Source organism: Dipteris shenzhenensis, chromosome 11 (assembly GCF_047967505.1).
Source record: "Dipteris shenzhenensis isolate YYH24624 ecotype China chromosome 11, Dip_SZ_1.0, whole genome shotgun sequence".
Lineage (NCBI taxonomy): Eukaryota > Viridiplantae > Streptophyta > Polypodiopsida > Gleicheniales > Dipteridaceae > Dipteris > Dipteris shenzhenensis.
The window spans coordinates 13,127,880-13,272,058 of NC_141606.1; the positions used below are offsets into that span (position 1 = coordinate 13,127,880).

The 144,179-nt window shown below is 43.3% G+C and overlaps 2 protein-coding genes across 3 annotated transcripts; both read right to left on the reverse strand.

The window, feature by feature from the left end:
• Positions 1 to 41,810: 41,810 nt before the first annotated feature.
• Positions 41,811 to 80,486, reverse strand: LOC147896628 (protein phosphatase). Of its 2 annotated transcripts, none has more exons than XM_087381948.1 (4): positions 80,244 to 80,486; positions 68,750 to 68,834; positions 68,450 to 68,529; positions 41,811 to 42,247 (listed from the first exon to the last, which is right to left on the reverse strand). In XM_087381948.1, exons 1-3 carry the CDS (start codon positions 80,318 to 80,320, stop codon positions 68,458 to 68,460), a joined length of 234 nt encoding a protein of 77 aa, XP_087238074.1. In that variant the 5' UTR covers positions 80,321 to 80,486; the 3' UTR covers positions 41,811 to 42,247; positions 68,450 to 68,457. The 2 variants fall into 2 exon arrangements, with proteins under 2 accessions (XP_087238074.1, XP_087238073.1); XM_087381947.1 differs by having other exon boundaries at positions 68,450 to 68,532; positions 80,244 to 80,484.
• A 54,580-nt stretch (positions 80,487 to 135,066) lies between these two features.
• LOC147896629 (oligopeptide transporter 4-like) lies at positions 135,067 to 140,650 on the reverse strand. The gene is made up of 6 exons (XM_087381820.1): positions 139,641 to 140,650; positions 139,318 to 139,415; positions 138,659 to 139,222; positions 138,292 to 138,544; positions 137,978 to 138,160; positions 135,067 to 135,879 (listed from the first exon to the last, which is right to left on the reverse strand). Exons 1-6 carry the CDS (start codon positions 140,145 to 140,147, stop codon positions 135,271 to 135,273), a joined length of 2,214 nt encoding a protein of 737 aa, XP_087237946.1. The 5' UTR covers positions 140,148 to 140,650; the 3' UTR covers positions 135,067 to 135,270.
• Between the last annotated feature and the right edge of the window lie 3,529 nt (positions 140,651 to 144,179).

A 144,179-nucleotide genomic window follows, 5' to 3' on the forward strand; every position in this document is an offset into this window, starting at 1 on the left:
GCTCAAATAAGGATGGATAAATTTTATTATGATATGGATGTACATGTTTATTATGGGGGGTATTCCACACCCATATTGACAAATGGATATAAATGAAGAAAGTGTAAGCTTAAAGCATTTCATTGAATAAAGATAATGAAAAAAAATGCAAAATTTACTAGAAAATTGAACGAAAAATGAGTACTGCCAAAGGAAAAGACTAAGTCAACATAAGAAAATTTTAGTCTAAAACTTTTTTCTAAAAGAATAAAATTTCACTATTACATTAAACTTAGAAAAAGAACAATATTATCTTTATTGTAATTAAAAAGAAAAAATTACAATAATAGTATTCAGAATAAATTATACTATAATCAGGTATGGAAAATAATTATGGGAAAGAGAGAGAGAGAAAGAGAGAGAGAGAGGGAGAGAGAGAATAAGGGAAATAGGAAACAAATCATACCTAATAAATCAAATTCCTTGAGTAAATAAATGTTAGAATAATTTGAATAAAGCATTTCCAAATCATTTACCTACTAGCAAAGGAAAATATAAGCAATTATAAATACATTTTAATAAGAATTTGATTTAGATTTTTTAAATAAATTAATTACAAATAATGATACATAATTCTCATGGAGAGAAAATAATGGATACACAAATAAAAAATTGTAAATAAATTGAAGCATAACAGATATATAAATATAAATATATATACATATACATATATACCCAAACCTAAGTATGTATATAAGTCAATATCAAAGTAAAAAATAATATGATAAAACCAAAAGAAAAAATTTACATTATTTTTAGAAGAGAGTACATATCTAAAGAGGCGAAACAAAAATATAAGGGCAATCAAAGAACAAAAAAAGCGGGGATTAGAAAATGTAACTAGAGCATACAATAATGATGTATATAAATACCTTCAATGCTATATAGGTATATTAGTGATGCTAGTAGGTGCATTTTTAAACAACAAAGCCAAATTAGATTAAAAATAGAGGAAAAATAATACAAATTAGTAGGAAAAAATGGGTGGGGAAGAGAGTGGGGACTTAATGTAAAAATAATGGGAGGGAAAGGGGGGGATTAATGTAAAAAAGATGTGGAGGGGATTTGAACTAATGAAGATGGAAGTGTAATTGTATGGGTGGGTTTAAAAAAGGTTTAAAAATGAGTAGTTTAGTGAGGAATGGGAGGGGAGATATGGTAAGATGGGTGGGTTTAAAAAAGGTTAAAGGATAAAAAATGAGTGAAGAAGGGGTTAGAATAGCTTTAAGACAAGTCTTAAGATCATGGAAATCAATTTAATTGGAAAATAGAAGCGTGGGAGGTGGGGTGGTTAGAGAATTAGATTAGGTATATTGGAAGAAGAGGAAGAAGGAAAAAATTAACCTTAGAATAACTAGGGTAATAGGTAATAAGAAAGAACATTGGAAGGGATGGTTTTAAAAATTAATTAATAGAAAGGAGAGAAGAAAAGGGGAGGGGTGGATAATTTAGAAAAAGGTAAAGGAGAATTTAGAGGGGGAGGAGGTTAGACTTAGAGAATGGAAGGAATTAAAAAGGAGATTTAGTAAAAGGAACTCAAAATTCACAAATTAAAGAAGGCAAATATTGAAATTAAACAAAGCACTAGTGAAAAAAGAGGGGGTAATGGGTTTGCTTTGGCAACGTGTCATAGAGAGTGTGTGTGCAAGGATCACTAGGGAATTGGAGTCTATTGGTAGGGAGGATGGGAGTACGAACACATAAACGCAGAGTGGCAGGCTTGTAGATGGGACTCATGGGAGATCGAAACCCGAGTAAGGGCAAAAAGAAATGGAAGGGAGATGTCAAGGGTGTGCAGTACAATGGAATCCTACATGAAAAAGAGGAGGCATACCTAGTTATCCAAGACTCGCTGGGGCAAAGTACGGGCAAAAAAGGTGGGAATAGTGGCGTGTATGTTTGAGCAGAGTCAGAGTCCGCATTGAAGGCAGTTTAAGTAGTGTGTTGTACTAGTAGCTGCAGCACAAAATTTGGGGAGGCTACCCACGAAGGACATTTGTGGAGTAGTATGGAGCAAGGGGGTTGCGCTGCTACAAGACAGATTGTAGGTGAGTAGGAGACATGACTTGTGATATTAGGACCTCTAAAGTGTAAAGGATTCACTAAGGAGCACATGGGTGGGGGAGTGAAGGTTGCACATTTAGGGGGAGTAAAGGTTGCACAGTTGGGAGGTAGTGGACTCTGAGTGGAGAGTCACTAGAGACTGTGAAGAGGCTTGCAAAAAGTCAGGGGGGTACTTAGTAGAGGGAGTTTTAATAGGGAAAGGTGGGGGAAGTTGGGAGAGTCAAAGTATGAAGTTAGGAAAGGATCGAGAAAATAGTTGGGTGGAAGATAGTTGGGGGAGGGAGAAAGGGCGAGTGAGTGTGCAGGGAGATAGCTAGTCAGGTTAGAGGTAAGAGTAGGTTAGGGTTAAGAGTGAGTTAAGGTATATAGTAGTTAGGGGAATAATCAGGGAATGAGTTAGCTAGAGGAGGGAGAGAGTAAGTAGTTTTTAGAAGTAGTTAGGGGGGCAAGGGGCGGGAAGTGATGAATGATTAGGTATAAGATTAGGTTAGGGAGTGTAGTTAGGTAAGGGAGTTGTTCAATCAAGGAAGAGAGGGGGTCGAGGAGAATAGAAAATATAGGGGGAAGAAAATTAGAAATTAAGAAAGAAGGAAAGAATATATTAGGAAATAATTAAGGGAAGATAAGGGAAAGAAAATAGGAAAAAATAAGAAGGCTTTTAAGGGAAATAAAGAAAAATAAGAATAAATAAAGAAGAAAATGAGGGAACATTTAAGAAGGGAAATGCCAGGAAAATGAATGGAGAGTGGGTGAAAAGAGGGAAATACTAGGGAGAGAAAATGAAAGAGGGGTTGGGGGAGGGGGGGGGTTGTCGAGGGGAGAGATCTAATGAGCAAGTGACCAAACCAATGGAGTAAGGGATACTATGTGTGTGTGTGTGTGTGTGTGCGCGTGTGTGTAGGGCTACTTGTGGATTCACTTGTTATGGAGATCTATTTGGATTTGGTTAGCAAAGGCCCATTTCATTGCTCCTATTAAATAGAAACAAGCATTGTTGGGGGAAAAAGGTGATATGAATGATGATCATATCAATAATGGAGTTTGATCAATGCCATGGTTATTTGACATATTTGGATGAATTTTTTAAGGTGCTTCCGATTGATTTTAATCAAGAGGCACACTGGGATATGTTGGAAACTCTTGGTTATTCCAAGAGTTTAGTTCTATGATTTAGCCTTAGTTCAAGCTTGGATTCCAAGCTCTTAGTTCTATGATTTAGCCTTATTGACTGCATGTGCCCTTTGTAAACTTTCCTTTTTCTTAATTTAATTTCATTAGCTTCACCAAAAAAAAATTCCTTCAATTTTTTCCAATTTTATCGTGAAAAATAATAACAATTTTACCAGAGAAAATAAGCTTGTCGATAGCCTACTGCTCTAAAAACCAATCACCATTTGTGTAACCCACTATGTTTTGCTAATTCATGTAGACACTAATGTGATAGGACGTCCATCATTAGTTGTTATTTGTCATCTACACTCTGCTCAGGACATTTGCCTCCTTTGTCATTCACAATTGCATTTGTCTACTACTATGTTACCCTCTGGGTTTTCTTTTCCTTTTCTTCCACTTCCACCTTCATCCATCTCTATCTACATCATCTCTCTTACCATGGAGGAGCATATAGCCCAAAAAATATGTATTTTATTTTCCTTTTCTCCTCACTTCCACCCTCATCCATCTCCATCTATACCATCTCTCTTAGCATGGAGGAACATATAGCCCGAATAATATGTCAGAAGCAATGTCGGCCAACTTCGTGGGTTACTCCCCCTCACCCAATAATAGATTTCTTGAATGAAGTACTACGAGAAGCTTTGAAGACCAATCATTTACTTTGTTTCACAAAGCTTCCATGAGCAAAAGTTTGGAACGAAGACCTTGCAGAATAGATCTTGGACTTTTACAAAGTAGAGGACCAAAGCAGCATCATCCACCAAGGAATACATGTTTGGCTATCTACAACATTATTTTGGGAATTTTTTCGGTTAGTGAGTTTGGCAACACCAGGCATACTGGCAAAGAATAGCAGGTGTGACAGGTACTTTAAGGAGGGAAGTTACTCATCATCATAGGGTTATCTGATCAGCAAGTCCCTTGATCAAGGCCTTTGCACATTCTATCGATTTATCTCTAAGTTCATAGGGCTAAAGAACGTCGGGTATGTGCCTTGCCAATACACCACTCGGATGATTGTTGCTACTTACAAGGATGCAAAAGAGGTAGATTGCCTAACTACATTCAACAAAACATTTGAGTCATACCTTAAAGCTATCAACGAGGGCCAAGCACATTGCAAGCTCAGGTCCCCTCTTTGTATGTTGCATCATCAGCTGGTTTCAGGAGAAGTGCCATGGCCCATCACTCTCCCCACATCTAGTGCTGCGTTCGACCTAAAGAAGAAAAGTGATGAGGACAAGGAGCTAAACAAAACAAGTCGTAGGATAAGAAAAATGACAGTGTAGATTCCACTACATAGTCTCAGGATTCTAAGTCAAAACACATCGGATCTAAATTGGAAGGTGCAAGTAAGTGCGACAAAGATAGGGAAGGCTCCAAGCAATAGGAGCAAAAAAATTTTGAAGAGCCCCAACAACCAGAACAGGGGGTGGAACCATAGGTTGAGCAACAAGTAGTAAAAGAGCAAGTGGTCACCATAGCATCATGCAATCCAGCCACTTTACCCATGTCTCAAACTTCTCCTAGCCTCTGCCCCCTAGTCGAAAATTTTTCCCTATACCCTCTACTACTTAAGGATGATCACACAGACCAGTATGCCACAAAGATGTAGTGGCATTGTTTGAGGGAGAACAGGGTCACATACTGGATTATATAACCAACCATTGACTCCCCCAAGGTATTGAATCAGAATGTCTTCCTCCAGACACAATACAAGGACCAGTTGTTCAAGTTATTTAAGAACATGGCTAGCCTTTGGTAAGCACATACCATTCTCAATGCAAAAAGGGATAGCCTACAAGAGCAATTGGATAGTCGGCACATCGCGTATGACAAGTTGGGGATGTGCACAGTTTTCGAGAAAAAATTTGCAAGTAAAAAGGTCCAAGCAACACTTTTTGAAACCAACCTTGCTTATATATTTCTCAAAGGAATATACAATTATTTCTTATCATTTATGGAACCATATACTTACTTATTATCATTATAACGCTCATTTTAGAGAACGCCATCTATATATGAACAAATAGCAAGCACCTTAGAAACTCTTATAAATTCCTTCCTACCACACTCTCTTTTGAGGATTAAGGTGATCCAATGGATTTATAAGAGTTTCCCTTAGCTTTAGCAATCCCATAATTGAAGTATTGAGAGTTCTCATGTAACAATGCATACCATATTCCTTGGATGAGTAGGAAATAGATATTGAAAACCTCATACCTAAAGCCATTATAATTGATCATAAATTCATCTCTACTATACTATCACATATGGGAAGGCAAGAGAGGTATTTTTAAAATATTCCCAATTCTCCAAACCTAAGTACTTTTAGGGTAATGTGGTCCCTACCGAATGCTTTCCTACCATATTATGAATTAGGGAGAAGTTGTAACTCTCATATACATCTTGAAATTCCCAATTTATCTCTTTTTATACCTCTTAAAAGTATATTTTAAATCCTATCATCGCATAGCTCATGTAAATTTGAACATTTTTCCTTTTTACAGCTTCTCAATCCAAGCTGAGCAAAAGTTATGACCCCTTCTTTGTAGGCTTATTCCATCACGGAAAAAGGTTGGGGCAAGCTCTTCAAACCATATTCCTCTCATAAAATACACTTGGAGGGGTGGGTTATATCTTGGGGAAGGCAATAAGGGAAAGGCTTCAAAGTAGAAAGAGGTGTGAAGATTATGGAGAGAAAATAAGAGCAAGGCTTCAAACTAAGAATGTAGAAGGAGGTGTCAAGCTTAGGCAATAAGGGCAAGGCTTCAAACTAAGAATGAATGAAATGAGCCTAAACAATGTGCCCTCTTATAGAAAAGTTAGATACCCCTACTTAGATTTGATTGGATTACATTTTATTTGATTTGATTTGATCAGATTTGATTAGATTATATTTGATTTATTCTTGTAATATCACTGATATAAGTGGTTGTCCTAATTTAACATAGTCTAGTAATTTGAATGGATTGAGCGGTTCCCTTAATTTTGAAGATTTGGATCAATTGAGTATATGATGGAAAAAATGCTAATTTGATTGCTTCTTACAATTTGGGGTGATTTTAATCTATACATACAACTATACAATATATGATTAAATATAAGTTTAATTACTGCGGGAGAAGACGATCTCACTATATGACTATTCTGATGTAAATTAAGTGGGCATAAGATTTTAATACGTGATAACATAATACATCATTTTTCATGTTACAACATCATGCATGCATGCATGTGCACTACATCATGCATTAGACCATCCACCTTCCATGCCTTGCATGCATGAGAGCACATGATGATGTGGCAGGACATTTTGTACATGCATGGAGGGAGATGCTGATGTGGCAAATCATAGATGATGTGGCATCATGTGCTCATGACGTGGTGAAACCTACCAAGATGATGATGTGTGATTCTTGTATGAGGTGGTAGTATGAGATGGCAAGTATGAGGTGGCAGTATGAGGTGGAATGTAGGGGCTGATGTGGCCTATGATGTGGTATGATGAGGTGGCATGTGAGCCCCAAGTGGCACTAGGCAACCTACTTATGTGTCCTCAATGTGTGGCATGTTGAGGTGGCAAGACCACTCTTGAGGATGATGATGTGTCAGCCTTCCACATGGACAAGATACCCCACCAAAAATGTTGCCACTAGGCTTGGTAACTCATGCAAGATTTGGTCTCCAACTGATTTGGTATGTGCCACATGGAAGGTATAATGCATACATTTTTACAATCCCTACTAGTGACTACGTATAAAAAATGGCGCACGTACTAACCAAATACGCATGTGGACTTATCTGTTGGGGATGAAACTCTGCACGGCTCTTAGGCTACCCTAGACCTACATCCATGCAAGATTTGGTCTCCAAATGATTTGGTATGTGCCACATGGAAGGTATAATGCATACATTTTTGCAAGCACTCCCTACTAGTGACTACCTATGGAAAATGGTGCATGTACTAACCAAATACACATGTGGACTTATTTGTTGGGGATGATACTTTGCACAGCTATTAGGCTACCCTAGACCTACATCAATGCAAGATTTTGACTCCAATTGATTTGGTATGTGCCACGTGGAAGGTAGAATGCATACATTTTTGCAAGCACTCCCTAGTAGTGACTATGTATGGAAAATGACACGTACTAACCAAATACGCATGTGGACTTATCTGTTGGGGATGAAACTTTGCACGGCTCTTAGGCTACCTAGACCTACATCCATGCAAGATTTGGTCTCTAACTGATTTGGCATGTACCACGTGGAAGGTATAATGCATACATTTTTACAATCCCTACTAGTGGCTATGTATGAAAAATGGCACACGTACTAACCAAATACGCATGTGGACTTATCTGTTGGGGATGAAACTTTGCACGGGCTCTTAAGCTACCCTAGACCTACATCCATGCAAGATTTGGTCTCCAACTGATTTGGTATGTGCGACATGGAAGGTATAATGTGTACATTTTTACAATCCCTACTAGTGACTACGTATGAAAAATGGCGCACGTACTAACCAAATATGCATGTGGACTTATCTGTTGGGGATGAAACTTTGCACTGCTCTTAGGCTACCCTAGATCTACATCCATGCAAGATTTGGTCTCCAACTGATTTGTATGTGCCACGTGCAAGGTATAATGCGTACATTTTTGCATGCACTCACTACTAGTGATGCCTACGTTGTAAAAATGGCACACGTACTAACCAAATATGCATGTGGACTTATCTGTTGGGGATGAAACTTTGCATGGATCTTAAGCTACCCTATACATACATCCATGCAAGATTTGGTTGCCAATTGATTTCGTATGTGCCGCGTGGAAGGTATAATGCATACACTTTTGCATGCACTCCCTACTAGTGACTACGTATGAAAAATGGTGCACGTACTAACCAAATACGCATGTGGAATTATCTATTGGGGATGAAACTTTGCACAGCTCTTAAACTCCCTAGACCTACATCCATGCAAGATTTGGTCTCCAACTGATTTGGTATGTGCCATGTGGAAGGTATAATGCGTACATTTTTACAATCCTTACTAGTGACTACGTATGAAAAATGGTGCACGTACTAACCAAATATGCATGTGGACTTATCTGTTGGGGATGAAACTTTGCATAGCTCTTAGGCTACCCTAGACCTACATCCGTGCAAGATTTGGTCTCCAAATGATTTGGTATGTGCCACCTGGAAGGTATAATGCATACATTTTTACATGCACTCCCTACTAGTGACTACGCACAGCTCTTAGGCTACCCTAGACATACATCCATGCAAGATTTGGTTTCCAACTAATTTGGTATGTGCCAAGTAGAAAGTATATGCGTACGTTTTTGTATGCACCCACTACTAGTGAGTACCTATGAAAAATTATATCATTATTTTGAAAATACCTTATGTATCAGATGTGTGAATTGAGATATCTGAAATTCAAACTGATACTCCTAATTCTAAATGTTTATGTTAGATTTGAACAAACTATAAAGTGAGATAAACAAAGTAAGAACAACATCATGAAAGTAACAAAATGAATGTGTACATCATCATCATCATCGTGCAGAAGTGCATCCCTAAACAAGATATGTGTGAAGCCTGAACAATCATCCTGAATCAGAATCTGATAACTCCACATATGATCCTCTAGTCATCCTCTGACATGGCTCCTGTATGACCCGCTACCCAACCGTCTACTGTGTGCCTTCGGGCAAAGCTGGATCAAATGGGCCAACCTCATCTCCTGGATCAGATGGGCCAGCCTCATCCTGATGAAGAGGAGGGCATGCAGCATGAGCCACCACTGCCATCTCTGCCTCCCTCGCCTCCTCTATGTATGCACGCCTCAGTTCCCAAAGTCGTGCATGTGCGAATACTCGTGCCTCAAATCCATCCCGAGTAATCATCTCTACATGTAGAAAACACTGGCCTTAGCCTTGCCCAAGCTGCTACTCCACCCACTGCTGCAATGTTATATGAAGCTCTACCTCTCGCTCAATACGACGTGCCTCCTCTGCTCGTGGCTCATCACTTGGCATGAAATCACCATATGAGAAGCGTCACGGAACACATGATGTAACCACTGAAGTATCAGCACCCTCCTGCTGCAGCAAAGCTCTTTGTGCCTCCTCCCTGTAGTGCTCTCTCAAGACCATGCGAGCAAATGGATCAATGGCCTGACGATGACTAGGATACAGATCATCCATGCCTAGTCCTCTGTATGTGGCCCCATCAATGTTAGCAAAGCATACAGGGCACACTGATTGTGCCACCATGTGGCGGGTCATGCAATGGAGACGTGCGATGTGGTCGCACCCTAGTCCAAACCACCCTACGGTGTCAAAATCCTCATGGCAAAGGACACAAGTGGTAGTAGGAAGCCTGGTGCATCTATCGATGTCCTAGTTGGCACATCTACAGGAGGAGCAGGGTACAGGGACACACTGGGATGGATCCTATGGCGAGATGGATCATGACTAAGGATCACGACTAATATGTCTCAACTGCAAAATATAGTGCTCCGCTCGATGGTAGGCTATGCGTGTCCAAATCCTCTGCTCCTCCAAATCTGCCTCCAACTGTCGTACACGAGACTCCATATCTTGTTGCAATAGATGTGCCTGCCAAGCAAACATGTCACGTACATGGTGAGAATGAACCAAAAAACTTCAGTTCAAAACACACAACAAAAAAATAAAATAAAATAATCAGAATAACTAACCTCGACCCTAGACTCAGCCAAAAATTCCTCCAACTCTACAATCCGTGCGTCTCGAGTATCCAACTCATGCTGAGGCGATGTAGATGTGGGAGGTGGTGTAGATGTGGGAGGTGGAATCAAAAGTGATCTTGATAGGGCAGAGACCATGTCATGCAAAGATGAGGCCACTGAATGAACATCCCCCCTAATCCGTCCTCCAATAGCTTGCAATGCTAGTGTAGGGATAGTGTGCAATCTTGCGTCGATGCCAAACACCTGCAGTTTGACGCTCCTAATGCCCCATCCTACCATGTCCTGCTCCTGATCCTGGACGGGTACTAAGGTAGTCTATCCATGACCAAGCACAAACTCGACGTATAGTTGCATGGCAAATGACCTGGCTATCTGACGGTTGTGAGGCAATCGACCACCATTCGCAGTGAGATATCTCGGATAAATGTGTGCTGCTATGATGGGGTGCCTACAACGTAAAATATAAAAGGATTTCCCTGATCGTGGTCGCTCGCCTCAGTGTGACCATCCGAAAACATATCCTCTAAGGCCTGCCTGTGAGGTGACTCATGCTCAAACAACTCTCGAATAGCTCTCCAATCCAAGCCATGACCACCGATCTCTGCCTTAGCTTGTGCCTAAAAGGTATCCAAAATGTCCTCAACTATGTCTAATCGACCTAGAGCATCAATGACTGAATCGAGACTCACAACCAAGTGAGGGGGTGCCCCAACATCCTGTAGTGCCCTCATCTCAGCTCTCAAAATCGCTAGCTGCATATGAACAGTGGTGCTAAAACATGCGCACTAGCTGGCGCATGCACAAAAAAACACATGGAAATTAATATTCTATTTGGGTAATGAAGATTAATATTCTATTTAATGGGACTTAATAATCTATTTGAGTAATGAAAACTTTTAGCTAGCCAAATTTGATTGAATTTTTGCAAAAGCTCATGACAAGGTTTCATGGAATCACATAAGTCTTTGTATTTGTCTATGTAACTATATCCATACATAGATCTACAACCTTCCCTAGTTCCCTATTTCTATAGTTTCACGTGCCACCTAAAGGGATTGCTAGCCACATGATCTACCCTCTCCTTGCATCAACCTCTCGCACCATATGATTTGAAAATGATGTGTAGGCGAATGTGTTGTTCAAATCATCCTATTTGTTTGATTGACTACACTTAGTCACGTACTCCTTGATGAGGTAGGATGTCGTTGGGATCATCCTATGCACCCAACGGTAGATGGGCCAAATGTGTGGCTATGCCTACAACAGTGCTATGCACTCCCTACATGCTCTAAGTTGCTCCACTCTTCAATGGAAGATGCACACACAATAGTTATTTAATGGTGTTATTGAAAAAGGGATTTAGATGTACATCCTTGGTCTTATTTCATTTTCAAAGAAATTTCAAACTTTGTGTTAAAGATGCTACACTTTTCTAATTTGAAAAATAATATAAAAACTACTTTAATCTCTTTTTTAAAATAAACAAAATATATGATTTTAAAAAACAATATATATACGTTTTGACATTTAAATAAAAACTTCACTAACTTGAAAAATAATATAAAAGCTACTTTATTTTCTTTTTTTTAATAGATGATTTCTAAAAACAAAATTTAAACATTTTAATATTTAATTAAAAACTTCACTAATTTAAAAAATGACAAAAACTACTTTAATCTCTCTCTTTTTTAATAGATTATTTTTAAAAACAAAATATATACGTTTTGACATTTAAATAAAAACTTCACTAACTTAAATAATATGAAAGCTACTTTAAACTCTTATTTTCTTTTTTTTTAAAGATGATTTCTAAAAATAAAATTTAAACATTTTTTTATTTAAATAAAAAATTCACTAATTTGAAAAATAACATAAAAACTACTTTAATCTCTCTTTTTTTTAATAGATGATTTTAAAAAATAAAATATATATGTTTTCACATTTTAAAATAAAATTTTCACTAATTTGAAAAATAATATAAAAACTACTTTCAACTCTTGTTTTCTTTATTTTTTAAGTTTATTTTTAAAAACAAAATTCAACCGTTTTTATATTTAAATAAAAAATTCACTAATTTGAAAAATAACATAAAAACTACTTTAATCTCTCTTTTTTTTTTAAAAGATGATTTTAAAATACAAAATATATACATTTTGACATTTCATTTAAATTTTCACTAACTGCAAAAATAAGATAAAAACTACTTTAAACTCTTGTTTTCTTTTTTTTTAATAGATGATTTCTAAAAATAAAGTTTAAACATTTTTATATTTAATTAAAAACTCCACTAATTTGAAAAATAACGTAAAAACTACTTTAATCTCTCTTTTTTTAAATAAATGATTTTAAAAAATAAAATATATACGTTTTGATATTTAAATAAAAACTTAAGTAATTAAAAAATAATTTAAAAAAACTTTAAAATCCATTTTAAATTTTGAAATATTTTATAATTAAATTAGATATTCCTATAAACTAAAATTTAAATAAATTTTTGCAAAAGAAAAATGCTACACTTAAAAAACCTTACCTGGAATCACCTGCTCCGTCCATCTCCGTTGCTCCATCGATCTCCATCGGTCCTTCTTCGTCGCTCTAGCAATTCCGTCGATTTCGATGAGGAGGAGCTCGATCGAGGTTTGAAGAATGAGGGGGTCCATCTCTTTATATACGAAAATTTAGGGTTTTAATACCATGATCAAGGTATGCCGATGCCACATACCTCGATCATGGTATTTGACATGCCACATGCATCATCGGTCCAGCATACCACTTGCGATGCCACATACCTCGATCGTGGTATATCACATGCGACATACCTCGATCGTGGTATTTGACATGCAGCCATGTCATCGGTCGAGCATACCACGATCGAGGTATGTGGACTTGCCACGGTACCTTGATCAAGGTATGTCAGCTGCCATGCCAGATGCCACATACCTCAATCGTGGTATTTGACACAACCCATGTCATCTATCCACGATACCTCAATTGAGGTATAGGTGTCTTGCCACGATACCTTGATCGAGGTATAGGCTTAGTTTGGTGGATTAAAATGGAAGACCTCGATCGAGGTATTTGCTTGGTTCGGTTGTCCTCGTGTGCTAATTTCATTGGAGATGATACCTCGATCGAGGTATTTCACACCGAAGCAAAACATTTGTATTTTCACTCGAGGGGGTGTCACACTCCCCTGCAAGTGGTCCGGAAGTGGACACCCTTAGCTTGCTACCTCCCATTTACTATGCAAAATGGCTTGTTTTTCACCCTTGAAAAGTTTAGGCAGTGGCCAAAAGGTGGACATCCTTAGCTTGCAACCACCCTTGAACTCTTTTGGTTCTGAGAATGAAGCAATATCACCATTGATGAGAATGACAATTTATTGGGAATTATATCACTCGAACAATGCTGCACACTCACTCAATTACACCAAGACATTTAGGTGGAGACAGAGGGTAGTGTTGCATAAATATTCTCGTCCATTCTGAATAACAAGAAGGTAAACAAAGAGTTGATGTGACTCAATGTTTTTTATTTATTATTGAACGAATCATTTATTTACACTACATGACAAGTATTGGAGCAAAGGGAACGGAGAATTCTGTGTAGAGATATCCCAAATGGAATTATTGAGATAATTCAAAATTCATGATTACGGGTACAAAATGATTATTTTCATAGTATACGTTTCTGAGGCGATGGATAAAAATTATACATTATATTATTAAACAAACAGATGATTCTCAGACAATTAGTGCCCTTGAGGCAATGGTGGATGCTATGACTCGAAGACAATTAGTGTCGTTCAAGTGATAGTGGATGATCCTATGAACAAGGTTGACCAAGGAGCTTTTATTGTTCCTTTTCCTCGTACACCACCTTCTCTTCCATGTTTAGATCTTGCCTTTGCTCTAGTAATTGAGCCTTTCTAGGCTCATATTGTTGGAATTAGAGAAGTTCTAACTTCTACTATAGTTTTGGCTCTCAAGTTATAGCCATAATCAACATTGTAACTATATTTTTTATTATTTACAAAAAACAATGGAGAATCAATTTCTTTGCTCTTGTAATAATTTTTCATTAAAAGTTGTAATACATACATCCATATTCATGAGTCAACTCTCTCTCTCTCTCTCTCTCTCTCTCTATCTATCTCTATCTCTCTCACGCTCTCACTCTTACTCTATGGATTACAAACTAGAGTCTCGAATATAGATGAATTTCATTAAACGTCATTATGCATTACAAACTTGCAAGAGTACAATTTGCCTCAACTCAACTAGGAGGCTCTGAAGTTTGTAAAGGATTCTCAGGTCCAACATCAGTAAATGGATGGGGAAGGGGCTCATGATCCTCAAGTCTAGGCTCAGTAGTTTGAGGGGCTGGAGGAGGGGCCTCATGTCCAAGTTCATGTCCAAGTTCAGTGGATTGTGGAGGCATCTGAAGTTAGGCCTCATGGTCCTTTAGTCCTGTCAAAGGAGCCTCATCCTGCTCTGGAGTGAGGTCTTCCATCACTTTTGAGCTATGTCTCATCTAATTTCTTAAAGCTTTCCTCCTCGATGCTTTTCTCTTGTGGTAATGAGGATACATATTTAAGGAGATCTACGATCATCTTAGCTCTGAAGTTTAACACAAGTTGATCATCATAGCTTTGTTCTGTCATCTGTAGAAATGCAAACAAAACTTTAATTTCAAGTTCTGTGTTATATTGTGTTATGTATAAATTTTAAATGCGTCAATAATGTACTTGCATCCACTGTATCTCTTGACAAAAAAGCCTCCAAAATGTACTTGGTGTTTATAAGGATCCTCCATCCACAGGAGTGGCCATTGTATTGTTGTGGTGTCTATGAACCATCCAGTTGCTTGTAAGCATAAAATTATTCTAATTAATTATTGAGAGGGTAAAGGATTTTATTTCTTACATCCAAATGCAGCAGTTCAATTGCTCCCAACTTAAATGAGTTTTTTTCACAGAAATTGATTGCAAAAGATAGTCTCTTCAGACCACTGCAAGTTGCATATGTGAGTGTGAACAACTTTCTACAAAATAAATACTTTGTTATTTTAAAAAATTACGATACTTATTTTATGCATTAAAAATTCACTTACAGATCGATCTCTGGATGAGTATCTGTAACTAAATTGAAGTAGAAGCATCCTTTTGATGGCAGATGGATACAAGCTAAGCTCCAATGTCAACGTCATTTGACAAGTGCAGTAAAGATTAGCATTTGTGGATTGAAAATAACAATCTAGATCCTTATGCAATGTACTTACTAATCACTTACTCTGAATGGTAAGGGATGATAATTAGGTTCACAGATTCAAAATTGCCATATGTGAACCACTTCACAAGCTAGTACACCGGCTCCGTGGGATCCCTCATTTTGAAGGAGATAGCTGGGTCCACAATATGAACCATATCTTGAATCTCCTCACGTAACTTTTTTTAGAGTAAGCTGCAAATCAACAAAGGAATTCAGAATAGTGTTCAAAATAAGTGGTTGTCCGAATCAATATATAAAAAGAAAAACCTACCTGAGTCCTATAAAAATAACTGTATCAGTAACGTGTCCTGCTCTGTCTTGATTGCTTTGAGACAATCTTCTGTTAGGATAAACTCTTAGATTGACTCTGCATTTGCAAAACTTATCCTTATAGTAGGTCACAGTGTATGTAGATGCTCGAGAATATGTAGCTCTAGCTTTGCAGTATCTAGATTAGTGGACGAGATACGAAGACACTTGGTTTCCTTATATTTATTCCTTTGCACCTCCTCAAAGGCTATTTTTGCTCTTGTTTTTATTTCATGAGTCACTTGAGTGACTTCCTCTATAGCCACCTCATCTTGTTTTGGCATTCAAGTAGGTGGTATAAGCAAAATGTCTCTCATCTTCATGTCTATCATATCTATAGCCTTCAAGAGTTTGTTGTATCTTTATCTCACCATCTTTAAAGTGGTGATAGCTTTTGCCATGATTGGCACCCTATGGTTGTGGGCTGCAAGAAGAAATGTATCCTAGAAAAACTCTATGAAAAAGTCCTTGGCAATTACCTACAATGCCCAAATAGCTATTCTTTGCCACCAGTATCCAAGGCCTATAAAGTTCATATCATCACAAACTTCCCTAACAAGCCTTTGAAAAGGAGCCTTGGGAATGCATAGTCCCATGGCTTTTTGAGCCCTTCTTATCTCCATTAAAGTATTGAGCTTCTATGTAAATCTTCTCTTTTTTGCTTGTTGGAGAAGATACATTGGCTTCCCTTTTCTTGGATGTAAATCCCGTCCTCTAGATGTTGCCAATTTTGCTATCAAGGGACCCCTATCTATCTTCCTGGCAGTAGCCTTCATCCTTGCCATTGGAGTTTATGCTAAACTACACTTGAGATCATAAAACATAAGTCCTAAGTGAGAGGTTGCTGAGCCTATTTAACCGTTTCCAATGGAGAGCATGAAGGGCCTTCTCCTGCTAATAAACCAACTCCCATAATCCATAAGAGCATGCAAGGTCTTCTCCTACTAATAAATCAACTCCCATAATTTGTAAGTCCTCACTTCACGGCCATCAAAATAATTCAAAAAGAACTAAGATTCAAAAAAGACTAGCACTCAAGAGACCCTCTAGTAAAAGTCAGTTTACATAACCAGCTATGCTGCCAAAATTTCCCAATGGCACTATTTTTTAGATTACTAGGCATTCCCATGGGATTTTGACATTTCATTGATGGATAAATGGGAATGGGTCATTGAGAGATTTAGCAATAAGTTGGATAGATGGAGAGGGTTCCAAGCAAACCATGCTAGCTGAAAAAGGTCTTGAATCACTGTATATATCCTATAGCCATTTTCTATTTATCATGTTGGCACCCCCCCAAGACTGGTCTTGACAAATTCGTTAACAAGTGTGGATCTTTCCTCTAGGGAGGCACAAGAATGTTAGAACCATTGAGTACCCATTTTTATTGCCCTCATTTGGCTGCCAAAAGGATCAACTACTACTAATAAAACATTTAGAGTGAAAAATGCACTCTTATAATTGTTATGTATCTCTGGAAACTCTGACAGAAAGGTGCGAGTATCACAACTTATCAAGCTTATGTTCTCATAAACACTATGACTTCCAAAACCATCACATTGGCAAAGCACAAAGCCTTCCCAAACACTCCCAATAGCCCAACACTTTAGGACGAGGCTAAGATGCCATTGAAGCAAGAGCTAGCAATGGATGAAATTACAATAGCTTCCCTAGAAACTCACTACACTAGAAGTTCTGCTAATAGCTACACTCAAAATTTGGTCGTCATTATGTCTGTTTCCATTGTATACTAAAACCAGCTACCCATCTCTAGCTGTTTGTAGTTGTCTAGTAAGGTATAACTTTAGAGATATTCGACTGCACCAGCACTGCTCTGGTCATGGACTTAGTCACCAATTGTGGGCTACTTAAAAATTAGAAAATTCATGGGATATGCCTAGTCTCTAGTTGGTACTACAAAGAAGAACAAGCCTTATTACAATTTCCCAACATGATTAACCATAGCACAACATTGAAACTCAATGCTTCAGCACAATTCTTGCCCGACCGCAAGATCTACAAGAATTCCTACTCTATAAACAAAATTTGAGATAATAGAACTCCGCATGCGAGACAGCATGCACATTTAAAAAAGGGTGTCCTATCGGAACCCTTGTCAGAGGAAATATGTTGCATGCTGTACAGAAACAAGATAAAGAAATAATTTTCATTTCCAAGACCTGCTATCTTCTCCCAAGATTTCCAAGCTCTAATCTAGTAAAGACATCATAAATCATTCTGGAAATGGGCAGAATAACAAAGCCAATCTTCTTTTGTCAAATTTATCAAAGACACAATGTGACTCTAAACACGTTCTAGCTTGAGTTAAATATTCCACATGCTCTGGAGGAATCCTCAAGCAATTGAATTCTCAGATTCTGCAAAAATCCTTTGAGCCACTCCTACAGCAAGAGTCCCATTGAAAAATGCTACATAGAGCATTTACGAAAAAATGAATAAATAAATATATATATAACACATATATACGAGAATTGCAAATTTAGAGCATAGACTCTCTCTCTCTCTCTCTCAATTATCCCTTTCTAATTTATCTGCCAGTTCTCCCCCCCCGTCTCTCTCTCTCTCTCTCTCTCTCTCTCTCTCTCTCTCTCTCATTTCTATGTCAGTTCTCCCCCCCCCCCCCTCTCTCTCTCTCTCTCTCTCTATTATTTCGTGTGTGTGTGTGTGTGTGTGTGTGTGCATGCACGCGTGTGTGTGTGTGTGTGTGTGTGTGTGTGTGTGTGTGTGTGTGTGTGTGTGTGTGTGTGTGTGTGTGTGTTGTTATGCATAAATTTGACCAAAGTAAAAAGGCATAAATATGAGTGTGTGCTTGTATGTGTAGCAATAGTATAATAAAATATGGAGTGCATAGGGCCAAGGGTTGAGGTGGCAGGGCATGACCATGTGCCACCCTTCCACGTAAGAGGACCCATAAGGTGTGTTGTACATAATCCACGGTAATATTATAAAATGTTAAGGTGGCATGGCTCCTCCATGTGCCACCCCTCCACCTAGGCGGACCCATGCCTGCATTGAGTGAGATAAGGCCCAAAGTCCATGGGAGAAGTAATATAAAATAGGTGCGGATGGATATTATATTGGGTTATCCCCTCCATGTAGGATAGGCCCATGTGGGGGAGGTATAGAAGGTCCAAGAGTGCAAGTTAAATAATGGGGAAAGTAGGATGAGGTGGAAAGATTCCTTGTGCCAACCCTCCACTTGTCCTCCTAGATGCTTGAACGTATTATAAAATTGGGAAGAGACCAAGGGAGTATCATAGTCTTGGGATATGGGAGTTGATATATGTGGAAAAATGTGGTCAAGCGTTATCGCACACAATTGAGAGTGCGTAATCGCCTAGCCCACATGGGATACTCTTCCACACACACCATGCATGTGGGAGGATGCATTTATTGGGAGAGACCCTCTCTCTTGGCTATAAAATGAGGGGGCTATTCCTTGATGGGACACGCTCATTCTTGTAAAGCCACCTAGCTAGTACTTTGATTTCCCCTTTCCTTCCTTTCAAATAAAGCATGGCCCTCTTCCCTTGATGTCTCCATCTTTACATTCCTCCTCCCATCATGTACCTGCTTCTCTTTCCCCTCTCCCTTTCCCCTTGTGCCATAGTCTCCCTCTTTATTCCCTCCCCTTCCAATCCCTTTCTCCCACCCATGTCAATGTTTCGCCCTCACGTTCTCCTTTCCTCTATGGCCCTTGAGCGTCGCTATGCTTAGTGTCTAGCCTCTTGTCCTGATTTCTTTTCTAGGTAACAGAAATGGTATGGCTGCTGGGATCGAAATCTCCACGGCTAGTGGTGTAAAATCTGTTACTCCTATGACTAGGTGCGGCTCTGTGGTGTCTTCTATGTGCAGTTCTCTACTTTTGCACCTCCAAATTGTGTGCCTTCCGTATCTCTACGGCTGCAAAACCTCCTTGCTTTTGTGCTTCCAATCTGGCCTACTTTCTGCTCACGGTTCCTATGTGTGCCCAGCGCCCTCTCACACCCTCTTGTTGCAGCCTACCATTCATAGGAAGGGGTGAACCCCCTATGCTCCAATAAGGCCTTGAAGAACTCTACCAAGGAGGACTAGGACCAAGTGGTGGCTGCAATGAAGTAGAGATTTGGGGTAGCGGAGTCGCCAAATGCTTTGATGTTGCAGTTGGATTGGTTCTATCAAGGAGAGGGTGAGATGGTCTCTGTGTTGGCAATCCAATATGAAACTTTATGGACAAAGTATGAAAGGGAAGCTTTGCGAGCTATGGCATCTACATCATAGTCTCATAGGGATGGAGCACTTAAATATGAGCAAATTTGTTATGGCTTTGAAGCCTCATCTTCGCTCAAAAGTAATGAATAAAGATCCAACAACATACATGGAGGCACTTCGCATTGTGACCAAGAAAGAAGCTTCTCTAAAGATCGAATCCTCTTTTGTATCTTCAATAGCTTCAACTTCTAAGGTGGAGGTAATTGGGCACTCCTCAGGTACCAAAGTCCTCTAAGTTAGATCATAATACCTCCCAATTAATGGCAGAGTTTGCTGATTTGAAATTGCATTTGGTTAATGCATGACAACCTAGAGCACCAAAGAGTGAGGATAGGCCTTGAGATAAGAGTGGGGTCACTTGCTATGAATGTAATGAAAAAGGTCACTATCGCTCTGAGTGTCCTAGATTGAGAAAGATAGAAGAAAAACAAGTATCCTTGTTAGAAGCTTCTTCAGGGGATGAGGAAAGAGAGGTAATGATGGCTAAACAGGGGCGTGGTAAGCAAAAGAAGAAGAAGAAAGCAAGGAAGAAGTAGAAGAGGAACATCAGGAAGAGGAACGCCATAGTAAGAAAAAGAAGGCATCTAGAAGGAGAATTAGCCAGTCAAACTTTCCTTTAGGACAAGGCATTGGAAGCTATGACTTGTTATCTGACCTCAAAGAAAAGGAAGCTCATATCACCTTTGGTCAATTACTTGCTTTGTCTCCAAAACTAGCAAGCACAAGAGTGTCAAAGAAGAAAAAGAAGAAAAGTTCCATTCTTGTTGTTCAAAAGGTAGCTTTAGATGTTGGTGACGATGTACCTATGGTTGATGTGATCATTGATGGTCAAGTGATTTCTAATGTTTACATTGATGGAGGTGCATCGATTAATCTCATGAGTGAGAAGACCATGATAGATGCTGATTTAAAATACTCTAGTACTACCTCTCCTTATCGCATCAAATTGGCTGACAACACTAGGGTAAAGAACTTGGGAGTTGTGAAGAATCTTGAAGTGGATGTATGTGGAATTTTTGTGCCAACTACTTTTCAGGTGATCCCTACCAAGCCAGATGCACGTGCCTATCCATTGATTTTGGGAAGGCCTTGGCTATGCAAGGTGAAGGCTCTTCAAAAGTGGGATACTGGAGAATTGATTTTGCAGGGAAATGATAGGAAGGTGTGCTACAACATCAGAAGCCGCAAAAAGGAAGTTGTCAAGGAGGGAGTCTTCAACATCAGAGAGTTTGAGCTCTAACTTAACCAATGAAGAAGAAGAGACAGGGTGTAGCTCTGAGGAGACCAGCTCAAAGGGTGAGGTGGAAGGAGTGGCCTTTGGTCTTTGTCTTGGTGCTAATCGGGATGAGTCACAAGGGAACAACATGGTGGTACAAGAAGATCCTAAAGAGGCACTTCATGTGGAGGATGTGGAGCACACTAAACGACCCCAATGCAATGAAGAGCTTCTTGGTGATTCTCTATCAGATAGTGAGAAGCTCCAGTACTTGGATATGTTAGATGATTTCCCATATCTCTTTACAACAAGCTATTTGCAAGTTTGATCAGTCTCTCTTGTGGAGCACAAGATTGAGTTGAAGCCAAAAAGCAAGCCAGTTGTGCAACGCTTAAGGCAATTGGGAGTGATCCAAGCTTAGGCACTGAAGAAAGAGGTAACACAAGTACTTGAGGTGGGATTCATCTTTCCTATTGATGATTTAGAATGGATATCTTCTATAGTTGTCACACCAAAGAAAGAAAATAAGTGGCAGGTTTGTGTGGACGTTCATCCTTTGAATGCATGCACTAAGAGGGATCATTTTCCTTTGCCATTCCAAGATGAAATACTAAACCAAGTAGCAGGGCATGAGATGTATTCTATATGTGATGGGTATTTTGGGTACTTTCAAATTCGTATTCGGGAGGAAGATCAAAAGAAAACATCATTTGTCACACCTTGGGGAGTTTTTGCTTATAGAGTGATGCCTTCTGGGTTGACCAATGCACCAGCTACATTTCAAAGGTTCATGAGTCAAGTCCTTGAGCCTTACTCGAGAAAGTTCATAAGGGTGTTTTTGGATGATTTTTGCATTTATTCTCAGTGCATAGATCACATGGAGAAGTTAAAGATGGCCTTAGCTAGGATTGATGAAGCAAAAGGGTGTCTAAATCCTAGCAAGTGTCATTTGGCTCAAACAAAAGTAGTCTTGTTGGGGCATATTGTGTCTGAAGAAGGCCTGCAAATGGATCCTAAAAAGGTTCAATCGAGGCATTGCCAGGTAGTGTCACTAGTGTTCACAGAATTCTAGGAAATAGCAGGTATTATCAATGCTTTTGTGATGATTTTTTTAGAGATAGTGCATCCCATGAACTCGTTGACAAGAAAAGGAGTTTCTTTCCAATGGGGTGTGGAGCAACAAGAGTCTTTTTAGCAACTTAAGGAGGCCATGAGTAAGGGCCCAATATTGAAGCCCCCTAATTGGTCTCAAGACTTTTATGTAAATCCAAGTGTATCTTTGCATTCTAGTGTTGTATTGCTATAAAAAGAAGAGGAAGGTAGAATGCAACCCATCTATTATGCCAGCCGATAGCTTACAGAGGTGGAAACAAGGTATGAAGAAATGGAGCAGCAAGCTCTCTCTTTGGTGTTTTCAATCAGAAATTTTTGCTCCTAGTTATTACCTCGACCATTTTTCTTCCTTACCTCTCATCTATATTAGCATATTTAGTTTGCAAGCCTAATCCTGGAGGAAGATTTGTAAAATGGTTGTCAGAGCTTCAAGAGTTCTCTTTCTCTTTTGTCACACTGAAAATACCACTATGGCATATTTGCTCACAAGTTGGGAGGATCTAAGAGAAGAAAAAAAATATAAGGAGGACATTAATGATGAAAGGGAGACACCACCCTGTATTTTGATGGGGCTTTTAGTCCTTCATGCCAACAATGAGCCAAGGGGATGGTCTTGATGAATTCTGAAGGTCAAGAAGTATGGCCTAGAGGACAAGAGCTTCCAGGTATCACAACTAACAATGAAGCTGAGTATAATGCTTTGATTCTTGGTTTGGAGGGTTGTCTTCAAAGTCAAGTTAAAGAATTGGAAGTAAGAGGAGATTCTCATCTTATTATAAAGCAAATGCAAGGGCATTACAAGACAAGAAGTCCTCATTTGAAGGAGCTCAATCAAAAGGCTATGGCACTATGTAGTCAGTTTGATTTTTGCAAGTTTGTTCATATAAACAGAAAAGAAAATCAAAGGGCAAATGAGTTAGCTACTCAAGCCATTGTAGTACAAGGCTGAGGAGTGGTTTCTTTGGTAGACACTAGATGGCCAGAACTGCAAGATGTTCAGCAATATGTGGAAGAAGGCATGTTTTCTCGAGGGTTAACTCCACAACAGAAGCAGAGATTCGTAAGGAAGGCTTGTCCCTATACTATTGTTGATGACATTCTTTATAAATTGGAAAAAGATAAGGTGCTCCGTCGGGTGGTCCATGAAAGATATTAATGTTCCACTCTTGTGTAACTACGCGGGAACCAGTTAACTCTACTTGTAAGCCCCCCATATGAGGAGAAGGCATTTGAGTAGCTCGTTATCGGCAGGTCCTAGTTTGACACCAGATGGGGGCCATGTGTGGCTTGATGGCTGGATGGCTTTAGATAGAGTTGGCACACCACCAAATAGGCTACATGCAAGTGCGGGAAGGCATCCCATGATTGACTGCACTGAGGGTAGATGGAGCGTTTCTCGGGGCAGCCCATTCTCAGGTTGCGGCCGTTTGGACCTCAGATGATCCCAGATGGCTCTGGGCCGAACGGAAACGTAGGTTAGTTGCTCTATTTTGCGCACCGATTCTATCGTGTGGTCAGTGGCCTATTTCAAGACCGACCCCTAGTCGACTATTTTGGGCGAACTGGGTTTGGCTCTAACCAACTACTTGTGGTGGCTATATAAGAGCAAGCCCGTGAAGCCCATTTCATCACTAGCTACAGCAACCCTGATTCCTTAGCATCCAACCTCTGTCCTCTACTGTTTCCATCATGCCATCGAAGCTTCTTTCACAGGAGCGCATGGTTGGGAGGCAGTGCCATCTATTGTATCAGCTTTATAGTAATCAAATTTTTGATTCTCCATACTATCTGGTTTTCTCTCTTGCGTACAAGATCCTGTTATCTGTTGAGCACAGATGTTGTATTGTTTTCTTACATGGTATCAGAGCCTGGACTCTAGCAAGAAGATTTGGTAGTGTGTTTCTGTTTGTGAGCAGATTGTGAGAGATGGCCCAGCCCGCAAGACTGCGAATCCCACCATTCGGCAAAAGCAGGAAGTTGGATGGCACTCACTATCCACTCTAGAAGTTCAAGATCAAGACCATCCTAAGCACATACGAGCTTTGGGATATTGCTACTGGGGTGGATCTGAAACCGGTACCAAGACTGAATCCGACCAATGTAGCACAACAGATAGTACTAACTGCGGATGAGATTCTCGCGTGGACAAGAAGAAATGCAGATGCACTATGTTCTATTGTTTGCAGTGTAAGTGACTCTATCATGGTGTTAATTCAACATGTCACCATAGCGGAGGAGGCATGGACGGTCTTGAAAAATTAGTACAAGACCACGAATCGGATGCGTCAGAATCTAGAGACTCAACTATCGAACAAGAAACTGTCTGAGTCTGAAGTGGCAGAGAAGTTCATCACCAGGGTGAAGAATCTACGTGATCAGATGACTGCGATTGGCATCACCATCACCAGCAAGAATCTAGCACGAAGATGCATACGGATTCTCCCACCAAAGTACGACAGTCTTGTTACAGCGTTGAATATGCAGAACAGAAATCCACCCCTCAACTTTGAGGATTTCAGAGCAATGCTTCTGGAGGAGGAGATGTGTCAAAAGATGAGGACTAGGGAAGATTCGGGTTTCTACATTGGATCAAAGAAAGGTAAGGGTAAGGACTTTGGTAACCCATCTTCTTCTGATGATAAAAAGAGAAAGAAGAAGATCAAGTGCTTCTATTGCTACAAGGCAGGGCACAAGTAGAATGAGTGCCAGAAGAAGATTGCAGATGAGAAGAACGAAGTAAAGAAAGAGTCCAGCAACAGCACACAGGCAGTACCAATAGAGCTATTCATAGCAATTGAGGAGATTTGCATGAAGGAAGTTCATGTACCTGTAGATGAACCATGGATTATTGACAGTGGTGCATTGCGGCACATTACCAATCAGAAGGATTGGTATACCTCTCTATAGCTGATAGGGAATGGCATCTTGGTAGCAGTCGGCAATGATGCAAAATGTCCAACAAAAGGAAAAGGTACGATTGCTATCAAGTCAGATGGAGTTGTAAAATAGTTGTCTGATGTTCTTTATGTGCCAGATATCAAGAGGAACTTGTTGTCCGTTTCTGCAAATACGGATTGGGACCTCAAAGTTCACTTCAATAAGAATGGTGCATAGATTTTGGATCTTCAAGGAAAGGTCATTGGTAAAGGTACACGGCGCAACAACATCTATGAACTCTCAGCTTTCAATGCTCGAGCAGATGTGAAGAACACTAAGCTGTGGCATGAGAGGTTTGGTTATCTAAACATTAGTTCTTTAAAGGAGATGCATAAAAGTGGAATGATTGTAGACCTACCAAAAATTGCAGATCTACCCGATGCATGTGAAGCTTGCATGATGGGCAAGCACCATCGGCATCCCTTTCCTAAAGAGGCCAGTAGGGCAAAGGATCCTCTAGAGCTCGTTCACACAGACCTCTACGGGAAGATGGAGATGGAAGCTTTGGGTGGTTCCTACTTCTTCATGGCACTGATCGACAACTATAGTATAAGAATATGGATATACTTCATGAAGACTAAAGATGAGGCTTTTAGTAAGTTCAAGGAATGGCATGTAATGGTCGAGAAAGAATCGGGGAGGAAGGTGAAGAAGTTGAGATCATACAAAGGTGGAGAGTTCACATCAAGTAAATTCGAAAGTTACTGCAAAAGTCACGGGATCAAGAGGTAGGCCCCCGCCACATACATCACAGCAAAATGGAGTAGCAGAATGCAAGATGTGCATCATCTGCGAAATGGGTAGGAGTATGATGAAAGGGAAAGATTTGCCAAAGATTTTCTGGGCTGAAGCATGTAACATTGCAATTTACATTCTGAATCATAGCTACATGAAGGCTGTGAATGGGATGACTCCATTGTAGGCCTTTTCTAGTAAGAAACCTTCAGCTGCACATTTCAGAGTTTTTCGATGTGACTGTTTTGTGCATGTTCCTGATGCTAACAGGACCAAATGGGAACCGAAGAGCTGAAAATGTATTTTCTTGGGCTACAGTGAAGAGGCAAAGGGTTACCATCTCTATAACCCTATTATCAAGAAGGTAATAGTAAGTCACGATGTGGTCTCAGAATAGCCGCATCAATTGGAGGAGGATGCTTCCTTCCTAGACAACCAAGACCAGGATATCCATCCAGTATAACCACCAATAGCAGACCGAGCTCCCAATGGTGCTTGGGAGGATTCAAGATAAAGAAGAGGAAGAAGAGCCTGTAGAACCACAACGGCAATGGCCATTCCCGAAGTGGGTAAAGTAGCCTTTGGATGGCAGAGAACCTCCAGCCATTGAGAAGGAACCATCCGAACACTGCCGGTCCAAAAGATTAGAGGAGCAAAGAAGGGCACAGGAACACTTGGTCAACTACACGTTGATGACAAAGGTGATCCGTGCTGAAGAACCCAAGTGTCTTGAAGAGGCACAGGGTGATGATAGGTGGATGGAGGCTATGCAGTCGGAGTATGGCTCCATAATGAAGAAAAACACTTGGGACCTTGTGGATCGACCACCAAAATGCAAGGTAATCGGAACCAAGTGGGCGTACAAGACCAAGTACAAGTCCGACAGCACATTGGATAAGTACAAGGCTCGGCTCATGGCAAAAGGGATTCGCACAGGTACATGGTTTTGATTATCAGGATACTTTTGCTCCCACAGCTTGACTAACCACAATTCGCAGTGTTTTGGCTTTAGCTGCCCAGGGAAGTTGGCCCGTGTTTCAGATGGATGTAAAATCCACCTTTCTGAATGGAGATCTCAAGGAGGAGGTATACGTGGAACAACCACCAGGTTTTGAGATCCCCGGTTTAGAAGGTAAAGTCTATAAACTAAAGAAGGCACTTTACGGGCTGAAACAGGCCCCACGAGTGTGGTACCAATAAATTGATGCCTACTTTCTACAAAACGGGTTCAGGAGGAGCCCATCTGATGCAAATTTGTATATCTTCAGAGGAGACAAGTGTATGATCGTGGTCCTTTATGTGGACAACCTTGTCATAACAGGGAACCATGAAGAGAAGATCTCGCAGACAAAGCATTTGCTAGGAAGAGAGTTTGAAATGACAGACCTCGGACTGATGCATTTCTATTTGGGGATTGAAGTTTAGCAAAGCCAAAACAGATCTTCATTTCACAACTAAAGTATGCTAGAGAGATACTAAAGGCATTTGGCATGGCTGAGTGCAAGACAGTTGGTACCCCTATGGAGGTTGACGTGAAGCTCTCAAACGAGGATTCATCACCACTGGTGGACGAAGCAAAGTACAGAAGGCTTGTGGGCAGCTTGATTTACTTGTGCAACATGTAGCCGGACGTCAGCTTTGCAACTAGTGTACTAAACAGGTTTTCCAATAAGCCCCGGGAGAACCATTGGAGGGCAAGGATGCAGGTGCTGAAATACATCAAAGGCACACTAGATTATGGCATCACCTATACCAAGGGGAACATCTTGACCAGATTCTGTGACTCGGATTAGGCACGAGACGTGGATAGCAGGAGATCACTGATAGGTTATTGTTTCTCACTTGCATCTGGAGGTGTGTCATGGGTTAGCAAGAAGCAACCCACAATTGCTCTTTCTTCTACCGAGGCCAAGTACAAATCAGCATGCTTTGCTTCTTGTGAGGCAGTGTGGTTGAGGCGGATTTTAGGGGATATGGGTGCAGTGCAGAACAAGCCTACACAGTTATCATGTGACAATCAGAGTTGCATGGCGATCGCAAAGAACCCTGAGTTCCACGCTCGCACAAAACACATTGAGATTCAATATTACTTTGTACGTGAGCTCATCATGGATGGAGAGGTCGACTTGGTGTATTGTCCGACTACAGAGAATGCTGCAGACATCTTCACGAAGGCTCTTGGAAGAGACTTGCTGGAGAGGCATCTTCATCGACTTGGCATTGGGCCGAAAAAGTAAGTTCACTTGCAGGTGGACATTGAGGGGGGTGTTAGATATCAATCCTCCACTCTCGTGTAACTACACGAGAACCAGCTAACTCTACTTATAAGCTCTCCATATGAGGAGAAGGCATTTGAGTAGCTCGGTTATCCGATAGGTCCTGGTTTGACACTAGATGGGGTCCATGTGTGGCCTGATGGCTAGACAGCTTCAAATAGAGTTGGCACACCACCAACTAGGCTACATGCAAGTGCGGGAAGGCATCCCATGACTGACCACACTGAGGGTAGATAGAGCATTTCCCGAGGCAGCCCACTCTCGGGTTGTGGGGCCCATTTGGAGCCTCAGATGATCCTAGATGGCTCTATTGTTGCACACCGGTTCTATTGTGTGGTCGGTGGCCTATTTCGGGACCGACCCCCAGTAGATTGTTGTGGGTGGACTGGGTCAGTCACCCAATTGGCTCTAACCGACTACTTGTGGTGGCTATATAAGAGCAAGCCCGTGAAGCCCATTTCATCACTGGCTACAGCAACCCTGATTCCTTAGCATCCAGCCTCCGTCCTCTACTGTTTCCAACATGCCATCGAAGCTTCTTTCACAGGAGCGCACGGTTGGGAGGCAGCACCATCTATTGTATCAGTTTTACAGTAATCAAATTTTTAATTCTCCATACTATCTGGTTTTCTCTCTTGCGTATGAGATCGTGTTATCTGTTGAGCACAGACATTGTATTGTTTTCTTACAGTCCATCCCATGGAGACTAGAAGAATCCTAGAAATGTGTCACGAATGCTTTGGTCATTTTGTTTTAGCAAGCACAACCTAGGGGAATTCTTAATGCAGGTTACTTTTGGCCACGCCTCCATAAGGATGTATATGAATGGTGTCGAAGTTGTATAGTATGCCAAAAGTTTGGAAGGCGACACTTGATTCCTGGGCCCTTGAAGCCTATTCCAGCATATGGACCATTTGAGAGGTGGGGCTTGGACTTTGTGGGACCACTCCCTCGCTCATCTCAGGGCAAGCATTATTTATTGGTGGCCACAGATTATGCAACTCAGAGGCCAAGGCCACAGTCAATAGCAAGGCAAGCACAGTTGCAAATTTTCTCTTTCATCAAATTTGTTCACGCTTTGGTTGTCCTTTGGAAATTCTCACTGATGGAGGAACCTCTTTTAGAAATGAACTAATTGAAGATGTGGTGCATAAGCTAAAGATAAATCATAGCATGTCCACGCCATACTATCCCCAATGTAATGGATTGGCTGAGAAAACAAATGGATTGTTGTGCAATTCAATGGGAAAGCTTATAGACACTAAGAAAAGGCATTGGGATAGGCACTTGGTGGAATTTTTATGGGCTTACAGAACCACACACAAGCTAGCTATTGGGTTTACACCATTTCAACTAGTGTATGGAATAGAAGCCATTTTGCCCATTGAATAGGAGATGCATAGTCTTCGCACTGCTATTGCAAGAATAGAAGGAAAGGAGGATGCCTATGCTCAATGCTTGGTACAGCTAGAAGCTTGGATGAATGCAGATTACAGGCCTTACAACACTTGGATGCTTCTCAAAAAAGGTGCAAGGCCTGTTTTGACACCAAATTACGCAAGAAGAAAGATATTGCATAAGGAGATTTGGTCATGAGATTTGATAGTCATTTGGACAAGCGGCTAGACAAAAAGTTTATCGGTTGATGGGAGGGACCATATCGAGTCAAGAAGAAGTTCACCAATGGAACCTATCAACTTGAGGATGTTGACGGCATGGTGATATCCGGACGCACCAATGAGTATTGCCTTAAATTCTTCTATGCTCGACCACCTTGAGGGCCAGTAGACCCTCTCTGTCACTAGAGAGGATCTACTGGGGGGGGGAAGATGTGATGCCAAATTTTGATATTTTTTATTTGGCATTGGTATTGTTTTTCTCTATGTTTGATAAGAGTTTATCAGGTGATAGCCTAGCGGCTCTCACTTATTTCTATTTTCTAAGATATTGTATGGGATTAAGAGGATGAGTGGAACTTGATCATTGTAAATACCATGTGTATGAATGATAAATACCTTGGTATGGGGTGAGAGTTATTTTTGTATGGGATATTATGGGGTTTTTAGAAAATAGGAAGAGTGAGTCATATAAAGAGGTGGGCTCATGTCCATGTGTTCCAATAATATAAGAGAGGCCACATTCCAAGCGTGTGGAAGGCATGTGGAGAGTGTGGAGTCAAGAGGAATCCTTCTAGAATTCCTATGTGGAATAAGGAGAATGTGGACATATGGAAAAGAGAGGGTCCCTATGATCTCCATGTGGGGAGACGCTTGACTTTCTCAATATTTTAAGAGTCTTGAGCATCTTTTGATGGGACACATGGCAAGGGTAGCCAAAAAGCACATGGATGGTGACATATGGGCTTATGTGATTGATGGGGAAAGGAATCTACAGGCACCAATTATAACTGGGTAAAGGAGAGTGACAAAATCTCTATAAAAGGAGCCCTCCTCTCCCTTGTTCATCATCTCTTCCACCATTAGGCCTCATGTTGCTGTAGCTCTAGTCTCCTCAAGCCTCTTCCATGAGCCTTCTCTCCATCTTGTAGATATTCTCTTATGTAGACTCTTGAGTCCATCTCTCTCTAGTTCATTCTCTCTCTATGAGTAGTCTTGGAGCTTTCGCTCCCTCTTGTATGTATGAAACCTCTTCTTCTCCCTTGTGTTTATAGTATTTTGAGTTTCATTGGAGTAGAGTCTCACTCTATTGATAATGAAGATCACTTCGTATTCCCTCTCTTGAGTCTCTCTTCCCTTTTCTTTCTTTTAAAGTCTTAAAAGTTCTTTCTATTCGGCCATTGATTGCACACACATGGTCCATCCATTTCCTGAGCCACTACGAGAGTTAATTACCCTCTTCTAGGAAAAATCTATGAGTGGTGGATCGTTGATGAAGGTGGAGTCTTGAGGGAGCATCCTGCTCAGGCAAAATTAGCATGGGTGGAGGGCAATTTTTATGACAGTTTGACCCCTTGTTAGTGTTTTGCTCATAACTTTCCGCTCGATAGTCCGATTTTAATGAAACTTATATCAACACAAAGCTATCTTAAAGGCGCATGTCTCTATGTGATTAGACCTTGAATAAGATACTATAGTAAAAAGTTATGAGTCTTTGTATCTGACAGTCTATTTTCATGATAGTTTTTACCCCCATCTAGTAAACCGCCCATAACTTTCTTACCGCTTCTTTGTTTCTTATGAAACGTATATTAGCGTGAAGCCCATCTCAAGCACATCTACATGTGTGTTTGAATCTTTGATATCATGTCTCTACTGAAAGTTATAGGCCTCTGTGTCTAATGATAGTTTGCAGAGTGTTTTGAGCTAATTGTAAAGGTATCCATGAAGGAGGTGCAATGTTTCCTTGGAACCTACCCATCCGACCCAATTAGCCCCTTCAAACTCCTTGATATATATAAGTTCATATCATGTTGAGCCGCAAGATCTTCTTTCAACAACGTATCACTCTTCTCTTTGGCACAGACCGGCTTACTGAGATTATGGCCTCTACTAATCCTTTCCTTCTCCCTATGCTTGAGTACAACATCACTTGGGATGTTACCATCTTCATTCTCATCTAAGGGAGGAAAGTATGGTGTGGTATCTTAGCATAAAAGCTTCTTTTTAATGTCACTCACTTCAAAAGCAGTAGGAAGTGAAGAGGTGCATGAAGTTTATTACCCCCAACTTCATCTCTCAGTATCCAACATCTATACTTTCTCTTCAAAATTGTTTGAGTCAAGTTGGTTTCCCATGTCTATAGTATCAATCAAAATCAAGTTAACATACATTAGATACAATTGAAATTAAGCACATACAAATATAACCACATACCCTGATTATCTTTTATCTTCTTGCTATTGTACAAGGATCTTACAGCACTTCTTTTTTTTTTAACTTGTCCCTTCGTCGAACTAGCAGACGCATGTTTTGAGGTGATTTTACCTTGTGAAATAGATAACAAATTACTTCGTTAATGCGTTTAGTCCATATGTAATGTAATAGAAAAGACACATAAAAAAAGAAAGAATGCCAAAGACATATCATACCTTCATCCCCTCTCTCTCCATCTTTTGGGTCCGTACCTCCCTTCTACCTTCTTACCCTTTCCAACACCTCATCATCATTGTCCTCCTCACCCCCTCTTGTAGTAACCAAATAGCACCCGGAATATTTACATCCTCCAGGGAGTCATCCTCCATGGGGAATTAGGGGAGAAATGGGGTCTCAAAAGGGCCTTGTAAGGAATGGATTAAGTGAACCAACTGTGGTAACCCATGGGCTAAGGGCCCCATAGCCTTGACTAAACTGACAATTTGAAATTAGGCAACGATGGCCTTTGGATGAAAGTGGATGGTAGATGGATCAAAGGCCTAGGATGCCTTTGGTGGATTGTGGATGCACTTTGGTGGGCTCTAAATGGCAAATTTTGACTTTGGGGAGGCCTCATTAAGAGGAAAAGGCTCCTTTCAATGTGGGCCCTTGATCTAGATCAAGATCAATGGCTAAGATGGAGATGCATAATGGAGGGCTAGGACTGAGGTTCATAATGGAGGGTGGAGATCAACCTCATTAGATGGATGGCTAGGATGAAGGCATATAATGGATGGCCCGGTTTGAAGCGCCTAAATCTACAATCTCCTCCCTTGGATCCTTTATCACATCAATGGCCCGGATTGAAACGCCTTCTACACTCATCTCCTCCCTTGGATCTACAATCAAATCCATGGCCTAGATTGAAGCGCATTTTCCTCTCACCTCCTCCATTAGATCTTTGTTTAGATCAAGGGTGGATATTTGATCCCTCCATCCTTTGATTGTATCCCTTAGATCTACCCCTTGATCTAATGGTTGGGAGTGCTCTACCTCAAATTTGAATGTATCCCTTGGATTAGAGATTAGATCAAGGGTTGGGAGTGAAGATCATGGGTCCAAACTCTGAGTTAGAGGTCTACATGCCCTTAAATGCTTTTGTCAACTTCAAGATGGCATTACCCCACAATTGCTCTCTAATCCCTTGAAATTATGAAACACTGATTGGAGGTTTTTTTGAGACCCCAATTCTCCCCTAATGGTTCTCGCTAGACATGAGATTGCCATCTACCACGACATCATTGGTGGGTTTACCACATGAGGCCTATGCGGATCCATGCTGCTCTTTCTTCACAATGGGATTCAAAATTGTATTGCTAGGAGTTTCAAATTTGTATTGCTAGGATTCAAAATTGTATTGCTAGGAGTTTTAAAATTTTCATCTCGGACACGTACACTCCTAGACTTCTCCGTAGTGTAAGTAATAGGAAATCCAGTTGCATTCCATTTCAGTACTACAGGGAAACAATTTCATACTAAATCAACAATCCCACCTAGTTCTAACAATTAGACTAGTTGTAAAAGAGAAACAAATAGTACTACAATAGTCACAGATTGCACTATATTAGTACTACATTAGCAATATTAGCACTCTATTATATTAGTATTGTAAAGAAACAGATAGTACTGTATTAGTACTATATTACTATTCTACTACTATAGAAATAGAATAGTACTACATTAGCGTTATACTATATTAGTATTAAATAGAAATAAATAGTATTACATTAGTATTAATATAGTACTATATGAGTACTATATAAGTGCTCTAATATATTAGTCTTGGAGTAGAAACAAATAGTGCTATGTTAGTACTATGATATTACTATGTTAATAGTATAATAGCAAGCATTAGTAGTATACTATATTAATATTGTAATAGTGCTATATTAGTACTATATCAGTACTATAAAGAAATAGATAGCATTGTCTTAGTGTTAATATTTGTACTGTATCAATACTATATTACTGCTCTAATATATTAGTACTAGAATAGAAACAAATAGTGCTATGCTAGTAATATATTAGTAGACATTATAGTCCACTCTATTAGTATTGAATAGAAATAGATAGTACCAAATCAGTATTAATATAGTATTATATGAGTACTATTATTGCTCTAATATATTAGTACTAGAATAGAAACAAATACTGCTATGTTAGGACTATAATAGTACTATGTTATTAGTATGTTAGTACGCATTATAGTCTACTATATTAATACTAAAATAGTGTTATATTAGTACTATATTAGTGTCAAATTTAGATCCAACGCATCACTATTAGTATACATAGTACTAAAACTAGTACAATTTACATAAGGCTAATGAATTCAATCAGCATATGTAGTATTGAATAATACAATCAGCCTATAATGCTAACATAGCACTTTGTTAGTATGATGGGTAGAAGGCGTACTAAAGAGTACATTCATTAGCCTATAATGCTAACATAGTACTTTTTAAGCTTTATAATAGAATGTTTTTTATGCTACCATTTTTTATGCTACCAAGTACTATTTTGGTATTCTTCTATATCACATATTGTAAACATTATTTTAAAATTTGGAATTTTAGCATACATGTTGCAAAGAAAACTTACCAGTTTTTTTGAATCCCATGGAAACCACCCAATCTTCTGAAACACTCTTCTTGCAGGACATAAAAATACACTTGGTATGATCAAAAAAAAGAACTGCTACACACACCATGTGGTATGTGTTCAGGGTGCGAACACCACATCAAGAGAGTTTGTATTCAATCCCAACCCACACAATACACACCTGCACATGTATAGAAAGGGTTAGTACATACTAACTGCAAAGACCTAGGCCTAAGATAAAACACGGATTATGTCAATGAAAAAAGTTTATCTTACTTTTCGATGACCACCAGAATGCTTGTATAGCATATTGGATGATGTATTGGTGCAAGGATGAGAACCTGCAACCCATGCTTTGTCAGCTGCTCTGTCAATTTTGCTGCATATGAATGTTGAACACAGCTTGTGCCTCCAATTGCTCTACGATCTGAACACGGTGTATTCTTGCCAAATCGAAATGTTTTGTGACCCATTCTAGCTCTGCTTCTTGCATGGTACTACTAATATTTTTGAGTTTGATACGAACCCAATCGGCTGTGTGTTTCACAGAGTCGATCTATTTTGTGGCTTCTAACTCACATGTAGTAGCCATTTCTAATTTGACTTTAATTTTTGTTTCTCCTCCGCCACCGTTCTCTTCCAATCAAATAAGACCACTTGCTAATCATAAGTCAGTGTCTCGCATAATGTAGTACTTAGGTGCATCTTCACAGGATGTTCTTTCCGAAGGCCTTCCAATGGGGTTCCCGCAGCATGCTCCTATTTGATGCAGGTGCCGTCCAAACTAGCACTCCTCACATTGGTTTCTCGATGGGTGGGCAAAATTGTCCCAATCCACCTCAATGCCGTGAATACATACAGCATATGCTCGGGCTAATGCAAAGTTCGTCTGATTGTTCATGACTATGCCAGTCTAGTATATCCTTCTATATACATAAATAAAGTCTTCATAAAATTCTTTCTTGAGGTTTCCAATGTGATATCCTCACCGGCTTGACTTGTCTGGGGTGCCCCAGGTGTCTTGCATCCACTTATCCATGTTTTGGTAGACTTCTGGCCAGCTTTAAGGAAAAACTTCCACCCAGGCTTCACCCCGGTTGGAATTGAAAGGTTTTGAAGTGCCTTGCCCTTCCCCTTTTCCTTTTTATAGTTCTATTTGTTGGAAAGAGGATCTGAGGCTCTTTCTTGGATTTGTTGATATTTCTTGTTGGCGACCTTAGGTTTTTCTTCGGCAACATGTTTACTTCTATTTACAAACAAAATAACGGCTCATCCATCTGTAAAAGTTGTATGCAAAGGAAAAACTCAAAAAAAAAGAAGAGGAGAGAGAGAGAGAGAGAGAGAGAGAGAGAGAGAGAGAGAGTCATCTTTTGCACTTTGCAAAAGTTGTATACAGAAGTAAAAGTAAAAAAAGAAGAAGAAATATATATATATATATATATATATATATAGAGAGAGAGAGAGAGAGAGAGGGACAAAGAGAGAGAGAGAGAGAGAGAGAGAGAGAGAGAGAGAGAGAGAGAGAGAGAGAGAGAGAGAGAGAGAGAGAGAGAGAGAGAGAGAGACTCAAACAGTCACCTTTTGGTTTATAATCCCTCCAGCCGTTGCTCTCTAGCCTAGATGCGTGTCTTCTTTGTTTGGAGGAAAAGAAGCCTTCAACAATTCAATTGACTGGCTGACGTGCTGAGGTATTTGACAAAATCCTCAACCAGTGAGGAGGTCACATTCAGAATGAGGTTGCTGAAGGTCACAATGAGAATGAGGTGGCTAGAGGTCACAGTGAGCATGAGGTGGTTGACAAATTCCTGAACCTACGTGCTCCCAAAAATGAAAGACAAAGCCAGAACCTGTAATGATTCGAAAGAAATTTGTTGAATGCATCTTAAGTTTGTCTCACACATGTGCATGATAATGTGTGCATGCATTAACTCGAGTTCTTTTGAAATAGTACTAATATATAGGGTTACATTTTTTCCGATAGTACATACACCGTAGTGGGCTTTCACCCCTCCCCCTTTATTTAACTCAATCTCTCCCCCTCCCACGTGTGTGAGACTAATTATTGCCTCTCCCCCTCCCCCCTTTATTTAATTCAATCCCTCCCTCCTTTATCCCTAAATATTTTGCCAACCAGCATATACCACTCCTTCCTCCCCCACACCAACTAATTAATTAATAGGGCTTTTTCTCACTGGGGGGCCCTATTCGAGTGGGGTTAGTAACAAGAATCGACACCTCAGACACTCTTGGTAAGCTAACTTCCTCTATAGACGGTTGATGTTGTCTACAAGTAGTGGCATATACGTTCCATATCTTGATCCTCGAGCCCACTTCCATTACTTGAATAAGCTCACTCTTGTTGAAGAGATGCGGAGTTAGGGAGGATTCACAAGTGTTTATGCATCCTCTGGACGAGCATCATGAGTTTAGAAAGATCGCATAAGATCCCACAAAGGAGTCTATGAGATCTAATGTGATATTCCTCAACTCACGTAAGATCTAATAGACTACTTAAGGAGCAATGGCCACTAATGTGGTAACACTTTTGGCTACCCATGGGTGTGTGAGTGCATGGGTGCATGTGAAAAAATGAAAGAAAAAAATCTCATAGATTACACATTAATAGCGGCTATAAATGAAGTTCTTTACCTTTCTCCTTTGGGCACTTCATAGCTTCATATCTTCTAGTGCTCTACATCCTTAGCTTACACAATAGTTCTACACTCACTCATAGCAGCTATAAATGTAGTTCTTTACCTTTCTCCTTTGGGCACTTCATAGCTTCATATCTTCTAGTGTCCTACGTTCTTAGCTTAATTAATAGTTCTACACTCACTCACTGTGGGTGCATTGGATTCGAGCAAGGTATGCGGGTGTGATATGAAGGAACAAGAATTTGGCACTATGGTAACTCCCTCATTAGCAAAATTGATTCTCCATACAAACGCATACTTATATATGCAAAGTTGCATATGTGTGCATGTACAAACTATGCATGCATTTTTGTGTGTGTGTGTGTGTGTTTTCAGATTAAAAAGTCCCATCAATAATTGAGCCATATAATTAATTCCATCAATTGGATAAAAAGTTAAAAAAGAGAAACATATAAGGAAAAAATGTTTGACACATCTAAGTGGAAAAATGCAACTAGAGTTTGCAAAAAATTCGATCAAAATTAAGAATTTTTAATAATATTGAGTTTGACAAACATAATATTGAAAAATTCTCATGGTATCAGAGCATAGGTTTAGCTCTCCTAGTTTAGCTCATTAGTAGTTCACTAGGATTGCTCCCATTCCTGGATTAGTTGTAGGCACGCCTTGAGAACTCATGAGTTCTCCTAGGTTAGTTTTAGCTTTAGATTGAGAGTTCTCTTCCGCTGAGCAAATCTTAGTTCATTTGAGATATTTCCGTTCACGTGAGTGAGAGAGAGAGAGAGAGAGAGAGAGAGAGAGAGAGAGAGAGAGATGCTCCTTCATTTCTTGAGAGATTCATGTTCATGCTTTTTGAGTGATTGTTGCTTTGAGGGAACTTGTGAGAAAGAGATTTTAGAGGGTTATCTTCTTTCCTTGTTGCAAGAGAGAGAGAGAGATAGGGAGTTCAGCTTCACGGTCATCTCCATCTCCATGATGTGTATCAAAGGCTTCAATGAGCTTCACAACCATTTCGGGTTTACTTCCTGGTTTTTTGGTCCTCTGCTCCTACAATAGTAGCCCTATCTACAGTCAAGGCCACTCCCTCATCCATGTATTGATGTGTGAGCTTCTCTTTCGAAGCTCAACAGTAAGCAAAACGAGCTACAACAAGCATCTGTGAAGCTGCACCTCCAACGACCCAGCCTCCTTCACGACCAGGCGCTCAAAGGTGCAGCCTTTTGCTCCAATGGCCAACAGCCCTTCTGCTAGCTACGAGCTCCTGCCTCACATCTCTAATGAGCTTCCACCAGCGACCGTTTTCACAGCGCTACTACAGTACTCCAGCGCTAGAAGCTCCAACAAGCGCCTCCATCAATGATACCATCAACGCCTTCACCCACTGACAGTCCTAGTATCCTGAAGAAGATTTCTCGTATGCACCTTTTGGAGCAGAGAGGAAGTCGTTGGCAGAAAGATGTACCTTGGACGATGCAATTCGAGTAAAGGTTCTTGCAAAGGATGGGATCTGGAGGCGTGTAATGAACAGATGAAGGGAGATGAAGATTAAAGAAAGCCAGCAAAAACGCAGCAACACAACAAGATGATGGCGAAGAAATCGACATCTCTGGATGGCCAGGCAAAGGCTTTTTTTGGACCTTAGAAAAATGACACATGGCAGATGGATAGCTGGGGTTAGTTAGAAGTACCTACGTTTAGTCTCTGATTACTAAGGTTAGTTTTAACCTTACCTTGTTCATGGTCAAGTAACTCACAATAACCATGGTTAGGGATAGGATTAGTTAAGTGCCACCTAAGCACATAGCCCCTGCCAAGCACAGTTTGAATTCAACATGGGAATCCTTGTGCCACATCATCAAAGGCCTCTTCTTCACAGAATCTTCGACAAGCCGTAACTTCCAATCCAAGAAGAATTTGCACATGCTCCAAAAAGAAAAAGTGATCGTCTTGTCGAGTTCTACGCACCTGTCAATCAAAATCATTGTTAGCAATTAGACATTGCCAATATTGAAAGAAATCAATTGGTAAGACCTTTACAACAAATGACAAATCAAAGCATGAATGCATACATTATTGTCATAAGCATGCCGGAAGCACAAGTGTATGAGATGACCATAGCACAGAACATGGCATCCACACATAAAGCATTAAAAAAACAGGAAGAACAAAGCATCATGCATCAAGATAATTAAAAAAACAATTTAGCCAGAAGTGAAGTTTAAGTCACAAGTGGAGTAAGGAGCAAATGAGTGCGGTTAAGAAGGGATTAGAGGAGGTATGGGATGATTAGTGGGCGTGGTATGTGGGGTAGTTAAAAAGAAAGTGTAAAGGAAAGATTTCACGAGGGTACATAAAAGAATAATTCATAGTTAGGAAAGTATTCATGTGTGTGTGTGTGTGTGTGTGTGTGTGTGTTCATATGTAAAGAAACAAGTGTCCATGTGTGTGAGATACATTTACTATTCCTTCTTTTTTTTTTTAGTGTACGTGCGCGCGCGTGCACAAGCACACACATGCACGTGCATGCACTAACATGCATGATAATGCCCATCCCACCAACAACTATGAGATCATGCATGCTAGTGGACCATTGCCTCTTCCAAGGGCGCTTTACTTAGAATCAAAGAATTCACCATATTATTTAAGACCTTAACTTTGCAAGAACCTCTCACATAAGGTTGAACACAACAAGTGGTTTTGGTAATTTCTATTGCTTGTAATAGAAAAATATGAATCATGACTTATGTACGCTTTAGTATTGGAGTTTCTTACCATAAAATTATAGGATAACATTAATATTCTTGCATTTTTTTAGTACTATAATTCGCACATTCATAAATCAAAAAGTCTTCTCCCTCTAAAATGCCAACTTGTGAGAAGAACTAATCGATGTGGCAAAAGAAGACATGCTATTATCAAATGTGTGTCTTCTCTAAACGTTGAGGCTCATCACAGGACATCTACCAATATTTGAGGAATACAAATCTGGAGACACTCAAGTATACAAGGCCCAAGTGACGGTCATCATTAAACTATAGGATCTGCCATGGTGGTGTTTAATATGTCCGAGTTTAGCTAAGTTATATTGGAGGAGACTATGAACTCAAATGGGCTACATGGGCCCCACGATGGACTTTACACAAGTAAGCTTGGTGATACCACCCTTCAAGAACATGACTAGATTTAGCACATCCTTTTCCCCATACTAGGCCCCAAAGTAAACTCCTTGGGATGCGATAGCATTACACAACTAAATTGATGTGTTCGAGTTGTTCGAGCATATACATGTTTCAAAAGAACCTTGATATTATAATATTATCTTTCAAAGACCTTGATAAAAAATTGAACCCTTTGATAAATGATGGCCTAATTAGATACTCATTAAAGAAAAATATTTGTCTTCATTTAAATCCTTCAATGAGATAAAATACCTGAAAAATAACAATTATATATATTTATGATATTTAGTATAATATGATCCTACAAGACTAAATTGGTATCGTCTAGTTTATTTCTCTTATGCATTCATACCTGAAGAATTTTGACCTCATAAGGTCAAAATTCTATAGTTATTAACAAACTTGTGCCATTATTTACAATATAAGGTTATTTTTCTTTTAATAGGATGGTAGCCTAAAATTTTGCCCCAAGGCCAAACGATATCCAAATTTTCTAAGATGCGCCCAAGAAAATTTATTGCCATGACTCCATATGGGTCATGGTTTAACCAATAAAGTCGTAACCCAAATTTTATTGGGGGGGAAATTCGTCCTGTGACCAAAGAGAGGGTGGAGACTCCGAAGTTAGCAAGACTAAATGTGTAGAGATTTATTATTGCATAGGCATGAGCTACAAGCTCTTCATAAATACTAACAGCATGAATACAAAGTCAAAGTCCTCAATTTCACAGTAATTGGCAGCCTCCCAGTCTAATTAAGGGGAGAAAATCATCTTTCAGCCTAGAGCACATGTAACAATCTGTTCAGAAAACGTGCTTCCATCAAGGATTGACTTGGAGGCTTAAACTAGATCATGAATACTATGGTAGCTAGAAATTGGATAGGAGAAGTGACAATGAGGCAATGAAAAATCACCTAGAGCTTTAAACTTCTCATTGATCTCAGAGCAGTGCCACTCATGTCTTCTTAGAGGACCTTCACAGGATGTGAATGATACATAAAGAGGGAGCACAAAGGTGAATGGGTCATGAGTAACACTAGGAATTAACAGTTTGATTGTCCATAAGCTTGGAACCCAATGTTGCTTCATTCATTGCTGCAACAAGGAAGACGTGTATCAACAAGTAGAACGATACACCATACACATTGCCAAGCCAAAGCAATTAAAAACCAGATGTTTTTGGTGTGCTCTACTCTCCTCATATTGACAAGATGGGGAGCTAAGAAAAAGTAAATCCCCCCCCAAAAAAAAACACCTTCTGAAGATATGCCTGGGAGGAACATAGACCCATTAACCATGGTATAACAAAAGAAAAACCATTGACATGATAATAGAAGTATTGAACCTCCCAAACAATGATCTAAATTCTACTATTAATCATCCAAAATTATCATGATATATATCAAACTACAATCAAAACATTGCTTTTGATATCTCACAAGCTGTCATTAAGAATATATATGTGACACCAAACAACTCTTGTAGAACAACCCTCTCCTCAAGTTCCTGCTCATCATCCAACAGGATTGGATGCTTTGAACATGAGATATCCTTGAAGACCTGCCAAGCATCTGCTGAAATCTGTTGTGAGGACAAGAACTAGTCGAGAAATTTCTTCTTTATCTTCTGAGAAGTATTTTTCAGCACGCCTTTTGTCCTTGCCTCAACTTGACTCGGTCATCTCTGAAGGGCTTCCCACTTCGCTCTCCTGAACTGTAAATATGTCAGGTTTCTTTCTCCATTATTGTCTTCTCTTTGATCCCTCAACTGCCAATTCTTTCCACCAACCTGTAATAGATAGCTCATACTGTCAAAAGTTATAAAGGGGAGATTTTTTGTCGTGATCAAGCACGGACAAAATCTAGATGTACAATCTATGCACCATGTTGTACTTGATAGAACGCATTGTCCTCTCTCTCTCTCTCTCTCTCTCTCTCTCTCTCTCAAGCAAACAAACAATCAACTCACCAAAGTGAAGGAAGCACACAAGGCAGGCAAATGGGCAATTTATCGAGATGGACTAGCCTTGATGAAGGACTTACAAATCCAGAACCAAAGACTCTCAGTCTTAAATTGATGTTATAAAGGCCACCTTATGAGTATAAGAAATGTAGCTATACCCTATAATAATTAAGAAGGAGCTAGCTCTGTGCACCCACCTGATTCTCTAATTATCCAGATGTAGTGAGTCGATTTTTGGTGTTTATACTTTGTCTCATGGACCCACGAGCCCTTCTGCAGACGTCTCTCTCTCTCTCTCTCTCTCTCTCTCTCCCCGAGTGCCAATTCATGGCTTATCTCAACAAAGTTGAGAAGATGTATCCCCGCAAGATACCTCACAAGGCATTGGAAGCTGCACAAACCACTGGATGGCACTAGAAGAGATGAAATGGATGGAATTATTGTGGGGAGTTTGTGCTCATCCTCATGTGGTCAACTACGGTGCGAAGGTGTTTAAGGTTAATTGCATGGTGTAATGGACGTGGTTAATTGCACGGTGAAGCCTGTGTGGCCACGTGGCGAGCTGGCATGCAAAAAGCTACGTAGGAAATACATGGAGTGAGCCACCTTCACTCGTCTTTTCCTGTTGGTTCAATGAGGGTCGACCTCCAAGGATTCAGGGAGGCAAGCTGACTTCTGGCATCCTCAGGAGGCTGAGCGACATCATTGGTTAGAGCATACTGCTGGCAAGCACGTGAACAAGGCAGCCATCTCCTGCTCTTAGCTGGTGAGGGGTGTCACCATTCAATGGGTGTGTGTGTTGTATGAGTCCAGCCTTTGTGCCCGATTCGATATAGAAGTTTCTTGTGAGGTTGCAACAAGCCCCGTAGGGATGCGCAACCATTAGAGAGTGTGAAGATTACTGAGTGGTTGAAGGTTTATTTTCGAAGTGTTTTCTTTACATTCCATGCAGTCTGTTGTCACGAATTCTCTCTGTGAACTTGTATTCATTTTAATGAGATTATTTTGTGTTGGCTGATTTACCATAAGTGGTATCAGAGCAGCAGACTATCTTGTGAACCTCTGGTGTGTGTAATCGGAGAAGTAGAGAAATAGCTTCTCTGTTGTGGAAATCTGCATAAATCGGTCGTAGAGATTCGAGAGTCCTTGAGAGGATTTATACATGCAAAATGAACTCAACTGTAAAAGATTCTAGTGGTTCCTTGTGAGCTTAAAAAACCAAAAAGTAGGAGCTCCAGAAGGGAAAAGACGTCAGGGGACGTGCTCGCTGAAGCCGTTTTCGTGCTCTTTTAAATCCTTTGAGGTCTTGGTGATGAAGGATAAGAACAGAGGAATTTTAGTGACATTCAATGGCAAAAATTTTGCCTCTTGGCAACTAGCTACCCGACTACTATTCATGCAAAAAGGACTTTGGCATATAGTTGTTGGTACAAAGAAGAAGCCGAAAGAACGTTCCCATGATGCTGATAAGATTCCTGTGTGGGAGGCGAAGGATGAGAAGGCAATTGGCTACATGGGTCGAGATTTAGGACCTGAGTACTTTCACCATCTTGATGTGAAAGCCACGGCAGCAGAGAATTGGCACACACTTGCAACTCTATTTGGAGTTCGCATGAAGCACTCGAAATCAAATCTCAAGCAAGATTTATTTGATCTCCAGATGAATGAATCTGAGACAGAGTGTTCCTGAACAGGATGCAAGCTTTGTTGAGGCAGTTGAGTGATCTGGAGCACGCATCGAGGACAAAGACAAGAAGGCAATTCTATTGAGAAGCTTACCCCCTGAACAGTTCGATGAGATTGTATGTATACTACGCCTTGAGGACGACATGGACTTACTTGACTGTGTAGGGATGCTACTGAGCGAAGAAAAGCGCAACAACATGTCCATATATGATTATGCTGCTACTGACAAGAAGAAAAAATCAGGTCATGATACTCAAAAATGCCATTACTGTGGGAAGGAGGGTCACATCGAAAAGTCTTGTTATACCAAGCAACGTGATGAGCAACTGAAGCAGACCAAAGGTAAAGAAAAGGCACTTGTAGTGGACGAACAAAATAAGGAAGAGGTCAATATGCTTGCTGAAGTTATCACCTCCGTGATCAAGACTTTGCATTCTAACCTTGGAAGGGTAGTGATGACTACCAGAAGTCGGGCTTTTCCATTCTCTTTTTGAGCAATTCTTATCGTTTAAGAAGAGAATGGAAAAGATTAGTCAATCCACCTGGGCAGAAATAAGACCACCATTGTAACAACCCTCGCCAGGTCTGGTCAACCCTATACCCCGGTGCTCCATAGCCAAAACCCTAAACTGAACAGAGGCCAAGCCTGCAAACAACCCATCCGGGTCAGGGCGTCCATCCTAGACTCAACCCATAAGGGTTGCTGCTAGCAGCTCACCTCCCAGCTGTAGGCTCATCCGAGCCACCCCCGAGCTAAAGGTCTAAACCACCTGGAGAGAACCAACCAGCATCAGAGTCCAGACTTGCGTCCCATACCATAAACCCTTTCCCCTAAGCTGCTGCTCTCTGGCTAGCAGGTCCTCGTCTCTGAGGAGCGCATCCTCAAGACCCCTCATAATGAGTCCTAGCCTATACTTATAGGTTAGGTATCTTGCTTTAATTGCCTTTAGCCCTATTCCTAGCTAGGCTACTCTAAAGCAAGCATCCCTTGCTTTATTTTTTTGCCGAAAAAACAGTGCTGATTATATTACTTCGAAAACAAGATACATGAGGTCAGCTTTGCAGCTGACGGGGCTGCGTTCACAAATCGGACGCAGCCCTAAAAGGAAACGAAAATATAAAGCTCTCTCTCACGGAGGGATCAAGTGAGTGTGAATGAACAGCCAGAGAGGTGGTGAATAGCGCCACTGAAGGCCCTGCGAAGTATGCTCGAAGAAGAGGCCCTGCGTATCCCAATCACGGAGGAAACGTCTCCGCTTCTCCCGGCCAGCCCGGGAATCTCCCTGTATCTGGTCCCACTGGCCTCTGAAAGTGTGTATAATCTCACTCCAGATGTCGGTCATGACCTGGGCAGTCGAAAGAGAGATGCCACCGAGGATCTACGCGCAGCGCGAGGTCCAAATGTGTCAACCAGCGATGCTGCTAATAATCTCCCAGACTGGCTGCCTCTCCTGAGATCCTGTGTCAGCCTCTGCCAGGTGCGGCGGAATGCCCTCTAGCGGCCCCCAAGTCCCCTGTGTGATAAGGAACATGGGGTCCTACGGGCCTGCCTCGAACAACTGATGAAAGCCAGGTGTGGTGCTGCACCAGCAAAACGCGCCCCAAGTGATCAAACCTAGCTCCGGTGCTGCGCGAGTAAGGATCCCGAAGATCCACCTCCACACTTCCTGGGCGCGAGTGCAGCTCCACAGGCAGTGTTTTGGTGACTCCTCGTCCTCATGACAGATCTGACAAAGTCCATCCTGACCAACCTGCCGCAACCAGCTCCCCACTGGAAGACCCTTGTGGGCGAGTAGCCAAAGGAAGTAGGAAATCTTCCGCGGCCGCCAGCTCTCCCACAAGGTCTTCCAGAAGGCCTGCAAAAATAGCCTGGAGATACCCTGAGCATACCAACTAGGCCGCTGGGTGGGCGGGCGGCTCTGCATCCTCCCGAGAACTCTCCTGCCCAATGTCGTGCTGTAAGCGAAGAAAGGGGTCGGCCCCTGGCCTGCCACAACCTCTGGCCATCTCCACTCTCCTGGGTCCCAATCAAGCTCTCACAAGGCCCGCCCCTCCCAAAGCCAGAGTCGCCATAACTGCAGCTGATCATGCTCTATACTAGGATCGGTCCGCCAAACCTTCCCCACGAGGCCTACGACCCGAACTCTGCCACGGGAGGAGGGGGTCGATGAGCACACCCTCTCTCCTGAGTCGGCCGTCCCCCAAAACCGCGAAGAAGGAAACAGAGGTGTTGTCCATCCGGCCTGCAACCACCAGAGGGATGCCACGGGGGGTGAACTGTCCAAGCCAACGGTCATCACCAGGCATGAGGATCTGAATCTCGGGTGGAACCAACCAACCGGCTGGAATCGCTCCGTCTATCTCTGTGCGTCTCGCCTGAGCTCCACGGGCACCTCCAGCTGCGGCTGCTAGAGCAACAGTCTCCAAGTGTCTGTAAGTGTCCCTCCAAACTCGAAGGGACCGGGCTGGCCCCCGCATCCAACCGTCCCACATGATATGTGATCTCTCCCCCAGCTGAAGGCCCAAGGCATCTCTGACCTGATCGTTCCAGATGAGCGGCTAGCGGTCGATGTCCTCCTGACAGCTAGGAGGGGACTGTATGAGACTGAGACTGAGCCGCCTCCAAACCATGAGAAGGCTACGAATGAGCGGGGAGCGGGGGTGAGTGAGCGGTGCAGAAGTGAAGATCCACCGGAGGGACGGTAGCCACTCTCCACCTCGGCGCGGGACGCAAGAACCGATCCCCTGCTAAAGTAACATCTTCCACGTTTGCTCCCCCGGGGTCAAACCGCGGATAACCAACTTGCCCAGCAGGGCCTGACTTTGAAGCTCAGGATCGATGACCCCCAAGCCACCCTCAGCTTGCGGAAGAATGACTGTCTGCCAAGCTACCCTGGCTCTGGTATCTCTGAGACCATCCCCCCCAGACCACAGGAAATTCCGGACCAACCTCCTGAGCTGTGCCACGCTGGATCTCGAGAAGCACCAACAAGAGGCCACATACCAGGCCGTGGCCAGGAGAACCTGGTTGACTACAAGAGCACGACCTGCAAGAGAGAGCTTAGCAGTGCTCCAGAAAGCCAGCTTCCGTCGAATGGAATCTAGCACCGAGAGAAACTGTTGAGCTGGCGTGATGTCCAGGCCGACCTGAAAGCCGAGATATCTAGCTGTCTGTCCCCGCGGGATCCATCTGAAACCCAGAAACCTCCCCCACTATGAGCATGCCCCAGGGTTTGTGAGAAAACCAACTGATTTGTTCCAGTTGATTTTCGCACCGGCTGCCAAGCAGAAGATCTCTAAGGCCAACCTCACCCTCTCCAGCATCATCTCATCATCCTGAACGTACAGCGCTGTGTCATCTGCATACTCCGAGTCCAGGAGCTCCGTGTCCTCCCTGATGGGAAGGCGAACACCTCGGATCCCGGTCAACCTCGCCCGAAGGTAGTATGTCATGGCCTCGGCGAAGAAGAGAAACAGGTAAGGAGCGAGGGGGCAGCCCTGATGCACTGATCTCTCCAAACGAAATCGCTCTCCCATCCTGCCGCCGATGATGACCCTGCTGGAAGCTGTCCTGTATAACGCTGAGATACCCTGAATCCATCCTACTGGGAATCCTAGTCTCTCCAGAGTACCCTCCAGGAAGGACCAGTCCACTCGATCGTAGGCCTTCTCAAAGTCGAGAAGTAGGATGGCTAAGTGCAACCCACTATGCTGAGCCCACTCCGTCGCCTCTGAGAAGGTGAAGACATTATCCAGGATACTACGATCTTGGACAAAGCCTGTCTGAGTGTCATGAATGAGGTCAGGAAGTAGAGGCCGAACTCTGGCGCTGATCATCTTGGCAAGGATTTTGTAGGCAGTGGTGAGGAGAGTGATCGAGCGCCACTGACGGATCTCCTGTCGATCTCCTCCCTTTGGGATGAGGCAAATCAATCCCGAGGAGAGGCTCTCTGGCATATGTCCGCTGCTGAAAATCCTCTGAAGGGCTGCTAGAGGGGCTGATGGATCTGATCCCAGAAGGAGGTGAAGAAAGCGCGAGAGAGCCCATCCTCGCCAGGGCATTTCTGCCCCCATCGATGGCCATCAAGGCCTCCTGCATCTCGTCAGTAGTGAACGGTGCCATCAACGTCGCCTGCATGCTGGGCTGAACAAGGGTTGGAATGTGCCTCCACACCTCCTCGCGGGAACGTCTAGTACGAGGGGCAAGCTGCTCCTGCTGGAAGAGAGTCCTGTAGAAGTCGGTAGCCAACCCCAAGACCTCATCCGGATCAATAACGATGTGCCCCTCCGCTGTCCTAAGACTCCGGAGCTGATCACCTGCTGCTCTCTGGCCATGCGTCCTGAAGAACTCTCTGCTCATCCGGTCGCCCTTCCGAGCCCAGTATGAGAGGGAGGCGTGATAGGAAAACTCTGAGCGGCGCTAGAGAGTCTCCTCAAGAAGGGCTCTGGCTCAAAGGGCCTCGATCCGAAGCTCCTCCAAACCCGGAGCTGCCTGCTAGAGTCGCTGAATGGAGGCGAGGTCCCTACGAAGAGCTCTCTCTCTGCCCCACCACTCCTGGCGAACCTGAAGGGCTACGAGCTGGCAAATCTGGCTGGACTCTTGCAAAGCCTGCGCCACCGAATCTACCAGATCCACGCACTCGCCCCAATCTCTATCCCAAAGGCTACCGATACTATTGCGCACCTCCTCCCTCGAGAAGATGGAATCGGGAATCCACCACGAACGGGGAGGAAGGGACTGAGCTGCTGAGTCTAGTAATAAGAGCACAGGCGCGTGGTCGGAGAGTGTCGTCCCTGGCACTATACCCACCTGACCACCTTTGCTGATGGCCCAATCACTGACATAAAATCTATCCAGTCTCTCCAGGAGTCTGCCTCCTTCCCTGCGGAAGCCCCACGAGAAGTCCAAGCTCCCGTGCCATCGGCGGAAGGACGGGTCTCTCCAGCTGTCCCTACCTCCTGTCGCGAAGATAAAGGAGTCCCAAGCGGACTGCTCTGCCTGAGCCATACCTGTAAACTCTGGTCCTCTGCCCTGCTGGTCCTCCAAAGTCTCCAGATTGTTCAAGTCACCTCCAACAATCCATGAATCCATGTCTGGGAGAATCCCTGTGAGTGTCCTCCAGAAAGTGGCTCTGCATCGGAGGTCTGTGGGAGCATAGATGTTGAGGATTCCTAATTTGGAACCCTCCAACTCTAGGCCAATCCAAAGTGCACGGCCTGGAATCAACGTACCATGACCAAAAACTCCCTGGGCAAACAACTCGCAAACGGAAGTACAGACACCGCCACTCCTCCCCTGTGCACCAATCGAGGGCTCCCAATAAGTGTGAGAGCGTCCAGGGAGGATCTTCCCGTAGCTACGGGAATGAGCCACTGAAGCTTATGCTCCGAGAGCAGAAGTATATCCAAGCGACCAATCACTGCTGGCTGAAGTTCCTGTCTCAGGATGAGCTTTCTAGGACCACAGGTGCCAGAAGAATGAAACCCGTTCACGTTCCAGGAGACAAGGTGTAAGCTCATGATGAGGACTGGTAGGCTGCGAACAACTGTCTGCTCGCGGCTGATGTCGACGAAGAAGCTGACATTTCGGAATGGAGGCGCTGACGCTTTTGAGAGGGTTTGGAGGGGGAGGCGGGGTCGTCCTGCCCATTTTTCAAAACTTTTAGCAAAGGCGTGAGGCCTTTAGTGCCATGGACAAACGCTTTCTCGAGCCAACTCGAGATCTCTGAGGTAGTCATCTCGTAGAAGGCTCGGAGTTTCTGAGGAGTCCAGGCTCTGACATCCTGGGGAAGGGGCTACGACAGAGGGGGCCTGAGGATCACAATCAATCTGAAGCGCTTGGCGGTGCAGCGCCACTGCAGGCGCACGTCACCCTCAGACCACTGAGTCTCAAGAAGCTGTCCACCCGATGGGCCTATCCAGAAGCAAACCTGAGCATGCGTCTGCTCTATAAGAGCCTCCCAGACCGAGTCGTCTGTCCAAGTCTCGGTGCCGTCGCTGAGAAATGTGAAAGCAAAGCTAGGGCCATCCCTCGGGGCCAAGGCTGCGATCTTCCCATCCGCCCCTTTACGGAGCATGAAGATACTGATGTCGAGGCAAGCAGGGAAGGTCCCAAGGTCGTCCACATCCAAGTAATCCCAGGGACCAGATCTGTAGAAGTCGCGAGGAAGCTCTCTCTCCTGAAGCTGAGACCCGCCAGAGTCTGCAACTGAGGGGGTCAGGCTAGCAGACAGGGAAGACTGCTCCAGGGGTGGTGTAGACTCGGGGTGTTCTGCCTGGGGTGGGGAAGGGGGAGGAGGCTGAGGGGTAGGTAACTCAGACTCCACGGAAGCGACTAGCAGGGGGGGCGGAGGAGGGGAAGTGGGGGCTGCCCGCAGCTGAGGAACCATCGGTGCAGCTGACACTGCAGGAGAGCTGAGAGGGGCAGGGGGGGGGATGGGGCTGAAAATGGGACTGGGGCTGAGTAGGAAGAGGAGGGGGCTGAAGAGGAAGAGGCAGGGGCTGATGCTGCGGGTCGGGAAGAGGGGGCTGCGACTGGGGAAGGGGCTGGGGCTGAGTGGAAGGGGGCTGGGGAGCGGAAGAGAGGGGGACCTAAGGCTGCGGAGAGCGGGCTACAGTCGAAGAAGAAGCTCTCCCAGGACCCTGGTGCGGCTGCCTGTCAGGTCTCTGAGGCGCTGCTGCAGGTTGGGTAACCTCTGCCTCCTTGCCTTTGTCAGAAATCTTCTTATTCTTTCCTCTTTTCCTTCTGACCTCGGTCCAGTCGCCAGCCACCTCTGGACCGGACTCCGGCTGCCTCTGCTCCTCCTGACGTGGCTGCTCGGAGGGGGGGGGAGGAGGCGGAGGGGGGGGCGGGGGGGCCGAGGGGAGCTAGAGAATCGTGGACAAGTAGCAACTAGGTGCCCAAAGCCGTGACACCTCAGGCACTGGCCTGGCTGTCCTGTGACTACCATGCTCTGAGTAATGCTGCCAGCATCTGTCACGATCTCAATCACTGAAAGGAGAGTCGCAGGGTCTGCCACAGCCACACAGACTCAGGGAGCTCCTGCCGCAGTAACCGGGTCGACGAATGTGTCATGCATCACCTAGCCAAAGTGGGAACCCACGTCCCTGACTATCGGCCGCAACTCAGCAGCAAGGCCTGGAAAAACTAGCGTCACTGGGTGGCGAGGTATGCGAAAACGAGCATCAAAATCCGCTGCGCTGAATCCACGGTACCAAGGGACTATCATGATGATCTTTCCATCCACAGATGTGGGGGAACCAGCAATCAGGTTGCTCGCAGCTTTCGCAGTGGAGAGTTTAAGCCAGAAGATGCCCCTTCCCATAAGGGCCACCTCCTCGATGTGGCTGTCCTCTAGCATGAGAGTGGACTAGAGCCAGTCCCTGATGGCTGATCTGGAGGGAGAGTGTCCAATGACTCTGCCATAGACGGAAGTAAGGGCAAAGTCATTGGCAACCTGTTGTACCCGAGACGACTGTTGCTCTGTCAAGATAACGCGGTAGGCATCTGGAGAGAGAGGGTCCGGCTGGGCCTCCGATTTCGGGCAGGGAGCCGCCATACCGCCAAGACAAACTGCGAGACCTCCGATGACGAAGAGGCTACCACCAAAAAGGGGGGAGATAGACGAGGGATGGAGCCTGGGTGTGACGGAGAAGGATGAGGCGAGACGAATCGAGGCGGATGGGGGAAGCGGAGGCGAAGGCGGAAGGGGCGGAGGCGGAAGGCGGAAGGGGTGGAGGGCGGATGTCGGAGGCGAGAGCGGAGGCGGAGGTCGAAGGCGAGGGGGAGGGACGGCGACGGAGGCGAGGGCGGAGGGGGGAGGGCGAGGGGCGAGGGGCGAGGGCGGAGGGCGGAGGGCGGGTGAAGGGCGAGGGCGGAGGGCGGGGGGGTGAAAGGCGAGGGGCGGGGCGGAAGGGCGGAGGGACGAGGGACGAGCGGGCGGGGGGCGAGGCGAGGGGCGGGGGCGAAGCGAGGGGCGAGGCGAGGCGGAGGGGCAAGGCGAGGGGCGAGGGGGTGAGGGCGAGGGGCGAGGCGAGAGGTGAGGCGAGGCTCGAGGGGCGGAGGGGCGAGGGGTGAGGGCATGGAGGCGGGCTCAGGCGAGGGGGTGCGGCGAGGGCGAGGGAGGTAAGACGAGGGCGAGGGGGGGCGAGGGCAAGGGAGAGAGGCGAAGGAGGGTAGGGAGGTAGAGGCTGCGGAAGGGAGGGAGGGGGGCTCGCAGGAGCTCGCTCTGGATAGCATCCCTTGCTTTATAGTCAAGCCTCAGCCCAATTTGGCTTACCCTGACTTGGCTAGCACACCACTGCCAAGTATAGCATTCTAGCTCACTCCTAGTGATCTAGGCCTCTCTATTGCTCGCTTAGGTCTATTCTTAGGTTAATCCTAACCCTTAGTTAGACCCCACATTGACTCCCCAAGTCTAATCCAAGACCAAGTTAGTCTCATCTTAGGGTTTGCGAACCCATAGCTGGTTACATCCTCGTGGGGATGAAACAACCATGATGATCTATTCAATGGAGAAATTGCCAGATGTCTATCCTATGATCGATGCTTGGCACAAAGGACAATCCACAGGTGAGGCATACATTGATGGTGGAGCCCAATATGTGTGATTACACAGTCATATGTTGAGAGGTTAGGTGTTGAGGTAAATAGTGTTTCTGGCTATAAGATCAAGTTAGCTAATCATGCAAAGGTGAAGTGTTTGGGGATTTTGGAGAGATTGGATGTAAGATTCTTTCGAGGTTAGTGAGGGCGGTGCAGGATTGGGAAAAGGGAGCCCTTACTCTCTTAGATAAGAAAGGGTTGAGGAAAAAAAAAACAGCATGGTGGGCGAGAATTTGCTAGGGAAAGAAAAGTAGGAAGGGGCAGAGAGTGAGGAGGACTCCAGCAAGAGCGAGGAGGAGGTGAAAGTGGGTTACTGATTCAAGTGGGGATGAAGTGGGAATGTCGTTATTAGAGAAGAGTTATGGGGCAAGTGAAGACGAAAGCATGGAGTAGATGGACAAGTCGGAAAGGAAATATTACGTTTCACAGATGCTTGGTATTGACTTGACTTATGATGAGCAGGAATACTATAAGAAAATGCTAGCACAATTCTCTAATCTCTTTATCACTTCATATGAGAAGATCGGGGGCTTTCAAGGGAAAGACCTTCACCCACCTTCTGCTTTACCTTCTCTTCAAGTGCTAGCCTACTTTTGCTAGCCCTATCCGACGACCTCTATGCCAAAATCATTGGCCCTACTATACAAACTACTTCGTAGTGGAAACATATCTCCTCCTCTCCAAAGTGGCTTGTCATAATTGGGAAGATATGACCCCATTCTCCACAATTAAAGCACTGAAATGGCTCATACCTTCTTGGGTTTGCTCCTTTGCAGGGTCTGCACCTGGACCTGAATTTTGCCCCTCACCCTGTCTCTGCATAGCATGCTCCTAATTCTCGTATGTTTATGTAAATCCTCATCCTTGTCTCCTTTCTGCTCCTGCTAAGAGATTAAGGCTAAGATTGTTGAGCATATCCACCACTTCGTAAACCATCATCCTCTGCACTTCTTACCACCACCTGTGGGGCTAGAGAACTGATAGTAGACTCCTGGGCACCTGTTGTACCCCACACAAACTGGTCCATCCGAGCCATCTTCCATTCCTTTCCCTTGCCCAGTTCAAACACTTCTTGAAAAGTTGCTACCGGCTTCAATTCGGTCTTCATCCGAAGAGGCCTCTTAGTCCTACTGTGAACCTCTCCTTCTTAAGCATAGGAGGAGGCTGCTCATCTCCCAGTGTTGTGCACCAACAATCCCACAACTAACTGAACTGCTGCACATAAAAGTCGAGAGACCCTCTTTGTGTGAAATCTTGAATCCCATGCCACAACCTATTCTCCATGTTACGCTCAAGTTGAGGTAACATGACTTCAAAAGGGTCAATGGACATTTTCCTTTAAAGGATCAATGTTTGTATTATATTTATTTGGGCTTCATGTAAATGGTCAAAAAGGATTAATGTCAAGGTCCTTGATGAGGGTGACAAGGCACTGACTAGATGGATCTAAGGCTGTGGGTCTTGAATGCATTAAATGTGTAATGTGCCTAGGGGCAAATGAATTAATTGATATCCAAGAGAGGGGTAGAAAAGATGCATTTAAGAGGTACCCTAGAATGAAGACATGTGGCATACTAGATCCATCTAGGGAATTGGGGCTTGGTGGATTTGCAAGCAGAAGCTTTCACATACGTTTTTGATCTAGAGAGAGAGAGAGCTTGCTAACACAGAGATTTGGTTGGGAGAAAAAACGTGTGCATGCCCCGTGATTGATAGTAGACTCAAAAGATTGGAATAGGTTGTACGTCAGTGGAACGTAACATTTGGTATCAGAGCTGCATCAGAAAAGGGACGAAGTTGGGGAATTTGCAGTCGGGTGATGATTTGGGGAATGTGTGATTCTTTGACGATGAATAAGAAGCCTACGTTACGAACTCTCCTAGACAGCACGGTGCAAGCATTAACGTGTTATAGCTTCAGAGATATATTCGAATTTCACAGGAGGAATCTAAGAGCACCACTGATCCGTCAAGCGAAGACACGTATGGCGTGAGAATACGCAACGCAATTTAGTTGTCTCTCAAACTAGCCTGAGTGCGATTGATGTTGAAAAAGCCATTGCAGAAGTGGTACGTAAACGGTGACAATAATCTCCTCGTTTTTTCCTACTAGAAGAAAGCCGACTACAAGGAAGATTCTGAACATTCGCTGAGAAACTATAGCGATACTTCTTGAGAAGTAGTTCGCAAGAATTTGGATGCTATAACAGTGAGGTTCTGAAGCAAAGACGTCACTTTCACTAGAAGAAGGGCTTTAGTGAAACTTTGCAAGGCTAGATGGCGTTTGGTAAAGCCGAATTTTGAAGGTTTATGAAATTCTGCCAATCAGTGACGGAATCCCGTTTTTTCCCGTCCAAAAATTGACAGAACTGGACGGAGATCCAATTTAGAGGCGTTTTATGGGGTTTTTACCATCTTCGCATACCTAAATATAAAAGCAGAGTAATTTTGACATTCTTCTGCGAGCTCAGGACGATTGACCAGGGGGCTTTCTATTTTCTTTTTCATGCCAATGATTTATATTTAAGTTTTCGGGTGTTAGCCATACAAGTTCCCATGCAGTTATTTAAAATTGCAGATATTTCCCTAGTATAGGAAAAGAGTATTTGTCTCAGTTGTGAATATTTGGAGATATGCTTGTATAGCGGGGTTGTGGAACGTTGTTATATACAGTTGTAAATACAATTTTCGAGTTTGTATCATTTGGATAGTCGGTGGGGGGGAAAAAAAAACCCAATAGACTTGAATGGAAATTGAAGAAGAAGCCTCTAGGGTGGATCACGTAGAGTTGAGAGTCCAGCCGACCCCGCAGGTGTCGCACCCAACAGGCCATACACTAGCTCAACAATTGCAAGCAAATGTAGGGCAATCCGAGCTCCAAAAAAAGGTTCATAGTATGTCTACTAGACCATCTCATGATGAGAAAGATAAAGCTCCGATGGAGCCTGAAACCAGTGTTCATACGGTCGAGCCTAGGAGGGCTAAGGTGCCTAATATTGCCAATTATAGGCCAGATAAGTATTCTGGTGTTACGGAAATTATATTTCTGATATATCTTGCTTTGGACATTATTATTTTTAGTCGAGTGAGACTATGACAAAGTACTCCATAGGAGCGCACCGGACGCGGCAGGGATCCTAGTGGATACTTTGTGTGGTTAGTTGGGGACGCCTGACTAGCTTGTGTTTTGCCATGCTAGATGGTCGGTATTGTGGATGATTCCATGTTAATACTGATGTCGCTAGTGCTATTGGTGTTGTGCTTGATTATTGTGCTTTGAGCGCGGTTATGTTGGGATCGGTTGATTCGGTGATTCGTTCAATCGATTGTTAATAACTAATGTAATTGGCGACTTGAGTACATGTGATAGAACTCATAGCGAGGATTGGAGTTAGTGCAAGGGTACCGATCGAGGTGTCGAGAAAATGTATGATCTCATGAAGCGAGATTTCTTTTGGCAAAAAATGAAAAAATGTATTCATGAATATGTGACGTTTTTCGTATCAAGGCAGAGCGGGTGAAGCCACCCGCACTTTTACAGCCTTTGGAAATACCACTAGGTAGGTGGGAGAGCATTTCCATGGACTTTATTGTAGGTCTGCCTACGACACAAGGTGGATATGATTCTATCCTAGTGATAGTCGATCGTCTTACCAAGATGGCTCACTTCATTCCGACTAGAGAGTCTGTTAGTGCCCCGCAAGTGGCGGATTTGTTTATTAAACATATATTTCGTCTCCATGGATTACCCAAATCCATAGTGTCAGACAGGGATGTTAAATTTACCAGTCATTTTTGGACTGCAGTGTTTAAGACACTAAGGACTGAGTTGGAAATGAGTAGTGGGGATCATCCAGAAATGGATGGTTCGACGGAGAGAATCAACAAAATTTTAGAGGATATGCTTAGAGCATATGTTTCATTGAGGCAACATACGTGGGATAAGTGGTTGCCACTCTTAGAATTTGCTTACAATGATAGAAAACAATTCTCTACGGGGTTCAGTCCGTTTAAGCTGAACTATGGTTATAGACCAGCAAATCCAACTATAGTTAGAGTATCTCAGAAAGTGCCTAGTGCCGCGAACTTTATGGTTCAGATGCGAGAGATGTTAGCACTTGCGAGAGCTAACATCCGCCAGGCTATGGATAGAGCTAAGGCATATGCGGATGAAAACAGATCCGTTAGAGAATTTAAGAAAGGAGAAAAAGTTTTTCTCAGAGTTCCTTCGCACTAAGTCTTTGACTGCAAGAGAGTGTGCTAAGTTATCACCCCAATATTGTGGGCCGTGGTTAATTCTAAAAAGAATAGGCAAAGTGGCCTATAAATTAGAATCATTGTTCTGCTCTAGCCGAGATAGCATGACCTCGGAAAGATCGGTGGGCATTTTCTCTTAGATGACCAACTTTTGTAATAGTTAATGTGCGTAAATGAAATGGTCAAGAGAAGTAACTGCCAAGGTCCTAGGTGAGGGTGAAATGGCATTGACTAGGTAGTTCTGAGTGCTAAGGCCTAGGTGCACCTAAATGTGCAATAATGCCAAGGGGCAAGTGGTTTTTAAATGTGCCCCAAGAGAGGGGTAAATGGTGCACCAAGTGGAGAGGCTAAAATGATGACATTTGGCAAGGAGAACTATCTAGGGAATTGAGGGTCTCATGGATAAGCATGAAAAAAAACAAAGGAACGAACTTAACTAAAGATCTGTGATCCACGAGAGTTAGGCTGGGTGGAACAACTTAATGCCATCGCCCGTGAGCTGAGTCAATGTAGATATAGAAATTCAGGCTAGAGATAAAGTCGTTGACAGCTGGTATCAGAGCCTAAGGTAAGTGTAGGGACGTGAGCATCAAACTGATTGACGCGGGTCTACACCAACAGATCGATAGGAAGCCCGTGAGGTGTTGACGAAAAGAAAAGCGTCGATGGCCTGGGAGAAGAGATCGACGGAAAGTTGGTGATTGACGTCGAGAAAAGCGTCGGTGGCTGTTTTTCGAGATCGTCCGCCATAGCCAAGAGCTTATGGATCAAACAAATCGACACTGATTGTGTATGAAGAAGAGTCCGAAAGAAGACCAGACGGGACTTCTGAATTGGTGGCTGGACTTTGGGGTCACGCTAAGCAGCAGGAGACCAAAGGCAGCCATTGAAGACAGACCATGACACTTTTCGAGAAACATACAGGTTCATTCGTTCTGAAGAAGACGATTCGAAATTTCGATTGGTCAAAGTAACGCTTTGCTAGTCTTTGTTCCCATGAAGATTCCGAAATACGTGACGAAGATTGTACGGGACGTGATCCTGAGTGATCGATGGGGTAACAAGAAAAACAGGGAGAGTCGTCATCGACATTATCTGCCAGTCTGTCGTACTTAACTGATATTACGGGCCTAGAAGGTAGCAGGTGGACCGACGCCCATTAGGAGCGCCTTGGTATCTTTAATGGTGGATGAAAAGAGGACCAAACGATATTTCGAGGAGAAATCAGGGAGCCCCTTCTTTCCATACAGTTTTTTTTTTCCATATGGTCCTGTTATCTCTGCACCGAAAAAAATAAGGGACGTTCAAAGTGTTTTATAACTGAAAGTTTAGGACGCAGGAGGGAAAAAAAAAAAAACCATCTTCCATTGTGAAACTATGGAGGCAGAAGGGCAGAATTCTAGGGTGAATCCTAGTGAGTCTAGAGTGCAGTCTACACAACAAAGGTCACATCATGCAGCACCTACTTTGATCGGTAGGATTTCGATATTAGAAGATGCTTTACAGCAGATTATGAACCAGCAGCTTCAAGTGAATGCTGGTCAAAATGAGATCAGGGAGATGGTGCAAGCCTTGTCGGCTAGACCGTCTAGAATTGATAAGGGCAAAGCTCCAGCAGAGCCAGAGCCCAGTATACATTCCTTAGAGTGCGCAAGGGTCAAAGTGCCTAATATCGCTAATTATAGACCGGAGAAGTACGCTGGTCGGATGACCGAGCGCAGCTCTGATGTGATCGAGGTTTGGTTACACAAGTGGGAAGAAGCCTTCGCCATTTGTGAAATTAGATCCGATCTAAAGAAAATCCGCGAGGCCACACACCTGTTTATTGAGGCAGCGGACAGATGGTGGATAAAGCAACAGAAGGATCAAGTTGCTCCAACCACTTGGGAAGGGTTTAAAGCTGAATTCAAGAAACACTTTCTCCCACCTGATGAAGAATCCCGAGCTTGGGATGCTTATAGAAATCTTCGTCAGAGGAGTCTGTCAGTGGTAGAGTACACTGACAAATTCAGGGAATGTGTCATGAAAATAACAGACCCTCTCCCTATGTCGGTTCAGTTAAAAGACTATATCTATGGACTGAACGACAAAATCAAAATGGAAGTTCGGGCTAAGTATGTGACTACATTAGATGAATCTATTGCAGTAGCCCTGAACTATGAGGATGCCAGAGGCAGATCTGGTGGATTTGTGCAGGCAGGGACTCAGTATGAGCACCCGAAAAAAGGGGGATTTCAGAGGAAATGGATTTCAAAGACAAGTGTCTCGCAGCCAAGTGGCCAAACCAAGCAGGTGAAGCCGGTTGAGGGACCAGTAAAAACAAGTACCACCGTTGGGGTGAAAAGGAAAATAACTCCAATGGCAGCCCGGGCTTGGTCAAAGTCCTCGTTGACCCCTGAACAAAAAGAGAAAGCTAGGAAAGAAGGATTGTGCTTCGGCTGCCTTCAGCGACATCAGTGGAAGGATTGTCCACTGAATAAAGACCGTCGCACGGCTAATATGATAATATCTGAATGCGACGTGGAAATGCAGGAGAGTCCCAATGCAGAACATATGTAGATGCAACTGGCGGGACCTTCTCAGAGGTTAGTACCTTGTTTGTTACGTGTATCTGTTGTTAAGTTAGTGACGAGTGCACCTGATAACATCTTATCTAAGCCCGCAGCAATGGGGTATACAGCCTTCAATGATACGGAGTTAATTAAAATGAAAGGGCAAGTGGCCAGTCATGATGTCATTGTGTTGTTTGACTCGGCGTCAACTCACAATGTGATTAACTCCAAGCTCGTGAAGAGGCTGAAATTGAAGACAAGTCCATCTGACTATGCGTATACAGTCAGGATGGCGGATGGAAGTTCAACTGAAGTATGGGACCAAAGGGTTACCCAGTTGGAGCTTCGGATTCATGACTATGCTGAGAAGCTTGATTTTGAAATGACCAAGCTTGCTCATGCAGATATAGCCCTGGGTATGACGTGGCATTCTAGAAAGAATCCAGCCATTGATTGGAAAAAGCACGTATATCAATTCAAGATGAATGATGTGCTTTATGTCTTGCGAGGTGAAAAAGATATACCTCAGGGACCGTTGGTTTCCGTGATGGAAATCAGAAAAGCTCAAGTAGAGTTTTTATTCCTTTGCACAGCCCCCAGCATCGGTAGAGCCGGTTGGTGATTCTTCGGCTAGCACTGATGTTGCGCGAAGTGGTGAGATGGCCAAGCTGGCTAATCTTATAACAGAGGAGTTCTCTGAATGTTTTAGGGATGAACTACCTTATGGGTTACCTCCAGAGCGGAAAGTTTAACATAAGATTGAACTGATCCCGGGGGCAGAACCTCTAAATAGACCTCCCTATAGAATGAGTTTTGCTAAAGAGGCGCGGGTGCGTAGACAACTGGAAGAATACCTCAAGTTGGGGCAGATTCAACCAAGTTTCTCACCTTTTGCTTCGCCAGTGATATTAAAGAAGAAAAAGGATGATACGTTTCGCCTCTGTATAGATTACAGAGCATTGAATAATATCACTGTTAAGCACAGGTATCCGATGGCTCGGATTGATGATTTGCTAGATGCATTACATGGAGCCGTGATTTTCAGCAAGATAGATCGTAAGTGTGGCTACCATCAAATCCAGATTAGAGCCAAGGATGTGCATAAAACCGCTTTCAGAAGCAGGTTTGGTCATTATGAGTTTTTGGTAATGCCCTTCGGACTTACCAATGCTCCAACGACATTCGTCATGCTTATGAACGATTTACTACGTCCGTATATCCGAAAGTTCGTAGTAAATTTTATTGACGATATCTTGATATTCAGTAAAAGTGTTACTGAGCATCGTGAACACTTAAGGATAGTGTTCAGTACTTTGAGGAAAGCCAGTCTTTATGTGAATAAGAAGAAAACTATACTATGTATGGTTAGGCTTGAATATTTAGGGCTCGTAATTACTCCACAGGGGGTAGAAATGGATCCAAAGAAAGTGGCTGCGATACTAACTTGGCCAATCCCTCAGAGTCTGACCGCGTTGCGATCATTCTTGGGATTTGTCCAGTTTTATAGAAGGCATATCAAAGGATATTCCGGAATAGTATCGCCATTGACTGATCTGACCTCAGATAAAGTACCTTTTATTTGGGGACAGAATCAACAAGAAAGTTTTAACACCATAAAACAAGCTGTGGTCTCAGGACCGGTGTTAAAAATAGTTGATCCCCAGAAACCATTGTTCCTAGAAACCGATGCAAGTGGCATTGCGGTAGGAGCAGTTCTCCTTCAAGAGGGAAGGCCAGTAGCCTTTGAAAGCAAGAAGCTTTCTCCCTCTCAAAGGAATTGGCCAACTCATGAATTGGAGTTGTATGCCGTTATCCATGCTTTGAAAACATGGAGGCATTATTTGTATGGTTCAGAGTTTTATGTGGATGTAGATCATGATACTCTGAAACATTTTTGTAAACAGCCTGACTTGAGGGGCCGCCAAGCTAGGTGGGCAGAGCTCATGCAGGAGTTTAATCTAACAATTCGGTACCGAAGAGGAAAAGACAATAAGGTTGCTGATTCGTTGTCTCGCATTATGCACAACCTGAGTTTCACGGTATTAGAGAGTGCTCTAATGACCGAGATAAGAGAAACTCAAAAAGTGGACGAGTTTGTTCAGAGCTTGTGGCCTAAGGCTCATGTGTTAAAACCCGGGGAAAATGAAAAGGATGACCTGGCATCCAGAAAAGGCCAAACTTATGCAAGATATACCATAAGGGATGGTATGCTAGTTAGAAATGGCAAGGTTGTAGTACCTAGTCAGAATGATCTCAGGCAGAGAGTCATTCGACAGTGCCATGATAGCCCATGTGCGGGACACCCAGGAGTCGAGAAGACATATGATCTCGTGAAGCGAGATTTCTTTTGGCCAAAGATGAAAAAGCATATTCATGAATATGTGACACGGTGTTTCTCGTGTCAGGTAAGTAAGGCCGAGCGGGTGAAGCCACCCGGACTTTTACAGCCCTTGGAAATACCACTAAGTAAGTGGGAGAGCATTTCCATGGACTTTATTGTAGGGTTGCCTAACGACCCAAGGAGGGTATGATTCTATCCTTGTGATTGTTGATCGTCTAACCAAGATGGCTCACTTCATTCCGACTAGAGAGTCTGTTAGTGCCCCGCAAGTAGCAGATTTGTTCATTAGACATATATTTCGTCTGCATGGATTGCCTAGATCCATAGTGTCAGATAGAGATGTCAGATTTACCGGTCATTTTTGGACAGCGGTATTCGAGACACTAAGGACTGAGTTGGGAATGAGTAGTGGGGATCATCCTGAGACGGATGGTCAGACGGAGAGAGTCAACCAAACTTTAGAGGATATGCTGAGAGCATATGTGTCATTGAGGCAACATACGTGGGACAAGTGGTTGCCATTGTTGGAGTTTGCCTACAATGATAGGAAACATTCCTCTACTGGGTTCAGTCCGTTTGAACTGAACTATGGTTATAGACCAGCCAATCCGACTATAGTTGGAGTACCTCAGAAAGTGCCTAGTGCCGCGAACTTTGTAGTTCAGATGTGGGAGATGCTAGCACTTGCGAGAGCTAATATCCGCCAGGCTATGGATAGAGCCAAGGTATATGCGGATGAAAACCGGTCTATAAGAGTATTTAAGGAAGGAGAAAAAGTTTTTCTCACAGTTCCTTCGCACTCGAAGTCGTTGACTTCAGGAGAGTGTGCTAAGTTATCACCTCGATACTATGGGCCGTGGTTAATTCTAAAGAGAATAGGCAGTGTAGCCTATAAATTAGAATTACCACAGGGGTGTAAGGTGCACCCGGTTTTTCATGTTTCACGCTTAAAGAAATTTTTGCATACAAGTGACTCACTAATCGAAGGTGTGGTTTTGTTTCAGGAGATAGAGGATATTGCAAGGCGCAAGCCAACAAGAATCCTGGACCGAGGAACAATGCAAATACGAAATCGGAAGATACCCACGGTGTTGGTTGCATGGCATGCTCAGCCTCTATCGGAAGCTACCTGGGAATCCGTATACCAGTTACGGAGAGCGTTCCCAGATTTCATCATCGAGGACGTTGATGCTTGAAGAGGGGAGGAATGTTATGCTCTAGCCGAGATAGCATGACCTCGGAAAGATCGGTGGGCTTTTTCTCTTAGATGACCAACTTTTATAATAGTTAATGTGCGTAAATGAAATGGTCAAGAGAAGTAACTGCCAAGGTCCTAGGTGAGGGTGAAATGGCATTGACTAGGTAGTTCTGAGTGCTAAGGCCTAAGTGCACCTAAATGTGCAATAATGCCAAGGGGCAAGTGGTTTTTAAATGTGTCCCAAGAGAGGGGTAAATGGTGCACCAAGTGGAGAGGCTAAAATGATGACATTTGGCAAGGAGAACTATCTAGGGAATTGAGGGTCTCGTGGATAAGCATGAAAAAAAACAAAGGAACGAACTTAACTGAAGATCTGTGATCCACGAGAGTTAGGCTGGGTGGAACAACTTAATGCCATCGCCCGTGAGCTAAGTCAATGTAGATATAGAAATTCAGGCTAGAGATAAAGTCGTTGACAATCACCACAAGGTTGTAAGGTGCACCCAATGTTTCATGTTTCTCGTTTAAAGAAATTTTTGCATGCAGGTGACTCACTAATCGAAGGTATTGTTTTATTTCAAGAGATAGAGGGTAATGCATGACACAAACCAACAAGAGTCCTAGACCGAGGAACAATGCAAGTACGCAATCGGAAGATACCCACGATGTTGGTTGCATGGCATGGTTTACCTCTATCAAAAGCTACCTGGGAATCCGTATATCAGTTACAGAGAGTGTTCCCGATCCTAAGCTTCAACTAGGAGACTAGAATTGATTCATCCTCAAGAAGGTAACATAGATCATCCAAGTTTAGATGAGTCGTGGTGACCTCGCACCTCAATGCTATCTGGAGGATGTTTGGTAAGAATGAGTGTGTGCCACCAGCTAACTTATCGTGTGGGCAGCGCCCATGGCCTGTAACTGATCATGGAGAATTTTTACCTACATCAGAAATGGTTGCATGGAACTCCCTTTACGGAACTCGATATTGTAAAGTTGTCCCTGCAAAATCCTTGGCATAGAGGTCCTCTTCACTAGACCATACCTCAGATGCACTCTCAAGGGTTTGGACAGCCGTAGAAACCTCTTTTGTGATTGTCCTGACCAAGGCTGAATGTGCTTTGAGTCTCGATCCTCCCCATCCTTAAGCTCCTCCCGAAACTCATCCTCCTGGTCAGCATCCCAGTTGATAGAGCTCTTGGGACGCTCAGGCTTCCGTTCATAGCCCTAAACACGCTCCAGCAAACGCTTATGGATGAACAGCTTCCAATGGGCATAATCCGTGCCGTCGAGCTTATCGTCTTTACTCATACACGGGGTCCCATGGAACTATTCCAAACTCCACACCCTGAAGCTGATCTTGGCAACAAAAAACAGCTCACCTGGATCTACATGATCTTGGACAAGGCAGGCGATGGTTCCATCCATGCGTGATGCAATAAAGGTGGGTGGGATATGGGCTGAAACAATACCCTGCACCACCTTGCTACCGACCCATTTTCCTGTCCACGCCGTGTGCTGCCTGGCTCCAAGTCGCCTGCAAACCCTGCAGCCAACCCTAGTCCACTATGTGTGCAGACTGCACCAGACAACCGCTTGCCAATGCCGCCTCAGATCGCCCTTGTTTGCAACACAACAGCTCGCAGCAGTAGCGCATGAGAAGGTGAGAGAATGCTCCAAGGAATGCCCTCCAATGTGAGACATTTAGTGGAGAGTGGAGGTGGGCTTTTATAGGTAAGGGGCTGGGCCCTGCATGGAACAAAGGACCAGCAAATGGCCCTAAATAGGACTGGATAGGCAGCCAACCAGCCAACCAACTGGTTGGTTGGTTAGGCCTGCTACAGACTAGCCAGTCGGCCCAATTAGGGCTGGCTCGTCGGTTGGTTTAAGGGGGCCTTGAGCCCTATAAAAGGAGAGGCCCTGGGCCTCATTTCACATCCAACATTCAGCCAAAGCAGGAGCAGCCAGAAGCCACTCCCTTGGGCCTTACACTGGGGGTGAAGGAGAGTGGAAGGTGAGCTGCAGACTGAGTTCCCTAGAGGCTGGACCTTGGCTGTCCTCTAGGGCAGCAAGGTGTTGTGATCATCATATTCTCTAGAGCAGCCCTCTGACAGCAGACAGGAGCAGCAAGAAGGCAAGCCTTGGGCCTATCCACAGGAGGTGAAGGTGACCCTGAAGGAGCTGTAGGCTGAGCTTGAGTGGCAGCCCACCTAGGCTGGTTTCCAGACAGCAAGGTGGACAGGATCGTTCTGGACGGAAAGTCTACAGACGCTCGAGGTGGAGCACGCAGGCTCGAGTCTAGAGGTAGCCAACAGATAGGAGAAGTACCTTGTGGTAAGATCAGAGGACCACACCATTGGTGGGACTCTGGATCTCTCTCTTTTGTATTGTGTCCATAGCTTTGGACGGAAATATATTATTTTGGTGGTTTCTCTATCTGGCTGGTTCATTGTCTATTGATATAAGCCTGCACATCTATTTTATGCACATAAGTTAAGAAGTTTGTGATTCCACACCACACGCACACTGTGTGAGCTCCTGGGCATTACTATCAGTCTTCCGCTGTGCGTACCCTCTGTTGGGTCATTTCTAACATGGTATCAGAGCCCAAGTAGGAGGCTCACAAGTGTGGGAGCCTGAAGGCAGGGACTTGCTGAAGGACGACCCTGATTCAGAAGCTCTTGGGAATCGACTTCCGACTGGAGGATTGTGCCCTTGCAAGAAGGAGGGTGACTCAGGTTCAGCCAGGTGCGTTTAAAGTTAGCAGTCCAGGTTATCTGGAGATGTACTTTTGTTGCAGACCTTGCCAAAGGAAGGATGGATTGAAACAGACCCTCAGAGCATCGTGCCTGGAAGACTCCAAGTTGTTCACTCATTATAAGGGGGACATTTGGAAGATCATAGAGGCTGGGTTGCTCGAGTTCGAAGGCGGGAACGTGACTGAAGGAGGTGGTGCCAAGAGGTGCTACCAGAGATGGACTTGTGTACCAGGATGGTGTGCGGAAGCGGAACCAGACCTGATGGAGTAGGAGCCACTGGATGGAAAGCCAGGAAGAGAACATCATCATCGACGTGTTGGCATTGAGCCAAGATGTGTCAGTGAGAGGGGGTGTTGGAAAGGTCACCTCCCCATCTGTAAGCCCCCATATGAGGAGAGCATGGGGGGGGGTGAACCTAGGGTTTGAGGGAGTGCCACACGGGCAGCATCCTAGCTGCCATGTGGGTGCTGGTCAAACAACAAAGAGTGAATTACCTGAAGACATCAGCATGGCTGCGTCAGAAGACACCTTTACGAAAGGGAGATGGCGGAGACAAGATGTCTTGGATCTTCCCTAGCAGAAAGGATCTGATGAGGAGCATGATTGCGTGGTGATCCAAAAGAAGAGGTGCTTGCATGACGGGGTCCTTGGCAAGGTATATGGGCAAAAGGTCTATGGCCTGCAAGTAGAGCTGGCAGGTGGCGGGGTAAGCAGTCCTAAGGGGCTGGGCCCTGCATGGAACAAAGGACCAGCAAATGGCCCTAAATAGGGCTGGATAGGCAGCCAACCAACTCGTCGGTTGGTTAGGGCTGCTACAGACTAGCCAGTCGGCCCAATTAGGGCTGGCTGGTCGGTTGGTTCAAGGGGGCCTTGAGCCCTATAAAAGGAGAGGCCCTGGGCCTCATTTCACATCCAACATTCAACCAGAGCAGGAACAGACAGGAGCAGCCACAAGCCACTCCCTTGGGCCTCACACTGGGGGTGAAGGAGAGTGGAAGGTGAGCTGCAGACTGAGTTCCCTAGAGGCTGGACCTTGGCTGTCTTCTAGGGCAGCAAGGTGTTGTGATCATCATATTCTCTGGAGCAGCCCTCTGACAGCAGACAAGAGCAGCAAGAAGGCAAGCCTTGGGCCTATCCACAGGAGGTGAAGGTGGCCCTGAAGGAGCTGTAGACTGAGCTTGAGTGGCAGCCCACCTAGGCTGGTGTCCAGACAGCAAGGTGGAGAGGATCGTTCTGGACGGAAAGTCTACAGACGCTCGAGGTGGAGCACGCGGGCTCAAGTCTAGAGGTAGCCAACAGATAGGAGAGGTACCCTGTGGTAAGATCAGAGGACCACACCATTGGTGGGACTCTGGATCTCTCTCTTTTGTATTGTGTCCATAGCTTTGGACGGAAATATGTTATTTTGGTGGTTTCTCTATCTGGCTGGTTCAATGTCTATTGATGAGCCTGCACATCTATTTTATGCACATAAGTTAAGAAGTTTATGATTCCACACCACACGCACAGTGTGTGAGCTCCTGGGCATTACTATCAGTCTTCCGCTGTGCGTACCCTCTATTGGGTCATTTCTAACACAGGTAAGTATGGGCATCTTGAAGTATGATAGCGCAACAGTCACTTGAAATAGTAAATGGAAGAAAATGTTTGAAAGCAATGTAACGATGGTCGTGATGAGCTGGTATACCAGTCAAAACTCAGTAAAACATGTCACACTCATCAGATCTAACACGACTTTCTTTCAAAAACAATCCACCTTTTCAAATTAGGAACCAACTTGAAAAGAATGACACTCATATTCTAATTTATTTTTCATAAGCGGTGCAATACGTTGGAAAACTGACAATGCAAGTGAGAGAGAAACAAGTCTTCATTCATGATTATTTGTAGTATTTGATACACCTTTGTAAGACTAGAATAAGTCCAATCATACAAATTTAAATTTTCTGTTGTTAGAAAAGAATTTTAGCTATTGGGGCTTCTGTACCCGCGTAAGATAAATCGATGTAGTTGAACAGCTCATCACCACTTGGACGAAAATTCAAAGAATTTGCATGTCCGCTAAGGTGATAGAAAAATATACCTTTGTAAGACTAGAATAAGTCCAATCATACAAATTTAGATTTTTTGTTGTTAGAAAAAGATATTAGCTGTTGGGGTTTCTGCAACCGCGTAAGATAAATCGATGTAGTTGAACAGCTGATCACCACTTGGACGAAAATTCAAAGAATTTGCATGTACACTAAGGTGATAGAAAAATAATACCTTTGTAAGAATAGAATAAATCCAATCATACAAATTTAGATTTTTTGTTGTTAGAAAAGAATTTTAGCTGTTGGGGCTTCTGCACCCGCGTAAGATAAATCGATGTAGTTGAACAACTGATCGCTACTTGGACGAAAATTCAAAGAATTTGCATGTCCGCTAAGGTGATAGAAAAACATACCTTTGTAAGACTAGAATAAGTCCAATCATACAAATTTAGACTTTTTGTTGTTAGAAAAGAATTTTAGCTGTTGGGGCTTCTGCACCTGCGTAAGATCTTCCTCTAGCATTGGCTCTCCAAACATTGCTCTTACAAATCATAATACACACAGCACCTCATAAACAAAGTTTTGATCAAGTACTTACCAAATGACTCAATCATCATCCTTAGCATGCATCATTGTCTCAATCTGGAACAAATGATGGAGCTTCCTATCCTCCATGCGCTTCTATTTGGAAAAATCCACATAAAAACAAAAGACAAAACAGTCCATGAAAAGGATCCATTGTCGAGTGACAAGAATTCAAGAAAAACTAAGCTTTTAATTTAGTGCAGCAGTCTAATACTCCAACTTCGTTCATGACTATAATATTCTTGTTCAATTGTGCCTATAGGAAAGCCTCACCTCTGGTTTAACAAAGCAAAATGAGTTTTGATAAGTTTACCAATATGCAAGCACGGTAAGCTTCCCATTCATGCATGCACTCTTCCTTCTCCCACTGCCCTTTCGAGAATTTCTCTGCATACCATCTGCTACAAACGAAAGTGCAATTAAACTTCTGTTTTAAAAAACAAAGGTGCCACTGAAGAAGAAACGATTAAAAATAGTGTTTATTCTATTACAAAACAAATGAATCCATCTTGATAATTTTCTTAAAAGGAATATGCATACAATTATCTGGTGCTGAGAAGAGAGCTCCCATGAACAGGCCATACAACATGAAACGTAGATGTTAAATAAAGGTAAAATCGTGCTGATATTCTCTTATCTGCAAAGGATTTTGCGCCCCCCCATGTTAGAATAGGCACTGCCCCATGATATGAGAACACAGGTAGCTGACTAGGATAGACCTAGGGTAGAGGCGGCATGTCAGAGATAATAGGACAGCATCAACCTCACTAGCCCCACAGCAGAATCATGGGTTTCCACGGATCACACTAACCCTCAAATCTCAACTCTGGTGCACACGAGTGGATATTTTGAAATACACACAAATTTGAAAAGAATACACCTAGATAGACAGCCAGAAATATATTGGCATGCTCCACCAAGTGGGGACTCCGATCCAGCCCTCAGAAGTGCACAAAGGCACTAGAAAGGCAGAGAAAGGCAGCAGCTTACAGCCAGAACATCCAGCCCTCTAAAGAGCAGCAAGGCGCTAGAGAAGGTGGAGACTACAGCAGCAGAAGAGTGTGACAGAGCCATCAGCAGCAGCAGCAGATGTTAACACATGTGCAGAGCTCATCTGGCAAGCACAACACAGAGGTGCAAATGGGAAATGTTGAATCTCCTCAGGATCTAACCCTAAACATAGTCTAAAATTACAATCAGCAAAACACAAAGATAATCAGCAGGCAACTCACCTCCCAACCACCCCTGAGCACTGGAAATAGAGATCAGACTCCCACATGCCCATGCCTATGGCTTTGGCATCCCATACCACCAAAACTGGTTTCCAAGAAACAATTAGCACATTAGAGAAGTGCCTTGACTATATATAGCCAACTGGCCCTTTGCTAGGTTCGAGTCCTCTAGTCCCACATTAGCCTATTTACCTTAATCGCAGGGCTCCCTAACCCTGCTGGATTAAGTCCACTAATCCAAGGATTTGCGTCTATGTACACTTCCTCACCCTAACGTCTTGGTTATTAGGAATGCAAACGTTTCCATTTCAGAACACCAGCCATTTCGAATGTAGAACTGACGACCCACCACCTGAACAGATCATCTAATCTGTAACCATTCCCACATAAATTCACAGCTTCATAAGTAAGATCCGCATCAAAATTGAGCAAATAACTTCCAAACACAACTTCGAATCATGGCAGGGAAATTCGAACAGCAAATAGATAGAGCTGAATTGAAATCGCCATAGAGGGAGAGTGGGTAGGGAGAGAGCGCAGCGCTAGGGGCCAGAAAGAACGGCTAGTCCGCCCCCCTGGAAGGTCTTTGTTGCAATAGAATAAACTTTGTACAACTAGCTCATAAAAGAGCATGAGGCTAAGTGCAATACACAATGTGTTCTTGAGAGCACAAGGACTCTCTCTTTATAGACTAGGCTACCAGCCTGAAAGCATGGGCTTTCCAAAAAGCTCAGGCCTGCTTTTCTTTTAAAATTTGGCTTTTGGGCTTTATTTCTCCAATTTTGGCACTGAATCTCGTTTTTTACTCTGGTGGGCGGTTTTTAAAGTGGGGCGCCACTTTCTTGCTGTTTTTTCTCTTGTGGGACCTGCTTTTTAGCACTTGCCCCTTAAAATTTGGGCATTTTCGCACACTTCTAGGTCCTACACATTCAATAAACAATATCCGATACTTTAACCCATTAGAGGTTAGACAAATGCATGCATTCTGATTCTCGGACTATTCCTAGTCCCTTGTGGACATCCCCACAATTCTCTAAACCAATGCAAAGGAAAGAAAAATCAAACTCTTTCTAGGTAACCAAAGTAAACTTTCTTTGACCAAAGTCAATCTAATAAAGGTTTCTCTTTATTTATTTCTTTGACCAAAGTCAATCAAAGATTTCTCTTTGTTTCTTGTCTTTGCTTGAAGTCAATCTAATAAAGATGTCTCTTTATTTCTTGGGATAAATCTGATTTCTTGACATCCCCTCAGCTTCTAATCAATTGTCCTCTACTAAAAAGCATCTTGGTACAACTGTAAAACTATGTTCGAAGAAAAATTCCTCATCTACCCACTTGGCATCAAGTGCCTAATAGTTTTTGAACATGACAAGGTGCCTGCCATAATCCTGCCTCTCGGTCATTTCTTTTTTGTATGATACACAATATGTTCTAGTATTAGACTGGTTGCTACTTCCAAGGGCTTTTGTACTCCCCTCGGCTTCTCTGCAACTTCATCATTAAATCCGAAAGAAAGTCATAAAATCTCAGAAACACTTGATCAATTATCATTGTACCAATACCTGAGCATATTAAGCTCCATGGACTTCTCATTTATGAGTAGTGTCTCCCTGAAGAAAACAATCCATTATGCTCCTTGCATTGCCATACAAGGATTAGAGAAAAGAGATACTTAGCCTTAGACATTTATAAAATTTATTTCTTGGAGCCTTTCTTTGTCTTCTTTCCTTGAGGGACTCTTCAAGCCTTCTCAAATGGAGTCATATACTTTTCTAAGTAATATGAACCTCTTCTTGGAACTGCTTTGGAAAGAAGTTTCTTTAAAGAATTTCTCAGATTTCTAAGCCGCCAAACACTCGAGAATTCTGCTCATAGTCACAATGAAACACGTTTCATTGAATTTGAAATGTTTCGAAACGTTTCATGTTCAATGGAACGTGGCTAGGGTACTATAGGTTTAGATAAAATTTTGCACTTTTTGACTTAGACTGTAGAGGCGAAATCTCCCGTAGGGCGGCGTGCATGCGCAGGTGACAGCCCTGCTCTTCGATTACCTGCAAATCCAAGCCCACTAGCCTCGACTAGGCCATCCCTTGCGCACAACAACTAGCTATCCAGGGTTTCATGCTTTTTGAGACACCTGCGCCGCTAGCTATCTCCAAGCGTCGGCAGATTGCAAGGCTCAAGCGCCCTAGCCCCTACGCAATACGTGCAAGCTAGCAAGCAAATACCACGAGCAGCAATCGATTGCATGCATAGCTACTCTAACGCCAATTGAACGACAAACAGGAGCACAAGTGCATCGTTAGCGCATGATGATAGTAGCCCCTTTTGTTCGTGGATTCACTAGCCCCTTTGGTTCGTATACAGCTCGCTGGCCTTTGTTCATTGGCAGAATTTCTACGTGCTCCTTCTTGCCATGTGTTGTTGCGTTGGAGCCTGGCAAGTAGATTGCTGCATGCATGATGCTGCTAATTGAGGCTAGCTAGCTATTAGCTAGCTGCTGTGAGCATTGGAAGCAGTTGGCTGGTCATGTTCATTAGTATACGTATTACTTACTACTACATTCACGATTCACAAATTTATTGTAATTTGTCTTGCAAGCTTGAAGCAACAGATAATCAAAGGGATTATTGGTTGTCTCGCAGGTCAAAGACTCGAAGTGTATGAGGGCTACAGAGTAACCTGTAACCAGTTCCAACTTCCAAGGACTTAGGATAGTATAGCTTAGAGATGGGGCAAGCAAAGGACACTATTTGGGAGCAAGTGCATTTGGAGCAACAGTATGGTGCTTCGGGTTCGAAACAATGGAAGTGTAAGCATTGTGGTGGCTCATTTTGTGGTAGTGCACCTTATGTAAGGGCAAATCTTCTTGGTATCACTAGAAAGGGTGTCAATCCATGTGTAGGAGAAGTTCCAGATGATGTAATTCTTTCCTTGGGAGGCACACCAAGTGGCCCGTCAAAGAGGGCACGAGTTGAGGCCTCATCAACACTTGAAGGTCCTGGATCTCCTCCCATCCCAGGAGTCCCATTATATCTATGACATCTGGACCCCCTCCTCCACTTTCACCACCTACACAAGGGGCTTCTTTTTCTATTGGTAGTGCTTCCACTAGACGGGTATTAGTGCGAGTTGTCAAGTACCACCCAAGCCAGGGACTTTACGAGCCAGTTGGGTCACAACTTTGCTTGCATCTGCTCGTCGGGCAACTCACAAGCTCTTTTATGAGTGTGACCTTTCCTTTAACCTTGCTCGTACTCCAGCTTTTCACGAGTTTGTTCAGGCAGTGGCCGAGGCTGGCCCTTCATTTAGGGCTCCATCTTCAGAGACTTTACGCACTCGGGAGCTGAAAGCAGAGGTCTTGCAAGTTGAGAAGGAGCTGCAGCCTATTTAGGCATCATGGGGTAGATACGGGTGCTCCATTTTGTGTGATGGGTGGTCAAATGCCAGGAGGCGCCCGCTTATTAACATTCTTGTATCATCTTGCGTGGGTACTATGTTTTTGAGATCCATAGATGCATCAAATGAATCTCATATAGGTGAGTACATTTACAGCCACATTAAGAAGGCAGTAGAGGATGTGGGGCCTCAGAATGTAGTACAGGTGGTTACAGATAATGCTAGTAACTGTCAGCGCATGGGTGCGCTACTTGAGAGTGACTATCTGCATATCTTTCGGACTCCCTGTGCTGCACACAGTTTGGATCTTCTTATAGAGGACATAGGGAAGCTTCCTTGGATTTCCTCGGTGGTTGACAAGGCACGGAGCATGGTGACTTTCTTGACAAGGAGCCCTTAAAAATTTTTCGGCAACATAGCTCCCATGAGATTCTGAAGCCCTCAAAGACCCGCTTTGCCTCTCTCTTTATAGTCTTGTCACGCTTGGTAAAGGTGAAGCCTAACTTAAGGCACATGGTAGTCAGTGAGGAATGGTTGAGCTGGGATAAGTCCAGCAAACCAAAGGCACGTGCCTTTGAGGACATTGTGTTTGATGGTTTTTGGCATGCAGCTGAGGAGATTGTGGGGATTGTGCAGCCCCTTTTCAGTACCCTTCGACTTGTTGATAGAGAAGGATGCACAATTGGACTCGTGTATGAGTTCATGGAGAAGGTTGGAGAGGCATTGAAAGGATGCACATGGCTTGATGCAACAAGGTAAATGCAGGTTTGCAGCAACCTAAATATATTTCATTTGCACCCTACAAAGAGCAAGAGATTATGGCCTTGTGGGAAAAAAGATGGACATGGTTCCATAGGCCTATTCATGCAGTAGCACACATTTTGCATCCTCTATGGAGGGAGGACCAATCGGATGATGCTGGGTTGACTGCAGGGTGGACAGGTTTCCTTGAGCGTGCATATCAAGATGCAATATTGCAAGATGCTTTGGAGGACCAACTCCTCTCATTTAGGAACTCCTTCGGGGAGTTTGGATCAGCTCGTGCATGTCTCCATGATGCTCAGTTGAGGCCTGTTACCTGGTGGGAGAAGTATGGTCGGGGCACACCGGAGTTGAAGCGCATTGCCCTCCGAGTCCTTTCACAAGATTGCTCATCTAGCGCCTGTGAAAGGAATTGGAGCGTGTTCTCACTTATACACGCTAAAAAAAGGAATAGACTAGGCACTGGACAACTTGACAGGTAATTCATATTCGCATTGATAATTTTGTGTGTGAGCACTCGGGATATCTATTTTCTTTTATATGCACTCAGCAGACAGTTCATTATTAGCATTTGAATTATAGTTATGCTACAACCTACATCTATTTACTGTTAATTCATTTGGTGTATGGTAGGCTTGTATATGTCCATGCCAATCTACAACTTATTCGATGAATGAAGACCATTGAAGGTCCACAGGGGGTGGATCCTGATAAGATACGTGTGCAAGTCCCTGAGGATGAAATGCTTCATCCTATGCATGAGGATGATGATGCATATGCATTCATTGCTGAGGAGCGGGCATCGTTGGCACGTGCCACACGATCTCAGGCACACAGACGAGCAGGGAGAACAGAACCAACTTTAATAGCAGCTGCTCCAGAAGAACAGGAGACCTCATCATCAGAAGAGGATTCTTCCACTTCTGCAGATTCTGATAGTGATGATGGGTAGGAGGAGGAGGAGGGGGCTGATGGCCAGGGAGAAGATGCCCAAGCACCTACAGATCTTGCTGATTAACTTGCTACTTTCTTTCAGATTTCAGTAGAGTTTGAACTTTAGTTTTGTTTAAAATTTAAAGTTGATGCCTTCACTCTTGACTCTTGAGTTATGTAATCTAGGTTCTAGTCTATAGACTAGCAGACTATTTACAAGAGTGAAACTGAGCACTTGATTTATGTCCAGACTCCATGGTTGTGATTCGTGAACTTGTGAGAACTGAAATATGATAAAGTTTAAGGCTTGAGCTTGTAAATTGTAATCTGAAATCTGATTTTTTGCGACCTATCTAGTATCTACTCAACTGAAATCTAATTTCTAAAATTTAAAGGCTTAATTGAGCTTTGTAATCTAGACTCTATTCTAATTTCTAGCATTGGCCATTATAGGCTTGATTGATAAAGTTGAAGGCTTGATTGAGCTTTCTAATCTGGAGTCTATAATCTATTCTACCATTGGCCATTATAGGCTTTCTGTCAAGTCTTTTTCTATGTTTTTAGCTAGTTTTGCACAGTTTTGGCATACCAAATGTATGCAGGCATAAAATTTATATTTTTTAGACCAAAAAAATACAATCTGGTTTTTTGAAACTTCACTTTCATTGAACTATGATTCTGCTGAGTCTTCATGCCAATCTGCAACAGCAATTTGCTGTCCAAACAGATTGGAAGTTCTGCTGCAGCTCCAACAAGCAATCTTGCAACAGGTTCGTTAGTTTTTTCTGACTGCTGATTCAAGATTAAGTGTGGTACTAGCCTGCTATATCAGTGATTCAATTCGCAAGCAACTGTGGCTTGCTAGTAGTGGGGGGCATTGTCCCTAACATTCAGGCACTGTGCTTTCTTTAGTAAGCAAGTCTGAAAGCAATCCAAAAGCAAAGGGAACTCAAATCTCTCACTTTTGGAAAGATTCTAAAAGCAAGTTTCTAGCTTTCCAACCTATATATAGTCTGGTATAGGGCGCATCCTGAAGAGCGCCATCCAGGAGCTGCGATCTGCAGCAGCCTTCCTTCAGGTGTTCCAATACATTGCTTACCCCTCTCTATGCCTATACCACAGTTTACTAACAGTGCTTGACTTGTGAACTAATTGCATTGATCAGCCAGCTGTACAAAGCATAACTAGCACCCACCCTTCCAGGCATCCCTGCAGCAGCTGCAATCTACTACAACCAGCCAGCCCTACAAAGCATAGCTAGCACCCTTCCCAGCATCCCTGCAGCAGCTGCGATGTACTGGAGCAAGCACCGACAGCACATGCATACTACTTCAACAGCCAGTTCCTGTGCTGTAACTGTCCTATCATCCTACCTTGATCTGGCCATGACCTAGCTGAATTCTGCCTTTTGTTTGTTCTAGCAGTCTACCCTGCATCGTGTTCAATCCAGGGGGCTTGAACCTGTAACAACAGCCAATTCACAGCAAGACAAGCATCTACAGGGCCTGCGAACTGTCTTCATCGAGTTCCCTACCCAACGAATTCATTACAGCAGTCTATCTCTCTTTTGCCAAACAACCAGCACTCAAGCTTGCTCTATTTTACTCTCAGACAGAGCACCCCTTTGGGGTTTTCTGACATAATTTACTGCAAACAGCTCTCTACATCGCAATTAATTTCACCTCATGACTCTAAAGCAACCTGCAGAAACACATTACCTGGCACCATTCGACATATAGCTTGCAACAATTCCTCTGTGTTCAGGGCCGCCTCTAATACCAACTGTAGAATCCCTTCCGGGATTTAACCCTAAACACAGTCCAAATCTACAATCAGCAAAACACAAAAATAATCAGCAGGTGACTCACTTCCCATCCACCCCCGAGCACGTGGGTTAGAGATTAGACTCCCACAAGCCCATGCCTATAGCTCTGGCGTCCCATACCACCAGAAACCATTCCCAAGGAGGCATCAGCACAGCATCTCGTGATCCACCATGTAGAAGATATAAGTCTTCCAGACCAGACCACCCAATGGTGAGTCCTAACGCTGTTGGTTTAAGTCCACTAATCCAAGGATTAGTAACTAAGTACATAATGGGAAGCTCACAATTTCTTTTAGCTCCTCCCAAAGCCACTGAACACCTGGTTGAGAGACACGCTTGAGAGACACGCTATAGAAGGATTGAGCAGAAGATAGGGCAACAATATGTGTCTCTGATCTAGAACAGTGAGCGTGTACGTATGTGTATGTGTATGTGTATGTGTATGTGTATGTGTATGTGTATGTGTATGTGTATGTGTATGTGTATGTGTATGTGTGTGTGTGTGTGTGTGCGTGTGTGTGTGTGTGTTACTGGTTTCACAAAAAGTGTGTGTGTGTGTGTGTGCACGCACGCGCATGTGCATGTGCATGTGCATGTGCATGTGCATGTGCATGTGCATGTGCATGTGCATGTGTATGTGTATGTGTATGTGTATGTGCACACACACACACACACACACACATATACATGTATATCAGCAGAAAAGTGCACTGCACAGTACCTCACATCTGAGCTATCTGCTGCCATGTACAAATTCCAAGATAGAGGCTGTGTAAGTCCCTTCAATGCTGCATGCCTCTTTGTCACTCTCAGTGGTTTGGCGATCAGCCCCAGTGTAGGGCCCGACCTATTGGTAGTACATCTATCAAGCCGATCTGATGTCAGGGCTGGCCCACCAACTGGCCCTTTTACGCTGGCCGACCAGACCTAGCCAAGCAGGCCCTGGTCTGTAAAGGCCAAAGCTCATCCCCTTTACCAGGCCCATGCAACCCATGTGGGCCTCTTACGCAGCCCGTGTGGCAGCCTATGCAGAAAAGTGCACTGCACAGTACCTCACATCTGAGCTATCTGCTGCCATGTACAAATTCCAAGATAGAGGTTGTGTAAGTCCCTTCAATGCTGCATGCCTCTTTGTCACTCTCAGTGGTTTGGCGATCAGCCCCAGTGTAGGGCCCGACCTATTGGTAATACATCTATCAAGCCGATCTGATGTCAGGGCTGGCCCACCAACTGGCCCTTTTATGCTGGCCGACCAGACCTAGCCAAGCAGGCCCTGGTCTGTAAAGGCCCAAAGCTCATCCCCTTTGCTGGCGCTCTTCTTCATCCCCTTTACCAGGCCCATGCAATCCATGTGGGCCTCTTACACAGCCCGTGTGGCAGCCTATCAAGATTCCCACATATCTGCCCAGCATGCTGCTGCACATCAGTGTAGGTGGCTGCTCTCTCCTTTCAAATCAGCCCATGCGGAACCTAGATCTTGTCAACCCTCTTAAGCTTTAATCTGTTGCAGGTGTCCTGCCCCCATGTCTTATTCAGCCTTCTATCAATTATCTACTGGTTGACTGTTTGAGTTTCATCGTTTCTTTACACTTTGAAAATTGGCTCATATTACTATGAAAAAACACGCAGAGGATGTTGCTCTTTTTCAGGCATCATAACTAAAGATGAGCTCTTATTGCATCTTTTTCAGAAACAGGAAGTAAACTCCACTGCTTATGTAGAAGCAGGCTGCAGCAATCAAAAGCACGATGTCATACAAATTTTCTTTCAAAGGATTGAAGGTTATACCAATCTCTCTGTTCGCTCAGTTAATGTGACATTTCGTTCTCAATTGTTTAAGAACCAAATCACTTCCCTGCCATAACCTCATGGGTGAAGACATTGCATGGTGGCATAAGAGGTGCAATTTATCATTTAGATAGAGTCATGGGCCAGTAAGTTCCATGGAGATATACCTACTGTAACAATTTGAGAAACAGATTTCTGCAACCTTCATACCTTTAAACATCAGAGAATCAAAATGTAACATGCAAAGAACAAAAAGGCTTGGAGAAACCAAAAGATGGACTTACTGTCCCTACCCTAACCCTGCTCTATTGCGCCACCCCCTCCTAGCTTCTCCTTCAAGCTGGGGTGGTGCTGAGCTTCGTGCTCAGTCCCCCCCCCTGCCGAGCGCGTCTTGAAGCTGCCGTTTCACTCTAGCCAATCATCCCCTCTTGGGCTGTGAGAATGGAGGGCACGCCACCCCAGTTCACTACATAGGGTGGATTTGGGGAGTGCTTCATGGGGCCTGGCTCTGCTGTGAAGCCACTTCTCCGTTTTTGGTTCGCCGCCTCCTCCTTTTTCCCTACAAGCAGGTTCGGCGGTTTGACTTACCAGATGACTCCTTCGTCTCAGGGTTTGGCACAGGTTTGAAAGTAGGCATGTCCCCAAAAAGAAACAGGTCCCCCCCGCCTCTCTGGCAGGCCTGGGCAGATTTTGTTTAAGGGGGTTTTTTTTTTGGCTTTTCGAAGATCAGTGGTTAGGTTTTTATCTGCCACCTCCCGTTTTTTGGTTTGTTGCACACACTTGGGATGGAGACTACTCTCCCACCTCTGTTATAATTCTGGTTTTGAATGGAATATATTACTTATTACAGTAAATAATGTTAACATGCTGAAATGACAAGATTAAGGGGGGAAAATATCACAAGGAATGCAGAACTTAAACCGCGAGTACATGCAATAAAGTTTGGACCAGGAAAAAAGCAACACACTTTGCAGGGAAAGCACGTTTGTGGGTGTGAATTTGTGTAATTGGCTCCTCTGCATGTGGGCCTTGGCGATGAAGGGAGTGGCCAAAAGAGGAAAAGAGGGGGAGGGCATGCAAAAAGAACGATCAGGCTTTGCACCTAAAACGTACGTTTATGAGTTTCATGTAGTTTGATAAGGCCTATCAAAGCTGGACGAGTCTTATACTTGTTTTTGATAAAGAGTTTAGCGACACTTATGTCTCGATTGGAAATTATATTAAAGATCCCATAGATAGATCTTGTGGCTGAATGGGCCTTCTTTTATAAAACATAGTGTTGCACTGGAAGGATTATAGTTCCTCTTGTTTTGATTAGGGGACATAATCGGGTTAAGAAGTAAGTTCCATCTCACGAAACGTTTTTAGCCAGCACTGCACAAGAAGTCAGACCTGCCTTTTTCTCATTTTCATCACCAAACATTAAATAGTTGAACAGAGAAGTTGGGATGCTCGTGATACACATGCTCTTGCATCGATTTCTTGATGGTCTGGCATTCAGGGTTCTTTCGACTAAACATTGAAATTTTCTAAGAAGGCCCCATTCAACATGCCCTCTTTAGTGCATACGTTTATATACCTTGTATACGCACTGAAAATGGACCGCACATTCAAGATTGTAGCCATGGAAGATTATCACGCTATGAAGAAACGTCTATAATTTTTATCCACATATATTCACTGGCTTGAAAGCTAGAATTGGATGGACGCACCGAATTTTGACGGTACATACACGTATAATCGAAGAACCGCAGTTTTTAACTAATAAAAAGTTCTATGAAAGGTTTGACATAATGTTACAAGTTGAGGCAAAGCGAGCGCCCTGGCCCTTAGCATCCTGAATCCCTATGTAACACTCTGCATACCTATTGAAACACTCGTGATAGGCCGTCTTGAGAGCCGAGCAAGGCGAGGTACTAGCAAGCTTCCCTTTCTCTTTCATTTAGATGGGTAGATTGGAAGCACTGGCAAAGAAAATCTAATCTTCACTGAATTAAAAGGAGCCAAGGACGTAAGCGTCTCATAGCTCGCTATCGAGAGCAGGAGCAGATACACGAGGTGTTGTGCTAATGAGTGGATTTTGACAAAATCAAGCACTTTATTATTGATCCAGCACGTATGTTATATATATAACGGTTTTTTTTCTCAAGAATGAGTTTTTTGGAAATAGGGTGCCTACCTAATGATCTACGATGGGTGGGTGACCATAGGTTGCCTTTAATTTCAATGAATTGCATTTAAGGTTTTATTTGTGGATCTTAAACTTTTGAGAAATTTTACGAAGTTTCAATCGAGAGCGTCTCTCTCTCTCTCTCTCTCTCTCTCTCTCTCTCTCTCTCTCTCTCTCTCTCTATGTATATATGAAAGAGACTTGCTATATTTACAGATCTCAACATTTGTATGCTTTTTAAAAAATCCCAATGAAGCCCTAGCACTACCTTTATTCATAATGTGATCTAAATTAATTCATTAATTGTAAACAATCATCACATTAATTAACTTAAATTGATTTTTCATTTGAAGTTATAAATTATATGTGTGTGTGTGTGTGTGTGTTTCAAGGATTTTCGTTTCACAAAAAAGTGTGAACGCTCAAGAATTTTCATTTGAACAATAATTAAATTGCCTTTAAATCAAGGGAACTTCTAAAATTATTGCAACTGTTATCATTTTATGTTGTTCTTCAAACTTGTACAACAATGCCTAAAAATCTCCAGTTTCCCTTTTAAAAGCATTGCTGATGGAATATAGCGATTGCATGGCTTGGTCCTACAAAGAAATGAAAGGGATTTCCCTTGAAGTTGCAGTACATACCATACCAATAAGGGAAGGATCCAAACCAAAGGTATGCAGACCTTACAAGACAAATCCCAAGTATGGCACCCATGTCTATGAAGAACTAGAAAAATTATTGGATGCTAGTTTCATTTATGAGATCGAGAATACCAATTGAATGTCACCAATTGTGATTGTTCCTAAGAAAAACAAGAAACTCAGAATATGAGTGAATTTCAAGAACGTCAATGCAACAACAATCAGAGATCATTATCCCCTACCATTGACTAAAATAGTTTTAGAAAGGGTAGCGGGATCTGAAGTGTATAGCTTCTTGGATGGATTCAACAGGTATAACCACGTACAAAGTGCACCTCAAGATCAGGAAAAGATCGCGATTGCCACAAAATGGGGCATTTTTGCATATAGAGTCATGTCATTCAGCTTATGCAATGCCCCATCTACTTTTCAAAGGGTCATGTACACCGCCTTCAAGGAATTTCTCAACAAGTTCCTACAAGTCTTCCTCAATGACTTATGCATACACTCAAGAAAAAAGGATCACTAGTGCTTTAAAAATGTAGAGAGTATGGAATATCTTTGAATCCTCTAAAATGCCAATTCTTGGTCACACACGGAGCAGTCTTGGGACACATAGTCTCTCGACATGGGATTGCAACTGACATGGACAAAATAAAGATCATCATGGAACTTCCCCCCCCCACTAAATGCCAAGGGAGTCCAAGTCTTCATGGGTCATGTCGGATACTATAGAAGGTTCATACTGAGGTATGCCATGATTGCAAGACCCCTATATAAACTCCTAGTCAACTTCATCTGGATAGACAAATGCGAACAAGCATTTGAAACCCTCAAGTGGAGATTGATCACAGCCCCTGTTCTAATGGCACCACATTGGGACATGGAATTTCATGTACACACTGACGGTTCCAATTATGCAGTAGGGAGTGTGTTATATCAATTTGGCAAACACAACAAAGACTACCCAATATACTTTGCAAGCACACAGCTAAATGATGTGGAGGTGAATTACACCACAACAAAAAGAGAAGCCTTGGCAATGATCTACAGCGTGAAGAAATTTTGACACTATTTATTGGCTACTAACTTTATATTCTACACAAATCATCAAGCCTTATTATATCTTGTGAATCGGTCATGTACAACAGGCCGGATCACTCGATGGCTTCTACTACTAAAAGAATTCAATTTCAAAATTGTGGTGAGAAAATGAGTTCAACACTTCACACAATTAAGGACAGGAGAACAGCCATAAGGAATAGAAGATGACCTACCAAATGCCGCATTATTTCAAATAGACGCTATGCCTGACTGGTGTGCAGACATCATTGGGTACTTAATGGCAAGAAGACCACCTCCTGAAATGAAAGCAGCGGATGCCAGAAAACTCATTCTAAAAGTTGCACCCTATCAACTCATTGCAAGACAACTATACAAGATGGGCAAGGACCAGGTTTTAAGAAGATGTGTGATGCCACATGAGATCATGCCAATCCTCAATGAAGCCCATGAAGGCATTGCATAAAGAGCTAGCAGCAGATGAAACAATACAACTTGTATGGCCACGAGTCTCACCATTCGCCATGTCACTCGCCGATGCTTACAACTTCTTGTAGTCAAAGGGTCTAGGAAGTCTTTTTGAGAAGCTAAAATCCTTCTTACCAACACCTGCTATCACAGAATACTTTTGTCAATTCATAACATCATATAAAAGCAGAGAGTTGGAGAAAGATAAGTAAGGCACAGTAACATATAAAGAAAAGCCCTTATAGATCTACCTCAGTAGATCCACTATGCATGAGGCTTTCTCGTTTCCAGAGTCACAAGAAGAATATTCAAAGAAACATTTGGATGCAAGATTCTCTAAGATTCGGGATTTATTCCCACCTGGCACAAAGTCACAAAGCAGGGGAATATGCCATGATATGATTTTGGATCCCATATGCAAAGAGGCAGCTAAGTTTTTGGCTGACATTTTCAATCATACAGGATTGAGAAAAGATAATATGTTAGTAAAAACTCTTATTCTCCTTTGTAGAGCAAAACTACAAGACTGGGCTCAACACATATCCTTGCTGCTAACCAATTATGTATCCACTACAAACAATGGCAAATGCTACATTGTGCATCTATTAGCCATAATAATTGGGTTTGCAATAGAGCAAGAGGAAGACTCTACACCCCTCTCAACACAAGATATGGAGGACTTTGAAACATTGATATTATTGCCAGAATGGGAATTAGACCCTCCACCTACTCTCAATGATGCGAATAACATGGATGGGTGACAATCCGAATAGATTCCAAAGAATGACAATGTGGAACTCTGCCAAAGAATCCTACAACTCAGTTCAGTCTTGCTCCCGCAACAGAAGGACTCGAGTGTGGAAATCCAAGAGGATACCATGCCACATAATGACTTTGCAAGTGAGCCAAATAGCATGCCTCATCAAGAATCACAAGTCATCAACGTTGATGACTCCACGACTCTAGAATCACAACCCCAAATGCCTATAGTGGCACCATACAACAGACTGTTGTTCAAGAAATAGATCAAAATTCCACATGGGCATATGGGATTAAACTGTATGTCCAATACAAGCAAGGCCATAGCACATTCCAGATCATACAGCATCACAACCAATAGTTACAACAATGGTCTCAATTATTTGCTACCATGGCGTCAGATGAGCAGGAAAGAAAAATGGAAAGGCAGATGCTCCCATCACTCGAGCATCACTCCAAACCAAGTTGCAAAGTGCCGAGACTGAAATTCATAAGCTCAAGGAGAATAAATGTAGCAATAGCTCTTGCACAAAATTCTCTAGCAAAAAGTAGAAAGGATGCTCAACAAGCCACGGTTTATCTCCAAGAAAAACACCTACAACTATCTGATGCCTTGAACAGAAAGGAAGAGGTCAACGAGTTATCCCTCTCCTAAATGCAAGTCACTTGTGATGATATCAAGAAGGAAATCATGCACTTAAATGAAACATTACTACTTAAAGAGGTGAACTCCATACCACAATAGACACAAACAATGAGTTGCTAAATAGTCTCAAAGAAGGTAAACATCAAATTCAAGCACTAGAGAAGGAATGGATGGCATTCAAGGGAGATACTTGTGAACACCAAAGTAGAACTAGATGCTCAAGTGCAAGAGATACTCCACTCCGCACACTTAACGATCAATTTCCAAGGCATCCAAAAGCATCTCAACAATTCAATATTCTAAAGCTTGCATACACCTCCACACTGGGTGAGTATAAAGACAAGTGCATAGAGTGGCAAAATCAATGGGTAATAATTTCCAAGTTGGAACTTCAACTACTAGGTCAAGCCGATGACAATGTGGAGGGGTTAGCACAAGATCTTTTGCTACAAGGCATCACTACATTATACCAAGAGCTCATTATAGTCCTCCAACAAGAGGATCACGTTGAAGGAAGAAAATGCATATTGTGAAAAAACTTGCAAATCAAAATGTTACATGCAGTATTCGGTCTTGATTGGACCAGACCACTAAGTACAAAGACTAGTTGAGATTTGTGCTAGCAGATGGATGAAGAGAAGAAGAATGTGAATTGTCTCTCAGTGCATGAAAATCTCATACGGTTAAAGGCTGAGGCAATACTACTATATGAATGCTTGATGGGAAGCCCCCCTCTTCGGGTAGTAGCTGGCCTCCTACCTTTACTACAACAATTACTAGCAACTTCCATAATATATAATACCCAAAAAATTCCAACATTAAAGCTATCAATGCCTACCAGAAAGCGACAAAGATCTGCTAGAGGAATATGTGGTCTACCTTCAATCTAATCTCCCCTATCTTGCTACTCTCTATTTTGATCTTCTCATATCCCTCCTAACTCCAGTTCTATCCACCAAACCTTTGCAGAAATCCATGCTAACCCATATTCCTTGCCATGCCTCTTTGCCCATGCCACTCAACACTATCACCTAATCCAAGTATCTAACTCCTATTATCCAATTACACCTAACTTTTTTCCAACACTTGACAATCCATCCCTTGAGGACTATCAAGTTGCTAAATCCATTTGCCCAGCTCTCCCTCCACTTTCCACTAACATCCCTACTTCTACCTTCTCCAATTCACTACTTGCTTCGACCTCAAGCTTTTCCCCTATAACCTCTTCCTCTCCCCCAAGACCACATATTCCTCCGATCTCCCTTGAGTTTTCAATGGAAGACCCCATTAATGATTCCATCAATGAGCTTCAAGAATTGGATAATGCAATTCGCACATTCACACGGGAGTTGCAACAAGATACAGATAAGATTCCCTTGCCTGGTAATCCCATTGGTGATTTTTGGAGGCAATACCCAAACATGCAGTCAAGAGGAGGATGGGACCTCTCCGAAATTTCAATGAGTATCCGCCAAGCCCAAATCACTCCAGACATCAGCATCAAATTGGAGCCACAGCCTGCTTGGCGTAGACCAAAGCTACTTAAAGAAAAGTACCTCCTTGAATACTTACAAGCTCCATCTTCCTTTCGCACACATCTCACATTTAATGCGGTACCCGGTTGCTACCGGTGGGATGCCAATCATCATGATCCAGATAGTGTAGATGCTCCTCGCAATTGGCCGTTAATCAATAGAAACTCTAAAATCAAATGGACAAGCCAGGAAACATTAGAGCCTCAAACATGCATCAATTATGCAAGGCAGTTATGCCAAAACATTCAAGGAAAGCATAAAATACAGTGAGCCCTTAGGAGTAATCCTGGAGGTGTCCCTCACCATTGATGACCATTTGCCCAACCTCGGCTTGATAGATGCTCAAACAACAAGTCACCTCTTTCAAAGAGCTATATCTCTTCAAGGTCCTTATGTGTGTTTGTTCGAAGAAATGGTCGACACTGGCTTCTTAAAAACTGAGCAAGCAATTTACGGTGTTCATAGATTACAAGGAAAAGATCGACAACAAGCTCGCTCCATCTATCACCGCCGCCATCTTTACCATACTCATTGGGTAAAGACAACCGCAGCACAACATTATTTGCAGACTCAATCATAACCCAAGGACGGGTAATCAAATCAGTCCAAGGGAGTTGTTAACCCTGTGGCAACAAGGGCCAGAAATGCATTCTAGGACAACAAGAGAGAGAGAATATATACCTCTCGTGCCACACCGAGTGTGCTAGACCTTGGCCAGTCATATTTAATCCTCCCCATACTCTCTCTCTCTCTCTCTAGATATAGATATAGATATAGATATGGATATACATATACATATACATATACATATAGATAGATAGATAGATAGATAGATAGATAGATAGATGGAGAGAGAGAGAGAGAGAGAGAGAGAGAGAGAGAGAGAGAGAGAGAGAATAGTAGGAAGAGAGGAAGAGAGAAAATAGTAGGAAGAGAGGAAGAGAGAAAAGAGTAGGAAAGAGAGGAAAAGGGTAGGAGAAGAGAGGAATAGAGTTGGGGGGGGGGGGAGAGAGAGAGAGAGAGAGAGAGAGAGAGAGAGAGAGAGAGAGAGAGAGAGAGTATATTCCATGTGAGCTAGTGACTCATGGATGCCAGCCATTGGTGCCATGCAGTCTCACAAATAGGTAGAGCTTATTGCTAGGTAGCCATGGCAAAAGTTGAGGATGTCGAGGCTATATTATTACAAAAATATATAGAACACACAACATAATGGAATTCTTCACTCCTTTTGTAGTCATAAAGAGGCATGAACAAACAAAAGTTTACGTATACATTGCTATGATGAAATTATAGTTGTCAGTTGTTGACAGACCTTCTCAACTCTACCCTCTAAGCATAGAGACTAGGGAATGCACTTTGGATAGATTCTACACTTATGTAGGGCTGTAAACTATATATTTGAAAGTAGCTACATATTATGACAAAGGGCGGGCCAGTCGTGTCAATTTTAAAGGATTACATCTTCAAACAATTGAGGCAAAAATACCATATCGTTCCATGCTTCAAAGATGATAGTGCTAAAGGAAACATATCAACAAGGTGGACACAAGTTCAGGCCAACAATGTAGTATTGCTATTCATGGCAAAGTTTTGGGGGTGTCAAGACACATCCAATCAATGTCAAGTAAGGAGATAAGAAAAGATGCAAGCTAAACTTTCATGGACCTCATGGCAGCTATCTAGAAGCATGCTCTTGCAACCTGATGGATGATGGCAATACAATTGTGTTCAATTATGAAGGATTTTAATGTGAATATCCTAAGTTGTGGTGATTCCATCAAGCCAATCATAGTCTCTTGCAAGCTTCGTAGAAAGGGAGGGCAACTTACGAGGGCGAGGGAGAGATGTAATGTATAAATCATGATTAAGGGGAAAGCATGGTGGGAGGGTTCATGTGCATATAATTGGGACAAGGGTAGACTAGCAACTATGCAGCCCCATTCTGTTTACTTCTACAACGTGTGCCGCAAGCAAATTGGCCTGCTCATGAGGTACTGAACCACTACTTCATTTTAGGGTTGTCCCAAGAATTGAAGACAACTTTGGCTACACTGGATCGGACACAAACGGGACTCACTATGGTTGTGGCACAAGCGGTGTGAGCAGGAGAGTCTTTACATGGCATAGTGACCAAGAATCACAAGTCATAAAAAAAGCAAAGCCAAGAAGAAATCAACGAAATCTAAGAAGTCAGATGATAGCGATCAAGATTCGGACAATGTCAGATCCGAAGAGAGCCTTGAAGAAACTAGTATGAAGGACTCCGACTCGGAAGTGAAGAAGAAGAACCACCTTGAGAAAAAATTATAATGTGATGAAGGTAAATAGATATAGATATTCCTAAGGTAAACGAGGCCACATATCCACATTGCAAGTTGCTCTAACCAAATTTTCAAAGAGAGAAGTCAATTTGGATGTGTGAGTATCAAAGATTTAGGGAATTGCAAAACGAAAAATACATAGAAAGAGTAAGGATGGTTTCTCCTATTCCAGCAAAAACTAAATAGAAAAGAAGAGCAGGAGGGAAGTGGATGGTATAAACATAAGTACATGGGGAGAAAGTATATTAGACCATAGTAATGCATGGGCCACAAATGGATGTCTCACACAGAATTGACACATGTACATCATGAATGGATAAGTTTCACACAGAGTTGACACATGTAAGCATGTGCATGCATATATGTGCAAGCACACACATGTACATACATAAGCACGTGTACACACAAATAGACACACATGCACATTGATATCACCTGCACATAAAATCACACACACACATGCTCAACTGTTTGTACTCACAAGCAAAAGCACATGTATATGTGTGTATATCTATGTGCATGTAGAGGTTTTTAAATCTATGTATGCATACAGATGTGAGGGTGTGTCTACACCTATATGTTGATTATCTAGGCATGTGTGAGTGTGTCTCTTTGTGTGTGCATGTGGTGTTATTATACATGTCTATCTCTAGGTGTGTATGTTTCTGTTTATGTGGCTCTCTCTATATGTGTGCATGTGGTGTTATTATACATGTCTGTCTCTATGTGTGTATGTTGGAGTTTATATGGGTGAGTAAACGCACAACATCTCGACAAGATACACACATGTACATAAGCATAGACCACCTCCACATGTAGATAGAGATGTGCACACTCAAACATGCCCAAAGACACAACACACATGCACATGTGTGTAGACACACCCTGACTAATATGCACACATAGGCAAACACACACATAATGAATATGTAGACACATAGGCATACACATATACATGAGCATACATAAACTTAAGCATGTGAACACATATGCAATATACAAGTGTATATGTGTGTATGTGTTTGTGTGTGTGTGTGTGTATACACATATATACATATGCATATAGCCACATACATAAATACATGTAGAGACACATGCACATACACACATAGATAGATAAATTGAGATTGAGATTGAGAGAGAGAGCGAGAGAGCGAGAGAGAGAGAGAGAGAGAGAGAGAGAGTATTGGTATAAAAAGTATCTTCCCCAAATAAATGCACTAGGGATTCATTGGGATTTGTTGTCACTGTTTCTTCCAAGTGCAAGTTCCAAGAAAGCAAATCTCATGCACGCATGGGTGAGAAAAAGGGCTCGATCATAACGATTGATGGAGGCTCTTGCCTTAACGAGAGTTCAAGGGTTTAGAAGGGGATTTAAGGGTTTGGAAAGGAGACATGGTTGAGAGAGCTATCTAGGAGTTCCAAGGTTCAAAGGGAGTTTCAGGGTTTCGGAGGAGTCCAAGGAAGGAGGAGGGACAAGGAAGGAGGAGGAAGAGGTAGGAAACAGGAGGGAGGAGGAGGAGGGAGGAGGAAGGAGGAGGGAGGAGAGAGGAGGGAGGAGGGAGGAGGGAGGAGGAGGAGGGAGGAGGAGGAGGAGGAGGAGGGTGGAGGAGGAGGGAGAGGGTGGAGGAGGAGGGTCGAGGAAGAGAGAGGAGGAGGAAGGAGGGAGGAGGATGGAGGAGGAGGGTGGAGCAAGAGAGAGGAGGAGGGAGGAGGAGGGTGGAGGAGGAGAGAGGAGGATGGAGGAGGAGGGTGGAGCAAGAGGGAGGAGGAGGTAGGAGGAGATGGAGGAGGGAGGAGGAGGAGGGAGTACAAGGATAGGGAGTGCAAGGGTAAGGGCATGCTAGAACACGATAGTGTAAGAGAGCATGGATACAATGGAGATCAATCACATGAACCCAATAGTGAGCTTGAAGACTGAACCCCAAAGAGTGGGAGCTTCATTCCATTGAGAGATATTTATACATATGGGTATCTACACAATCCATATAGGTACCTCCATGGTGGGACCTCTTTCGTAGGAGACCTTTTGGACAGGAGTCCCTCCACTTTTGGGGGGGACCTTTTGGGTCTCTACACAAAGTGAGGGGACCTTTGAGTCTCTACATAAAGTGGGGGAACCTTTTGGGTCTCTACACAAAGTGGGGGACCTTTGAGTCTCTACACAAAGTAGGGGGACCTTTGAGTCTCTACACAAAGTGGGGGGACCTTTGAGTCTCTACACAAAGTAGGGGGACCTTTGAGTCTGTACACAAAGTGGGGGGACCTTTTGGGTCCCTACACAAAGTGGGGGGACCTCAAAAAGTGTAGGCTTTTAGTCTTTCTCTCTCTAGATTTAATATTTCTCTCTCTAGATCCCGATTTTGCAAGTATGATTGGATCTTTTCTAGAGAGGATTTTGGCTATCCTGATCCTTTGAGATTCATGATACCATCTTTCAAGCTCAAGATATTACAAGCGGAGCTTTGCCGCTACTCTACACACACAATGCTCTCAGCTTCTCGGGCGCTTCCTTAGGAATCTACGCTTTAGCCCTCCATGGTGGTAGCCATGTGTCATAGTCATGCTGTCCAATGCACTCAACACCTTCCAAACCTCCAAGGAGCTCCTTTGAACCTCCACAATGCTCCATGTGGTAGTTTTATGTATAGCCTCCTTTTATATATAGTAAGAGGAAGAGTTTTTGAGATACTACTAAAGGTAGGCAACCTTTGATGCCCATTAACAACAACTTTTTAAAATGGCCCAATGAAAGGAAGAGTAGTTGAGGTATTACTAAAGAAAGTCAACGTTTAGTACTCGTTAACAATTACTTTTTAAGAATGGCCAATAGCCCTCCTTTAATGAAAGCAAGAGTAGTTCAGGTAGTACTAAAGAAATGCAACCTTTAATACCCATTGGATCCTACCATCCAATGGTTTTCTGAGCTGAAGGTTGAAGTGAGAACTAGAACGACTTGGTTTTCTTTTATGACAAGGTGTATAGGTGTCTCCCCTAGCTCATTTTGCTAGTCCCTTGTCTCATTTAAATAAGGTGGCAAAGATTTTTTCCCCACTCATTTTTGAGATGGTCACCCAAATAGGTTCGAGAAGTGAAGCTATTTTTGGACAAGCAGGATGTAATTGTGGTTGCCACTCAGTAACAAAATTTCTGCATCGAGTTCCCCACCAGTATCAATTCCTATCCATTACAAGCTTGGGCATAGGTCGGCTTGGCAAATTCTAGCTCTCTTGTGGCCCTGCCTCAATTGCTTTACGATGCGACACTTGAGCTGATCACCCTAGAGATTTCCATGTATGACCATGTCTGTCAGGATTTTAGTTTGCTTGTCCAAGACCGAGCAGTTTGCCAGCACAATATACATAAGGTAGAGAGGCACCTTATTGTAGCTTGGATCCATGATAGGAAACCACATCATGAAGGTAGCTACCATGCACAACTACATCTATGACCTATGCAAGGACCCGTGGTTCAAGTGGTAGGAGAACATCACGCTAGTGAAATGCTATGTGATTCAATTTGAGGATGCTTTTTGGCATCACAAACCCCTTCAAGGACCCACACATTGAGCAATGGGATGTGGATTGTTGGCTCACGGACTTCGAGAGTCCATTCAACATCTGTTCTTTGTATCCTTGGCCTCCTCTTGATCTAACAGAGATGGTTAACCTTTTTGAACCTCCCTCTCCAAACCATATTTCTCTTGCGCTTCTCCAAATGATGCCCCCGACCCTTCTTGCTGCTGCTCCTTGAAGTTGAAGGCATGATAGAGCATGAGGGCCCCATGGATTCAACCTGCATGTGTCTGCCTTTGAGTAGTGCTTAGTTTTAACCAATCCAGAATTATGAGGGATCGGCTGTAGAAAGTTGAGGGAAAATGTTGGCCCTTGGGTCAGGCCAGCATAGGTGGAACCCACAAAGAACTTATGAACACAAGTGAGAGTAGGTAGTGCCCATGGCGACTGGTGAACAAGGAAGCACATCTTTGGACAACTTATCCCATGGTGAGCACATCATTGGCTAACTTACCTCCAAGTTGTTTCCATTGAAATCTTTTTTTTTTTTGGGCAAAGAAAAAGTTGATTATATTATAATCATATGTTTTGATTTCCATTGACATCTATCTACATCACACCCAGGTATGTTCTCATGCATAGCTCACCAAGGACTAGAAAAGTGAGCATATTCATCTGAGTGCTACATGGAGTGGGTTAAGGATTCACAAGCACAGAACACCGAGCACCCATAAGTTAACCAACGGAGTGAGCAAAGCACACCATTAACTGAGACTTCTTGCTAAGTGATGGCTGCCATTGCACAATGATTTAGAATGAAAACCTTAATATCTCTCACCACCCTTCATGTCATAGGAATGCTCATTTAAATGACTCACAAATACTTGAAAAATCTCGTCGTTTCTCTCTCTCAAAATCTCAAAGAGCCTCACAAGAATCCAAGAATAACTACAAGACACAAAGGTACACAACTCTCTTTCCATAGCACTTGAAATGATGAAAATTTTCAACCAAATCAAAGAGTGGAAGAAGCTCTACATAGTCGACATTGGAGGAAGATCACAATGCTCAACAGGAGAGCTTGAACTCATGTAATAAGTTGGAGCGCCACAGGCTCTAACACCATGTAGAATAAGATAGAGTGATAGCGTGAGGATTGCACACAAGATGAATGAAAATACACTAAGATGGAGAGAGCGAGAAACTAAGGAGTGCACACAAGATGATTAATGATACACAAGATAAATAGAGTGAGAGAGTGAGGAGTACATACATACAGTATGACTAATGTTACAATAAGTTGTATTTCAAAGATACAGTAAGTTTTATTTCAAAGAAACTAAAGATATATACATGATCCCTTAGGGTTAGGGTTAGAATTTATCCCATGTATCTCTATGGTGCAATCTTCACTAGTATCAATAGAGCCTATCCATCATATATGGTTGGGAGCTGAGATTAAAGAGAAAAGGGTTGGTGTGTATATGCAAAAACATAAGTGACTTGACTTTATCATTTTTTAGAGCGAAAACCCTCGAGCGACGTGAGCGGACAAAACATAGGAGGGGCCAAAAGGTAGGACGGGTCAAAATGTACAGTCTCAAGTCATTTTTGGGAAGCACAAAATTCCAAAATTTTTCAAGGAATATGTAAGTATATATGAATAATTGATGAATATAGATAGATATAAATATACATTCATATAATGTCCATATATGATGTCCAAGTGGTGACTTAATTTATGACTTTCAAATACTCTTCTTTTTTCTTTCACCATTGGATAGATTATGAAATTAAGATATAACCCCTTTTTTATTAACCCTCCAAGTGTATTTTGTGAGAGGAATATGGTTTGAAGAGCTTGCCCCAACCTTATTCCGTGATGGAATACGCCTACAAAGAAGGGGTCATAACTTTTGCTCCTCAACTTGGATTGAGCAGCTGTAAAAAGGAAAAATGTTCAAATTTACATGAGCTATGCGATGATAGGATTTAAAATATACTTTTAAGAGGAATAAAAAGAGATAAATTGGGAATTTCAAGATGTATATGAGAGTTACAACTTCTCCCTAATTCATAATATGGTAGGAAAGCATTCGGTAGGGACCACATTACCCTAAAAGTACTTAGGTTTGGAGAATTGGGAATATTTTAAAAATACCTCTCTTGCCTTCCCATATGCGATAGTATAGTAGAGATGAATTTATGATCAATTATAATGGCTTTAGGTATGAGGTTTTCAATATCTATTTCCTACTCATCCAAGGAATATGATATGCATTGTTACATGAGAACTCTCAATACTTCAATTATGGGATTGCTAAAGCTAAGGGAAACTCTTATAAATCCATTGGATCACCTTAATCCTCAAAAGAGAGTGTGGTAGGAAGGAATTTATAAGAGTTTCTAAGGTGCTTACTATTTGTTCATATATAGATGACGTTCTCTAAAATGAGCGTTTTAATGATAATAAGTATATGGTTCCATAAATGATAAATTAAGAAATAATTGTATATTCCTCTGAGAAATATATAAGCAAGGTTGGTTTCAAAAAGTGTTGCTTGGACTTTTTTACTTGCAAATTTTTTCTCTAAAACTGTGCACATCCCCAACTTGTCATACGCGATGTGCCGACTATCCAATTGCTCTTGTAGGCTATCCCTTTTTGCATTGAGAATGGTATGTGCTTACCGAAGGCTAGCCATGCTCTTAAATAACTTGACCAACTGGTCCTTGTATTGTGTCTGGAGGAAGACATTATGATTCAATACCTTGGGGGAGTCAATGGTTGGTTACATAATCCAGTATGTGATGCTGTTCTCCCTCAAACAATGCCACTACATCTTTGTGGCATACTGGTCTGTGTGATCATCCTTAAGTAGCAGAGGGTATAGGGAAAAATTGTCGACTAGGGGGCAGAGGCTAGGAGAAGTTTGAGACATGGGTAAAGTGGCTGGATTGCATGATGCTATGGTGACCACTTGCTCTTCTACTACTTGTTGCTCGACCTATGGTTCCACCCCCTGTTCTGGTTGTTGGGGCTCTTCAAAATTTTTTTGCTCCTATTGCTTAGAGCCTTCCCTATCTTTGTCGCACTTACTTGCACCTTCCAATTTAGATCCGATGTGTTTTGACTTAGAATCCTGAGACTGTGTAGTGGAATCTACATTGTCATCTTTCTTATCCTACGACTTGTTTTGTTTAGCTCCTTGTCCTCATCACTTTTCTTCTTTGGGTCGGACGCAGCACTAGATGTGGGGAGAGTGATGGGCCATGGCACTTCTCCTGAAACCAGCTGATGATGCAACATACAAAGAGGGGATCTGAGCTTGCAATGTGCTTGGCCCTCGTTGATAGCTTTAAGGTATGACTCAAATGTTTTGTCGAATGTAGTTAGGCAATCTACCTCTTTTGCATCCTTGTAAGTAGCAACAATCGTCCGAGTGGTGTATTGGCAAGGCACATACCCGATGTTCTTCTTCAGCCCTATGAACTTAGAGATAAATCGATAGAATGTGCAAAGGCCTTGATCAAGGGACTTGTTAATCAGATAAACCTATGATGATGAGTAGCTTCCCTCCTTAAAGTACCTGTCACACCTACTATTCTTTGCCAACATGCCTAGTGTTGCCGAAATCACTAATCGAAAAAATTCCCAAAATAATGTTGTAGACAGCCAAACATGTATTCCTTGGTGGATGATGCTGCTATGGTCCTCTACTTTGTAAAAGTCCAAGATCTATTCTGCAAGGTCTTCGTTCCAAACTTTTGCTCATGGAAGCTTTGTGAAACAAAGTAAATGATTGGTCTTCAAAGCTTCTCGTAGTACTTCATTCAAGAAATCTATTATTGGGTGAGGGGGAGTAACCCATGAAGTTGGCCGACATTGCTTCTGACATATTATTCGGGCTATATGTTCCTCCATGCTAAGAGAGATGGTATAGATGGAGATGGATGAAGGTGGAAGTGAGGAGCAAAGGAAAAGAAAATACATATTGTTTGGGCTATATGCTCCTCCATGGTAAGAGAGATGATGTAGATAGAGATGGATGAAGGTGGAAGTGGAAGAAAAGAAAAAGAAACCCAGAGGGTAACATAGTAGTAGACAAATACAATTGTGAATGACAAAGGAGGCGAATGTCCCAAGCAAAGTGTAGATGACAAATAACAGCTAATGATGGACGTCTTGTCACATTAGTGTCTACATGAATTAGCAAAACATAGTGGGTTACACAAATGGTGATTGGTTTTTGGAGTAGTAGGGTGTCAACAAGCTTATTTTCTCTGGTAAAATTGTTATTATTTTTCATGGTAAAATTGGAAAAAATTGAAGGAATTTTTTTTGGTGAAGCTAATGAAATTAAATTAAGAAAAAGGAAAGTTTACAAAGGGAACATGCAATCAATAAGGCTAAATCATAGAAGTAAGAGCTTGAAATCCAAGCTTGAAGTCAGAATGATGATCCCAAGAATAACCAAGAGTTTCCAACATATCCCAGTGTGCCTCTTGATTAAAGTCAATCGGAAGCACCTTAAAAAATTCATCTAAATATGTCAAATAACCATGGCCTTGATCAAACTCCATTATTGATATGATCATCATTCATATCACCTTTTTCCCCCAACAATGCTTGTTTCTATTTAATAGGAGCAATGAAATGGGCCTTTGCTAACCAAATCCAAATAGATCTCCATAACAAGTGAATCCACAAGTAGCCCTACACACACACACACTTAGTATCCCTTCCTCCATTGGTTTGGTCACTTGCTCATTAGATCTCTCCCCTCGACAACCCCCCCCTCCCCCAACCCCTCTTTCATTTTCTCTCCCTAGTATTTCCCTCTTTTCACCCACTCTCCATTCATTTACCTCGCATTTCCCTTCTTAAATGTTCCCTCATTTTCTTCTTTATTTATTCTTATTTCTCTTTATTTTCCTTAAAAGCCTTCTTATTTTTTCCTATTTTCTTTCCCTTATCTTCCCTTAATTATTTCCTAATATATTCTTTCCTTCTTTCTTAATTTCTAATTTTCTTCCCCCTATTTTCTATTCTCCTTGACCCCCTCTCTTCCTCGATTGAACAACTCCCTTACCTAACTACACTCCCTAACCTAACCTTATACCTAATCATTCATCACTTCCCGCCCCTTGCCCCCCTAACTACTTCTAAAAACTACTTACTCTCTCCCTCCTCTAGCTAACTCATTCCCTAATTATTCCCCTAACTACTATATACCTTAACTCACTCTTAACCCTAACCTACTCTTACCTCTAACCTGACTAGCTATCTCCCTGCACACTCACTCGCCCTTTCTCCCTCCCCCAACTATCTTCCACCCAAATATTTTCTCGATCCTTTCCTAACTTCATACTCGACTCTCCCAACTTCCCTCACCTTTCCCTATTAAAACTCCCTCTACTTAGTACCCCCCTCACTTTCTGCAAGCCTCTTCACAGTCTCTAGTGACTCTCCACTCAGAGTCCACTACCTCCCAACTGTGCAACCTTTACTCCCCCTAAATACGCAACCTTCACTCCCCCACCCGTGCGCTCCTTAGTGAATCCTTTACACTTTAGAGGTCCTAATATCACAAGTCACATCTCCTACTCACCTACAATCTGTCTTGTAGCAGCGCAACCCCCTTGCTCCATACTACTCCACAAATGTCCTTCGCAGGTAGCCTCCCCAAATTTCGTGCTGCAGCTACTTGTACAGTACACTACTTAAACTGCCTTCAATGCGGACTTTGACTCTGCTCAGACATACACGCAGTCCAGTACTACCACCTTTTTTGCCCATACTTTGCCCCAGCGAGTCTTGGATAACTAGGTATGCCTCCTCTTTTGCATGTAGGACTCCATTGTACTGCACACCCTTGACCTCTCCCTTCCATTTCTTTTTGCCCTTACTCGGGTTTCGATCTCCCATGAGTCCCATCTACAAGCCTGCCACTCTGTATTTATGCATTCGTACTCCCATCCTCCCTACCAACAGACTCCAATTCCCTAGTGATCCTTGCACGCATGCTCTCTATGACGCGTCGCCAAAGCAGACCCATTACCCCCTCTTTTTTCACTAGTGCTTTGTTTAATTTCAATATTTGCCTTCTTTAATTTGTGAATTTTGAGTTCCTTTTACTAAATCTCCTTTTTAATTCCTTCCGTTCTCTAAGTCTAACCTCCTCCCCCTCTAAATTTTCCTTTACCTTTTTCTAAATTATCCACCCCTCCCCTTTTCTTCTCTCCTTTCTATTAATTAATTTTTAAAACCATCCCTTCCAATGTTCTTTCTTATTACCTATTACCCTAGTTATTCTAAGGTTAATTTTTTCCTTCTTCCTCTTCTTCCAAAGTACCTAATCTAATTCTCTAACCACCCCACCTCCCACGGTTCTATTTTCCAATTAAATTGATTTCCATGATCTTAAGACTTGTCTTAAAGCAATTCTAACCCCTTCTTCACTCATTTTTTATCCTTTAACCTTTTTTAAACCCACCCATTTTACCATATCTCCCCTCCCATTCCTCACTAAACTACTCATTTTTAAACCTTTTTTTAAACCCACCCATACAATTACACTTCCATCTTCATTAGTTCAAATCCCCTCCACATCTTTTTTACATTAATCCCCCCCTTTCCCCCCCATTATTTTTACATTAATTCCCCACTCTCTTCCCCACCCCTTTTTTCCTACTAATTTGTATTATTTTTCCTCTATTTTTAATCCAATTTGGCTTGGTTGTTTAAAAATGCACCTACTAGCATCACTAATATACCTATATAGCGTTGAAAGTATTTATATACATCATTATTGTATGCTCTAGTTACATTTTCTAATCCCCCCTTTTTTGGTTCTTTGATTGCCCTTATATATTTTGTTTCGACTCTTTATATATGTACTCTCTTCTAAAAATAATGTAAATTCTTCCTTTTGGTTTTATTATATTATTTTTTACTTTGATATTGACTCATATACATACTTAGGTTTGGGTATATATGTATATGTATATATATTTATATTTATATATATGTTATGATTCAATTTATTTACAATTTTTTATTTGTGTATCCATTATTTTCTCTCCATGAGAATTATGTATCATTATTTGTAATTAATTTATTTAAAAAATCTAAATCAAATTCTTATTAAAATGTATTTATAATTGCTTATATTTTCCTTTGCTAGTAGGTAAATGATTTGGAAATGCTTTATTCAAATTATTCTAACATTTATTTACTCAAGGAATTTAATTTATTAGGTATGATTTGTTTCCTATTTCCCTTATTCTCTCTCTCTCCCTCTCTCTCTCTCTTTCCCTCTCTCTCTTTCCCATAATTATTTTCCATACCTGATTGTAGTATAATTTATTCTGAATACTATTATTGTAATTTTTTCTTTTTAATTACAATAAGGCTAATATTGTTCTTTTTCTAAGTTTAACGTAATAGTGAAATTTTATTCTTTTAGAAAAAAGTTTTAGACTAAAATTTTCTTATGTTGACTTAGTCTTTTCCTTTGGCAGTACTCAATTTTCATTCAATTTTCTAGTAAATTTTGCATTTTTTTTCATTATCTTTAGTCAATGAAATGCTTAAAGCTTACACTTTCTTCATTTATATCCATTTGTCAATATGGGTGTGGAATACCCCCCATAGTAAACATGTACATCCATATCATAATAAAATTTATCCATCCTTATTTGAGCTTCGTGTGTCGTGTTGTTAAAAGGTTTTATTTTTTAAACACACACACACACACACACACACTTCCTACACCTTTCTCTCTTTTTGGTTAAACCCTGGCCCCCTTCTCTCTCTCTCTCTCTCTCTCTTGGTTGTCTTATACATTCCTTAATGTTCTATTTTTCTTGTATGTTCCCTACTTCTATGTGTTTTCCCTTATGTATTTTTTCTTTTTCTAACTCTCTATCTCCATTTTTTCGTAATAATTAAACTTATTAAATTTTTTGGTTACCTACCTCAATTTTTTCCTTTCTTTCTTTCTTTTTTACCTTTCCATTAGTATTTTTTCTTGTTATCCTTTATCAATTACTTTTTTTCTTTTCTAATTTTCTATAAATTCTCTTTTCTATAATTGTTCTTTTCTTCTATTTTACTCCTTTTTTTACTTCTATTTTTGCTTCGATTTTACTCCTAATTTTACTCCTAAATTACTCCTAATCTACTCCCAATTTTTAATTTTTATCCCTCTATTTACGCCTAATTTTCTCCTAATTTTACTCCTAAATTATTTCTAATTTACTCCTAATTTTGTCTTAATTTTAACCCTTAAAGTGTTATCCCTCTATTTATTAATGCAACATGTGGCATTAGTACATATCCCCCTGCCTCCCAAGGTTTTCCCAACATCCCGACTCTTGTGTCCCGACTCTCTCCCCGACTAACCCTTCCTACCCCTATATATATAGACTACACTACCTGAGTGCCCTCCTCATAGCACACTGAGCCTTGCTGCATTCGTTGCCCTATGCCCATGATCGGTTACTTTGCTTCTATGCTCTTAGCTATCGTACAACCTTGCTACCCCTATCGCCCTGCGACTTAATTTGGTACACAGTCAAGCGGCAACGTATGCCCTTCCATAGTCCATTGTTAAAGCTATGCTATGCCTTGTACTTCTGAGTCCTGACCGTATAAAATGATCACCAGCTACAGTCTACCCCCGCGCTACATTAGCCTTGATTGTAGGCCTCCTCTTCCTAACTCCGTGCTAGTGCATAGTGCGAGCTTCTGACTCTGTGAGTTCACCTCATCCCACTCGCATGCGCGCTCACATGCGGGCTAACTCCAGGACCTACAATCATTGCAATTCTGTCCATGCTCTACCATCCCTTTGAGAGTGCTCTCAATATGTGTTAGATGGCATAAGAGTTTCATTCCATTCTGGCTCATGTGCCCCAACCTACAATGCCACAAAGAAGTGCTTGGCTGCTCGGTTATTGCAACAACATGATCAAATACCCCTGATACATGTAAGGGATACAAAGTCCCACACTTGGCACCCCTGGCCAAAAGCATAGAGCCCTTCTGAATTTTCCAACTCCCAAAACCAAAGTTGGTCTGAAAACCAGCATCATCTAGCTGACCCGTTGAAATGAGACTCTTACTCAGCTTAGGCACATGTCTCACATTTTTCAACATAATTGCAAATCCATTTGCAAAAGAAAACTTTATGTCACCTACTCCCACTATGTCACATGCATAGTCATTTCCAAGATGCACACAACCTCTCTTTCCATTGTCATAAGTGGAGAACCATTCCCTATGGGGAGTAACATGGAATGAAGCACTAGAATCCAAAATCCAATCCTGGGAATATGCATCATCTGAAGTGGTAAGCAACTCTGCAGATAAACTAGACATGAAGAGAATGTCATTGTCACTATCATGTGTGACTGCATTGATCTCCTCGATCTTCACTTTTCCTTTGTCCTCCCTTGGACTCTCTTCCTACTGATTTGCACCCCAATTTGCATTCTTTTTCTTATACTTTTGCTCTCTTTTCAGCTTGTAGCAATCCTTTTTCATATGGCCCTTCTTGCCATAGTGGTAATACTCAATGTTCTGTGCCCTGGATTTGCTACGAGACTTCCCTCTTTCTTGGGACTTCCCCCTGAACTGTGATCTGCCCCTTTGCACATTTAAGGCTGCATCCTGCTTGTTGCCATCCATAGACTTCCGTCTAATCTCTTGGCCAACAAGCTACCCACAACATCATCAAACTTCAGTACTCCACCAACTGTAGAGTTACTGATAGCTGTACAAAAGGTATCCCATGAGGATGGCAATGAACATAAGAGAAATATTGCCCTATGCTCCGCATCAAAAGTCATCTTCTGAGCTTGAAGCTGGCTGAAAATAATATTGAATTCATTTAAGTGAGAAGCAATGGAGACCCCTTCCTTCATCTATAGCTCAAACAACCTCTTCATGAGGTAAACTTTATTAGAGGCAGTTTCCTTCTCATAAGTGGCACACACTTTCTTCCACAAATCTTCCGTAGTTTGCTCATTTACTACTGTGAAATAAACTGACTCTGCAAGATGAAGTCTAATAGTAGACTTTGCTAATGCATCCAACTCATTCCAATCATCCTCAGACATATCTACAGGCTTAGCTTCAATCCTTGCCAAGGGTTTAATTTGCTTCTTTTGAATAAGCACATCCTTATTTGTTCTTTCCACAAAGAAAAGTATGTCCCATCAAACTTTTTAATGCTGAAAAACTCCTTTTCAGACATGGAAGAGGATGCCATGATGCAAATGAAGCAAAATCCTAAATGCTAGTGCCTGCAAGAGAGAATCACACCAAATACTAGGTGCACCCAAATGTGTATGCCACAATAGAGTGAAATATCACCAAAACTCAAGGCTCAAAGCATCAAAAGATATAGCTGACTCATGTGCATGTACTATGCATCCATATGAGCAAATCTGGTCCAAAAGAAAATGCCAACTGCAATGGCAATCCAAAATGCCAATAAGTGCCAAATGGCTCAAGCATAAACACCGTCCACGAGCATATGCATCAGCAATATCTCATCCAAGAGAGCATAACACTATCAGTGCATCACTAGCAATGTGTCAAAGCTGTCCCTCAGCATAAAATAGCATCCATGTGCAAAGCGTCCATAAAAATAGCATCCCACAAGGCAATCTGGACCTATCAGTGCATCCAATAAGGATCACAATACATCCAAATGGCCTATAAATCATCCACTGCAACCCAATGCACACCACAAATGAGCGTACACAGCTCAAACTACAACCAGAGTGATCTGCATAAGGTATGCTCAAGAAATCATCGGACTCCAAGAAAATCTGCAAATATCTCTCTTCTACTGGAACTCTAAAATCCCAACCGATGAGTGAGAAATGGGAGTCAACACTTATCCACTGCCATGTGGCATAAATCTAAGGTTTCAAAACCTTAGAATGAAAAATGCATAACAGAGAGACGAAATCCAATACACAGAGATCTATACTCTAAAAATACTCCATCGGACCGTGCAAGAACTGACAAGTAGGGGTTTTTAGGCATCTGGAAGGCAATGGGACAGACGGTTTTGGGGTCTCAATCACTAGGTCCAACACACAGAATGAAAAAAGTTTTTGGAAACTGAACTGTTTGTAAACTCCACCGGAGTGCGAATGATGAGCAATATAGAAGTTTTAGGATCTCCTGAGTCCACCGGAACTGACAGATCTGCAAATGGTTGCTCTAAATTTGAGTTCCAACACCCGGGCAAAAAAACGTAGAAACTAACATTGTGAGTCAGAAATCCAATGAAATGATCGCAGATTCAAGAATGAAGGTGTTTCCAAGCTCGTGAAGTGAAGTGGACACCAAAAGCAAGCAATAGTTGCCTCTACAAGTCAATACGGAGTCTCTGTCATTGAACAGAACATGGAAAAGCTTTAAAAACGACTTTTTCTTTGAAAACACTTAACAGGCTCTCAAAACCACTTTGCAAAACCAAAGTGACTTTCCAAAGGTTCCTTCAAGGTCTTGGCACACTTGGATGCAAGTAAAATCACCCATAAAGCTTCCCATAGAGCTTCTCCTTCCTCCCACAAAGCTGTTGAGCTTCCAGGCATTCACGCATGCTCAACTAGATCACTGGGGCTCTGATACCAGTTGAGAGTGCTCTCAACGGAAGCAAGAATGGAAGAGGGAGAGAGAGAAACAGAGAGCCACACAAGTTTTGGTGGGTGTAGAATACCCTAATCTTCTTTTTCATTCATTTATATATGTGCTTGAGTATTGTACATAATCGGGGTAAAGGCACAGTGACCTTTAACCCCCACACCCTTCCATAAAATATTCAACTCTGCCCCACGTTCCATGCTGCACACTGGCCACTCACAAGTCCTTCACTCCCCACTTACATCATTTCTCATAAAGCTAAACCCACCCTATGTTAAATTAACCTTTGTTAAATATACCTCTCTCTTAGCTCTAATTAAGTATTCTTATTTATTAACCCCCCTCTATCTTAGTTCTAATTATGGTTTTCTTACATTATTTTCTTTCATTAAACCCCCCTCTCTCTTTAATTCTTATTTTTTTGGTTTTTTCCATTTTCTTACCCCTGCTTTCCCCCTATTCATTATTTCATTACTTTCAAACCTATTTCATTGCTCTATTCTAAACTTATTTTTTAAATTAAGTTATTTCATTACTTTTTCTAGCACTTTAATTTTTTTTAAAGGCACTCTTTGTTCCATTTTGCCTTTCATTAATTTTAAATTATTCTTTTAGTCCTTTATTTTTATCTCTTTGTAAAGGCCTCTTCTACCCCCTATCTTTCCCTATAGATGACTATGTCCCCTTCTCTCCATACATATCATCTCCCTACCTCTAATCAAATAATAAAATTTTCCTTACAATCACACTCAGTATCTCTTGGTTAATTAATGCTTTACTAATTGATGTTCTTGCAGTATCTACCTTACCTTAGCAATCCTATTCCTAATTTATACCTTATTAATTTCTTTTTCTCACCTAGGTTTGCCTTTTTTATGTTACTCACCCTACCCTATCCCTAGCTCTTCCATTAAGATTACCCTTTCTACATACGCTACAAAATCCACACTAAAAAATACCCATATTTTACACTTTGGAATTTTGTAACATGAGGCTGGTTAAGTTTTTGCCTAAGCTTCTAATTTATTGTGACCCCGATAACAAAGGAGGAGTGTTTACGACACCTATCTTCCCAACTCAAGTTAACCTGTTCCTTATCATGTTTTCTTGTTAGAGGGTGGCAGGTATGCAGATTCTCCTCTTCAATAAAATAAGATGCTTGTCAAGACTTCACCGGCATTATTATTTATATTTTACACTATTATACCAACTTTTGCTTTATACCCATGTAATAAATAATTTTTTATCCACCCTTATGTGAGCTTCGTGTGCCGTGTTGTTAAAAGGTTTTATTTTTTAAACACACACACACACACATAGTAAAACTAGAATATATATAATATTGCAAATTCAAATTTTGTTGCTCAATAGTCCCAAATTCTATAGAGAAAATAAAAGAGAAAATGAAAGGGAAGAAAAATGAGGTAAGAAAATGCTTTGAAAAACAAAAGGTAGATATACTTAGAGGTAATGAATTTTTTTAAGAAAAAGCTAAACATAGTTAGCAATCAAAGCAACACTTATGTTGTCATTAGCGCCCATGCATAAACAGTTGTACTGGGTCTCTAAAGACCCATGGAGTCTCTTGGGCTTACTAAAATACATTAATTAAACAAAAGAGAAAGATAAAAAGAATAAAGAAGAAAGGAAGAAGGTGACTAAGCAAAAACAAACAAATAAATCAAGAAAAAAAATGACCAAAAAACATGAATCAAATCTCTCTCTCTCTCTCTCTCTCGTGTACATGATATGATGACATAAACATGAATTTGAATTGATGCATGGGGATGCAGCCAAGTTGGATCCTTTCATTTTTCAAAATTGAGCAAAGACAAATCTAGGCAACACATAAGGGTGAGGTTTGATAGACTAGCAATGGAACACATGCAAGGCATGTATGATAGGTTCAGGTAGCTAGATAGACAGGACTAGGTAACAACACATTGGTGACAAACAGTTCTAACATGAATGCCGATAGACTAGCACTGTGCTAACTATATGTGATGAGGTATAGTTGTTAGCTCCCCTGCCATCAAGGATTAATCCATGTGTCCCTCCTCCATGGCAGGAGTTGAGGGTAGATCAAAACTCTCTAGTGGCTCCCTTGCAGTTCCTTCCCGAGCTCCTTTAGAAGGTCCGTATCAATTGAATTCTTAGATTTCTATAATCTCAAATGTCCTTGCATTTTTTGCCACATAATTGCTCTTCCCCCCCCCCTAAAACAAGGCCCCAAACCTTATCTAGTGTAGCAACTATTGGGTTTAGAACCACATGGGGGGTCCTATTATGCAAGAGTCCTAAGCCTACTAGGTTAATTCACAAAGGTCCATTCTTCTCGCCTAAACCAAACGGCCAATCTTGCTACAACATGAGCATGTCCAAGTCAGCTGGGCAAACTCCACCTTCTATCAAAGCTTTCCTCAACCAAAGAACATGATCTTTGACGGGAGAGCATTCGGGGTACCCCTAACCAAGTGTATCTTTGGGGGCCATCATCCATCAACACCAAAGCTACCATGGTGATGGTCTCCAATGTATTTTGGGAAGCCTTAGTGTGACTAGAAACCATGGCATGTGATGATTGGTCTCCAAATCATCAACTATAGATCTATGGTACCAAGTGATGATAAACGCAAGGTGTGAACTTCAATACCCAATTCCCTAAGTCAAACAAGTCCTCTTTATTTACTCTTGTATATTAGGATGCATGGTGAGAGATCAAGAGAGCCAAGCAATCACATGATGAGGCAATTGAGTGGAACACAAATTGATGTGATAGATTGGTATTTAGCAAGTATGATAGGGTCAATGTTTTCTTGGGTGAAGCCAATCGTGGAGCTAATTTTGGGGCCGTGATGCGATGCCCCCCTGGGTGAAATTTTAAAATTTGTGTGGACCCGCTCTCTCGCCAAAAAATTCCCAATGTCATGATGCTGCACTGGTGTAATAATGAGATGCAATCTATTTATTCTGAACACTGCAGAGCTTGACACATGGTAGCTCTACACTACATCGTGCATCTCTGTACTGCTTCACATGGTGCAATGACCACCTATCTTCACGCAGCCTTTTGTTGTAGATTTGCCACCTATCACTGGGCAGTGTGCCCATGGAGATCATTAAAATTCAAGGTTGGCTTGGAGAGACCACCGCACTGGTTCTTGGCATAATAATGAGACACAATCTATCATTCTAAATACCACCACAGCATAGTATCTGGCCTGTTATAGCTCCGTTATCTATTTTTACATATTATAGGATGAGGTCTATGATGACTAGCATGCTGGCAAATAGAAGGAGATCTATGACAGCCATCGTGCTGGTTCTTAGAGCTATATATTTGTGTACCAAGGAAATTGAATTTCCTTGTGCAACCAAGCAAAATGCAATTGATGATATTTCCCTTGAGGGGTCCCCTTTAGGGGCAAAGGACATATTAACATGCCATATCTATCCACCAACGGCATCTTGGAGATTGTATAATGCATGTTGACATGGCCCTTGTACCTAGAGGGGAACCCTCAAGGGCCATATCGTCAATTGCATTTTATAAAAGTTTAATTGTATTTTTCTAGATGTATCTCCATGCGACCACGGTGGGTCGTTGGAGCTATTTTAGCACTAGGTTGGTCCTAAACCAAGGAAATTATAGTCCTACTATACTGGTATTTTAGTTCTTATTATAGTAAATATAACTCAAGGAAAAAGTATTTCGAGCCACTGCGGTGACTAGAGCCTCGGTGGCACAATCCAGATAATCAACTACAATTCATCGAGTGAAATTTGAGGAAAAGATATTACAATGTACATCTACATCCAATAACATGTTATATAAAAATTAACCACTTATACTAAGCAAAAATTGAACAGAGGATCTTATATTTATAAAAACTTGACAATTGCTACTGAGAGCCTAAAAGGCCAAAAGATTATAGCTAGCAATCATAACCATTCAAATATAAAAGTTAACAACATTGCATACTGAGAGCCTCCAATTGAACAAAAAGAGATTACATAAATGTAATAAAAACTTGGCAATTGCTGAGAGCCTTAAAGACCAAAACATTACATCAAGTGAGCCAAAAAATCATTGAGAGCCTTAGAAACCAAAAGATTACATCCAGACACCATTGCTAAGTGGTTATGAGCCTCGTCTAAGCAAGAGGAAATTTGTACAACTCAGTATTGTCGCCAGCCTAGCTTGTTGCATTAAAAATTTTTAGGGAACCAATCGAGGAGATGATGGAGAGGCCGAAGACCATGCATATTGCCAAGACTCAAATTATGGCCCCCGCAATAAGTTGAGAGTAGTCTACTGTGAAAATACTGAGGCCTTTGTAGACGTCTATTAACCCTGTGGCAACAAGGGCCAAAAGTGCAGTCTAGGACAACAACTATGAGAGCATTGTGTGTGTAGAGTAAAGGCAAAGCTTCGCTTGTAATATCTTGAGCCTGAAGGATGGTATGATGAATCTTAAAGGATGAGGATAACCAAAATCCTTTCTAGAAAAGATCTAATCATACTTGCAAAATCAAGATCTAGAGAGAGAAATACTAAATCTAGAGAGAGAAATACTAAAAGCCTACACTTTCTGAGGTCCCTTCACTTTGTGTAGAGACCCAAAAGTTCCCCCCACTTTGTGTAGAGACCCAAAAGGTCCCCCCTAAAAGTGGAGGGACTCTGTCGAAAAGGTCTCCTACAAAAGAGGTCCCACCATGAAGGTACCTACGGATTGTGTAGAGACCAACATGTACAAATATCTCTCAATGAAATGAAGCTCCCACTCTTTGGGGTTCAGTGTTCAAGCTCACTATTGTGTTCATGCGGTTGATATCTATTGCATCCATGCTCTCTTACACTATTGTGTTCTAGCATGCCCTTACCCTTGCACTCTCTACCCTTGTACTCCCTCCTCCTCCTCCTTCCTCTCCTTCCTCCCTCCTCCTCCTCCTCCTCCATCTCCTCCTCCCTCCTCCTCCTCCTCCCTCCCTCCTCCTCTTCCCTCCTCCTCCTCCCTCCTCCTCTTCCCTCCTTCTCCTTCAAGTTCTCCTCCTCCCTCCTCCCTCCCTCCTCCTCCACTCTCCTCTCTCTTCCTCCTCCTTCCTTGTCCCTCCTCCTCAACCCTTACCCCTTGAATCCGTGAAGGAGACTACTCTCCACTCCTCAACCTTGGACTCCTCCTAAACCTTGCAACCCTCGCTGAACCCTGGAACTCCTAGTTAGCTCTCTCAGCCATGTACCCCTTTTGAACCCTGAAATACCCTTGAACACTTGTGGAGGCGAGAACCTCCATCAATCGTTATGATCAAGCTCTCTTTCTCATTCACACGCACATGAGTTCTACTTTCCAAGCTTTAGCCTACACCTCTCACCGAAACATGACCCGAGGACCTATGCTACACTTGTGAACACTTATGCTACAATGAGTAGCGACATGATTGTAGGTGACCAACACCCTCGGAACCTGCACTTGGGAGAAACAAAGACAACATTTTGGCACCGCTGCTGGGGATGTTAGCACTTGAAGCGAAAGCGGAGCACATGTTTCATTAGGAAAAAAGGGAGCTTATTTTGGGGCCTTTTACGGTTTGGAAAAATAAGCTCTCAACCAATCAATAAAGGGCCAACGTAACGTTGGAAATTCATGAAAATAAGAGAAAATAGAAAAAAGAAACAATACTTTATGTAGGTACAAGCATGCTACATTAATGTGGAGATTGGTTTTTTATTCTCACAAGATCTTTGGACAAGAAGATAGAATCTAGTCTGACATTTTATCTGACAAGGGCCTTCCCGCTTCCACCTTCCTTTGAACTTTAAAATGTTGTGCCGCCTTTCCTTCGAAAGGTCTACCATTCTACACCACTGCCTCATTGTGCAGCAGCCTCTTCTTTTCCAAAACTGCTCCCTTGATCCTGTTTGGCGTAGAGTAAGATGTTTCTTGTCAACTGTCTGTCTGCCCACTTTCTCTTTCTTGAAACTTCAATTTGTTATCTTGTTTACATTACTTTACTATTGTTACAGATTCAGAAGGTCTCCATGGTGAATAAAAACCATGGCCGTTCTTGTGGAAGACGCTCTGTGGATGATAATGCTATGAAGGCAGAATCATACCACACGTCCTTACCCTATTGACCTGCTTCTTCTATTTCTTCGGTAGAGAATTCAAGTACAGTCAAAATGGAAGGAACTTGGGAAAGGTTTAGTGTTTCGAAAGGAGCATGGGTGCTCATGCAACCTAGCAAAAGAAAAAGACCCCAGACAAAAAACATTTTCTTGGTGTCATGGAAGGGAAGAGTACGAGATTTTAAAATCACCAGAGGGAAGATATCGGTGAAAGAAGTTTTGATTCAGCATGTGTACATGCATAAAGAACTTGTCTTGCGAGACTATCCAAATGATCTTCTGCAACATAGGCCTAATTGTATATTTTTCTATTGTGGTTTTCTTCTTTATGAGGTGTATGGATTTTTAAGATGAAGCTTTCTTTCTTTGCTTATTGACATTCTTGTGTTGTTTTATTTCAGATTTATACCCTTCATCGTATGAGACATGGCAAAACATTGATTGTATTCTGGGATTTATAGATGTTCTGCATGGATCAATAGGAGAACAACAATACCAAGGTCGATGTGCAATAGAGCTAGCTGAATCAGGTATATTTTTTACTGATCATTTTTATCAGTTGCTGGACAATGCTAACACACATGGTGTGTTAATAAAACAAGACCTTCTGGCATGGAATTCAGTGGATTGGCCTTACCCACATTCTAGTGTTACAGAGGCATATAGGGCCAAACTTTTCAAAGAAGTACAGAAAGCTCTGAGGCCCAATATTGCCACAAGGATAATAAAAATTTCTTTATGCATGCCTCTCACAGTTTTTGTGGACTTGTTTAATACCTTTCCAGTGAAGGTTTCAAAAACAATGTTCACAGTTAAAGCAACAAGTTTGGCATGCATGCCACAATTTTTGGATAAAGGTTGGGATAAGAAGACATGTAGTTCAGTGTTTTGTGAGGTTGTCCAACCTTCTATGCAACTGAAGTACATGGTTGCATCACAAAATTTTATTTTTTCTTTTTATTATAAGCGCAGTCGAATGCTAGGCGCAAAACTAGTATGGATCAAGATGAAGATTCTTTTGGTGCAGAAAATAAACTTCTTGATATTGATGTTGATGAGAATGGTGATGTGCTAGTCAATATCTCATTAAGAGAATGTTGCTCCCTAGCTCAATTGCACAATGACATTTTGTTTGAGACAGAAGGTTTCATTTCAAACGACTTTTTATTTATCTACAACAATAAAAAGGTACACCATCTGATTTATCCTAGTCTCATTAAGCACTGCTATTAGTTTACTTTACCCTTTTGATTCATATTGCGTTTTTGTAGGTGCTCAAAAGAAGAGAGAGCTCAATAAAATGCAAAGACATTGAAAATTTGAAAATTGAGATAATATAGACTCCATAAACAAAGGTTTTGTATTCAATCAAGTAAAATTTTGTATAGAACTGATTAGTTGTACATGTAGAACATATTCTTGACAACCATTTTCTATTTATCTACAGCTTGATCCAGAGGCTGCTCTACATGGTCCAAGCTCTCCCTATCATCATTTTTTGGAGAATCTATTTTCTGCTGCGCTCCATCCTGTCCTGTACAGTATGTTGTTACTGCTCCATTGTCTCCTCTACTGCCTCAGGAGAATCTGTTTGCTGCTGCTCCATCTTCTCCTCAACAACATCAGCAGCAGGTCCTTGTTCCTGTGGCTTCTCCTCATCAGCACTAGGTCCTTGTTCATCTGTGGCATCAAGGTGTATGACACCTTCTCGTACTTTAGAGCTCTCACCCAACTCGATAGTAGCTGGTACAATAAGTTTGGGGGAGGCATAGCTCAAAAACTTCCAAATTGTATGAGCTCTGAAATTATATACATAGTTTGAGCTGAAGCTATCTTCTTTCATCTGCAATGGCATATGATGATTTAGAACACTTTGTATCACTATCAATTATCTTCAAGCTAAATAGAAATTATTTTTTCTTACAAGGTCTGGCTGTTCTTTATCAAAATAGCTTGAAAGTAGATATTTGGCACTGATCAGCACTCTCCATCTGCAGCTACTTGAATCATCTTGTTGTGTGTCTGTACAGTTGGAAAGATATGTTAGAAACTGTTAACATCTGAACAAAACAAAATTATTCAATAAGTTCAAAGGCATAGCATGAAATAGACATCAGTAGAGGGAACGACTTTTTACCTGTAGATTTATTGGCTCTATTGAATCCAAAAGAGAGACATTAGGAGGACAGTGATCCAATGCATCTAGAAGCCTTCTAATACAACTGCAATACATATAATTTAGTTAGTATGATATCAAAATAATGAAGTTTTAAGTTCAAAAAGCACACACACCACCACTTACAATTTCAGCTCTTTGTGTGTGTTTTTAAGAGAGTTGAATATAAAGCATTGCTTCTGCTGGATGTCAATAGAAACAAAACTCCAGTGGTCACTGCGTAAGGAAAAAAGCATTAAGAAATCAAAGGCTACAAGAGTTCTCAATCTTAAAGAAGAATCTCAAAAGAAGCAGTCACCCACATGTTATGGTATGGAAGTAGCAAAACATCGATAACTTCAAAATTGCAGTGTCTGAACCAGTTGGAAATACCGATGGGAGTTTCCTTTGCACCTCTTAACTTAGAAGAAATGGCAGGATCAATAATATGGACTGTATGTTGTACAGTGGGGTGAAGCCAGCTTCTCATCATGCTGCATAGGACCAAAAAATAATTAGGGTAGGGTATAAAGGAGGTACAAGGAGGATTGTTTTGCAAAAAATGTAAAATAATAGAGACTTACTAGAGCATTGCAAGAATGATAGTATCTGAGCAATACTCATTCTTATGAGCCAATGCTGCCAAGCATGGTTTTGTCAAGTCAAAATCATTCACTGAAAATTCATCTCCAATATGGACAACTATATTAGGGCCCAGCTCCTGCAACCTTCTTTGTATCTGCAGCCCCCTCTTTCCAGTCTCCACATCTATAGATTTTGTTTCTTTTATTTGTTGCTTCAGTGACTCCTCATAAGCAGCCTTCCCTCTGGTGTTCTTTGAGTGGGTTACTTCAACAACCTTAACCTCATCTACCTTCAACTTCCTTGTAGGTGGAATTAATAATATGTCTCTCATCTTTATGTCCTACCATTCCATAGGATGAACAAGCTTGTCATACCTCCATCTCACTCTGGACAAAGTGTTGAAGTCTTTGGCCATCATAGTCACCCTGTGAGCATGGGCTGCTACCAGCATTGCATCTTCAAAATATTTTTCCAAGAAATCCTCTGCCATTTCTTGTAAGGAAAGAATGGCAGTCCTGTTCCACCTGAACCCAAGGTGCCAACTATCACATATTTCTTTCACCAGTCTTTGAAAAGGTGCCTTGGGGATTGCAAAGCCTATAGCTTTCTGTTGCTTCCTGATCTCCCTTAGCACACCTACACCATGATTCAATCTCTTGGCCTTTTGCTGGAGCAGGCTCATTGGCTTACCCTTCCTGCCATGTGCAGCTCTTCCCTTTGGAGGCACACTAAATTTCTTGGTACCTGCCCCAACTGCTGTTGCTGTAAGCCTTGGCCCTTTGCCAACTTTCCTTGCAGTTGACTTGGTTCTTGCCATCACTCTGACAAACTGCACACAAAGCAATGGAAAGAGATTACAGCCATGGAGAACATGGTATGACACAAAAAGACAATCACAGCGGTGGATGAAGCAACATTGAAAATTTTGCAATAAAACGCGATATGGAGAGTTTGAAATTCCTAACAGGTCAAAATCGCGTTTTCCTGCAAATACCTGAAGTGACATGCTGGTGCATTCCTACAGTGATTTCTCTGTCTTTACAACTAGATACAATATGAATGGAGTTTATACAAGAAGAGTACAGCCATGGACAACTATGGAAGTCACAAAACCAAAATGACAGGGGTGGTGTTATGGATAAAATTGTCTAAGGAAAAAGGCATTAATATGTATGTGTGTTTGTATATGTGACAATAGTATAATAAAATATGGTGTGCATAGGGCCCAAGGTTGAGGTGGCAGGGCATGACCATGTGCCACCCTTCCATGTAAGAGGACCCATAAGGTGTGTTGTACATAATCCATGATAGTAATATTATAAAATGCAAGGTGGCATGGCTCCTCCATGTGCCACCCCTCCACCTAGGTTGCATTTAGTGAGATATGGCTCAAAGTCCATGGGAGAAGCAATATAAAATAGGTGGAGATAGATATTATATTGAGTTATTCCCTCCATATGGGATAGGCCCATGTGGGGGAGGTATAGAAGGACCAAGAGAGCTAGTTAAATAATGGGGAAAGTAGGATGAGGTGGCAAGATTCCTTGTGCCAACCCTCCACTTGTCCTCCTAGAGGTTTGAACATATTATAAAATTGGAAAGAGACCAAGGGAGTCTCATAGACTTGAGATATGGGGCTTGATTTATGTGGAAAATTGAGGCAAAGGGTTATCGCACACAATTGAGAGTGCGTAACCGCCTAGCCCACATGGGAGACTTTTCCACACACACCATGCATGTGGGAGGATACATTAATGAGGAGAGACCCCCTCTCTTGGCTATAAAAGGAAGGGGCTATTCCTTGATGAGACACGCTCATTCTTGTAAAGCCACCTAGCTAGTATTTTGATATTTCCCTCTCATCCCTTCTTTCAAATAAAGTATGGTTCTCTTCCCTTGATGTGTACATCTCAACATTCCTCCTCCTATTATGTACATGCTTCTCTTCCCCCTCTCCTTTTCTCCTTGTGTCATAGTCTCCCTTTTCCTTCCCTCCACTTCTAATTCCTTTTTCACCCCTATGACATCCCTTCGTCCTCTTGATCTCCTTTTCTCTATGGCCTTTGAGCGTCGCCATACTTAGCCTCTAGCCTATGGTCTCGATAACTTTTCCAGCTAAAAGTTTTGGTGTGGCTGCTGGGATACGAATCTCCACGGCTAGTGGCGAATCTTCTACTCGTATGGGTTACATCTACAAAACTATACCATCTGTGCTCTTTCTAAGCTACTGCGCATGCATTCGATTCGTGCGTCTCATGTGCGACAGTTCTCTGGACTGCTGCGACTTCTGGTTGCAGACAGTTTTCTACGTTCACCTGCGCGACTGTTCTTTGGACTGCTGCGGCTTCTGGTCGCGGACAGTTTTCTGAGCCCCTGCAAAACTGTAACAGCAGATCCCGCGCCCCCCTCTCTCTTCTCTTCTTCTTTCTCTTTCTCTTCTCCTTCTCCTCTCCTCTCCTCTCTTTTTATTAAAGAGTAGGATTGGAACCCAAGACCTCCCCCTTCACAAAAGAAAGTCTTATCATTGGGCCAACAAGTTGGAAGTGGTAAAAATGTAATGATTTTTGTTCATATATTGAAATCGCGGGAACTGTAACTCTCTAACCGTAGGGAGTTTGCTCTTGCTGTAAAAAGCAAAAATACTTCATTTTATGTGCTCTATCCACCTCTCTTGCTAGATCGCCGATTCAGAACTTCTCCAAGCTCACTTCACGAACGCACGCCACACGAGAAGGGTGGACATTTGTGTCACTTCTCGATGCGTTTAAGGAATTGGTGCCTGTTCCTCCGCACCTTACGGCTGCCAATGCATGAGATGTCTTCCTTGATCTTCATGCCGACCTTCAACGGCTGATTGTCTAGTACATTATCGAAGGAGATGACGGGTGGAATGATACACCGTGGATGATTCATGGTGAAGAACTACTGATACGCTGGGAGGATTTTGATTTTACTTCTACTCATTGTGCGGTGATCGAATTGCTTGCTGCTTTAGAGGTAATTAAAACGGTGTCCTTCCTCAAAGGGTGGGATGCTCCCCAAGCTTGGGGGGAGATTTGGCGCATCTGCTTGTTGATTCCTGTGGATAAGCTTGTCCTGAATGGTTTATTCACAATCTCATTACAAAGGTTTCTAGGCCTCGGCTATGGTTGGTAATGTTTCGACCAAGGAATCCATTTGTACCTAATCAGCCTTTTGTGCCTCATTTCGAGCTTCAAATTGTAATTCTTTTTGGGCTTAAGATAAACTATCAACAAAGGATTGCAAGTTTATTTGGTGCTGAACGTTTGGCTCAAGTGTTGAATTCTCCCCACCCTCTCCTCCTACCTATCTTGGACTACCGAGAAACTTGGGATGTTCGAATTTTAGTCTTGGTGTGATGACATCTTGGATTCTTCAATTTGATGGAGCTTACAAACCTTTGACCAAGTCGGCTGGCATGGGTGTGAAGCTCACTTCACCAGGTGGTGAGGAGTATTGTTACAGCAAGTCTTCACCCACAAGTACTTGCAATCAAGCTGAGTACTCGGCACTCATTTTTGGGCTACAAAAGGCACAAGAACATCAAGCCAAGCAATTGGAGGTGCAAGGAGATTCTCAACTAGTGTGTGAACAAGTTAGTGGAAGGTGGAAGGTGCGGAGCAAAGTCTTGGTTCCATGACATCAACAAGCCTTGGAACTTTGCAACCAATTTAAAGAGGTAAAAATTCAGCATATCCCTCGAGCTCGAAATCTTGTTGCTGATTTCTTGGCACGTGAAGCTTGTACTTCAATCACGCATGACGTGAGTGGAAGCGCCACCCCAACAAAGCCGCAAGCCACGAAGGAGGGTGATCATTTGTAAGGAATGCAAAGGTTGTGGTCATCATGAAACTAAGTGTTGGGCATACTTGATACGAGTTCACCGACTTCGGAAGATCATCGGGAGGGTTCTCAAGGACATTGCTCAAAAGAAGGATGCCAGACCGCACACCCCTTGAAGAAATAGCATGGCGACTACAAGAACTGGAAGAAGCTGAAGGTGATGTGCAAGCTCTCCAACTATTGACATTTGTCATGGCATTCTTGTTTGCCTTGATGAACAACCTCATGCAACGCCGCGCCTCTAACCCTCGCTTGTAAAGATCGATGTGATATCATGAGGGTTGGTCCTTTTAAGATTGTCTATGTGCTATTCTATGCTGAAGATTCTTCTCGTGTAATATTTCACACTACACCAGTCACACCCTACCCTACCTATGTGTGCTTTTTGGATGTATCTTCACCCGATTTTTAGTTCAAGCTTCCTCTTACGATTGTTCGTCCATAGATAAGCCCCTCTTTTCCATCTTCCAAGCATGGCTGACATTCCCGTGTTTTGTGGACGGGTAGAAGAAAATCCAAATGAGTATCTTGTGGCCGTTGTGTTTCTCTCAACTTTCTTACTGAAGACAGATGGCTATTGGTTCTTCCCACATTTCTAGAGGGTTTGGCTCAAGTGTGGTATGAGAAGCAAACCGAAGACGTTTGCCAAAGCTGGCCAAGGTTGACAGCAGCAATGATTGAGTATTTAGGCAAAGAAGAGGAGCCGGAGAATGTGTACCTGTAGGTGGCAAACTTGAAGCAGTCAGAAGGTGAGACGGCACGTCGATATGTGGATCGAGCGGCCGTGCTCCTGGACCGTTTGATTGCCACACAGGAGGATAATGCCGGATTTCGAGCTGGAATGACTCAGCATGTGCTGGGCTACCTTGTAGCAGGAGTGATGATGAATTCTGCCTCAAGATTAAATGGGAGAATCCAGAAACTATGGTGCTAGCACATGAGATTGCTCAAAAGTTTGATAAAGTTCAGTCTGACCCCGCTTCAAAGAAAACGATTGTCCCTCCGCATCCCCCTCAATTCCTGCAACAACAACCTGGGGGTTCTAACTCAGGGGCATACCCCCACCCCTCATCAGGGTTGTATCCACCGCCTCCACCTCGAATGTATGGTCCTCCCTTAGATGCTTACCCTCAGCAAGGTGGATATCCTCACCCTCCGCCTCGAAGATTTCCCCAGCCTCGCCCACGAGCCCCCCTCCTCTCTACTCCCGTGGCCCCTCCAACTAACGAAGCCCCCTCTGCAACAGAACCTGGAGTCAATGACCTGGCCAAAGCCCTGAATGATCTTCGACTTGAGATGGTGGGCATCAGAAATCAAGCCAACCGCCCTCCAAGAGATCGTGCTAATGTTGTATGCTACGAGTGCCACCAGAAGGGTCATTATCGCACAGAATGCCCCAATATTCCAAGGGTGAATCTTCTAAGTGAGTCCGGCACTGAGGATTCTGATGTAGAGATCCTTGATCTCGGGAAAAGAAGTCGTGCCACCTCGGACCCCTCTCCAAACCGTGGACCGGGCCACCCCAGGAAGAAGGTGTCCTTCTCAGAGCCCTCAGATGCTGAGATGGCAGACCCACCAATCGAGAAGACTAAAAGATCTCGCAGGAGTAAGTGGTCACCCTCGGATTTTCCCATCGGCTCAGGGCAAGAGGACCATTCGGTCGTTCAGGACCTTGCTCATCAGTCTTTGAGCATCACACTCCCTCAACTAATAGCATTAAGCCCTAAGGTGAGACGTGAGCTGCAACAAGGTCTCTCAACAAGGAAGAGCAAGAAAAAGGGAAAGGTACGAGAGGTATCTTCTATCTCTGAAGAAATTGATTGGCACCCGCATACAATAGATGTCATCATAGATAATTGCCGTGTCAAAAATGTGTGTGTTGATGGGGGAGCTGCATGTAATATCATGGTGCCCCGAATCATGAAGAAATTGAATTTGAAATGTACAAGGCGTTCCTCCACTCGAATCAAGGTAGCAGATGGTCGACGACTCGCCACCATGGGAGTCATTGAGGATTTGCCCATCACTGTCAATGGGTTGACCACCACTGTCAATTTCTATGTAGTGGACATTGAAGATACAGGCAGAAGTTACCCAGCCATACTCGGGAGACCATGGTTGAGAAAAAGTGATGCAGTCAGCTATTTGAAGACAGGACACATGTCTTTTGGTGCTTCCAAGGAGAAGATCCCGGTGCAACCTGGTGCCTTTGTCGATACTTTAGCTCTCAGAGTTGCTACTTGAGGATGAGAAGCCTTATTGGTAGTGCATTCACACAATGCTTTCCAGTATTCCCAACCCAAACTACTTTGAGACAATGTATGTTTGTCTTTGTTGAGATTGTGGTTCAGAGTGGGTAAGTGCCAATAGTTTGTGTATACAACCATCCAAATGTTTCCAAGGATATTCTTCTTGTGCCTCTGGAAATGAGAAAGCCTCCTACATAGTGGATCTACTTAGGTAGATTTGTAAGGGCTTTTCTTTATATGTTACTATGTCATACTTATCTTTCTCCAACTCTCTACTTTTGTATAATGTTATGAATTGACAAATGTATGTTGTCATTCACCCCTGAACCCCCACCAAGGGGGCCACTAGGCCCCTTGGGACTACCCAGCTGGGGGCCAGCGGGCCCCTAGACCCTAGCAAGAATAAGGGGCTCCCACACAATCACCTTTTCTACCATCAACGGTTTCATTGATAGACCTCATCTGACATGCAAGTCAAGATCCATCCAGTGTCCCGGGCTCACACATGGCTTCTCCTCATATGGGGGCCTTACAACTTGAGCACCTTGGACCACTAGTGGTTACCAGGTTGGTGGGGCATTGAGCATATCTAGCATGTGTGACCAGGAATTGGCATTTTAGAGGATTCAAAGAGATTCCATACTCCCTACATTTTTTAAGGACTTCTTCAAGGCGTTTCAAGCTATTCTATTTTCCTGAGTGTATGCACAAGTCCTCGAGGAAGATTTGTAGAAACTTGTTGAGAAATTCCTTGAAGGCGATGTACATTACCCTTTGAAAAGTAGATGGGGCATTGCATAAGTTGAATGGCATGACTCTGTATGCAAAAATGCCCCATTCTCTAGCAAAAGATGTCTTTGCCTAATCTTGAGGGGCAATTTGTACTTGGTTGTACCCGTTGAACCCATCCAAGAAGCTATACACTTCAGATCCCACTACCCTTTCTAAAACTATTTCAATCAATGGTAGGGGATAATGATCTCTGATTGTTGCTGCATTGACATTCTTAAGATTCACATATATTCTGAGTCATCACAATTGGTGACACCCAATCAGTATGCTCGATCTCATAAATGAAACCAACATCCAATAATTTTTCTAGTTCTTCATAGACATGGGTGCCATACTTGGGATTTGTCCTACAAGGTCTGCATACCTTTGGTTTGGATCCTTCCCTTATTGGTATGGTATGTACTGCAACTTCTGGGGAAATCCCTTTCATTTCTTTATAGGACCAAACCATGCAATCTTTATATTCCATCAGCAATGCTTTCAATTCTTTTTCTTCTTCTAGAATGAGCTGTTCGCCGATGTATACAAGCTTTTCTTCTTCTCCACCGTCTAAGGCAAGATTCAGTTTCCTTGTCTTGGCTGGTCCTTCATAAACTAGGGTATCCTCAACATTTTCTATTTTTGTGAGCTCTGATTCCTTGATTGGCCTAGGCATTGCTATTGTTGCTTCTCCCCTAGTGTAGTTTTTGAAGTAATCTGGAACTTCCCTTAGGCTTTCATGGCACTTTGAGGTACTTGCTTGACTGCTAGCTCCACCGGAAGATATTTGGTCCAATTCGCGTACAGTGTTCCCTTGTTCTTCTTTTTTGTTACTATTCACCATTTCACCCTTCATTCACACATTGGGTTTAAACTTTCTAAGCTTTTTGCTTTATGAGACTAGTGATGCATGGTTCTTTGGCCATACAAACACCTTCAAGCCCTTTAGGATCCCATTCAAAATTTGGGGACTCAGGTGCTTTTGTGGGCTTAGTTAAGTATAATTCCACCACTCTAATCTACATTCTTTTAAATTGGTTGAAGTGCTCTATCTTGGCCTTTTGGCATTGTACACCCTCCTTTTTCCTAGATTGATTGCTATTGGCTAGTGTTGGAGGGTCGATCTTGGGGTATTCTATGGCCATGAGTACCTGTAGGATTGCCAAGTCATTGTCAAATACTTGGCCCTCCAAGGTTGCATTATCAGCTTCTATTTCCATATCCCAATCAATGTTGGCACCATAGCCTTGTATTATGGACTCTTCAAGGTCATTGTCCCACTCGACACTTGCCTTGAAGACTGACATTTCCACTACTTATTCATCATCCCAGATTGGTGCTTCTAGTTGTATCATTTGGGCATCCACATCTGGCAACATTGGATGTGTTATCTATTGTAGCCAACGTCTGTATCCAATTATTGATGTCACTTTGTGTATCCCCTTCTATGGGCTTTAGTACATTGGTAGGTACAGGGGATGCATGATTGGTGGCTATAGTAGAGGAAGTGTTTTCAAACATTTCTAGGAATTGTGGGTTTAATTTCCCATGTTCCCACATTTATACTGTCAATGCTGGGTGGTGCTCTGACCTTTGCTGCTGCCATCCTATCGATCTTAAATTTTTCTTGCTCATGTTGTACACATTGCTTCAAGGCTTGGTAATGCGCCTTTTCAGTTTCGGCATTGGGGTGTGCTTCCTTGGATCCTTGGGTGGCACTTTCCATGGATGTGCTAGGCATGGTCTCATTGTGTTGTGGGATTGGCATGGCTTGTTTCGCCAGAGGGCTCTTTGCTTTTTGAGCGGAAAGGCATTTTTGCCATGCCACTTCTTTGTGTTGTTTTGTTATGATCAAGACTGGCTGTGATGCCACACTTTGTGTTGCCACACTATGATTTTCCACACTTATCATCCCTAGGGGTACATCAAGTCTTACTTCGGTGGTTTGTTGAGGCTTTGTTCTTAGTGGGCAATCCATGCAAGCATGCCCAACTCCGCGTTCCCTGCACACATGTTGGAATGTAATGGGGTTACCCTTGTGTGGGCATTCTACTATGTGGTGGTTTTCTCCACAACCCAAACACTTGATGGGTGTTCGATATGTGGTGGTCCTTACTTGATTAGCATACATCGAGATGAGTCCTTCGGCACCATCCATGTAGTACATAGGGTATTCTGTTTCATACTCATAGTGAGGTTCCAGCTCTTCAGGTTGGAGTTGTTGCACCGGAACTATTGGAGCAAGATTGGGAGCCCGTGGATATTGTAGAGGATTGGTAATTGAGGCACTTGTGTTCTCACCGGGAGTGAGTTACCGGTCTTTAGCCTAACCTAGTTAATCTAACTATCCAATTAGTGTGATTGTAGTTTGCCCAACTAGCTATAGTTAGTTACTAACAGATCCACAGTTAACTTTAACCTAACCTCAAGCTAACCTAACCTATGGTCATCAACCTAACCTAAGTTCCACTAACCTAACTATGGTTAATTATTTAGGGTTAGTTCTCTCCTCTCTTATTTTTTCCTTTTTTTCTTTTTTTGAGTGGGGGGTGGGCGGCAGCGGGCGACGGCTAAGGTGGGGGGGAGGGGGAGGGGGCGAGGGTGGAGATGCAGGATGGGAGGGGGTAGGCCGTGAAAGAGGAGGGGAGGAGGAGGTAATGTAGGAGAGGCTGGTGCAGGCAAGGGCTTAAGGCCCTTGTAGTTAGAGTAAGAGAGGGGGGAGGGGTGGGGGGGAGGGGGGGGGAGGTGGGGGGTGAGGTGGAGGTGGAGGGGGAGGGAGGGGAAGGTGGGTTGGAGGTGGAGGGGGGGGGGGGGGGGTGGAGGGGGGGGTTCATGGTGGAGGTGGGGGGGGAAGGGGGAGAGGTGGTTTGGAGGGGGGGGGGGGAGGGTGGAGGTGGGTGGGTCGGTGGGGGTCGAGGTGGAGGTGGGCGTGGGGGGGAAGGAGGGGTCAGAGGGGGAGGGGGGGCAGAAAGGGGGGAGGGGAGGGGGGTTTGGTGGTGGAGGTGGGGGTGGGGGTGGGGGGGTGGAGAAGGGGGGGGGGGGGGAGGGGAGGGGTGTGAAGAGGGGGGGGGGTGGGAGGTGGAAGGGGGGGAGGGGGAGGGGAAGGTGGAGGTGGAGGTGGAGGGGAAGGTGGGGGGTGGAGGTGGGGGTGGAGGGGAAGGTGGGGGGTAGAGGTGGACGGGGGGGGAGGGGGAAGGGGGGGGAGAGGGGGGAAGGGGGGGGGGTGGACGTGGACATGGACATGGGGGGGGTGGGGGGAAGGGGGGGAGGAGGGGGAGGGGGGGTGGAGAGGGGGGCGAGGGGGAGGGAAGGGTGGTGAGGGAGGGGGAGGGGGGGAGGAGGAGGAGGACGGGGTGGGGAGGGGGGTTGGTGGTGGAGGTGGGGGTGGGGGTGGGGGTGGGGGGGTGGAGAGGGGGGGGTGGAGGGGGAGGGGGAGGGGGGTGGAGGGGGGGGGGGAGGGGGAGGGGGAGGGGGAGGGGGGGTGGGAGAGGGGGGGGTGGAGGTGGAGGGGGAGTGGAGATGGAGAGGGGGGGTGGAGGGGAGGGGGAGGGGAAGGGGGAGGGGGGGGGGGGAGAGGGAGGTGGAGGTGGAAGTGGACATGGGGGAGGGGGGGGGAGGGGCAGGGGGGGAAAGTGGTGGAGGTGGGGGGGGGTGGGGGGGGAGGGGGAGGGGGGGAAGGTGCTGGAGGTAGGGGTGGGGGGGGAAGGTGGGGGGTGGGAGGTGGAGGGGGGGTGGAGAGGGCGGGGGGGGGGAGGGGGGAGAGGGGGGTGGGGGGGAGTGGGGGTGGGTGGAGGTGGGGGTGGAGGTGGAGGGGGAGGGGGAGGGGGGGTGGAGGGGGGGGGGGAGAGGGGGAGGGGGAGGGGGAGGGGGGGGGGGTGGAGAGGGGGGGTTGGAGGTGGAGGGGGGGTGGAGAGTGGGGGGGGGGGGGGTTAGAGGTGGAGGGGGGGGGGTGGAGGGGAGGGGGAGGGGAAGGGGGAGGGAGGGGGGAGGTGGAGGTGGAGGTGGAGATGGACATGGACATGGAGGTGGACGTGGAGGTGGATGTTGGGGACGGGGGTGGTGGTGGAGGTGGGGGGGGGGGGGGAGGAGGGGGGAAGGTGGTGGAGGTGGGGGGGGGGGGGAAGGTGGGGGGTGGAGGTGGAGGGGGGGTGGAGGGGGGGGAGGGGGGAGAGGGGGGTGGGGGTGAGTGGGGGGTGGGGTGGAGGTGGGGTTGGAGGTGGAGGGGGGAAAGGGGAGATGGAGGGGGAAAAAGGAGATGGGGGTGTAGAGATAGGTAGAGAGATGGTGGAGTGGATGGTGATGGGGGCTTAGAAAGAGGTAGAGAGATGGTGGAGGGGCAAAAGGGGAGGTGGAGGGGAAAAGGGGGAGATGGGGTGTTGAGAGAGGTAGAGAGATGGTGGAGGGGGAGATGGTGGGGGGGTGGAGGTGGAGGTGGAGGTGGAGGTGGTGAGGTGGAGGTGGAGGTGGATGTGGATGTGGGTGGGGGTGGGGGGGGGGGGGGGTGGAGGTGGGGTGGGGGGAGGAGGGGGGGTGGGGAGGGGTGTGGGGAGGGGGGAGGGGTGGGCGGAGGGGAGGGGGGAGGTGGGGGAGGAGGAGGAGGAGGGGGTGGGAGAGAGGGAGGGGGTTTGGTGGTACAGGTGGGGATGGGTGGGTAGGGGTAGGGGCGGGGGGGTAGGGGGAGGGGGGGTGGAGAGGGGGGGGGTGGGAGGGGGGGGGGGAGGGGGAGGGGAGGGTGAGGGGGGGTGGAGAGGGCGGGGTGGGGTGGAGATGGGGGGGAAGGGGGAGGGGGAGGGGGGGGCAGAGGGGGAGGGGGAGGTGGGGGAGGAGGAGGAGGGGGGGGGAGGAGGGGGGGAAGGTGGTGGAGGTGGGGGGGGGGGGAGGGGGGAGGGGGGGAGGTGGGGGGGAAGGTGGTGGAGGTGGGGGAGGAGGGGGGATGGTGGTGGAGGTGGGTGGGTGGGTGGGGGTGGAGGTGGAGGTGGGGGTGAAGGGGAAGGGGGGAGGAGGGGCTGTAGGGGGAGGGGGGGTGGAAAGGGGGGGAAGGGGAGGGGTGGGGGGGGTGGGGGTGGGGGTGGGGGGGCTGGAGAGGGGGGAGGGGGGGGGAGGGGTGGGGTGGGGTGGAGAGGGGAGGGGGTGGAGGTGGAAGGGGGGGAGGGGGAGGGGGAGGTGGAGGTGGAGGTGGAGGGGAAGGTGGGGGGTGGAGGTGGAAGGGGGGGTGGAGCTGGAGGTGGAGGTGGAGGGGAAGGTGGGGGGTTGGAGGTGGAGGGGCGGTGGAGAGGGGGGGGGTGGAGGTGGATGGGGAGGGGGGAGGAGGGGGGGGAAGGGGGGAGGAGAGGGGAGGAAGGGGGGGGGTGGAGATGGATGTGGACGTGGGGGATGTGGGGGGGGTAGCTATATTGTGTGCACTCCTCTCTCTCTCCCTCTCTCACTTCCGCTATCATGGTATCAGAGCCAATGCTCTACTCAATGGCTTCAATGCCTCCCATGGTCCATGGGCTCCTACACCTTCATGCAGCGCTTCTACATACGGCTTGTCTACCTACACGACAAAGGCTCCTTCCATAGCCAAACGTGGCTCAGTGTCCCTCCACAAGCTCACCTTCAACAAAGTCTTAGCTCCACTGCCAGCTCCAGCAAATGACTCTACCTACGGCCCATCTCTACCGCTTTTGCATCTCGAATGTCAACAAGCTTAGACCTGAAAAGCCCAAAGCTCCTGCATCGGCCTAGTCAATTGGAAGCGCCCTCAATGATGTCATCAATGGCATTCAGCCTCCATGGCTCTAAGGCATAGTCCTAATAGATGCTCTTCTTGGGCTCCAGCAATGGCCTAGCGAGCCGCCACAAGACTCATGAGCAGTGAAATGCCAACATCAATGATGCTCAAGCCTCCATCGCTCGACCAAAATCCAAGCTTCTCCAAATGGCATGCTACTACTGGGCAGTAGAGCGACCTACAGGATGGCTCCATAGTCGCCTCTTGCACGGCTTCCTACAGCTCTAGCTCTACGATCGCTCACGGCTCCAAAAGCTAGCAACACACGAGATCATCAATGATCTCCTCAACGGTCTCCTACACCAGCCAAGGCTCCACAGACCAGTGAGCCTCCAACTGTCAGTAGACTCCTCAATAGACTCCAGCTCCAACGCATCGCTTTGCGCCATCTCCAAATGAGTTGGCTATTCCATGCAGTTCCTCAACTGCTCCTAGCGTTCGACTGGCCAAAACGCTCCATGAGCAGCTCTGGATTATCGACCAATGGGCTTCCAAGCTCCATCATCTCTACTCAAAGCTTCCAAGGTCTCAGACCTTAGAATACAGCCACGTGGCAGGATAGGGATTCACTATAGTTCAGTTCAACTAACCTTGGTTAGTCTAGGTGTGGTGAGTAGTCAATAATACACATGGCAAATAGACTTGGTCAGTGGTCAGATTTAACCATGGTTCAATTAACCTTGTGTTAGTAGGGTTGATTAAGCTTGATGCCACATCACCCTACAGGACAAGTCACTTGCCAACTCACCTCAGTTGCCCAGTCAACAGCCCTGTCAGCATGCCAATCAACAGCCCTGTCAGCATGCTAGTCAGCGGTATGATTAATAGTGTCACCTCAGCACACAATGCCCCATAGGCACACCTTATAAGCAATATGTGACCACCATTTCCATGTCACACTACCACATCACCATAGGCCAGATCGTCAATTTGGACCCCTCCTTGAATCAAAATTTGGCCATCCTTCCGGGACCCATAACTTTTGATCCAGGGGGAATTTGGAGGTGATCCAAAAAGCAAAAATGATCGCCAACTTGCGCTCTATGCATTGAGACATTAGATTTGCTATCTAACATTTACACAAGTTAGCATCATGCAATCCTCATCATCAGAACCACCTTTTGATCCAACTTGCGCTCTATGCATTGAGCACATTAGATTTGCTATCTAACATTTACACAAGTTAGCATCATGCAATCCTCATCATCAGAACCACCTTTTGATCCACTGCAGCGCACCTAGCACTTAAAATGAATTAAGATAAAATTCATTTGCTACATTTTGCGATTCGACGTGTAGTCTAGCTATAGACTAGCACTGCCATAGAGGAGATCCAACTCCACCAAGCCAAGTAATCAATTGCCACATTACCTGATTAGTTCCCACCGACGTCAGTCCCTTCGGATCTATCATCGGTGTACACACTCATACATCTGAGCAGCTCAATATTCTGGGCATTTGGCACTTCATCACCTCAGAGTGACACTTGGCATTAATCTTCCCCTTGGATTCAAGATTGTTGCATTCTTCTTACACACACATGCCACCCCTGTAAAGTGATGCATTGTTGACTATTTTTGGCATTAGTTTCTGTACATATACATCAGCCTTGTACAGCCTCTTGGCTACACCCGACACGTAGTTGTCATAATTCTACTACATGCTTGATCCTTGGCACACAATTGTTCTTACATGACTTGTTCTGATAGTTTAGCATAAGCCCCCCAGTGGCAGCTCCTTTACAGTGTTCTCATGGGTAGACACTCTCGTCAGTACACGGGTAAGCCTCTGCATAGAGCACCAGACTGCCTCCACAATGGAGTTATCCACATCACTTCATTGATGATACACCAGTCATGACTTTGGATGAAATCCGTGAGTGGAAAGAGAACCTTCTTCAACCATTTATTGCCACAAGTTATGTACCAATCTATGATGCAGACTCGAGCCTCATTGCCCTTGACAGATCAGATGCAGTTGCAGATGCTTCAGATGTTAGCATGGATCAACCTGCAGTTTTTGATCATGCACATTCTTCTATGAGCCCTTTGCATGAGGCACACTTCTTGGTAAGCCCTCAGCATGAGGCACATTCAGTAGTAAGCCCTCATCATGAGGCATATTTGATGGTAAGTCCTCAATACGAGGCAGTCCCATCTACATCAACTCAGCCTGATTTCAGTGATGTATAGCCATCACCGTCATGCATGGATCCGACTCCATCCTTTACCACAGATGCAGATACTCAGCAGGAGTTCACCAATGATCATGCAGTTATTCAGTAGGTTAGTCCTCAATATGAGGCACTCACATCTTCTGCTGCATGTAGAGATATATATGCCCCAGCGCATTCAGCTCTTCAAGTGATTCCATTCCAGCATCCATCATTGATGCTTTCACCTCTAACACAGAGCATACCTTGGGCTCAGTTCCCTTTAGTAGTTCAGATTAGCACATCAGTCTTCAGGACATTTCAGCATCGGCTCACTCATGCCGCATTGCATCCTTGGATCCAGTTATGACCACCACTCAGACTTTAAAGTAGATTCATTTCAACAATAAAAACTATTTATAAAGCAAGTGCTAAATATTACGATGGTGCCAAGATAACCATGTAATGCGTAATGTGCAACTCCCCCCATGCTTTCACCATTAATTGCATAAACTCTTTCACAGCCATCCTGAACCTTTCATAATACATCTCATCAATTTGAACCTGGCGAAGCAATTTTATCAATGCGAATGTGAAGCTAGTCGATGTAGCTATGGAGAAACAATCCGGTGGGTTGTGATATATGAGGTTGTCACCAACCCAAAAGAACTGACAGCAATGTGTGAGGTATGTTGCAGTAGAAGTATAATCACTGTCAAATGATGCGGGGTCAAAGAAGACCGCATAGTCGGTGTGGACAAAGTGATCCAAGGGCTGAAAATATGGGGCTAAAGGTGCATGTATGATACATTGCTCTGCTAAATAAGAGGCCCACACAACTGACAAGGTATAGGAACCTGTCCAACCTCTATGCTCAACTGTCATGAGTTGGAGGTCGTCTGTTGTGTGCATGGCTAAACATCCATCGGCATGGGATGTAGCATCTGTCATAGGCTCATTGAGGAGCTGATAATATAAAGGCATAGAAGCCTGAAATACAACTGAAAGTGCATAAGATGTCCCTAAGGCATATGTGGTGCCGAATGCTGATGAAGGGACTAATCTGTAATCCTAAGATCCATATGCATCAAGTATGGACTATATACAACAGCCATAAGTGCATGATGAAACACTGAGTCTCCCCAGGTTGTGCTATGGCTGAACTTGATGATGTCTACTGCACTAGAGCAGGACCGCACTGATGCATAAGTATCCTCATACTGAGGAATGATCTACTGGAGGTAAAGGCATCAGAACTTGCAAAAGGAGTTCAAACTGTATCAAAGAATAGAAGGCATAGTGCTTAAAAAGCATCCATAGGGAGTCGAGGAGTTACACGACGTTGGTTGCAAGCTAGAGTGAGAGAAGGGAGCAGATGGGTCCAACCATCAACAGAAGTGTAATTGTATACAAATATGAAATAAATATATTGCTTATTTTGACCACAATTTATGTACTCACTCTTTAATATCTTGCTTATTTTGACCACAATTTTTGTACTCTCTTGGAGTCCAAGGTTTGTGTGAGGTAACGACATTGGGGAAAGTGGGGACATGGTGAAGGAGGGGGGAGAGAAGGGAGGGGCAAGGGGAGGGGTGGAGTGGTAGCAAGGGTGGGAGGAGGGGGGGATGGGGGGTATGGGGGAGGGCGACGAGTGTGGGCGGGGCAAGTAGGAGGCAGGGCAACGGGGGGGAGGGCGACGAGAGGGGGGTTGGAGAGATTAGGGCAGGGGTGGGGGGCACGATGAAACCCTAAACGTAATTAAAGATGGGCCTATATAAAACATTAAAAAAAATCCTAACTCTCATTATTCAATGGTAAAAGTGAAGAATACTGCTAGAACCATAGGACGCCGCCTCCACCCTTCCTCCTCTAGCTCCATGACCTCCATGGCATCTGCACACACAAACCTATCTGTGTCCGGTGGCACCTCCCCCGAAACTCGTGAGCCCTCCCCCAAGACCCGTGAGCCCACTCCCCAATCTCGTGAGCCTTCTCCTCCTCCCAAGTCCCATGAGCCCACTCCCAAGCCTCAAGAGCATGAGCCTTCCCCTCAGCCTTTGCCTCAACATTCCCCTTAGCCTTCCCCTCCCCATGAGAGCACTCCCCTGATCGAGAGCAAAATATATTTAAGAATCTCCCTTTCCCTCAGCCTCCCTCTCCCCATGAGAGGACTCCCCCGCACAAGCAAAATGTATTCGATAACCTCCCTAATATAGAGAGGCTTTCTGAGGGCCAACAGACTGCTAGGAAGAGCACAATATTCCCTCTCCCGATGATAGAGCCCATCATGGAAATGGTACCTGTGCCCATAAAGAGGGTAAAGAAGATGCCGAGGAAGCCCCATCCCAATGAAGGACAAAGCTCAAGATGTCCGCGAGAGGGGGATTTGGAGGAGGATCAACGCAGAGAAGAGCAGCGCAAGAAATTCAAGGCCCCGTGGAACCATGTTCGGGTACCTGTAAAGCCTCCACCGAGAGTCAGGAAGCCATACAGAGCAAATCCAGGAGCATGGGCCCTAAGGGAGATCAGACAGATGCAGAAGACCACTGACAACCTAATCCTGCGTGCTCCCTTCCAACGTGTGGTACGAGAGATAGCACAGGGATATAAGGACGATGTGCGATTCAGCACAGAAGCTATGGGGGCGCTCCATGAGGCTACAGAGCAAGTGACCACCACTCTGTTTGAGGATGCCAACTTGTCTACCATCCACGCAAAGCACATCATGGTCATGGACAAGGACATAGCTTTGGCAAAGCGGCTACGGAGTGACCCAAGATTAAAGCCAAACTAGCACCACATGACTCACATACAAGCGTGAGTGCTTAGCAAAGAAGGCAAATTCATCAACAAAAGCAAGCAACTGCATCCTAGGCTGTAGCCCTCAATGACAATAGCCGTCGCTGACCATCTACAAGCCTAGCTCTAGATACCACAAGTGCAAAAATGAACTAACGAGCTCTAAGATAGCTCTAGCAGTGGCTCCACAGGCTTCAAGCACCAATGACCAAAGCATTCAGAATGGCTCGCAATGACATTACAATCTTGCATGCAAGCGGCTCCTCCAAAAATGATACACGAAATGAGATCAAGACAATGACCTAGCAAGTGATGCTCAATGGCTCCTCCACAAAGCAACAGAGTCTTACGGCAAGGCGACCACACCTCTAGCACTGCAACGCCTCAATGCCTTCAGCACCGAAAACACAACAATGTGCACTGGAAGCAATGAAGCTCACATAACCTCCAAATAGCACCGAAAACACAACGCCCTCTGGAAGCAACGAAGCTCAAACGGCCTCCAAATAGCACCAAAAACACAGCAACGCAATCTATATGCAACGACTAGTGAGCTTCGGCTAGTAACGAGTAGCCTCCATGGAGCCGACTCTAAATGACCTCATCCAACAAGCAGGCGAACGACAAGCTACGACTCTACCTTAACAAATGCCCATGGAGCAGCTTCCCAGCTCTTCACAAATGACAACCTCAGCTCCTACACTCAATGACACAGAAACAAAGTGCCTCCTACAACTCTTACAGACAAGAAGAGAAACAAACTATCGACCCTTAGCTCTCATCGCCTTCAGCCTGACGGAGAACACATGACCCGATGGGTGAAGAGATGTCTGTCAATGAAATCTTATAAGATTTTGGCATGATCTACGAAGATTTCATCACCTTATATAACATCACAAGGGCTTATGACACATGGCACCACTAGAAGCTGACATATGGCACTCTCACAAGGCCAAGCTTATCCTCCACGTGCCACCCTATCTTGCCAGTCAGCAAGAGCATCCTACTACCACATCATCCATGGCACGTGGACACTACTTGCCATGTCAGCATGCCAACTCAACTTATCTACCATGTCATCCTATATAGTCAGCTTGCCACATCATCAGTTGATCTCATTGCTAAGTCAAGAAGTCCATGTCACTCCATGTTAGCACGCTGCCATGTCATCAATGGCCACCTCAGTAGTGCCACATCAGCAGTCTGCCTGCTAAGCTACCACATCAACCTACACAGTTAGTATGCCATGTCACCAAGGGCCATCTAAGCACATAGTGCCACACTGGCACATTTTTGTAATTTGCATGTGATCTCTCACTGCCACATCAGCACATGCCACATCATCATTTTTCTCTCTCCCTTGGAAAAAGTTTGGCACATATTTCAAATGGCCACAACTTTTGATCAAGAAGGAACTTTGGGGTAATTTAAAGAGCAAAACTGATCAACAGATCATGCTCTACACGATAAGAACCTCAGATATAGTTTTTGACTTTTCTACAGCTTAGAAGAATCTAATTCTCATAATTAGAACCACCTTCTGATCCATTACAGCATGCCCATCACATAAAATGAATGAACTTAGTCTACATTAGTTCAGCACTTTTGGCATTTGACTGTTCATCACAATTGTGACACTTGGCAATCATCTTCCTCTCAGATTCAGGATTGTTGCACACATCTTGCACGCACATGCCACAATGTAAAGTCACACATTGTTGACTATTTTTGGGCATTGGTTCCTACACATATCCATCAGCCTTGTATAGCCTCTTGGCTACTCCTGACACACAGTTGTAATCACTTTACTACAAGCTTAATCCTTGGCACACAATTGTTCTTCCATCACATGACTTGGTTCATAGATTTATAGGTTTAGCATAAGGTCCCAACGGCAGCTCGAGCATAAGACCCCAATGGCAGCTCTCACACATTGTTCTCACGGGTAGATACTCTCGTTAATAAACGGGTTAGCCTCTAGCTCAATGTACCAAACCGCCTACAACATGGAGTTATCCACATCACACAGTTGATGATACACTAGTTATGACTCTAGATGAGATCTGTAAGTGGAAAGAGAATCTTCTTTGACCATTCATTGCCATAGGGTATATACCAATTTATGATGCAAACTCAAGCCTCATTGGTGGTGATGAGAGATTAGACACAGATGTTCCAAATGCTAGCATGTATTAGCCCACACTTTTTGGTCATCCACATTTGTCAGTAAGCCCTCAGCATGAGGCACATTTGACAGTAAGCTCTCAGCATGAGACTCTCCTATGTATATCAGCACAGTTTCATTCCAGTGATGTACATCCATCACATTCATGCGTGGATCCAACTCCATCTATTGCCACCACAGATGATATAGATACCCAACAGGAGTTCACTAGTGATACAGTTATTCAGGAGGTAAGTCCTCAGCATGAGGCTCACATCTCCAGCAACATGTAGAGATGCATGTCATAGCACATTTAACTCTTCAAGTGATTCCATTCCAACATCCATCACTGATGCCTTCACTTCTGACATGGAGCATGCCTTAAATATAGTTTCCATCAACAGTACAGATCAACAAATCAATCTTTAGGACATTCCAACATCGACTCAATCATGTCCCATTGCACCATGCTTGGATCTAGTTAAGACCACCTCTGATCAGGAGATCATTCCTCAACATGAGGATATTTATGCATTAGTGTAGTCCTGCCCCAGTGCAGTGGACATTATCAAGTTCAACCATAGTACAACTTGGGGAATCTCAGTTTTTTAGCATGCACTTATGGCTATAGTATACAATCCTTACTTGATGCAGATTAGTGGTTGGGTTCAGGACTACTGATCTATCCCAATATCAACATTCGATACCGCATATGCCTCAAAGATATCTTATGTTTTCTGAATTATTTCAAGCTTCTAGGTCTTTATACTATCAACTCCACCTTGAGCCTTTGACAGATGCTACATCCCATGCCGACGGATGTTTAACAATGCACATATCAGACCACCTTTAGCTCAATGACAGTTGAGCATACAAGTTGAACATGTTCCTATACCTTGTCAATTTTTGGGCCTCTTCTTTAGCAGAGCAGAGTATTATACTTGCACCTTCGACGCCAGAGTTTTAGCCCCTGGACCAAAACTCTAGGGCCAAATGAAATCCACAAAAAGATCTTATACATGCACCCTCTACTTACCCAGCACAATTTAAGAGGGGATGTTGAAGATGGTGTAAATTGCACCATACCTTAAGGGCATTAGGGCCAAACCCTAGCCCTAACCCTAAGGGATTCTCATGTATATATTCATTATGTTCAATACAACATAGTGTACAGGTAGCTATATCGCGTGTATTCCTCTCTCTCTCTCTCTCTCTCTCTCTCTCTCTCTCTCTCTCTCTCTCTCCACTTTATCATTCCGGGGTCCAAAATTGCTTGATACATAGCCGTACAGCTTGCTGACATTGCCCTATTTTGTGAGGTTTTGCCCACTTGGCAGCCCCCTCTCTCTCTTTCCCTTTGTCCTACGGTTCACCCCCCGTTGCACACCTCATTTGGGGGCTCACAAGTGGGGAGGTGACACTTCTATTCCAACAAGGGTGGCGTCATGAGTGGAAGGTATACACGAAACAATAGAGTGAGAGGCAATAAAAATTGTGACGAAATATAGTTGCATGCTAGTCCAAGAGGTAGCACAAAGGCAAACTTGAACACACAGATCTAAGAATGGGATGGATGGATAAGAGGGCGTGCACACAGTAGTCTTGGTCGGCGCAAGACTAAACGGCGTGGAGAATCATGGAGCTGGTAAGCATCAAGTTGAGGACATCGTTGTCTGCAGGAGACAGACATCAGCAGCAATGCGCAAATGATGACAGGGACAGTGGCAATGATGAAAAAAGGATCAGCTTGGAATCGATGGTGGATCATGACAGAACTGAACATGACAATGTGAAGGGTGAGCTGACAAGAAAATGATGAAGATCAAGCTGAGTGAGGGCTGGCAGCAGGTAGGTGGCTTATCGGGGCTCTGATACCATGTTAGAAATCACATGATGAGGCAACTGAGTGGAACACAAACTGATCTGATAGATTGGTATTTAGCAAGTTCAATAGGGGCCTCATGTATAGGCTGGGCTAGGCCTTATCGTCTACAATCAGACACATGTATAGGCTGGGCTAGGCCTTATCGTCTACATCTCGTAGGTGAGGTCACATAGGATCACATCTAAGACTTAGTCTACTTGGACACGTGGTCCACTTGCACTAGAACTCTTCGCACCTACAAGACTCTAGTGAGGAACACTCCCTCTAGGACTCTCACACACATTGTTCGATATCCAACATTGTAGTTATCCCAAAAAGAAGAGGAAAGAAAGGTGCAAGAGTCGGGGGGAGGGAAAGGGGAAGTAAGGGAGAGAGAGGACGGGATGAATGGAAAGGGAAGAGGCACAGAAAAGCGGGGGGGGGGGGGGGGGGTGTTCCCTTCCGACCTCTTGACAATGAGACTGCCTTGGAAGGGGCTGTCCAGGAGGAAACAAATGAATGTCGAGGGGATTAAAGGGGGTTGAGATCAAGAAGGGGAAGGGGGAGCAATCCTCATGACCTAAACAACAATCCTGGGCCAAAGAGAGGGGACAAGGCCCTTTGCACAGCCCGGAGCTGCAAGGGGGGCAGAGGGGAGAAGCAGCAGAAAGCGTCAATTATCCTGAAGGTATCCAACAGCTCCGTACAATGCTTAATGATATTTTATATCCATAACAGCTGTTGGATCCTTTCTTATGATGTTGTACTTTCACCTTTTTCGAAAGGCGAACAGCTTTATTGCAATAAAACTTGTTAGTGCTCTGATCATTACTTGAAATCATCTAGCAATTATATATATTAGAAGATCCAAGCATAAACTGTTCAATAGCATATCAAGGCTTGTAAATTGTAATGGCCACATCCTCCATATTGCCTACTTTTGTATATAACCACCTCTCTCAACATGAACACTGGCAGTCTCTGTTATTTGGGCAAAATTTCACAAATTTGGCAAAATTTTGGCATCTCAGGATTTTTGGGTGAAAATATGGCTCCAGAATAAAGAAATATCACCAAAATTTCAACTAAAATGCAATTTTCTAGCCATTTTTCGACAGGTGGTCACCAAAGACTGATGTAGTCTACATAATACTAGGCATAAGTACATGTAATGTAAAACATCATGATACTTCCTATATATTGGTTGTCGCTAAATGCTCATCACTTTTCCAAGGAATGGCCTGAAAAAAAAATACACTGAACACTGGAAACTTGTAACACTAATGCTCCCAAGGAAAGCCTTACATTGTGATGTTATTTAGGGCACCTAATAATTTAACAGCACAAAGTATACACATTTTAAATGATGATTTAAAATCATTATTGTAGTTCCATTCAAAGAAAAAGAAACCTTAAGGGCCAAGTATAGCAACCAGAAGGCAACAATAATATGCCAGTGCATTTACAGATATTTACTGCAAAACTATGCAGCAAAAGAGAAAGGGTATTTCCACAAATAAAACAAATGGAAGACCATAAATGCCCTTATACAGTCTGTCAAAGACAGACAACTTCCTCTTTGCCAGAGGCCACCAATGCTATGGACAACCTGATGACACAATGCCAGGAGCTGTGGGACATGTTGCAAGTGGACAATTGTCCCCGCTAGTTCCCCACCAAATCATTTGAGCATTTTGAAGTTGCAGACAGAAATACAACAGCACAGCCATGAAAGCAAGCCCAGCATCAAGGGCAGCAGAGAGGACGTAATTGTATCTCTTCCACCACTTTTTATGGTACTTGAACACAAAATAATTGAAGATCGTCCCAACGATAATCCATGAAGTGTAGTTAACAGCAGTCGCAGCAGGCATGTTTGCAGTGGCTCCAAGCAGCACTGGCATATTGATGAGAGGAATCCACCATGCCTTGGGAAATGCCCTGTGAAACATCCAAATAATTACTGGTGCAAGTGCCCCACCTAAAAAGAACCAGTTCAGGGCGCGGTACAGTCCCAACTCCCCAAAGATCCTCTTTGGTCCAACAAGACCCCATATTACTGATGCGTCAAAGAATACAGCATCATTTGGGCATTTCCAAGGACTACTTGCTGGCAGCAGATTTGTATCACATATGTTGTTTATTGAATTCAACAACCACCAAGCAACCCCCATATTCACTGTCCCAGCAACAATTGTGCCAACAACCTGTGGACAACATTCTAGAACACGTTACAAGCAGATATAGGCTACATACTGGACACACAATTTCAAGTAAAATATTCCACTCTCTATTAATTTATGTCAATGACATGGAGGAGGATCGAGACATATGACTTGTATTTCCATGACCCACCCCAACCAACCCTCCAAAAAAAGTAAAAGTGTCCTGCACCTGAACCATTGTTAAAACGATGTTCATGTGATATCTTATCACCTGCATGTGTTCGATAAATTTTTCAAGGCCTATTTATAGGGGCTTTTTGCCGCAGGGGAGGGGGGGGGGGCACTGGATTTGGACCAGATCTGGTCAGCAGCTGGTTGGCAATCTGGTCGCCAGTCTGCTCAGTGAGCCCGTCTGGTCGGCCTCCCTACCGGTTGGCCAAGCATTGGCTCTTCTCAGCCCTATTTTAGGGGGCCTTTCCAGGTTCTTTTGGGAAGCCCACTAAAGACCTTCTACAAGGCTAGGCAGGAGCCCACCAAAGCCTTCAGGACACTTACCTCAGTCTCTAGCAGCCCTCCTTGACAGTATTTTGCCCAGCACATGCTGGATGTCCCTTGAGCATATTTTGCCACATCCTATGGAGTATTCTACTGAGTAATTTTGGCTTCCTTTTCTGCTGTTATTTCTTCTACAACTTCAGTTGGTGGGTTCAATCGTTGCGTACCTTTGTGATTGAGATAGGAGAGAGTGAAAGACACCTTCTGTTGCATGACTTTACTGCAGTAAATAGGCTCATTCTCTGACATGGTATCAGAGCCTTGTTAAGCACTCGTGTGATCTACATCAACGCTAAAAGAAGAGCCCCTCACATGCAAGAGGAGACCCGAGTATCAGCAAGGTACAGTTATTTTCAGTTTCCAGTTGTGTTGCAAGTATCCAGCTCTTTTTACATCTATCTTGGCCGGTCCCTCACGTGCAAGAAGAGACCCTAGTATTAGCAAGGTACAATTATTTTCAGTTTCCAGTTGAGTTGTAAGTATCCAGCTCTTTTTACATCTATCTTGGCCGGTCAGCCATGTTGGGAATTAGATGCCAACCTCTCCACTTTGTGAGCCCCCTTATGAGGACATGGGGTAGGATGACCTGCAAATATGCCTATCTTAGAGGTCTTGGCAAAGAAAAGTTAGGAGTTATTGTATAGAAAATTCTTAGCTCGCATGTAGAGTTCAAGCATAAATGTGGACAATGTATGGAAACTCTTGGAGATGTTATGCCCTCTAATACATCCAACAAAGATTTGATCATAAAGGATAGACATGAGACTTGTCCAAAAGACATCATCAGGACAAAGCGCATCTCTTTGGATTTTAGAGAGGGAGATATTTTGCAAATGAGGTTGTAGCAAAAGGCAAAGGATTGGAATTTGAACAACTGGATTCTTTTTCATTTACACAAATGAAGATTACGGAAGCCATAGGTGATGGCACACACGATAAAACAACCTCCTTGGATGGTCCCTACTATGAGGTAGGCAAGGTAACAAGATGGAATATGCAAGTTTTGAGGGTTAAAGTGAGCCATCTGGTTTTGAATGAGAGAGATAAAGTATATCACAATATTGAAGCATGAAATAATCTTGCCCCCCGTCAAGTTTACACAATCTTCAAGTAATGCATAAGCAACAATACTACACTGAGTGAGTTCCTTTCCAAATTATAGAAGTTGTGCCCTTTCAGATGTAGAGGATTTCAATTATGGATCTTCTGTACTTGACTATAGATGTGATCAGTTCATTGAGATCAAGAAACTGAAAGGTTTCAGATGTCTTATTTACAGTAGACAGATTCATGCACATTGAGAAAGGAAAAGGTACCATTAGTGATGTCTTATTGAGCATGGATGAGTCCATTGATATTAACAAGAGTGCACAGTGTGCGTGGGCACTGGCTTACAAACTATATTTACACATACGAGCAGTAAACATAAGGAAACATATATAGGTAACCAGTGAATTTGTGCTTCCTATCACAAATTTGCTTCCATATATTTGTTGTTTTCTAGGAACTTTGATAGATGCACTCTGTGGAATCAGACTATGCACAAGCACATAAGGCATTTTGTAAATAAGACGAATAGATGCACCTGGACGATGAACATTGATCGTGGAGGCACCTTCATATAATGGCCCAATTTAAAATCTTGCAAAAAGGAAACTGCTTGGCTCATGCTCATGTAACCATACACTTTGAAACATACATTTGCAAGAGGCTTTCCAGGTAGTATGTATCCCATCATGTACTCGGTTATAACATTTAAACCTGGAGTCTGAACCAACCAAAGAAACCAATCTCACTTAACATCTATAGATAGATTTCAAACTCACTCATTAGAACAAGATAATATGAAAGATTGAGCAAAGAGAGGGTTCAGCATGCTATCAAAACCACAGTGCTTACCTGGTTTGTGGTTGCGGTGATCACACCTATCGGTAGAGTGAACACTGCGGCAAGCACACATGCTAATAGCAAACCCCACCAAGGCAATTGTATTTGATTTTTGAAACCCACACACACTGCTATAGACATTCCAATAGAACCAACAAGCAAGCAAAGCCACCATGATTGGGGTATGTCAGGGTATTTTTGCATCAACCGTGTGTGGATATCAGGTCGTTTGTCCATGGCAGCTCTGCTTCTTTGCCATATCTCCCTGTAATAATCAAGAACATAAATTTGAAAATATATCATTGATTGTACGGCTAGATTTAATATGATTTATGAGATAGCACATCCGAGAACTGCTTGATTGAGAAACAAAGCTTACTTTCCATAGAAGCAAAGGACGTGCGTCAGAGTTGATGCAATTGTTGCGAATGAAAGGCCGTATGCCAGAGCAAAAAGGACACTCAAATGAACATGGCCCTGTGCCTCATAGGCTGTGACATTTAAGTTGAAGTCCGGGGTCAAGACAGCTTGAATGTCATAGTGGCTCCCATTTGCAGTGAAAAGACCCGAGGAGAAGATGGGAAATGTCTTTGCATTGTATACGTCACTCCAGTATGCAGCCGGGACCAAAGCATACAGGAAAAGGAAAAACCCCACAGCTATATTAACTATGGCAAAGAATGGAGCCAATAATGGACTCAGGAGAAAAGCAGAAATGCCAGCCCAATCAAAACTCAAGGCGCCCAAACCCAGTCCTCTATATCCAGAGCCTATCTGTTGGACAGTTACTGAACGAGGAAATGCCCAGCAAACCCATGAAAAATATGTTAGGGTGCTGAACAAATAGCCTGGCAGTACATAATATGAAAAACTTGCAATCATGAAGATCAAGAAGAATTGACTTCTGGAGATTCCCCTGCCGGTGTCCTTCTCATGCATCGTTCTGTATCACACAAGGAGCATGCATTAACATGCCAAAATCGGTCATCTTGAACAAGTTGGGAGTGAAAAACAATATGTGAAAGGGCGGGGAGTGACCTGAATAAAGAAACCTGGGCAAGTGTACCGGGCCACCACATGTAAGCGGGTTCAATCAGGTATCTCCGGAAAAGCCCCGCCCACCCATAGCCCAGCACCTACAGTTCGGAATCAAAAGATCGATGAAAACTCGGGGGTTTGAATCAGAAGGGGAGGAGGTGAGCGACACGTCTCAGCTTCAAGTGAGCTAGTTCTAATTTGTCCAATTCTCCCATACACAACAAGCTTTAGAGTTGTTCGACGTCACAAATAATCAGAAAACAGAAACCAGAAACGAAGTCGACCTTATTCCCGACAGGATTCCGAAGCACAAAAGAAATCACCTGTGTCGTTAAGATTATGAGCAAACCAACCCAAAAGGAAATGTTCCTCTTGTAAAAGGCTTTGACTATATCCACGATGCCCACCGCATACGCGGGGCCGTTTCCGAATGCACTGCCTGCGTTTGCGAATATTGTGATCAGAACGTGTTCCTTGACGTTGAAGGGTCCAGGATTGAGCGAAAACTCTTGATTCAGGCAGGGTAAACGGAATGAACGGGTAGGCAAGGCGAAGGCCATGAAACGACCGATAGGCAGGGAAGCCACTTGGACGGTGATGAGAGTGATAATCAAGGGCTCAGTGCGGTACGAGAAGAATTGATTGAGGAAGGAGAGGAGGATGCAGGAGACAAGGCCGATGCTCCACATACGGAAGGTCCAGACGGGGAGGGAAGGGTCATCAGAGGTGGAAACGGTGAGGGCGACTTGCTCAACAGGAGACTGATCTTCCAGAGGGGGAGGAGCAGCAGAATTGTGTTGCTCAATTTGAAATGTATGATTGGGATCCATGATGGGAGCTCTTGTGTATAATGTGAGAGGGGGTCGATTTGAGCGGGTGGTGCTGTGTGTTACGTGATCCAAGCACCTGCGCTCCGACCCTCTAAAGGAAAGAGATGATCCGCATGCTCTTGGCGTCGCTCTAGTGCTCGAGTGAGAGAGTAGCCTCCTTCTAACACAAACTCAAAGCTTATTGAGTGAGCAGCAGCAGCAGCAGCAGCAGGAGCTCCCTCCCGTGGTGGGTGGTCTCTGGGCTGCTGCAAGCAAACAACCTGAAAATCTACCGATCTCTTGTGAATTCTAGCCAGAAGAGAGGTGATCCAGAAGCAGCGAACAACCCGAATCGTACGATCTCTTTTTGAATTCAGCTAGCAACATAAAGCTGAGAGGCGATGCACGAGAAGCGACTATGGGATCTCGCAAAAAAAGCATCAGCTCCTCGATAATTGGAGGTGCTGCATGCGCTGGTGTACTGCGAGGCTCGGCAGCTACAATCTAGAGCACTTGTTCTGTGCTGAAATGTGGAAGGCGCAATATAGTGACATCAGAGAGTTTTCTTCTTCACCACCTCCACGTACAGCTCCACTGTGTGTGTGTGTGTGTGTGTGTGTGTGTACACTGTGAGCGAGCCAGAGAAAGGTGGTGAATCCAACAAAAGCATGCTACTCGACTAATATTTTTTATAAATAAAATAAACTAAATGCCCAGTTACTTAAATTTGTCGACTCTTTGTCCAGGTTGTCTTTAGATTCTTTGAGATACTTCACACACACAACCTTCAATTAATTTACCATGCTTTACTTATGCCCTTGTGAAAAAGGGTAAGGGCAATCATAGCTTCATGAAGAGCGTACCACCAATTCAAAAAGGGCAAAAGGTGAATTTCATTCACGTGGGCTTCGTGAGATCGTGCATCTAAAAGGGCTCTCATTGGAGAGAGAGAGAGAGAGAGAGAGAGAGAGAGAGAGAAAAGAAGAAGGAGAGGAGGAGGAGAGACAAGAGAGTAAGGGGGAGAAAAAGATGGGGTTACAAATAGCAAGACTTAGGATTTAAAGGAATACAAATAGCAAGTGGAACTTTAGCCCAATCATAAAAATGCAAATGAAAATAAAACAATTCGGAATTTTCACTTTAGTGAGACTACTATAGCCTACCTACAGGCAAGGAAAAAAGGAACCCTTGACTTCCAAGGCTTGTCCTCACCTAGTGGAACTTGATTCATCGTGTAAGCCTTCATGCTCTTTGCTTTCATCTCCTCAATCAATGCTCTCCTAGTCACCAAGTTACATGATTCACATTTGACCTTCTCTCCTTTCTTAGTCTAACTTTTGCGTAACCTTGTCCCATATTTCTTCCCACTCGGGGCCCACAACCAATCACAGAAAACCTCAACGGAAAAAAATAATCGATTTTTTGCTTTCTCAAGACAAACCGCTCACTATACCCTACCCCCTTGGAGCAAACGCCAACACTTCCACATGAGGCTCAATGAACGTTGGCCTCTACTTCCCGTAATCCAATGCAAATTCATCCCCATATTACACTTGTTCTAAGACCGTCAAGTGATGTCTCCATGAAGCACTAGTAGCACCGATGGAACAAACAAAGCTGAGCAAACACTTGCAAGGGAGGATGATTGAGCATGGGGTCTACATCCCATCATTCAGTGGAGCTCACCTTCATGCTTTATCAAGCCCAAGTCAACAAAGGTCCATCAAAAGCTGTCCATGAAGGACCCCTGCTGGGCACCACAACAATCAACTAATTCACCGAAGAATACTCCAAGGCCACACATTGAATGACCTTTGACATACTCATCAAGATGATACACCATGCAAAGGACGTTTCAATAGCACTCATTGAATTGGATGAATCTTACAAAAGGAATGTGAAGGCTTGGAACAAAACGCATGAGGAAGTGGTGACAACTTTGCCATATCAGTTTAAGACCACTGCATTTCATTGTATAAAAAGTGTTGGTTAAAGTATTTTGAGAGTTTTTGGAGTATTGATTAAAGGTGTGGAAATACTTGAATGTTAAACTTAGATTACTAGCTACCAAAATGCACGGAAGTCTTTGAGAATTTTTTTTGATACTACAAGATGGACATTAAAGGCATAACCTCTTATTGGAAATCTTCCAGTTTAGGTTTCCATGTATGGTAAAAAGGGCTCTCTTATTTCAAACTGAAGTTGCATGAGTTTTTGAAAATGAGTGGTTGTTTTAAGAGCATTCAAGATACATAAAAAATAATGGATATATCTATTAAAGGGCATTGGAACTCTAAAAATTCATACAATACAATGAGTGCATCCAAAATTCAAGAATTAAAATATCAAAATTATTGAAAGTTCACAAATATAAACAAATATAATTATTGCTATCCATTGAAATCAATAGATTAGCAAAATATACTCATTAAATATCCTGAAACCTAAGTATTAGAGAGGAATATTAGCATTGTATTGGGCTGGTTCATGAATTAAAAAATTGAAAGGTTTACAACCAAAAAGATTTCTAGGACATGACATACGTACATAGGGGTTTTAATATAATTACCACTTTTAATGCACCTTTACACGTTTTATGTAGGGGTTTTTAGTTAGGATTCCTTGAGATAAAGGATGGAGAGGCAATAAGGAGTCCCAGGGATGTCGCTCTCTTAACACCTAGAGTGAGCACATATTTAAAATACCCATAAATTTTATTCCAGACACGTACATAGAGCTACATGACTTGAGGAAATGAAGGGCCTTCGTTCAAATTAAATATGATTTACGCTTGTAACCTATGGTTTTGCTCCTCGACTGGCAAGGCTTGGACTGGCAAATCCCTTAATAAAATGATCAACAAGCAGAAAAAATGCATTGTAGCTACAACGGCTGGATCCGGTACTGAATCAAATGTTGAGATGAAGTTTGCCATCTAGGCGACCAAAGCTAGGGAAGAACCAACTTCAGGGAAATCAAAGCACAGAAAATTGTATGTGATATTTGGATCTGCATCGCACATCCTTTCAAAGTCGGGCCAACTCCAACAGCGGCGTAGGGGCATAAATGTTGGGTCAATTTGCCATACGAGCCCTACGCAGCAATATGTTATCCAAAAAGCTACATGCTTTAAAAATTGCATACGCCATTGAGGTTGGATTTCAACATATGTATCCTCCTGTGGATTTCAACATATTTATAGTGATCATCAGAGAGTTTTCTTCTTCACCACCTCCACGTACAGCTCCACTGTCTGTGTGTGTGTGTGTGTGTGTACACTGTGAGCCAGACAGAGAAAGGTGGTGAATCCAACAAAAGCATGCTACTCGACTAATATTTTTTATAAATAAAATAAACTAAATGCCCAGTTACTTAAATTTGTCGACTCTTTGTCCAGGTTGCCTTTAGATTCTTGGAGATACTTCACACACACAACCTTCAATTAATTTACCATGCTTTACTTATGCCCTTGTGAAAAAGGGTAAGGGCAATCATAGCTTCATGAAGAGCGTACCACCAATTCAACAAGGGCAAAAGGTGAATTTCATTCACGTGGGCTTCGTGAGATCGTGCATCTAAAAGGGCTCTCATTGGAGAGAGAGAGAGAGAGAGAGAGAGAGAGAGAGAGAGAGAGAGAAAAGAAGAAGGAGAGGAGGAGGAGAGACAAGAGAGTAAGGGGGAGAAAAAGATGGGCTTACAAATAGCAAGTGGAACTTTAGCCCAATCATAAAAATGCAAATGAAAATAAAACTATTTGGAATTTTCACTTTAGTGAGACTACTATAGCCTACCTACAGGCAAGCGAAAAAGGAACCCTTGACTTCCAAGGCTTGTCCTCACTTGGTGGAACTTGATTCATCGTGTAAGCCTTCATGCTCTTTGCTTTCATCTCCTCAATCAACGCTCTCCTAGTCACCAAGTTACATGATTCACATTTGACCTTCTCTCCTTTCTTAGTCTAACTTTTGCGTAACCTTGTCCCATATTTCTTCCCAATCGGGGCCCACAACCAATCACAGAAAACCTCAACGGAAAAAAATAATCGATTTTTTG

What these genes read in the sequence shown, in the direction of transcription:
- LOC147896628 (XM_087381947.1), bottom strand. Translation starts at nt 80,320, where the DNA reads ATGAAAGAGAAAGGGAAGCTTGCTAGTACCTCGCCTTGCTCGGCTCTC. An exon ending in TATCACGAGTGTTTCAATAG is followed by an intron (nt 68,835 to 80,243) that starts GTATGCAGAGTG and finishes CGTTTGTAGCAG; the next exon opens with ATGGTATGCAGAGAAATTCT. An exon ending in CTTACCGTGCTTGCATATTG is followed by an intron (nt 68,533 to 68,749) that starts GTAAACTTATCA and finishes TTTTCCAAATAG; the next exon opens with AAGCGCATGGAGGATAGGAA.
- LOC147896629 (XM_087381820.1), bottom strand. Translation starts at nt 140,147, where the DNA reads ATGGATCCCAATCATACATTTCAAATTGAGCAACACAATTCTGCTGCT. An exon ending in GTCCTTTGCTTCTATGGAAA is followed by an intron (nt 138,545 to 138,658) that starts GTAAGCTTTGTT and finishes TGATTATTACAG; the next exon opens with GGAGATATGGCAAAGAAGCA. An exon ending in TCACCGCAACCACAAACCAG is followed by an intron (nt 138,161 to 138,291) that starts GTAAGCACTGTG and finishes TGGTTGGTTCAG; the next exon opens with ACTCCAGGTTTAAATGTTAT.